General features: G+C 40.1%; 1 protein-coding gene and 1 long non-coding RNA gene across 2 annotated transcripts in view; one reads left to right on the top strand and one right to left on the bottom strand.

The window, feature by feature from the left end:
* The window catches only part of LOC144524010 (uncharacterized), a 556-nt gene extending 334 nt beyond the window's left edge, over positions 1 to 222 (bottom strand). Inside the window, exons 1-2 of the long non-coding RNA XR_013502572.1 lie at positions 132 to 222; positions 1 to 24 (exon numbers count right to left, since the gene is read on the bottom strand). The exon at positions 1 to 24 is cut by the window's left edge and continues 36 nt beyond it. This is a non-coding gene — a long non-coding RNA (uncharacterized LOC144524010). The remainder of the gene's footprint in view (positions 25 to 131) is intronic.
* Positions 223 to 68,896: 68,674 nt separating this feature from the next.
* Positions 68,897 to 142,261, top strand: fgfrl1a (fibroblast growth factor receptor like 1a). The gene is made up of 8 exons (XM_078260174.1): positions 68,897 to 69,445; positions 70,943 to 71,038; positions 105,511 to 105,783; positions 135,250 to 135,327; positions 138,781 to 139,074; positions 140,591 to 140,763; positions 140,869 to 141,049; positions 141,481 to 142,261. The coding sequence occupies exons 2-8, from the start codon at positions 70,978 to 70,980 to the stop codon at positions 141,897 to 141,899; spliced, it is 1,479 nt and encodes a 492-aa protein (XP_078116300.1). The 5' UTR covers positions 68,897 to 69,445; positions 70,943 to 70,977; the 3' UTR covers positions 141,900 to 142,261.
* The last annotated feature ends 1,918 nt before the right edge of the window (positions 142,262 to 144,179 follow it).

Genomic DNA, 144,179 nt, shown 5'->3' with positions numbered 1-144,179 from the left:
CTCTCCCAGGCCTGGTTGTGCACCCTGTGAATTTAAGCAAAAAACATAAATGATAAGTGTATGTAACATGATTTTACTATTACATTATTATTATTTTTTTTTACAATTACATTATTATCAGACTTGCCAACCTTCTTGGTTTGTGCCACTGCTGCCTGTCCTCTGCACACAGGTGAGTAATGTACTGACTGGAACAACACTGGTCCATGCACACAGTGCAGCTATGATGCAGCTCAACAGGAATACTTCAGTCACACCTGGAAGAAGAGAAACAAACAAACAAAAATACTTGTTCTTTTCTGCTCAGTTTGCTTTGTATTAATTAAAAAAATAACCAATATTTAAGTTGCAAATAAAGCATATCATTTCTAGATCTGTTTTATTGTAGTGGTTAAATTGTACTTAACAGACTGATATGAATTCCTCATTTTCAGACTAATGTTATATGAAGGAATGAAGACTAAATTCTGATGAACAACACACAACAGTGATGCAGAAACTGACACCAACAATCCAGTTTCTTTTGTTCTTTCAGTTATATTACAGTTTAGTTTTTACTACTGGCTCTAACATGAAATTAGCCAAATCCCCAGGAACAAGGTTAACCAAACGAGGAAAAAATACAAAGTGGGGTCAACACATATAAACATACTGTCCGTCATATGTCGTTCAATCTAGCTAAACAATCAAGAAAATCTATTTGTTTATGGACATCAAGCTAGGCTATATGCTAGCGCCATATGCTAGCTAGCTAGGTGCTTAAGTTATGTTACTCACCCTCGTAGTTGTGGACATAACTTCATACGTCCCACTTCAAAGCTTTCTCCCGTTTCCTGATGGGTGCAGGTGAAAGTGCGTCTACCATTCTGTGCACATTGTTGACATATACTTATAATAAAGCAATGGATGGCACGGGGGTAAATAAACTTGGTTACAGAGCAGCCGCCGTCAACAGACGTTCTAACGTAAAGTGAACGCACCCTCAACGGGGCAGGGATCATTTCATTGGTCAGCACTACAGCTGGCATTCTATTGGTTGTAGAATTTTGATAGGGTTATAACACAAACAAATCCGAGCATGCAGGAGAAATCCGAGAGCAGAACATTTGCAAGCGAGCAGAATCAGCCTGAATGCGAGGAGAAGGTTCAAAGCTGAGAGCAGGAAATCTGTCCAAACAACAACATATCTGAGTCCAAGCAGAAAGTTTGAGCACAAGCAGAGCAAATCAAAGCGCGAGCAGTGACTATTTGTGTGTGAGAGCAAGAAATCTGAACGTAATATCATTGAGAAATGGTCTCAAATTGAAATAATGCGCTCTTGAATAAAGATGGTAATATAACTCCATAAGCAATACAATAATTTCACTTCTCATTGTAAGTGTCCTTTAAATTAATTGAATTAATTTGGGAAATTGTCCTGCAAATGTCAAAAATTGCATTGTCCTCAGCAGTGTGTCAGCGTATAATGAACAGTGGAAAGTTCATAAATATTGTAATGCCTGAAAACCAAACTGAGTAATTCAGTGTCTCAGTCTGGGACCCAAGCTAATTAAAAGATCAGTTTTCCTGTCAGTTGGAAACCCACCAGAGACAAACTTTGGGCATGTTTAATGTTTTATTTATATTATATTTATTTTATATTTAAGTAGATACATTTGTAAACAAATATATTTTAATGTTTAAGATTAATTCTCCAAAGCTTTTAAAAAAAAACATCCCTTCTTTAATAAAATATGTTTTAATGGTGTATCTCTTTACATATCTGCTGAGCATCATGGTCAATCAGTAATGGCATATTCATACCTGAGAGTTGCCAATCTTCTGGTGTTAGTGTCTGTTCAGCCGGATCAGTTTATGTGTTAAGTGCCTTGTTCAAATGCACATTGATGGTAGTTGCTCTGGAGGGGAAAACATCACTTATCAGTTATTGCAGCATATTGCAGGATTGCGGTTTAATTTTTTTTCCTGATAGACTAGGGATCATCTGAGTTCAACAGTCTGCTCTCAATTTTACACTCTTCATCACATTGTAAAAGTAGGTGCTTGTTTGCTAAACACACAGACACATACACAGGGTGATGTGTGAATGTCAGTAAGTGTCATTGTATGAACACAGCTTCAGAGAAATGTGTTTTCTTAATTCCCTGTCTACCTTTTAGATATGTTCTCCATCCTCCTATTTGTATCTCATTTCCCTTTTTTCATCAGAAGTTGGATTATTGAACATCTCTCTCACATAGTCCCCTTTAGCCTCCAAGGGACAGAAGAAAATAAAGCTGCTTTGAAACTATTTTCAGTTTTGTGTTAGATCGATGGCTGCAGCAGAGCAGCACAGCTCTTTTTCACAGCCACTAACTCCAGCTCCTCCTGGGAGATCCCCAGATGGCCCCTGGCAGTCAGGGAAATTAAATCCCTCCAGAGTTTCCTGGGTCTGCCCAGAGGTTTTCTCCCTGCTGGCCATGCCCGGGGGAGGCACAGGAGCGAGCAGCCTGTCAAAAGAGAGTAAGCCTGCCTTCTCTGTGGAGAAAATCCATTTCATCCGCCTGCACTTGGATCTTGTTGTTATCAAAACCAACAGGCCTTACATGCAGGGGTGTAGCAGCGGAAGCATTAACATTTGGTAATAGCAAGCTAAGTGGTTGCCACAATGTACATTAGATTCAACATATGTCCAGGAAATACCAGTGCCAAAAATACCATTTTATCAATACTAATGGTAACAAAATTCATCACTTCCCGTTAAGAGCCAATGGGCATGGCAAACCTTAGGTACCAAAAAGCCTGCATGTAAACAATGTTACACGCAGGCACCAACAAAAGCTGCTAACACATTACCCACAGAACTAGCTAGCTAACTCTATAAACTCCATGAGGTAGTCTATTTAAAGGGGTAAAGGCTCTCAGGCTCATTTCAACGTTCCTAAAACATATTAAAAAGTTCTCCATTTTGTTGAAATATGTTAGCTAGTTGTAGGCTGTTGGGTCAACTGCCCCAAGGCTTGCAATTGCCTTTTTAACAACACACTTTGTTTACTTAACACCACAACATTAAACTTTTAGCTTCCAGTGTGTTAGCTAGAAAGTTGTGTACTATTATATGTTGTAATGTGGTTGCTTGTGTTCATGCTATTGTTAGCTACCAACAGTATTCAAACAACTGTGTGTGCAAGCAGTTCTTTCACGTTTTTTTCACTTGAGTGCTGATGGAAGCTAGCTAACGTTAGCTGATGGGAGCCTAGAGCTAGCTAGCCTGTAAACGCTAACAAAGCTGGCTGTAAAAATGTAATTAGAGGAGAAGCAGACTATATTTTTTACAGACACAGCAATGCCTGATATGTTTCTTACATCTGTTTTGTTGCTGTTTGTCAAAAGTGTGAATGAATGTGACATGTGAACCACATAATGCTGTCTCTCTGCTTCTCTGTTTCTCATTGAGCCTGAACACAGGTAATAAGGTAAATTAAGGGGGACAAATTAATTATTAAATTGTTAGGAGTGGCAAGCCTCCCTGTCTTCCCATAAAATCACAACAATGACAACATGCTTGTTAATAAATTACATATGTGCTCAATAATTGATGTCAAGCTTATGACTTATTGTATCCCTGTATACTACTTATCTATGGTTGTGTTGTTAAAAAGAAAGTTGTGAACAATTTATGCAATGGGTATCATGTAACTTACAGTAAACATGGGTCATGACCCTGTGAGTCAACCAAACAGCCAAAATCATAAATTCAATACAGAATTTATGATTTATTTTTGTTTGTTTACATTTTACATTTTGGGCGGGAAAAGCCAGCGGGACTTCCCGCATGCTGGGAGGGACTGCTGTGCGAGGACTGGGCCGCCTGTGAGTGCTTTCAGATGGAGGAGGGGCCCACGGAAGCACCCGCTGCTCATTGAAAAGAGTAAGAAAAAGTCTCCAATAACGCCACAAAAAGTCGCTAGATTTGACGCTAGTCGCTTTTTTGAAAAAAAGTCGCTGAAGGGGTCAGAAAAGTTGCTAAATCTAGCGACAAAGTTGCTAAGTTGGCAACACTTTTTGCAGAGCCACCATCGCTACGTCCGGAGCGCTGCCCAAGACGATTGTGATTGGTTTAAAAATATGCAAATAACCCAGTTGTTTTTTTCCTCCTATCCCAGAATGTATGTTTGGTACAGCCAGACCTTACTCCACAGCGCTGCCTGTGGAGATAGGTCTGGCAATGCGAGACTACATATCCACTAAATGAATAAAGAGACGCAGCATGCATATTGTATATAAGACGTAAAGATACAGAGAGAAGGAAAAGTAAAACAAAGAAAAGGACAACATTGTAAGAGCCACACACATAGATTAATCTGATTTCCAGCACCTTAAAAACAATGTGGTAGAAGAGTTTTTGATTGCTTTACCCTTTTCGCCCATCTTCTTGTTGGTAGTGGTTCAATGTTTTCACAAATGTCTACTGGTACACATAAATGATCATATATCTACTGTAAATTTTCATCAGTTAATTTAACCAGAAAATCAATGTATGGATGTATTAAGAGAAACTGTATACTTCCTCTGGCCGAGCCAATTGACTTTCTGTTGACTCCTGTTGCATATGGCTGCCATCGTATGAATGGGACAAAATAATCATAATGCGTCATCTGGACTTTTAAGTTATTTTTTTTGTTTGTAAATAATTTTTTATTGTGTGAAAGCTAAATAAGTGAAATCAAAATAAAAACTCTGCTTCAACTTGTTTACATATGGCTATGTGGTTTAAGGATTATATTGATCAGAGGCCCGCTACAGATAATAAAATCAGTTTCAGGATTTGGTACTTTGGTACTTTCAAGAATTTCCCAATTTGGGATCAATAGAGTACATCTATCTATCTATATATGTGTAAAGACACAATTTGGTCAGACTTTAAAAACATTGATCTAGCCCTATAATGCAGCAATCTTTTTTTCACAAATGTACTGTTTTACTGCCGCTCCACTTCTATTGATTGTGCAAGGGGAAAATTCACCTCACAGCACATCGCTGTTTCTGGGGGCTCGACATAGATCTACGTCTTTCACTTTGGATTTCACTTCTAATTGTCATATTTCCACGGGCGGAGTCTGTCAGTATCAGTCATTTTGACGAAAACGTACTTTTCTGTTGATGCATGTTTCCCTTAGTGGGATAATTAAGCTCATAGGAAAGATAAAATCAGAAAATCAGAAGAAAACAAAAGGTAAACGAGGCAAACAAGATTTGCAAATTGGCTAAAATGGAGAAAATTTAGTTGTAACTAACAATTTTTTCCCGTGAGGTATGTGGACAAAAAACATAAGTTGTCAAGTGGGAAAAAAGTTTGGGCAAACAAATAATTTAAAAAAATTGCACTACCAGAAAACAACACATTGACGCTAAAAATTAAGGCTTGATCATCCTTTTTCCTTTCACAAACCGCTGCTTATGAGTGTATGAAACCGCTCTCTGATGGCTTTGTTTGGGCTCATTGGAATTAGATGCATGTCATTAACTTTTGAGGTTAAGGATTTGAAACTTTGCTCCGGACCTTTGATTCATGATCCCTTCATGAGCATTTTCTCCCACAGTCTCCACTGTATTTTAGTGAATTAAGCGGAAAAACCAAAAACATGCGGAGTGCTTTACAAAATGAGACATTAAGCATTGCTGAAGTGAACAGAGTTGGCTAACGCTGAACTTCTTACACCACATAACTACTGTCACTCTTTCCCTCTCTTTTTCTTTCTTTTTTTCCCCACTCTTTCTTTTGCCATCCCTCGGGTGCCCCTTTCAACCCTTCATCTCATTTTCTCTGCTTTTAGTCTCTCAAACTTCCTCTCTTTCTCTTCTTGTCATTCTGCCTCTCATCAATACATTTATTTATCTCTTCCTTCCCATTATCCCATCATGTTTCTCTCTATTTAACTCTCTTTCTATTTCTCTTGCCCCAGACAGTCTCTGTATTTGTATGAGCAGAGGGAAACTGTGCTACTAATTAGCATCCTTCCGTTGTTCTGTACCGGGCTGGTGACCGGAGTAACGGCTTCACGCTTCACTGCTCACACACACACACACACACACACACACACACTCACAAATCACCCGCTTAAAGCACGCATTAATATCATGCTGTCACACAGAATTTTCTTTCTATTGACCAAGTCTCTCTCTCTGCATAAGACAAAGACATATTCCAGCCCTGCCAATGCAGAATGTTATGTGCTCAGTTTGTAAAATGGCTAAACATTTATGTAAAATAAAAAAACAATTGATGTTGCTGGCTTTTTAAAATATTCATCCATGATGGTCACATTTTCCTTGCAATAACGCAACTAAGTTGTGAACACAACATTAGCCAAGTTTCTATTTAAATCCATCCATCCATCCATCTTCATCCGCTTATCCGGGGTCGGGTCGCGGGGTAGCAGCTCCAGCAGGGGACCCCCAAACTTCCCTTTCCCGGGCCACATTAACCAGCTCCGACTGGGGATCCCGAGGCGTTCCCAGGCCAGGTTAGAGATATAATCCCTCCACCTAGTCCTGGGTCTCCCCGAGGCCTCCTCCCAGCTGGACGTGCCTGGAACACCTCCCTAGGGAGGCGCCCAGGGGCATCCTTACCAGATGCCCGAACCACCTCAACTGGCTCCTTTCGACGCAAAGGAGCAGCGGCTCTACTCGAGCTCCTCACGGATAACTGAGCTTCTCACCCTATCTCTAAGGGAGACGCCAGCTACCCTCCTGAGGAAACCCATTTCGGCCGCTTGTACCCTGGATCTTGTTCTTTTCGGTCATGACCCAGCCTTCATGACCATAGGTGAGGGTAGGAACAAAAACTGACCGGTAGATTGAGAGCTTTGCCTTCTGGCTCAGCTCTCTTTTCGTCACAACGGTGCGATAAATTGAATGTAATACCGCACCTGCTGTGCCGATTCTCCGACCAATCTCCCGCTCCATTGTCCCCTCACTCGCGAACAAGACCCCAAGGTACTTGAACTCCTTCACTTGGGGTAAGGACTCATTCCCTACCTGGAGAAGGCACTCCATCGGTTTCCTGCTGAGAACCATGGCCTCCAATTTAGAGGTGCTGATCCTCATCCCAGCCGCTTCACACTCGGCTGCGAACCGATCCAGTGAGTGCTGAAGGTCACAGGCCGATGATGCCATCAAGACCACATCATCTGCAAAAAGCAGCGATGAGATCCCCAGCCCACCGAACTGCAACCCCTCTCCACCCCGACTACGCCTCGATATCCTGTCCATAAATACTACAAACAGGATTGGTGACAAAGCGCAGCCCTGGCGGAGGCCAACTCTCACCTGAAACGAGTCCGACTTACTGCCGAGAACCCGGACACAGCTCTCGCTTTGGTCGTACAGAGATTGGATGGCCCTGAGAAGGGACCCCCTCACCCTGTACTCCCGCAGCACCTCCCACAGTATCTCCCGGGGCACCCGGTCATACGCCTTCTCCAGATCCACAAAACACATGTAGACTGGTTGGGCATACTCCCAGGCTCCCTCCAGGATCCTTGCGAGAGTAAAGATCTGGTCCGTTGTTCCACGACCAGGACGGAATCCGCATTGTTCCTCTTCAACCTGAGATTCGACTATCGACCGAACCCTCCTTTCCAGCACCTTGGAGTAGACTTTACCGGGAGGCTGAGAAGTGTGATACCCCTGTAATTGGCACACACCCTCTGGTCCCCCCTTTTTAAAAAAGGGGAACCACCACCCCGGTCTGCCACTCCTTAGGCACCGTCCCAGACTTCCACGCAATGTTGAAGAGGCGTGTCAACCAAGACAACCCCTCCACACCCAGAGCTTTAAGCATTTCTGGACGGATCTCATCAATTCCTGGGGCTTTGCCACTGTGGAGTTGTTTAACTACCTCAGCAACCTCCACCAGGGAAATTGATGCCAATCCCCCCCTCATCCTCCAGCTCTGCCTCTACCATAGAGGGCGTATTAGTCGGATTTAGGAGTTCCTCAAAGTGCTCCTTCCACCGCCCTATTACCTCCTCAGTTGAGGTCAACAGCGTCCCCATCCTTACTGTACACAGCTTGGATGGTTCCCCCGCTTCCCCCTCCTGAGGTGGCGAACGGTTTTCCAGAAGTAACTTGGTGCCGACCGAAAGTCCTTCTCCATGTCTTCTCCGAACTTCTCCCACACACGCTGCTTTGCCTCTTTCACGGCAGAGGCTGCGGCCCTTCGAGCCCTTCGGTACCTTGCAACTGCCTCCGGAGTCGTCTGGGATAACATATCCCGGAAAGACTCCTTCTTCAATCGGACGGCTTCCCTGACCACCGGTGTCCACCACGGTGTTCGTGGGTTACCGCCCCTTGAGGCACCTAAGACCCTAAGACCACAGCTCCTCACCGCAGCTTCAGCAATGGAAACTTTGAACATTGTCCACTCGGGTTCAATGCCCCCAGCCTCCACAGGGATGCACGAAAAGCTCTGCCGGAGGTGTGAGTTGAAAGTCTGTCGGACAGGGGCCTCCTCCAGACGTTCCCAATTTACCCGCACTACCCGTTTGGGCTTACCAGGTCTGTCCAGAGTCTTCCCCCACCCCCTGACCCAACTCACCACCAGATGGTGATCGGTTGACAGCTCCGCCCCTCTCTTCACCCGAGTGTCCAAAACATATGGCCTCAGATCAGATGAAACGATTTATAAAATCGATCATTGACCTTTGGCCTAGGGTGCTCTGGTACCAAGTACACTTATGAGCATCCCTATGTTCGAACATGGTGTTCAGTTATAGACAATCCATGACTAGCACAGAAGTCCAACAACAAACAACCACTCTGGTTTAGATCAGGGAGGCCGTTCCTCCCAATCACGCCTCTCCATGTGTCTCCATCATTACCCACGTGCGTCCCATAGCAGAACTATGGAGTCCCCGACTGGAGCCCCATGCAGGACTCCACTCAAGGTCTCCAAGAAGGCCGAATACTCTGAACTCTTGTTTGGTGCATATGCACAAACAACAGTCAGAGTTTTTCCCCCCCCACAACCCGCAGGCGTAGGGGGAGGCGACCCTCTCATCCACCGGGTTAAACTCCAACGTAGCGGCGCTCAGCCGGGGGGCTTGTGAGTATCCCCACACCCGCCCGGCGCCTCACACCCTGGGCAACTCCGGAGAAGAAAAGAGTCCAACCCCTTATCCAGGAGTATGGTTCCAGAACCAAGACTGTGCGTAGAGGTAAGCCCCACCAGATCTAACCGGTAGCGCTCCACCTCCCGCACAAGTTCCGGCTCCTTCCCCCCACAGAGAGGTGACATTCCACGTCCCCAGAGCCAGCCTCTGCTGCCCGGGTCTGGTCCGTCGAGGCCCCTGACCTTCACTGCCACCCATGTGGCAGCGCACCCGACCCCAGCGGTTCCTCCCACAGGTGGTGGGCCCATGGGATGGAGGGATGTCCGCCACGTAGCTTTTTTCGGGCTGTGCCCGACCGGGCTCCGTGGCAAACCCGGCCACCAGACGCTCGCTGACGAGCCCTCCATCTGGGCCTGGCTCCAGACGGGGGCCCCGGGCTTCCTCCGGGCAGGGTCACTTCATCCCTTCCTCAACTTTTCATAGGATTTTTTAACCATTCTTTGTCTGGCCCCTCACCTGAGACCACTTTGCCTTGGGAGACCCTACCAGGAGCACAAAGCTCCAGACAACACAGCCCTCAGGTTCATAGGGACACACAAACCTCTCCACCACGATAAGGTGATGGTTCCCGGAGTTCTATTTAAATGCAGTGGAAATTTGGAAATCCAAATTTTCAGAAAATCGACAAAAGAAAAATGGAAATTAATGCTTGTTTCCATCTGCTACCATTATAGCTCCAGTTTTCCACTCGCAGATCAGGCTGGCATCTTGAGACAGAGAAAATTTGGAGCCGTTCGCCAAACGACCAACCAATCAGCGTTGGTTTCTGTCTATCACCACCTATGTTGGTGATAGACAGAAACCAACGCTGATTGGTGATGGTTTATCCAATCAGCTAACCAGTATTTTCGCCCCTTCCCAAAAGTTCTTCAACGGAAAGTTCCCAGATGGATATGCCGAGCAAATGCGAAGCAATCCATGTGGTGGAGTCAGGTTACTACCATTAAGCGAATATTAGAAATTACAGCAGGTGGCGCTAATTCTCCTGTCGGGTGCCATTAAACCATTGCAGAGGAAGAGAGCATCACAAACGGTCAAAACAATGTACTGCCAATGTGCTCTTGAGCAAGGCACCGAATCCCCAACTGCTCGGGGTGCCTTTCCATGGGCAGCTCCCTCACTCTGATATCTCTCCATTACTGAGCATGTGTGTGTAATTCAGGCCTGTGTGTAATGTGTGTAATAACAACAGAGTGAAAACATTGTAATTTCCCCTTGCAGGATTAATAAAGTATACATTATTAATTATTATTAATATTAATATTATTATTATTATTATTATTATTTGTATTATTTGTATTATTATTATTATTATATCTCTCCACACAGATGTGATTTTTTCATCTGTTGCTAAGTTTAGTCTCTTCAGTGAAGCGAAGGCTTGAGTGGTCGTCATGATTAATTCACTAAACCTGTTTTCATTTTCTCCAGGGGTTGATGCAAAGACTGTGCACTGTAAGTGAAGCCAAAACATCTTGATCACCCTCTGGCTGGCTGCAGTATAGGTTATAAATCTCGCCCCCTCCATGTTAGAAAGACCAAACAAAAAAATTAAAGTACACATCAAATACATTTTTCCCAAAGTTGTTTTCTGTCATTTTAGGTAGTTCTTATCACGCAGGTGAAGTGTCATTTGTTTGATAGGATGGTTTTATTAGTTATTTGATGCTATAAAAATGTTGTCATGATTGACAGCTGTGATTGAGTCGCGATTGGTTGAGCGGGTGCATGGGCGGGACTTCATTGCCACGGCTCCACTGCCCATCCCGATCACTACTGCGCAGACTTTGTCTAAATGAAACTCAGTGGAAATTCTTTCAGGGAGACTTCTAATAACTTCAATCACCTCTCTCTCTTCCTAAAACTGATCAGCTGGTTCGAGGCGTTCACTTTTCAGTTAAACCAATCAGAATCGGGCATAAATTTCACAAGCCAATCACAGCATTACATCTCTGCTTTAAATCTGTTTCTCTCTCTGCTGCCGTCAGCTGTCATTTCAGGCAGAGAGTGCAACCCTCCTCCTCCCCTTCCACCTCCAGTCATCGTCACCCACGGCACCCTGAGTCTTCCTCCGGCAGACCACTCCCGTCGACTCCTTCGGTCCGGTCTTCGGGCTCCTTCACCACCACCACCAGTGTCTAGACTCCAATCGGGGGGATATGTTTTGGCTTCTCTACCCCTTTAAAAATTATTTTGTAACGATGGAGTCTAATCTCCAAAGACTCTGTACATTTCATATTATGCATATGTACAATAAACCTTTGCATATCTACAACAAAGTCTCTCCTGATTGAATTACAATTACAAGATGGCAGTGCCCGTATCTGGGATATTTTGGCTTCACTTTTGTAAAGTGGGAGGTAATGGAGACGCGTCGTCCATCTTTATATACAGTCTATGATTTTTTATGAGTTTTTTTTTCTTCTAATTTTCTGCGTTTCCTTCCAGTTGTTTATATGCGCAAACTTCTTCCAGCAAAAAATCAGCTGGATGGAAATGCACCTATTGACATATCATCATCATTTAAGTTGATATAGCGAACTTGCTTTCAAACTAGTCTTTTGTTGTTCTCTTCACTAACGCAAAATGGAGAAAACTAGTGAGCCGCGCTGACTTGATAATACCAAGCAACCAGAGAAATTATGTGAGGAAGCAATTTGGATTCAACACCCTGGATTTTTTACTCTCCGTTTCTCTCCATTCACACAGGTCAGCACTATCAAGACGGTATGAATTCGTATGCTATTGCGTTTGAGAGCAAATCCAACCGCAATGATTCTATTGACGTTGGTGTTTCGGATGCCTTTGTCTTGGTCTTCCTCCTTATGCCTCTCATCTCCCTCCTCCTCTCACACATTTTCCTCTGCTGTTCTCTCTGTCCCTCCTCTTCCTCCACATCTCCTCTTTCCCGCCATCCCAACAATGGACAGATTACAGAATAATTGGTGGAAAGTTTGGCTTTCTCTTCACACTGGGCCTCTTGCATTTAAATGGTCTGATGTCTGATGGCACATTAATGGTTCACGCAACACAGAAGTGTGCATTTGCTGGCAACTGTGTGTGTGCGTGTGTGTGTGTTCTTGAGGCTTTCTACTGGTATTAGTGTAGGTGTCTGTTCGCCTAATTTTATATTTTTTGTATGTCAGTGATGAAGTATGTTCTCATATGTGTGTGGGGTTTAATGGATTCCTTAGCTAGACAGATCTTTGGCTTAGCTCTACTGCGGCCCCTGCAAAGCTATTATCTCCCCATACACTGTGTACACACTTCCTCCATGTGGGTGGGTGTGTGTGTGTGTGTGTGTGTGTGTGTGTGTGTGTGTGTGTGTGTGTGTGTGTGTGCGTGTGTGTGCGTGTGTGTGTGTGTGTGTGTGTGTGTGTGTGTGTGTGTGTGTGTGAGTGTGAGAGAGAGAGAGACAGAGAGAGAGTGAGTGAGAGAAAGCCAACTTTTAAAGGGGGCTATCATAACATCCTCATGTCGCTTTGAACACACACACACACACACACACACACACACACACACACACACACAACACACATGACAACGGTCCACATTTGAAGTATTTTTTAGAGGAAAAACCCCTGACCAATACATCCCTTTTTTATCATCCCTCTCATCTAACTACGCAAACTTTAGTCCTTACTTAAAGGAGAACTCCAGGCAATTTTTACATTAAGAACTCCAGGTAATTTTTACATTAATCTTTGAACGCTATAGGTATGTGAGTACTGTCGATAGCAAAAAAAACGAGCCGAATCGGTGCTAGCAACATGGAGCTGCTGCAGCTAATGCCGAGAGCTCCCACTTAGCTAAAACAGCAGTTTTGGGGGCATATCATAAAGAGTGCCTTTGTGCCTCTTTAACAGACCTCTTTGCAAAATGCAATTAAAATGTCTGTGCAACATGAACAGGGCCCTTACATGACAACAAGATGCGTTTTCAACTCAGACATTGTTTAAATTCACTTACCCTGTTAGCTGCTAGCTGCCGTCTGGGATGAGTGAGTGTGTTCAGCCAGGCTTCAGTAATAATCATCACACAGCAGTTCTGTGTGTATTTGTAGCATACAGTAATGTGAACAAATTAGGACACCCATGCTAAAGTTGACTAAAAAGAGAAAAAAAAAAAAATCATCTTTAGGAAATTGATCTTAATGCCTTAATTACAAAAATGAGGAAAAATCCAATCTTTAAGGACACCAATTTTTTTTGTGAATGAATAATGTAGCGTACCACATCCCCTTCACCATACCTAGAGACTAGCATGGTTTTATTTCAGTTAGCCTAATAGCTGCTTTGATTTGCATTGAGAGATGATTTTATGGAAAGTACCCCATGCCAATCTCCAGGTATGGTGAAGGGTATGTGATGATGTGGGGCTATTTTAATTGCAAAGGCCAAGGGAACTTTATCAGGATGCATAGTATCCTGGATCCATGAAATAACTGGCCTTTAGAAATAAAAATCTGCCTGCCTCTATGGGAATTTAACATAGGGGTGTACTTACTTATGCCCCCTGTATTTTAAGGAAGAACATTTATTTATTTACGCTACATTATTCATTCACAAAGAAAATTGGTGTCCTTAAAGATTGGATTTTTCCTCATTATTTTAATTAAGGCAAAAAGATGATTTTTTATTCCTCTTTTTAGTCAACTTCAGCATGGGTGTCCTAATTTTTTCACATGACTGTATATATCCATTTTGTGTGCGATCCATCTGGCGTTGGTGAATAGTAGTCTCTGCAGTGGCGAACTATGTGTTAGTTGCCTTAGCCAGGCTAGCAGGCCAGACCAGCATCCTTCTACTTCCTCCCCGCCTTCCCTGCCTGCCGCGGCCAACTACAATCCACGGGCGCCCGCTGGTCTGGTGGATGTCCTCCAGAGGACAGTTCATGGTTTTGCGGCAAAATTTTTGCGGCGAAAAAAGTTTATTTCCCCCTCAAAAATAGGTAATTGAGCACTGTAGTGGTTATGACCATATCAGTGACTATGCAACTACATGGAAACGGGCCAAATGATGCCTGTTTCTTGTAAAGTAACAGCGTTACAAGAGACTGGCTGTAGTCTTGCGCTGAAGACCCGCTGGAATTCAGTTGTAGCAGGAAAAGGTGTGCAGATCGGAGCGTAGCGTGTGAAGAGTGAAGAGTGGAGGTGTTCACAAGGGAAGAAGCTTGGAGTAACGTAACTATGGAGCTAGAGCTAGCCTTCAGTAACGCTATTACTGTACAAGAAACAGGCATCATTTGGCCCGTTTCCATGTAGTTACATAGTCACTGATATGATATGCCCCCAAAACTGCCGTTTTAGCTAAGTGGGAGCTCTCGGCATTAGCTGCAGCCCGGAGTTCTCCTTTAAGCTCTTATTCTAGGCCACGAGAACGTCTTTCTATTAGTCCTGCATGTAGTCCTGTCATTATAGTCCAACAGGTGTAAGTCCTAGGTTTGAGTTTAATTCTAGATTTAGTAGTCAAAGTGGGCGCTCATAGACAGAAACAACTTGCCAGAGACCTGTTCACTTCCAACTAAATAGGTTTTGAAGGCTTTCTGCTCACCCAAAAAACCCCGGAAATTAACAAATCAAGAGAATGTGCCAGACATGCTGTACCACAGGACCTGCTAGTCAAACAGTAGTCATACTTTTAACCTTAATCCCACCAGACCAGCTTTAGTCCTAATCTAAACTCTCTAGTCCAACTTGCCCAATTTCAGTTAAAAGTAGCTCTAATCATTTTACAGAATGGACCCTTTACATTATGACAGGTCAAAAAAGTCCTCAGGTCTTTAATAAACCCCTGTCCCCTTAAAAACCATAAATCAGAGTTAAATAATACACTGCTTTTCTCAAGCATAGTAATACAAGTAGCCTACACACAAACACACACACTTTGTGTGTCTGAATGGGCAGTTAAATAATGCCATATGTAGCTCCAGCGCCTTTGTTTCATTGCAAGGATATTTTTTTTCTCTTGCTGCTTCCCATGTTGTGTTTGATTGATGGTCTAATTTACTAGAATATCACACTGACACACACACACACACACACACACACACACACACACACACGCATGCATGCGCACACACACACACACACACACACACGTGCATACAAAGACAAAGTCAGACTGGTGGTGTGTTAGAAGGCTGATTTTGCAGAGGCAGATCCAAATGTCTGTGGACAGGCTCAGTTAGTGATACTCTTATAGTGTGTTTCACTCTTTCAGAGATACTTAAAGAAAACCTACTAAAATTATCTTTTACAGAGTGATATGAGTTACAAAGATGCACATAAGAAGAGTTTTCTTTCTTTCTCAGTTACTCAGGACAATCTTTAGATCTTGCTGTGGACAATTTCTGCTATTATTATACTCTGAGCGTAACAAACAAAATTCCAATCACCCCCACTGTATTAGAGTGGTGGCAGAAGTCTCAGCCCTGAATATCTAAAAATCTTCCATGTCTTCCACATATTCCATGTGTGATTTGGGTAAACTGACCCACAGCTTTAAAACCTGGAAACAATTCAGTAGGCTGTGCAATACAGTTCTATAAAGCTATTTGTTACTTGCTGAAGGTCTTGAACACATATACAGTACACTCTGTGTATTAATGGCTGGGCAGCCATGTGTTTGTGTGATTTAGGGTTCAGTAATAATACCTCATTAAACTCTAACCTCTGTGATTAAACTACTGATTGAGCAGCAGCACATCTGCACAGCTGACCCTGTGTGTGTGTGTGTGTGTGTGTGTGTGTGTGTGTGTGTGTGTGTGTGTGTGTGTGTGTGTGTGTGTGCGTGTGTGTGCGTGTGTGTGTGTGTGTGTGTGTGTGTGCTTTCAGGATTGTTTAGATATATGCTGACAGACACAGGATCTCTGAGGTGTAATGGCCATGAATATTACTCTTTGTAATCAGGGATGGGAGGGTTACTTTAGAAATGTATTCCAATACAATTATTAATTACCTGTTAACAGTAACAACAGTAACCTAACCCAAGTATCGCAATAATACTGTAAAGTAACGTAACTTGATTACTTTCTGTTACTTGTGGATTACCTCAATACAAAATATGGGCATAACTTTCACTGTACTGTGATGTTGTTCCTCTTTCTTTAGTTCTGCTTTAAATACAAAACAATGGTGAAACCCAGTAAAAAACATTTTAATGGTAACATTAGAAGCCAGGATAATGAATTGGCAGCTGTGGGCTATGGTATCACTCCAGATTAGAGTGGTGTTGTGTGAGGCTCGGTAAGTGTTGCAAAGTGTGCGCATGTGCATGGTATATCGTTCTTTATTGATGTATTTTTAAAATGTAATCCTGCAAATAACCCCCAGTTTTACTAAATGTATCGGTAATTTGATTAGTCATTTTTTCTGTCTTTAAGGGAATACAGTTACCTTTTTTTATCCTACGTACTGCCTGTTTATATTTACAAGTCATTTCTGGATACTCTCTCTTTCTCTCATTTCGTCACATCATTGTTGGCATGAATAATTAGTGAAACAAAATGCTGCCCAAAGACTGAAATAAAAGCTATTTCTTGTTCTTTTGGCAGTTTTGTTAATGTTTTGACAGTTGCATCCATAGAATATATTTAAATGTAGTTTCAGTGAGTGGTTAAGAGTCTGAGGGATAGAAAAGAGAGACACACAAACAAAGAAAAAGTGAGAAAGAGAGATATTTAAAGGTTGTTCTGATACCCAAGGAAAATAAGGCAGCCACACTGACAGTGGCTGCCTCAATCACTACACAAACCTGCTAAACACACACACACACACACACACACACACACACACACACACACACACACACACACACACACACACACACACACGGTTCCTGATAACTGCTTTTACAATCCTTTCTCTGACAGGAAAAAGTCAGAGCTGAGTAAACGAAACAGTGTGTGGCCAAAATGATGAGGAAGATGGCGAATGTGCCGAAGTTCCACTCTATTTAAAACAATAGTGTGTGCATGTGTGTGTCACCTTGCCCTGACTGTGTACTCTTCCTTTAAAGTCTTCATTTAATATGCTCAAATTAATCCCAAAGATGTATTGCTAGTTAAATAAGACGTATGATGTGTGAAGTAGAATAAAACATACCAGCAATGGCTTTCTTTTCTTTTGTTGTAGCCAATGATCTATTTATGTATGTATATATATATATATATATATATATATAAAATGTATTTAATATCATTGTCCACTGCCCTCAATTAACCCAACATAGTTCAATTAGAAGAGAGTCCATTTGTATTCATCTGTGTCATCTTCTGTTAATTTGAAGTGAAAGCTAATTATCTGGATGTAGATTTGTAGACCTACACTCCACAGGGGACCGTGGTAACGGCTGTAGGATGCTGAAATTGCGCGTGTGTGTGTGTGTGTGTGTGTGTGTGTGTGTGTGTGTGTGTGTGAGTGAGTGAGTGAGTGAGTGTGTGTATTCAGTGCAGAGGTTAACCTCTTCCTTTTCCTCCCTAACAAGGAAAGGTCAAAGGTCCTGATACAAATGGACAGAGAGGAAAGAGGGATGAAAGGATAAATTGTAAAAGGAGGCAGGAAAGGAGACTTGAGACTGATTGGAAGCCAGATGTCTAATAAGGTCTATAAATAACCAGGTGACGGCTGACGGAGAACCACTGAGCTGCCTGGTTCCAAGACAAAGTCATAACACGGGTTTCACAACTTTTTGTCACCTGTTTTTTTTATTTAATTTAAATTATTGTTTTATTAGACTGATCTCACACATGGAGCTTCAAGTACGTTATCTATGAGTCTATGTGTAAAATCGATGTTTCAGCAAAGATGATTTGGTACTTTAATTCCCCCCTCATGAGTTTGACATTTCCAAGTATATTCTTTTGCGACTAAAAGTCCCCAAATTCCAGATTTATACAAAAGGAATCTGATTCAAAAGGCAGTTTTCCATTATTTTCACTGTAGGAAATCATTGCAAGAAGGGTTGCAGACTAAACATTTTTGACTTTTGACACTAAACATGTCACAGCAAATATGACATACCTTATTTGAAAAATATCTGAATTCACCAATGTTTTGTCTTTTTGTATGGGATAGAATTATAAAAATTAATGCTTTTGCCATAAAAACAGAAAATAAGACTGTGTTTATCAGTTTAAGTCACTGTTTAATTTTGCGTTTCACCCTGCACCTTATTGCCCTTGACAGCAGTTATTCAGAGTGGAAAAGTGTAGACTTTGAAAATATCTGGGAAAAAAACTAAATCTATTGTCTGGAAGTTGGACAAATTACTGACGTTCCTGTAAAAGTCAACACTGTCCATGAGTTCAAAGTGTGAAATCTGAAAAAACATATCTGCCTTTTCATCCCTCTGTCCTGACCTGTCTTTTAACTTCCTGTCTCTCTCTCCCCGTCTGTCCTCCCTCCATCCATCTATGCACTTTCTTTTCTGTCCATCTGTCTACATTCTTCTCTATCAGATAGCTGAAGTCTTATCGGTAAGGAGGTGCTGAGTACTGAGCAGCTCCACAGCTCCACCGTAACAACAACACATTCCTGCCTGCTATGTGTCCGTGTGTGTCAGCGTATGTGTGTTTTAGTTTAAGATATGACAGTAAAGTCTGTGTGAGTGTGTCACAGGGAAAAAGAAAGCAGGGTCTGTTTTTGTGAGGTGCGGGTGTGTGTGTTTTTGGAGATATGAAAGTGATGTGAAAATAACATTGTGTGTGTTTGTCTGTGTGGTGTGTGTGTGTGTGTGTGTGTGTGTGTGTGTGTGTGTGTGTGTGTGTGTGTGTGTGTGTGTGTGTGTGTGTGTGTGTGGGGTGTGGACACATTCCTGTTCGCCACCTCCAAACCCGGCTGGCTCTGCTCTGAAAGCCAATCAAAACAGACGTAAATTGTGGCCAGATATAAAAGCCATGCCAAAGCAAAGGACTGTGTATTTGTGCGTGCATGTTTAGTGTGTGTGTGTGTGTGTGTGTGTGTGTGTGTGTGTGTGTGTGTGTGTGTGTGTGTGTGTGTGTGTGTGTGTGTGTGTGTGTGGTTAATTTGGTATTAATATCAATCTCACAGTTTAAAAAATATCAGATTCTTAATTTAAAATAACAAAAATAATTGTGTAAGGTTTAAATTCCATCATTGAAAAAAATGCTTACGGGCAAAACATTGCACAATGTACAGTTTATTTTTAAGTTTTAGATCAGTGTCAGAATTGGATTACAACAGAGAAAAAATGTTTTGCTGAAGAGAAACCTTTAATGAAACTGGGCACTTGTAAAATGCTTTGACACAAATGTGAGCTGACTTTGCCCTGTTTAACTGCCAGCATGGATCACTGGCTAATTTACAGCATGTTACCTGATCCACCAAGGGAATACCATCACAGGTGCGTGTGTGTGTGTGTGTGTGTGTGTGTGTGTGTGTGTGTGTGTGTGTGTGTGTGTGTGTGTGTGTGTGTGTGTGTGTGTGTGCGTGTGTGTGTGCGTGTGTGTTACAGGATCTGTGGTAATGCTATTACCCGATCAGCATCTCATTTCCAACCCCAGTTCTTTGCCTGTGATGCTATCTGCTCCATTTATGAAGATATGATTACAAACATGCAGCTTTTCAACCTGGTGAGACGTGCATACCTGAACCCATGTGTGTCTGTGTTTTTTTTCAGTTTTTTTCTCTCCATGTTAATACTTAAGAACCAGTGGTGGAAAGTTACTAAGTACCTTTAGTCAAGTACTGTACTTAAGTGCAATTTTGAGGTAATTGTACTGTACCAAGTATTTCCATTTTCTATTTGTATTTTACCAGCTTCAACATTAAAGTGATGTACACATTAATGCATCAATGATTATAATACAATAATATAATATGCATTGTTTTGAAATGGGCCTTTCTGCATAATGCATAGTTTTACTTTTGGTACTTTAAGTATATTTTGGTGCTAATACTTTTATGTGAGATTTTAAATGCAGGACTTTAACTTGTAACAGAGTATTTCTACACTGTGGTATTGCTACTTTTACTTCCACCATTGTTAAAAACAACGTTATTACCATGACAACACTGAATGTAGGGGAGATGCCACTTTATTGAAACATGTACAGCTTGTTGATTTTAATCAAAGAACCGACAATAGCAAAAGCATATTACTGTTGCACATTAAACAAAACTAGGACAAGTATGTATGACAAGTATGAAAAATACAAAGGACTGGATGGACAAACATACTGGTAATAAGAAAAAAATACCACAGATTTACAAAGGAAACATGGGTGAAGTATGACTGACAGGGTTGCCCTCTGAACAGAGAATAAAGAGTGTAAAAGCAGAGCTGCCATTCTGAATCCTATAACTGGCTGACAAACTCCAAGCAGAAGCAGTCAGGTGAGGGACAGAGATCCAAGAAAAGGAAATGAAGAAGCCTTCTTCATAATACCAAGCAGTCCCCTTCTGTTCTCCCTCAACAAAACTCATTGCCCTGAAGCAAAACACTGAACCCCCAGCTGCTCCAGAGGAGCTGCTCCATGGTCAACACTACAAGATTACACTTGAACTGGGCAGCTCTCAGGCGTGTGTGCTTGTGTGGATGTGTTTGATGTGTGACCCTTGTTCCTCTGTGACTATCCCCCCAGCAACTCCTGTAGAAGAGAACAGGGAAAGTGCCAGAGTCAGTTTCTGCTACACCAGACATTTATCAGGCAGATTTACACCACATTTATGTAAATCCAACAGGACAATCAGAGTGCCAGTGGCATGTGTTGATCATAGGTTTATTCTAAAATCAGCACTTACCAATAGCAGCACTTATATTGGCAATAATGTCCACATATTTTCTGTTGACTAAAAGACTATTGGAACCTAAGTTATGTAACTGTAACTGTTTCCTGATACAACATTATATATTATAACATTGATCACCTACAATTATGTTGCAAATTGTAAAGCACAGACATTGGTACATGGCTCTCCAACAGAGACGTAGACTTGAGACTTGGTAAATGGAACATGAACATTTATTTTATGCTTTTATACTGTGCCAAAGGGCTTCACAACTTGCCTCTCATTCACTCATGCACACGCAAACACACCTGATCATCAGGAGCAACTGAGTGTATTGCTCAATATTAATTTGACAGGTGGACAGGGGAAGCTAAAAATCACTATTAATGCTAAAATGCAATGCCATTTCAATGGTAAGCACTCAGCTACTGAGAGACTTGACTTGTTACTTAAAGCTATAGTGCGTAGTTTCTGTCTCCCCCATGAGGATATAAGTAATGACAACAATTCTGTCAGTGCATCCACATGACACAAGCCTTCCTTGATCATGCTTCACCCCCACCCCTCCTCCACACAGTCACTAGTAGCCAAGGAGGACACGGAGGATTCAAAAAACATGATTAACATGAAACATGAACTCTTCAGAAGAGGTAATTATCTTTACTCGGGTTTCTGTGCGCGAAAGTCGCCGGACGACACCAATTTCTAAACACAGCCATACTGAGAAATACAGAGCGAGTTTTGTCATTTCTGCAGCCTACTCCAAAACTACCGGAACACCTTTTACCACACTCCACACCGGTGTCTTCGGACAAGAAGTCACCTCGTGAGATCGATGTTGTTGTCAGACACTTTCAATTACAATCTGAGCCTGTCAGTGGTAAAAACAATCACTTTTAGTGGACAAAAATCGAGGGGGTACAATTGCCCCATTAGGTTACATTGCAGCTCGGGTCGCGCTGGCACGTCACTGCGTTCTCGCACAATACTGGACCAATTTCAAAGATTTTGGTCACATCAGTCTATTAGACACAAATGCATGGGGAAATGGGTTGAAAAAAACCGAAAAACCCTTTAAAAACAGCTCCGCTTCAAAGTACATGTTCCTCTAAGATTTGAGGTCGTGATATGGTTAAATATGAAACCTCATTTTGGTGTAATCATACAGTCTATGAATGGTCTGTGAGGGCAAAAAAATCTTTCATCACTATAGAAACAAATATCTCCAGGATTTATGGTTTGATTGGAGCCACAATTGATGCAGCCTTCACTGAAAGCATGGATCAAATCACATAGGGTATACATTTTATCTGGGTTGTCAGACCTCCTAAAACTCAGTTTAATTTCATTTTCTGTTAGAAGATATGAGACTAACTGTGCTCTAATGAAATTAATCTAGCTATACAGCAATTTCCACCGTTTTTTACTCCAAGACACTGAAGTCATAACATCAAAGCTACCAGCGTGCTGGTAACAGGCAACACCAACTCACCAGGAGTCAAGCTCCCATGGTAGGACACACACACACACACACACACACACACACACACACACACACACACACACACACACACACACACACACACACACACACACACACACACACACACACACACACACACACACACACACACACACACACACACACACACACACACACACACACACACACACACACACACACACGGCTCCACGCTGCTAGCTTATCTCTGATCCGCCATCTCCCTTCCTGCGGTTTGGATCTGATGAAGCCCTTTACTTCAAAGTGTGTGTGTCTGTGTGTGCAACATACTGTATGTGTATATGTGTGTGTGAATGTAATGGAAAGCACCTGCACATGTTGATGCGGGGAAATATTTTTTGTGAAACAATAGGGTAATGTGGATGGATAAAAGGACCAATGGCGAGATTGAAGGAATAAATATGTAATTAGTTTCATCTGTAAAACAATTTTCACAAATAAGTTTTGTCGGTGGAGCTTTAGAAATAAATGACTATAGACTTGACTTGATAGAGAAGATGAAGGATGAATAAAAAAGAGACAGAACATCCAGATGGGGGTGGTGGGATGTGGGGGTGGCTTCCTGAGGATGAAACAAGGACCTGAATTGGATTGAATGACGGAGGTAGAAAGGCTAAGGCAGGATTGGAAATGTGGATGAAGGGCTGGAAAGAGTGAGGAGGAGGGAATAATGGAGATTGAAAGAGGGATAGCAGTGATCACATAAAGCAAAAATAAAGATAAAAAATAGAACACAGCAGGAAAGAATAAGGAAGAAAGGATTTCAAGCAATCTGAGGGGATTGTACAAGCCTGAGAGATGGGTGAAGGGATGGAAGGAAGGATGAGGAGGATAGACCACAGTTGAGAAAGTAAATGAGAGACAATTGAGGCAGCGGGCGAGGTACATTTCAGCTGAAGTATGTTTTCATGACTAGAGATTTAAGGGGTTTTGGAGCAATTTAAGGAGTACGGATAGAGCAGCACTCCTTCATACTCAGTTGTTATACTTTTTTGAGAGATTTAGCTTTATTTTACAGTGGATATAGACAGGAAATATGGGAGACAGAGCAAGTTAGTATTTTGCCAAAGGTCAAGCGCAAATAAAACACAGTTAGCCTCAATAGACACTTAACTGGATGGTTATTTGTTTACTCACCATAAACAGAGGTCATCGCTGGAAGATTAACAGCATCTACAGGCTTTGTATATATATATATATATATATATATATATATATATATATATATATATACAGTCAGGTCCATAAATATTGGGACATCGACACAATTCTAATCTTTTTGGCTCTATACACCACCACAATGGAGTTGAAATGAAACGAACAAGATGTGCTTTAACTGCAGACTTTCAGCTTTAATTTGAGGGTATTTACATCCAAATCAGGTGAACGGTGTAGGAATTACAACAGTTTGTATATGTGCCTCCCACTTTCTAAGGGACCAAAAGTAATGGGACAATTGGCTGCTCAGCTGTTCCATGGCCAGGTGTGTGTTATTCCCTCATTATCCCATTTACAAGGAGCAGATAAAAGGTCCAGAGTTCATTTCAAGTGTGCTATTTGCATTTGGAATCTGTTGCTGTCAACTCTCAATATGAGATCCAAAGAGCTGTCACTATCAGTGAAGCAAGCCATCATTAGGCTGAAAAAATCTAAACAAACCCATCAGAGAGATAGTAAAAACATTAGGTGTGGCCAAATCAACTGCTTGGAACATTCTTAAAAAGAAAGAACGCACCGGTGAGCTCAGCAACACCAAAAAGACCCGGAAGACCACGGAAAACAACTGTGGTGGATGACCGAAGAATACTTTCCCTGGTGAAAAAAAACACCCTTCACAACAGTTGGCCAGATCAAGAACACTCTCCAGGAGGTAGGTGTATGTGTGTCAAAGTCAACAATCAAGAGAAGACTTCACCAGAGTGAATACAGAGGGTTCACTACAAGATGTAAACCATTGGTGAGCCTCAAAAACAGGAAGGCCGGATTAGAGTTTGCCAAACAACATCTAAAAAAGCCTTCACATTTCTGGAACAACATCCTATGGACAGATGAGACAAAGATCAACTTGTACCAGAGTGATGGGAAGAGAAGAGTATGGTGAAGGAAAGGAACTGCTCATGATCCAAAGCATACCACCTCATCAGTGAAGTATGGTGGTGGTAGTGTCATGGCGTGGGCATGTATGGCTGCCAATGGAACTGGTTCTCTTGTATTTGATGATGTGACTGCTGACAAAAGCAGCAGGATGAATTCTGAAGTGTTTCGGGCAATATTATCTGCTCATATTCAGCCAAATGCTTCAGAACTCATTGGACGGCGCTCACAGTGCAGATGGACAATGACCAAGCATACTGCGAAAGCAACCAAAGAGTTTTTTTAAGGGAAAGAAGTGGAATGTTATGCAATGGCCAAGTCAATCACCTGACCTGAATCCGATTGAGCATGCATTTCACTTGCTGAAGACAAAACTGAAGGGAAAATGCCCCAAGAACAAGCAGGAACTGAAGACAGTTGCAGTAGAGGCCTGGCAGAGCATCACCAGGGATGAAACCCAGCGCCTGGTGATGTCTATGCGTTCCAGACTTCAGGCTGTAATTGAATGCAAAGGATTTGCAACCAAGTATTAAAAAGTGAAAGTTTGATTTATGATTGTTAATCTGTCCCATTACTTTTGGTCCCTTAAAAAGTGGGAAGCACATATACAAACTGTTGTAATTCCTACACCGTTCACCTGATTTGGATGTAAATACCCTCAAATTAAAGCTGAAAGTCTGCAGTTAAAGCACATCTTGTTCGTTTCAACTTTCAACTCCATTGTGGTGGTGTATAGAGCCAAAAAGATTAGAATTGTGTCGATGTCCCAATATTTATGGACCTGACTGTATATATGCTATTTATAACAGCAAATATAACAGCAGAAGGGGAGGTGCTAATGAAATCATCAAGTAATGACCAGAATGGACAAAGTCATTAAAGTTCACTAAAGCTAATTTTATCATTTGTGTTCATCCTCAGGAGACCATGAATCTTCACCTGAAATGTAATTGTAGCTATTGGATCTTGTGGTCAGAAACATTCACATTAATTTTACTACTCACAAATATTGATGACCATATACAGTAAAATAACACAGTTTCTCTCTGTCAGCGCTTTTTTACTTGTCTTCACGTTAAACTTTCTTACTGTTTCTTACTGTAGCTTCTCCATCTCTTCTCCTTTACCACACTGTTAGAGCTCAACTCATTTACACATTTTTAAGTTATCTTTTCTGGCTAATCATCTTTTAACCCACATTCATGAAACTATCAGTCTTTGGTCTTTAAAGTTCTTTCTTTTGACTAACTTTTGCTCAACTCACCACTCATTGTTTCGGGAGATTAAACCTACGGTTTTTCCTCTACCACCAAATCAGTCTCTCCTTATTGTTTGTAGTAGAAGATGATTGGATCAGAATCTTTCATGGTCCCTTCAAAAATCTATTAAATTAACACCAGAGTAGGAGGACAAACAGTAACACACTGGGATTTTACCCTTTTTAACGAGAGGTCACAGGAAGGATATGCTTGTTTTTATTGGGTGGTGTTGACGGTCTGATCTTTGAATCTTACTTCCCAGAAGATTATCAATTCAATCCCCAAATCATTCACACACTACTGGAAAACTCTACATTATAACATGTATGTAAATCTTTACAACCAACAAAGTCTAAATCTATTGTGTATGATTTGAGTTTATACTAAACAAACAGTTTAGAATATTTCAAACTGTGAACACACTCTTTTGTGTTCCCGGAATAAAAAGGTTGTTTCTCAATGTGCAAGTTATTAAAAAACTAAAGCTGCATAATAACAGAGTCTCTTATTCTTGGGCCAAAACTTGATGATTGATACCATTAAACGTCAATAGAAGTCTGTGAGTCACAGTCACATTAATGGAAGTGATGAAATGCTTGCACATCCAAACAGTTTTCCTGAGGGTTGTTGGGATGTTTGTTTTAGAGAAAGAGAGGGAAAGACAGACAAGGGTGAATAAAAGGGGCAGAAAGTAGAAATGTTATCCAAAAGTGAGTAGGAAAAGCTAAATAACAAGCATTCATTTGACAGAGCAGTAGAAAAACCCTTTTGAAAGTGGCTTATTAGATTTCACTGTACTTTGCTTTTAAAAAGCCAAGAGTTTGGGACAAAATTATATGCTTCAGAGCAGTTAGGAGAAAATTCTGCCTCGAGTAGCAAAAGCAAAGACATTTGTCTCAACTGTGGAGAGGCCAGCTATTCATTTTGAGCATAGAGCCATGTAATTCACTGCTTTCCCAAGCACAATGTAAACTAAATTACGGGTTGTAATACAATGCATGGCTTACATTGATAACAAGGCCATTCGGCAACAAGGAAAAGAGTCAGACAGTTGGCCAATGCCCATGTGCGAGTCATTATCACATGTATACACACCCTCACACACAAATCATTGTCAAGTTCAAGATGACACTTAAACTTAAACTTTGCTACGAAAGTCCATTGAGGCCCGATCTAGTGATAATCTTTGGATTAGTTCACTGAAGCGAGCAGAGATAGCTCAGGTCTTTACAGTTTCAACAAAACATTGGTTAGAATTATTTACTGTAAGCTCAGACCAGAGAAAGGGAGAGAAAAGTTTACATCGCCTTGCCCGGGCCCGCGATTTCCTTTCCCAGGATATTAATGAGGAAATGACACACACTTGTAAAGAAAGAAAGAAAGAAAGAAATAGAGGGAAGAAGGAGAAAAAGAGGGAGTGAGGGATGCAGGTTTCAGGGGGATGAAGGCTGGTGATTAATCCCGCTTTGAGTCGACTCCGCCGGGAATTCCATCAAAAGGACGGAGAAAAGGGGATTTTAATTGCTGTTCCCTCCACATTTCCCAAAACGCTTACCTACCCCTTCCCTCCCCACCACCACCACCATTCCATTCCTTCCCCTTTCCTCCGCCATCCTGGTGAGGGGGGTCGCCCTGGAATCCGGCAGGCCTCCCACTACACACACACACACACACACACACACACACACACACACACACACACACACACACACACACACACACACACATACACACACACATAATTACTTTCAGATGTGGGACAAAAGCAAAGGTAGGTGTGTGCTTAAAATGCCACCTCACCCTCTACGGCCTGTGTAGCTCCTCATTTTAGTATTTAAATGTGTGTTTATTTTGCTGTCACACGTCTGTGTGCTGAAACCCCACCTGTATTCAGTTACAGTCTAATGCAGAGTCCTGGTAGAACTAAGCCATCCATCCTACTCAATGTGTTGATAACCTTACACAAAGGACTAACCCTTTTGTGGCTATTAGATTCGTCGGCATGGATAAACTGCCAGTGGAGTGTGTTTCTGCCACATCTGGATGTGTTTCATCCTTCTGCTGTGGTGACTGTCAGAGTAGAGACGGGGGACCCATCAGAGGTCCTTGAAGGAAACACTGCGGTTCCCCAATAAAAATAAAGAATAGTTTCATTTCTGTATTATTTCACCTACCAGTTCGCCAAATCAGAAAGTACTTACTGTGCTATGCAACTGTGTACTGTAGACCTATCCTGTCCAATGTGCCACTTCATTTAAAATTTACAGACTTCCCTGGGTACTTTTTTAACTGTTAGATATCCTCACATTCCAAGAATTTCCAGGAGTTTTTTTAAAAGGGCAGTCCACCGATTTTACTCATGAAGTTCAATTTGCTCATTAAAGGTAGTGCTACTCTGAAATCAGTTGCTATGATGTCTTTCTGTGGCTTGGGAGGCGGTTTCTGATGTCTGAACAATAACCCTGATGATGTCAGCAGGATTCTGTCACCTTGGGCTTTGAGACGCCAAAAAAAATTAAAAATACAAGGTAGGCATAAGACTTTTTTTATGGTTGGTCTATTGAGACTACTGTCTGCTAAAATCTTCTATGGTGGATTTCTCCCTGATTGATTTTTAAATTAAGCTGTAAAATTGCCATTTGATAATGAAGGACTGACATTTTTTTGGCTGATGTTTTAGATGATTAAACTCGTTTCTGCTGTCAATACTCAACTGCATAATGATAAGAAGCTATGCAACGAAATGCCTTAAAACACAAAATGATTGGATGACGTTTCCAACACAGCCTGCATTATTGTTCTTACACCAAAGAAATACAAGATTTGCATTTACAATAGATTTTAAAATAAAAGCTGAAGTAAAGCTAAGTGTTGATGTAACATAGAGTATAGTCATTTTTGTTTCTATGGTTGAATGTAAGTTGAATGATATATCATTTTAATAAAACACCTGTCAACCAAAGGAAACAAAAAACAATTTCATTGGCTTTGGTATAACTTAATGTGATGCCATATCTAATAATATTCAGGCAATTATGTACAGAAATGAAGGCAAATGCTCAACAATAAAAACAACAAAACAAAATGAACCGAGAATGATAAAATGTGTCCCCCCCCTGGCTGCTTTAACTATGTTGAAGAAAATATGATAGGCTGTTAAAATCATGTATTATATGAGTCCCTGGACTGAAGCAGCACCAATATTCTGTTGTAATAATTTGTGATGAATGGAGTAACTGGAAGAAAAATCCCAAAATGCCATGCTGTACCATAGTGGTGTACATACTGATCCTCAGACATTAACCTTTACACTCCAGGAATTTCACTGTTTTCTAATGAGCGGGTGGTATCAGGTTTAGTGTCCTTCCCAAGTGTCTTCGTATCTATGGCAACATGGGAATGAAAGTTGTTAATATCCAGCAGGGGGACTGTCTAACTAGCACACAGGTGTGACAGACATACACTAAGTATAGATTGACAATAAAGAACAATGCATCCTTTTTGTATGCTTTATTTGAGTGGACCAAACAGTTCTACAGTCCTATTCAACTGAAAGTCCCCTCATCCTCTTATTCACCTCAACTTCCCCCTTTACTTTCCCTTTACATCAAACAGGATCAAAGTAACAAGGTCAGGGGAGGGCGTCTTTAAGTGGAGATAAGATGGTGGTGTTTGATTTCGACCACAGCTAGAGGTCTGACTGTCATGTCATGGATAGATGACTTTAACAAACTTCCCTCAGATGAAACCATCAGGCAGTAGAAATGTACCTCCGCTTGTGGCATCATATGGCCTTGGTTAGAGATAAGGGCAGTTTTAATTTTATTGTGGAGTTGTCTATAGATGGATCGTAAAAGGGCTGCTGTTAAGGGAAAATAACTTACTCAGTAAATAACTTTACTTACATCTTTATAAATACTATTTAAAGGACGAATCCGGCGCAAAATGAACCTAGGGGTTAATAACACATGATTACCGAGTCGACAGTCACGACCAGTCGAACGACGAATGCAGTGTAACCAGTAACCAGTAACCAGTGACCAGTAACATAGCTCAAGCACGACTATCGTCGTTCGACTGGTCGTGACTATTTTCCCAAGATAGCGCCTGCCTGTATATGTGAACAGTACTGTCTTTATAAACTATCTTTTTAATAAACTGTCTGTTCACTTACAAAATTCTCAATGCTTCGGTTTACATGTAGGGACCCTCATTATGCTACCGTGAAAGTGTGGTGTTATTTTGAGCCTTGTTAGTGGTATAAAATAGTGATTTCTTTTTACGTTACCTGTGCCCCGACGACTAGCGTTATAAGCTAATTAGCGGTTTGGGCTAAAACTGGTCACTTTCGATTAGCAGGAAAACATATCCCAGAGAACGGTCGACTAGGTAATCATGTCTTATTAACCCCTAGGTTCATTTTGCTCTGGATTTGTCCTTTAAGTAGTTGTACATTTTTATTCCCAATTTGTATATACGTTAGTACATTCTTTTCTTTGTTTTTTAATCTTTATTTTTTTAAATATTTGTTTGTATTCTAGCCTATTTATTATTTCATGTATATTCTGTATGTGTGCTGTGTGTCTGATATTTTGCTGCTGTAGCACTGAAATTTCCCAATTTGGGATCAATAAAAGTCTATCTATCTATGTATCTATGTATCTATGTATCTATCTATCTATCTATCTATCTCTCTATCTATCTATCACATGTAAGTGAAGTTCCCCCCCCCCCTTTCATTGAAACAGTACAAAGTTACCAAATATTCTAGTGATAATTTGATGGTCCTATTTTCATGTGATTCAGAAAAACCTAGAGAGAATCATATTTTAGATGTTATGTTTAAGATCAAAGAAAAGTTTCCAAAATGTTTGTCAGTCATGTGATGGCCCTGGGCCTGTCGTACATGTGTACTGTGGTTTGTCTTGTCAACTTGCAGGTGTAGCGGAGGCGATAATGCCCCGAGACCAGGCGGCTGCATTCCCCCGACCGCGCACCAGCATGTTTTCTCATGTTTTAGTTTTTCCCTTTAACTACTGACAACATGCACCTCATATTCTCCACTACATCCATACACCCTCATTCAACACTGATACTGACAATCACACCTCATCTTTCTCTTGTTGTATTGCAGTATTATTTAATGAATGTCACTTTATCATTGTTACATTACTGTGCATCTCCCTCTTTTGTTGTAGCCTGTGAGCCAGTCGTAACAGTCAGTAAAACACTATCAACACATGCTCACATACCCTTGGCATCATATGGTTCTTGTTAAATACTTTTTAAAAGGTCTTTTACCATTCTAAACTACTAAAAATACGCTTTACAATGCAGCAGGGTATTGTTTTGGTATCTGTGCCTCGGGAGGGCAGCCACAGGATATCATCTTTACTGTTGATGTTTGAAGGAACAGAGTGTAAGTGATGGTAGTTCCATGTCCAAACATATATCAGAGAAGCACAGGGAAAGTAATAGTGTTTATGTGTGTGAAGTACTGCTTATATATAAATCAGTAAGATAGAAATTTCTGATAATGTGTGGATTGGTAAGCATAGAAGACAACCATGTTTTCCTGACTCACTATGTAGACAAATTGTTATCATGCTAAACAGCAAGAAAAAAAACATTTTTATGGCATGGTGTCTCTTCTAGCTACCTGACCAATTCTGATAAATTCAGACAGCTAACACAGACAGTAAACAAGTCTGGTTGAAAATAGACATAAGACCGCAACTGTTTAGTAAGCACACAAGTCAATATATTCCTATCTACATTTAGTGTTTTAATGAATATCATGCTTGGATGAAACTTTGATTAACATGCCAAGACGTGAACTGTACTTATTAGCATGAAAAGAACTGTAATACTATGAATATCCAGTTACCTGAAAAACGGTGTATTCTATCTTTTTAAAATACTTTTTTGGGGATTTTAGCCTTTAATAGACAGGACAGCGGGGAGAGACATGCAGCAAATGGCCGCAGTTCAGACTCGAACTCTGAGCCGCTGCATCGAGGACTGAGCCTCTGCATATGGGCACCTGCTCTACCAGGTGAGCTACCCAGGAGCCACAGTGTATTCTATTTTTAATGGTTACCTCTACATGCGCCAATGAAATCTATCATAACGTACGTTTCCATCCACCTGTTGTAATGCACATATCACATTTTCTGGAAATTTGGTTAAAATGTGCACTACATTTCAATGGGAACTCAATTATAGAGAAAAACATTATAAAACAACACATTGCTCCCCAAATGCAGTTTATTTGTTAAAGGAATAGTTTGACATTTTATTTATTTGCTTTCTTGCTAAAATGTATTTATTTATTCATGTATTTATTTATTCATGTATGTATTTATACAGAAGAAGATTGTTACCACTCTTGTGTCTGTCCTGTAAATATGAAGCTGTAGTGCAGCAGCTAGTTAGTTTAGCTTAGCACAAAGACTTTGTGGATGTATTACTGTAAATGAAGGCTGGGACATGGTCTGTGTGCTCTTTGGGTGCATTTTGCCTGACAAAACTTCTTGGGTACGCTCGAATGGATGGCAGCCGATATATCTTTATTTTTCATATAAAATATATTCCGAGATAAGCTAAAGGGCTGTAGTTTATATTTACCATACAGACATAAGAGTGGTATTAGTCTTTGCATCTAACACTTCGCAAGAAAGCTAATTATCATGTTTCCCAAAATGTTGAGCTACTCCTTTGAGACCATGCTGGTATATATCTGTCTATATTTAAAAACTCATTATGTTCTTGTCCTCATGTGTGGTACAAACCACCGGGTAGGAACATATTATTTTGCTTTGTGTATAATGGAAAGCGCATGTCGAAAAAAAGCCACATTTCATATTCTTGCAAATAAATTGCTGCATTGAAGTGATAGCAGACATTTGTTTTGTCATCCATGAAAAACAGAGAGAGCAATGTTTACAGACACCATATAGGACACAAACTGTAAACAGGCAGACGGCGCAGGAAGAAGCAATGTGACGGCACATTTAATTAAATACAGCCACGAGAAATGAGCATAAGACATCATGAGACCAAGTTTGATGTTGTAACATGTCTTCATGATCAGATCTTCAAAGTCACATTGACAGTGGGATAGTAGAACAGAGAAAGATGCTTTAAGCCTTAGTTAACCAAACACGGTTGCTAAAAACACATGCTTCGTTGTAAAGGGCTAAGATACATAAAGCCTTTTAGTATTTCTTGATCCTGCTTTATTTTTTGGCTTTAATCGCCCTATGATGTGTAAGAACAACAAATGGTAAAATCTAGATGCACAACAGTTGGACTTTGTTTACTAAGCTGCTGTTTAGAAGCCTTGTGTGGTCCCAAAATCTACAATCTTTATTAGATAGATAGATAGATAGATAGATAGATAGATAGATAGATAGATAGATAGATAGATAGATAGATAGATAGATAGATAGATAGATAGATAGATAGATAGATACTTTATTCATCCCGAGGGAAATTTTAGGCATCCAGTAGCTTAGACAATCATAACACAACAAACACATACACACATATATCTCACATACATAAAAATCACTCACAGAAAATTAAAGAGTTATAAAAATCACACACAGAAATGTAAAGAGTTAAAGGTGCTAAGGTAGACTGTGTGCAATGATGGTAGTGCAAAAGAGAACAGTGTAGAGATTGATCAGTGCAATAGCTTATTATTAAATATTAACTATGACTATGAAAAGACAAGAATGTAAACCTAATAGAATTAGAATTGCTTGACAGAAAAGAAATAATATACGTTAAGAACAATATATAACAGGGAATAAGTTATAAGATGTATATGTTATGACCAGAGTCCAGATTGTGTAGGAGGGCTAATATAGCCTATTAGACAGTCAGGTGTACAGCAGACAGAGATATAATGGTGGTAGGGGCTGAGAGAGACAGGATCATGCTGAAAAGTCCATTTCTCCCTTCCCCTTTGTGTGGCATTGAAGAGTTGGATGGCCCTGGGGACAAAGGACCTCCTCACCATGTCTGTTGAGCATGACAGTGACAGAAGTCTGCCACTGAACATGCTCCTCTGTTTAAAGAAAGTGCTGTGTAGTGGGTGGCGGTCGTTGTCCATGATTGCCAGCATCCTACTCATGGGCCGTTTCTCTGCAGTTGCTGCCAACAATAGAGCTAGCTTTCTTTACCAGCCTGTTCAGTCGCCCAGCGTTTCTCTTCTTAATGCTGCCTCTCCAGCACACTACAGCATAAAACAGGACACAGGCAATGACTGACTGGTAAAACATCCAAAGGAGCTTACTGCAGACACTGAATGACCTCAGCCTCCTCAGGAAGTAAAGCCGACTCTGCCCTTTCCGATACAGCGCATCTGTGTTGGCTGACCAGTCCAGTTTGTTGTCCATGTGTACCCCCAGGTACTTATATGTGCTGACCAGCTCCACATTGACCCCTTCAATGGAGACTGGTAGCATATGTGGCTTAGATCTCCTGAAATCCACCATCAACTCCTTAATAATTGTCACAAAAAAAGACTAGTGAAACTCAAAATGCATCACATCAAGAGTTTGTTGTTGAACTCACTCCTCTGTGTCAGGTATGCTTCTAGTTAGCAGCCAACAAGAGTGTCAGATCATAATCAACACGACACCTGCTGGGACTACCCAGAAGCCCCTGCTCATATGGGCCACATTACTGGTCTCTCTAATTGGCTGGCTCCCCTGTGAGAGCTTAAACCTCTGCGCTGTGATTGGTGGAGCTACAGTACTTGATCTGGCTGGGTTCGTGAGTGTGACACTGCAAATCTGTGAAAAGTGCAGGTTGATTTCTTTAATGAATACAGCTCATGACAGACTGTAGTATGTGTATGTGCTGTGGTATAATCACAACATACCACGGCCTGAAGTGAGCTATTGCTTTTGTAAAACGGTCAAGAATGGCAATATAAAAGTTATAGACACATTCAAATTTAAACTTATTTTTATTAATAAATAATAATGTTTACAATAAAATAGGCCATCCTGGGCTGGCTTGCTTGCACATACCGTGATGGTTGCTATGAAATGTAGCCTACACTATCAGCTAGCATGGGCTATTTCTTTTGCTTAAAGGGTTAGTTCGGATTCACCAAAGTCACACAATAACACAAACAAATTAACCGATCAAGGCCGATCAGCATCTCATTAGGAGTCTGGGGGCTTTGAGGAGAGAATAGATAATGGCTTCAGTTCCCCGTCGGAAAGTGGAAAGAGATGGCATCATGCAGGAAAAACATTCTTCATATTTAATGAATGAACTCCAGGTCACTTGCCTAAGGCTGTAGCCATAAGCTTGTGGTTTCATTAAATGCAAAATGTTGCTACATCATTTGTTTTCAGAATGATTTTACACCCAGGGAGGAGGTCTGTGTTGTGTTCCCTGTAATTTAGCCACTCTGCCAGCCTCCTCAGTCAATCCCATGATCCTCAGGGAAACATTCTCTTTAGCCCTCAAACAATACCAAGCCCTTCTGGTACATATTTTACAACCAAATGGTGTCATAGGCACGCAACAATGCCAGAACACATTGTGCAGGAACAAATAAAAAAAGATGTTTTCATGTACACACACACACACACACACACACACACACACACAAACACACACACGCACACACACACACGTGCACTCAAAAACAAACACAATAAAAGTCAAAAAAAGTTTTAGGATGCTCAGGAGATCAGAGTTTTAAGACTTTCTTCCTGCTTTCACTCCTGGATACCCAACACTTAGGATTTCAATTACTATCATTCTGCTGTGTGTGTGTGTGTGTGTGTGTGTGTGTGTGTGTGTGTGTGTGTGTGCAGTCAGTCCATGTGAGTCTGGAGCACAATTAACAACCTCTGTTCTGTGGTAGCCGGCAGCCAAGGTGGAATGGTTCGTGTTTGGAGGAGAAATGGCGTGAAAAGAAAACTAAAAAAGAGAAGAAAAGAAACCACTAAATGCACTCAGGCTCCATGATCATCTCCTGTGACAGCGGAGGCTGAAGCTCTTGTAAGCCTCATTTCCACCCGGCTTACTCACTTGTTAATAGAATGACTTTTTTGCCTCACCTACTTGAACTTTGCTTTACTTACAGTATTTCGACATCAGAGGAAGCACATAAGCCTAAATCGCTCGTTATTGGTGCAGCATTCTTGTATAGCGTAAAACTTAGCCCTTAAATAGGCTACTCTAGTACTGTTTATCCATAATGGTGACAACATGGGGTTCAGTGTAGTTAGGTCCAAACAGCAATGTCTGACTTAGTAAAGAAAGGTTTTTAGTCAGTAAAGGGAAGAAAGATTGGGGATTGTGTGATTATCGTGTCAGCCAAAGTCCAAGACAATGATCCAGAAAAAAAGTAATTTGTTTGATTAATTGACTATCAATCAAGTTCTTAAAGAAAGAGATCAGCTATTTCAAATATATCTCATTTTCACTTTCTTCTCAGGCTCTCAACCCACATCCAGATGGTCCTAACACTGCCTGCAAACTGTGACCTTGAATGGAGTTTACTGCAGTGGAAGCAGACTCCAACCACAGTCAGTGTACTACTGCACACTGAGTTAATCACACTTTCTATTAACTTGTATTGGTTACACACATGTAATGACATGTAATTGAATAGAATGCACAAAGTGTAAGGCTATTTGTCTTAGCTTTGGAAGGATCCACTGTGGGCTGGTACCAAAAAATGTGGTGAAAAAATATGAATGGAACCACACACACACACACACACACACACACACACACACACACACACACACACACACACACACACACACACACACACACACACACACACACACACACACACACACACATGCACACGCACACACACACACAGTTTAACTCAGTAGTGACTAGTGTAAGAATCATTATTTGAGACAGGGGTTCCACTCATTTCTTATTACTTTAATTCTTTTATATTTATTTTGATTGTAAATTGTTTATATTGCCACTAAGATTGAAAATAAACACATCCTACAAGGAAAATGAATATTACTTTGTAAAAGCATATCCATGCACTGTATTTCAAATACTACAGTGCTAACGTAGTCAAATATATGGACAAAAGGTAGGGAGCCTTCCGATAAATTCAGTAAAAGCAAAAGATTAACCAGTAAGCTCAAGAACTCAATACTTTATCTTGGATTGTTAAACTCCTTCCCATTGATCAGAGAGGTCATGAAATGAGCTAATCTGGGATCAAAACCATGATTCCGGAGGTTGTTTTTTATACTCCAGGACATGAAGAGGAAGTCAAAAAAACTACATTAAGAGAAAAATTACAGAAAAAGAAAGAGAAGGCGAGAACAAAGGAAAGATTAATGAGGTGACGAGAACAAAACAGAAACAGGGAGAGGAAGTATAATATGAGTATATCTGTAATTGTGAAATTAGTCTAAATCATAACAGTCATACATTCACATTCCCAGAAAACACACATGTTTAGTCTCTGCAGTGAGGGGAAGGAATCTGTAACAGTCGATTACCAGCTGGACACATTTAATCTTAAACCCACATTTTAATATATTGTAAAGCACAGTTCAGATATTTTGTGAAATAAAAAAGACTGTTATATGTTGTCCTTAAAGACTTAAACTTTGTGATTTCCAAGATATGAACAGAAAGGTCACATCACTGTGTATCTACTCGTGGCCTGAGAACACCTGTTCACTGTTTCCTTTGGTTGTATTTATTTAATTATGTAACCACATCACTTTTTCTGGCTCTAGCTTTATTTAGAATGGGTCAATGCACATTGTTGCTGGATTATGTCAGTGCAAGACAGTTCCAAATTGGGTGTGGAGTGAATCATGTTTGGGGAAAAGTCAGGCTATCTATTTGTGTCTCTCTGGACCTTCATCAGTGAATGTTTCCTACATTTTTTTTTTGCCTTTGTATAAACACACAGAAGGAGTAACTGGACGTTGCTATTCAGCCTTGAGGATGCAATTGGGAACCATATTTATCGTTTTTATTGTTTTATTGTTAAGCGGTGCCCTCTAGTGGCTGTAGTACAGTAACTGTGATAGGTGCAAAGCAGAAAGACCCAGAAATCAGGTTCGTAATTACGTCATGTACGTATGCACGGAAATATCGTAACAAATGTACTGATTTTAACCCAAACCACGATCTCTTACTATACTTAAATACGTAGTTCTGTTGCCTAAACGTAACAAACTGCGACTGTTTCACAATGGTATCAACATGTTTAAAACCGCGACCATTCAGTTAAGTATGAGAATGCAAAATGCCCATGTGGGATGTATTTCCTGCCACCACTAGGGTGCAAATTTGTTAAACTCTCTTATCTTACAGGTCAAATTAGAGGGTAGGAACATACAGTATGTGGTCGTATGATTTGGATAGACTTGCTGTAATTCACCTACTGCTTGTAAACAAGTTGAATGAATTAAGTCTAAAACCTATCACTTTTTTCTTTGAAAAATGTAATGTTTATGTTTTTTGTAGATAAAGGGATAAAAAAAAATGCTTTCCAACTTTCCCTTAAAAATGTCCTTTCCTAGATAAAAAATAAAGTACATACACAAATATTTGTTTTACTTCAAGGTTTTGCTCAACATGTCAGGTGATGCCACATCTACATAAACAAGCCTGTGTCCTAAAAATAACATTAATATACAACTAATTTGCATTATGAAATATGTTTTGTAAGACATTAAATGAAATCAGCACTCAAACATTAATGTTGAAAACTGTTCACTGCCAAACTGAAAATGTTCATTCCGGAAAATATCAGCAAAGCGTTCACTGTCAACATATCTTTTTTGCCTATAATATTCCTTCATGATTTTATCGTTATGTTTAGGCAGCTCAAAGCACTTTTTCAAGATTTGACCAAAACCAAACTTTAACACAGTCATTTAGTAACCTAAACCTAACAACAGATTCCAGTCTCTGGTGTCCTGAGCTTTGTAAACCCTCCATCCGCTGTAACTACTTCCTGCGACTGTGTTGCAGTATAATCATGTTACACTTCCTGAATGTAAAAAAAGGGTTGCAATTATACTTCCTCCAAAATGTATTTGGCAGAGCAAATTAGTAGTATGTAAATGTCCTTTACAGAAGACAAAGCTGGCGTACTGTATATACACTGTAACGTGTGTAGTGCAAATACAGTTGTGCTATTTGCTGTAGATCCGATTTTCTGAAACATTGAGGATTTGTGCAAGTCGACACGTTGACAACCACTGTTGAGGAGAGGGAGAGCATTTCTGAATTGTGTATCAAGCCTTTGATGGCAGATGTGCAGAGGGAACAGATTCATTCATGCTGAAACTGATTAGAAAAGAGAGGAGTAATTTGCTCCAATCAGACCCAGTATTGTTACAACAGCCTCCTGGGTTCTGCTATGTCATTCAAAATTCTTTACTTGTTCTCTCCTTCTATCTGTCTTTTTTCACTTCTCTTTTTCTTTTTCGTTATTCATTTTGCCTTTGTCCCTTGCTGTCTGAAGGACAAAAAGAAATCTCAGCTGAGTTTTGTAGAGCCACATCAGCATCTCTTTCCTATCCTTTATCTTCTATTTTTCTCTCTCTTGGCATTACTCGGTTTCTCTGTCTGTAAGTTTGTCTCTCTTTCTCTAGATCACATTCAGTTGACGATTTCTTGAAAATCAGCTGTTGTTTAAACACAGTGGAAGATTGACTGTCTTACTGGTGCTACACAGCTTTGGGGTATGAATGAAATTGCTGACCACATAATGACACTCAGGAACGCAATATTCAACTAAAGTCTTTACTATAAATTCACTTAAAGAGTACCTGACATGTATTTAGCTTTTGTCGAACCTATCTGTTTCTGCCTGTCTGTGTCCATGCCTTTCTCTGCCCTGCTCTCTTTCACTCTGTCTCTTGCCAAAAAAACCATTGCTGGAAACACTGTTTTGTAAAAAGCTATTTGTTTGTCTTTCTCTGCGCCATCTCTCTCTTTAGATGATTTATTTGACTGCATTGCGGTGCTCAGCTCCAGTTTCAGGCGGTTCGGCCAACGTAAACCTTGTCACAACTCTGAATTCCTGACTAGGCTACAGCTTCCAGGCAGAGCTAGAGTGGATCAGAGCTGGATAAATACACAGGATAAGCCGCGCCAGAGCTGTGCATAGCAAACAAGTTAGGCAAAGACCTTCTAACCACGGATAATAATACACAGCGGGATGCTTCATCTGACAGGCTAGGAAGTGAATGTCAGAGTTTCATGTCATTCTGTATTTTGCCAATGCCATTAACACAGCATCATCTATCTGATGTTTGCTAACATTAGCTACAATTAAGCTACTGGTCATAGCAGACCAAGTAAGGCTGTCGCCGAATATACCGAATTGAGCCAGGCTGTGTTTTATTGTCTATAAATTCAACTTTAAAGCAAAACAACAGGACAGAAAACACATTATTTTAGTTTAGCAGTGCCTAACTAGCCAGTCCTCCAGGCAAATCTGATCATTTTCAAAAGCTGAAATAGTTGTGGCTTAACAGAAAAACACCAAGTCTAATATGATTGATAGCAACATTTCAAAAAAATATTTTTATGCTTTAGCCAATCTCTTGTATTAACCACAGGGGTGGGTATTTTACAGAGGAGCAAAATCCCTTGTACGTTATTGCATGAGCATTATCACAGAGTGTGAGAGTTTATATAACAAAGAATTAGACAGTCACAGTTTGCTGCTCAGATTGTTGGCAGGCACTGACGAACAGGAATCACTGTGTTACTCAGTATAAAAGTTTCAATGCTCACTTTCTGCTGAACAACCAACGAGGTGAAGTGGTGAGACAGAGAGAAGCCAGCTGGACTGAGAAGGCAGCTGACTAACAAGTAAATCCCTTCAATTTGCTAAACTATGCTAACCTGACAAATGTTATATAAAATACAAATAATGTGTCATGTTGGCATCATTTATCCTACGGACCACACGTGTTAGCATTTACTTTGCAATGTTTTGTGTAAGACAATATTTTTTGGTAAGTTCCTTTCAGTTAGCTTGTAGGTTTCTTTGTATTAACCACTTCAACAGTAGACCCAGTTGTGCCAACAAATTTAATTTCCAGACCTGCTTTGGTTAGCCATTACCCTTTGTTAAATTAATCAGATGCTGTCAAAAGTTCACTCTACTATTATTGTTTGGGGTGTATCTACTGCGCAGAATGCAATGCAGCTTGGGTAACTGAAAACCAAAGCAAATTTAGGATTCTGGTCTCTCAGGAAACAACATGTCTTTCATATTGAATGCACAGAGCTCAGGTGTTGGTGTCTATCACCTTGTCATTCAGGCGGATTCAAGAAAAGATTGTGTTGCAATGGAAGTTGTTTAAAATTGTTATATGTCACATTAGGTTGTCAATTGTCGTTTTTCTAATGTTGAATTTAATGACATTAAATACCTCTCATAAATGTGACCAGTACGGTCTCTATTAAGAATGTTAAAAATAAAATGAATTTCACGTGGTGAAACATCTTGATTAAATCACAGTAGGATGAATAGATTAACATTCTTCTATCAATCTTAATCATATTAATCAAATATCCAATAGATAAAACAAGAGAACTGAATGCAGGCCTGACCCACATCCATAATAATGCATAAGAAACACAAAAAGTAAAAAAAAAATGTCAGACCGTCTTCACTCAGAAAACAACCATATAGGTTGATTGTGCAAGCAGCTTATAACGACCCATATTTACGCTTTTTGTTACCTCCCTTGGCCGCGAGAGTAAATGAGGAAGTGAGGTGACAGGTTGGGGCGGTGAATAGGTCATAGGTCAAACACAGGCATTTCACTCAGGAGACTGGGGTTTGTGAAACCAAAAGTTAACGTTTTTTTTTATTAACCACCTTTTACAGGACAGGACAACCTCTTTCATGTAGTCCCGTTATCTAGTTCCTTCTTCATTTTAGTAGCTTTTGTTTGACCAGATTTTCCTAACCCTAATGTGAACTATGTCTCTGTGCTGGTCTAAAGCTCCCTAAACAACTCAGAGTGCCTCGATCAGCAGTCAGAAGTTATTTCTACACCAGTGAAACAGATTAGAGGGGAAACAGCGACCGGAGGCCACTGGAGTGTGTGTGCATCCATGCATGTGAGTGTGCATGCCTGCTGTGTTTTGAATTAAAAGTATGCATGCATTTGTGATGCATACCTGATATGGGGATGTGAATGCATTTGTGATTGTGTGGCTTTGTGGTCACATATTTGTGTGTGTGTGCCCACTAACTGGTCTGAGCCTGGCTGTAAGGCCTGAAAGAACCCACTCTGTGTTTTCGTACCCGTGTTTGATCAAGCAGACAGGAGACCATTGTTTAGAGCTGGCTGGTTAAAGTTTTGTGACCGAGTGCTGCTTGGCAGAAAAATTGCATTTCTGAGAGCTAGATACACAAATGATGGCTTAGATCAGGTCTTTCAACATTTTTCATTCCATGACTTGAGCAAGACAAGTCACTGACCCCGTTAGCCAGGACAATAATACAACACTACTGCTAATATTCAGGGACCTACACCAAAGCAGTTCCAGTGATGCCTAGGACATATTTTAAGTCTTAAGGAATAATGTAAGAAACCAGGAAATACTTGCCTATTTAAAGGTTGTAACTTTTTTTAGTTAACATACTCCTAATGATTGCTCAGATGTGGTTAAACATGTGGCAATGGTGAGATCCATAAGTCTCCAGCACTTGACAAACTCTTAATAATTTGTTTGTTCACCTACTGTACATTTCCATCACAGGTAACATCAAATGTTCAAATCTAATGATTGGGAGAAATAAGTCAAACAATTACTAAACCAGGGGTCTTCAACGTTTTTAGGCTAAGGACCCCTTAGTTGAAAGAGAGACGGAGCAGGGACCCCCTACTAATGTTATATAAAAATTGAATTGCATATTAAACTGGGCCTACAATTATGTGTAGGGAGGCTTAAGGCCTTTACACATAGCTTTTATGGTGCAGACAATACTAAGCTAATAAAATAATTGTTGACATACATCATGTTTTAATTTTTAAACTGTGTGACACAGTGAAACCTTAAGCTTAACTGTATCTGTGGGATGGCTACTATATAGTGACTACCTTACCTATAGGCCAATAAGCCTATCATCAATGTTAAATATAATCTTAAATAAATATAATTATAATAAATGTTAAATAAATATAATTAAATATATATCTCAAATAGATACTGATTTATCTTTACTAATAATATGTTGGATTCGTGTTAATGTATATTTTCAGACATTTCAATAAAAAAAAAAAAAGACTTGCCCAACCCCCTGTTGAAGATCTTTGCTCTACAGCTTCAATATCAAAGAGTAGGAAATCTATTTAATCTAATCTTATTTAAGTTGCATTTTCAATCTTGCTACAATCCCTAAAAAAAAACTAACACTGACATTTTCAACTAGAACAATGAACACTGTAGTGTAGTCTCTACAGTATTTAATCACATTTAATTATGTAGGGTTACTACACAGGTTTGAAACCAACGAAAATGTGTAACCACTAGTTCTGCGTGAGCAAAGTGTTCCCCAAAGGGTTGCAATCAGGGGCAGACTGGGACAATAATTCAGCCCAGGCAATTCTGTCCTGTACGGGCCCAATTGCGTTGAATCGACGGCGTACCCCCGCAGACCCCTCTGCGTCGCCGCGAACCTCCCTCCAAGCCCTCCGCCGTAGCTCGACGTGCACCTCCAAAAATGTGTAACGTCGAGGCGATGCAGACCACAAGGACTGTGATTGGTCAACTCGTCCTGTGTGTTGATAGTCGGTGTTTCAAGCAGCTTACTGTGGGGAGTAGCAACATGCTAGTTCACTGACATAAGCTTTGCACATAAACTCAGACATATTTTGGTTACAATGATGGAGTTATCCGTTTGTAAAGTGTCTGTATGTCAGTAACGTTTTGAAATTAGCACTTCGCCAGCAAGCAGTGATTTGTGGGCAGTTGTGCTAAAGTTTGCTTGCTAACATAACATAAACTGGCTGGCAGACACCTCGCAAATAACCTCAGACTTATCACCCCCTAGCGTTATGGCGGTGAAATGCACCGCGATGCAAAGCAACCCCGACGTCCGAAAGGGTCACGACGCCGTAGGAGCGACGCCGTAGCTACGGTGTGGAGTTGACGCAGAAGCATAAAACAGCCTTTACAGGCTTTCATAATTACATAATACACACACTGGAGCAATTCATAAAACCTTCAAATAAACTCCCATGGCACCATCGTAGAAAAGAATGGAAATGCTTGCATATTTAAAACATATTATTACATACTTAAACATCCAAAACACCAAAGTAAGAAGACATAGTTGACCAGACACAAGCTTTTATTTTGAAAAGTAGAAGACTGACGGCAACAGTCTTGCTTATTTTTTTGTCAAACTAGGGTGATATGCCAGTGCTGTCGCATTTTTTTTTGTTTTTCCAAGAGTGCATCGGCCCTTCTTGCATTCGCCAGTCTGCCTATGGTTGCAATAAAACATCCATGATGTTCCTCCCAACTGTCTTCTAAAAGTTAAAGTGCCACCCAGTGTGCTCGAACGCTGACAGTCACGTGTTGAAAAGCCACACAATTTATGTAGCACTCCAGAAGTTCTCATGGGAGCCGTCTTGGAGTCGCTCATTTCTTCTAAGGGACATCTCCCAGCTTGCCTTGGTTTAGCAAGAGTGCGGTTCAGAGTCAGAGCTCTTTCAGGGAAGTCCAGACTTTTGGGATTTGGCCAAAGAATATGTCTCTGTGAATAACTACCAAGGCCAGAGTCAAGAGTTAAAGGGGTTTCAACATGTGTTTGGCTTGATACATTATCTGTGTGAAAAGGGTTGTTTCTGATAAAATATAACAGAGACAAATTGTATCACTTAAAAACAAATAACAAATTAGGATGGAAGTGTCTGCATGCACACACACACACACACACAATAGTAGGATCTGCCCAGTCTGAGTGTAATTATCTGTCTGTCTCTGGTGTTTGTAGCCAACATGGCCCACACTGCAGAAACCACTTCCCCTCTGCCACAATGAACAGAAGCACAGTGGAGATAGAGACAGACTGGAAATACCTGTTTCTTTCCCCTTTTTCTATCTGTTAAATACTATCTGTCAGTAGTGAAATGAAATCCTAAAAGCAGCCTAAATACAGATGAAAAAACATATTTTGGTAATTGTCGACTTCCAAAGCTGTAGTGATTTTCAACATTGTGGCCTGCACAGAAAATGAAAACCATGTGGAGAGCTCAGGAGCAGAGGATGAGCAGCAAGAGAGATATGATGCAGCAGCCCAAAATGCTGAATTGTCATCCCTCTGCCCTCTCCTCATGCTACCAGACACCAGACGAGCTGACAAAGGACGACCAACCCCAGCGGAGATGAGTCAGTGCTGGGTTGGAAACATTGGGATGTTGACTTTATTTTTAACCATTATTTATTCTTGGAAAGCTGAACTTGCAACCCTCATTCCAAGCTCTATATCACACAACCACAATCATCTTCTTCTAGCGACTATTCAGCTGCACTGCAGCTGCTGGGGGTTACCTGTCTCGCTCAGCTCAATATCATGGTGTTGAAAGAAGTGACTCATTTGTTCCCGAACCATATTTCCACAGTAAGTATGGGAATTCAAGCTGGTGTTCGTCCAGCCACAAACCACATGGGTAGGCTTTCCTGTGTAAGAACAATGATTTTAAGTTAATTCTCATAAAGTATATTAAAAGGTGCTACTTGTAACATTTTTTCCCCCTCAAAATGAAGACCATGTTTCTCATAAACCCTGTTGCTTCCTCTGGCATGTGAATGTGTTTTGAAAAGTAAGAAGAAGGACAAGAGCTTTGATAACAGCAGAAACCTGCTTCAGTAGGTTTTAACTGTCATTTTGAATAATGGTAGTGGTGGGATCCATGCACAGTAAAATAGTTCCTAGTTTATGTCTTGCAGCTATTTTCCCTTCAGGAATTACTGCAAAATTTCACTTAAAGTTAAAACAGTTTAGAAGAGAAACCAGACTGTGTGTGTGTGTGTGTGTGTGTGTGTGTGTGTGTGTGTGTGTGTGTGTGTGTGTGTGTGTGTGTGTGTGTGTGTGTGTGTGTGTGTGTGTGTGCGTGTTTATGACTCAATATGTGTACATAAATTCTCACGTTTCTCAGCATTACCTAAGATAATGCCCATACCCTGATTAAAGGACAGCTGATATCTGTACATCAGTGGTTGCCATGGTAGTTAATTGGCACAAATTACCCAGAGTGTGGCGGTCATTTCCTCGTTAAGAGTTTAGGGAGGTCGCAGAGGCTAACATTACACCAATCACATGAAGTGTTCTCAATCAAGTCATCAGATTACAGGGAGTGTTGCCGCAGCCTGGGAAGGATCAAAAAGAGGGTTTCATTTTTTTCTCTTTTTCTTTTTACTCAATCATCTTTCTGTATCTGTTGGAGCTCCTGTCACTCTGAATAACAGACCTTTACTACCTTTTTTCTCATCCTTTCTTTACATATCTGTGTGCTTTCTCTTCCTCTATCACAGGAGAAATTATCTTCACATCTATCTTCTTTTAAAAAAACTAAAAGCTAATTTCTCCCTCTGTCTTTCTCCAATTTCAACCTCATCTTCATGTCCCCTGCTTCAACCCCTCATTTATGTATCTGTAGGTTTCTTTTCCCTTTTGTCCCTACAGCCTCCTTTCTGTTGGTTTGTCTCCTTGATTTGAGCTGTCTGAGTCCTGTGGTAAAAAACAAATGATTGCAATTTTATGCAGAGAAGTGCGGGTAGAGGGGGAAGGGAATAGACATGTTAAAAATTGAGGGATAGGAAGAGGAGGAAATATAGAGGAAGAGCTGGATGAGAAGGCAAGAAGAGAGAGGAAAGGTTTATGAAGTGGAAGATGGAAGAAAGGAAGAGTTGAGAAAAGGGAGGAGATAAGAGAAGAAGTTACCACTACCAAGTAGTATTGTAACTTCTCCAGATAAACAATACTTACATTGAATCTCTTTTGTTCCAAGATCTAATGACTATTTGTATGGTTTCGCAATCACCGCAGGCGTTCTTCGTTTTAATGTGACGCGTGATTGGCCCACTAACACAGAGGCTACAACCCATACAGTATGTGGTGTGGTGAAGTCGTGCGCAGTGTATTTAACAGAGTTGGCAGTTCAGCGTGCCGAGATGCAACCAAAATGTTTGTTAAGCGCAGGCTATTGATATTACAATTTCTTTAGAGACAGTTTTACTAGGAAAGGTGAACAGGCAGGATGGAAGTTGGCACCACAACGAGAAAGGTCAAAGCTGTTTTAACTGTTGGTACTTTGTCAAACACTCTATCTTTATCTTTCTGAAGACTGAATATTTAAGACTTTTTGCGGTATTAAAAATATGTGGAAAATGACATAGTTGTCATAACATTTGTACAGCAAAATGTTTTTAAGAAGGATGGCTCCTCTCCCCGCTTCTCCCAGAGTAAGATTTAATGTGCACTGATGTCTGGATGAATAATGATGTTTCCATCGTAGCTGAAAAAAGAATTGCTTCATTTTTTGTGCCTCAGTTTCAAAGCTTTATCAACACACTGTATCTCTCTAAATGTAGAGAAGGGAGGTTTTCACTCTCACACACGTACGCGCACACACAATTGCAACTAAGACCTCCACACTGCAGGAATACACATTCACACACATCATCGTACACACACATAGTCTCACTGTGCAGACTGTTGTTTCAAATTCTCTGTGTGTTGAGTGATACAGACCACATAGGAAGGGAATTTTTCTGCTTTACATCCATTTTAAATTAGGAAAAGTCCAACCAATAGCCCACACACAACGCATACATTTTAGATTTCATTATTGTTCCAGGTGTAGGTACTGATGTTCCCATCTGTCTATGGCATGCTGTATGGACAGACTGTGACAGTGTAATTTTTGACTCTAGCACTAGGAGTCCCCAAAGTCAAGGACGTTCAATATATTTCTTTCTTTTCATTTGTATTTCTTTTCTTTTTTCCTTAAGATTATTTTTTTTGGGCATTTCCACCTTTAATGGACAGGTCAGCTAGGTGAGAAAGGGGAGAAAGAGGGGGAAGACATGTAGGAAATCGTCACAGGTCGGAGTCGAACCCTGGAACTCTGCGTCAAGGCATAAACCTCTTTGTCTATGTACGCCTGCTCTACCAACTTAGCCAACCCGGCCTCTAATATATTTATTTTCTTGACACAAAATTTGCCTTGGCTTGTTTTAATCAAGCAAACAGCAAATGGTCAGCGGTCAGATGTGGTTAAACATCTTGGCAATGGTGAGATCCATAAGTCTCCAGCACTTGACAAACTCTTAATAATTTGTTCACCTACTGTACATTTCCATCACAGGTAACATCAAATGTAATGTATCCACCTTGAAGAAGTGAAGTCAAGGTGTGTAACGGAGGATTAGGGAACCCTTCAGAAATGTTCTTTGTTGGTCGACTTGAAAGACAAACAGCCACATTTTCCAAATGTATTAGTTCTTGTTTTGGTCAGAGTAGTTTAAATATGAGACAGCATTTACAGAATAAGAATTTTTATTGCTTACAGGTGCAGAATGACCTAGTTGGGTCTGCTTCTTCTTCAGATGCTGGCGCATGACATGGATTTGGACCAATATTGGACCAATCCCGTCTTAGATTATCATCTCTTTTTGTCTTGTGGAGGAAAACATAAAAGCAGCAATCCAAAAAAAAAAGTCATCTTGGCCTCTTAGTTCTTTTGCATGCTGTCAAGATTGTGGTGTAAGCGAGTAGAAAGGCAATCCAAATAGTGGAGAATAAAGTAAAAAAAGAAAGCATTATTACAGCCAAAATCTGAGAGTTGTAGCTGCTTCTACTGTTCACTCGCTTCTTGATTCTTCTTTACCAGTAGTCTCTAGATGTTGTGCTCTGTCCGTGATCTCGCGCGATCTCGCGCGATAGCGCAGTAGCAGCCGAGAGGAGTTTCCATCAGGCAAGTGTTATTTAAATATACTTCTGGTGTAGTAACAAATTTTCTAATGCCTCGTTTTATAAGTAAAGAAACGATTTGTACTACTGTAGAAGTTTGGTATCATTCCGGGCATTATTAGTGGGGTAATTTACAAGATACAAACATGGATCCATTAGCGCCTGCACTAAGCTAACCAGCTGATAACGCTAACTCGACCAACGTTATAACAAGGGAAAAAAGCTTATGGGGGGTTGTTTGGCTCAAGGTCAAGATGCAAAGCAGCCTAGGGTGAAATTACTCCGAACCATCACTTTAATTGCTGAGGAACAAATGTGGCTAGTGAAGCATTACAGCACAGAAAGGATGTCAGTGTTGAAGTCACTGCTGAGCAGGATGTCATGATTTAAACCATTTTTACTGAAAATCCTACATGCACACACAAGTATGTAGACTGCAACACCAATAATTCTGCTAGTGACTGATCTGTGTGTATTATTGTCATCATGAAAACATAGAGGCGGGAATGAGTCTTTATTATATTGAATACCTAAAGTCCATTATTTTCATTGCCCCTAATCCCAATTAAAAGGGCTTCACGAGTCCACATTATTAAACAATAAATGAAAATGACCATCTCTATAGGCCCTTAAATCGGCTAAAATCCATGACAAATAAATGTATGTATAAACCATGTGGCCTCAGTGATGTCAAACCGTAGATTAGACAGTAATAATCTCCATCCATAATTTCTATCATTCAAAACTTGCCTGATTATGTAAGAACGGGCAAACAAGATTGGCAATAACCACATTGAGTGGCATGTTTCTTCCCTTAGACACAATCCTTTAAAGCCAAAGAAACTGTGTATAACTGTACATGAGACCTTTTCTAGTGCACCTTCATGTCACAAAACTCTAAAGAAACTAAAGTAGGCCAGGAACATATTGTTTTGAAACAAGGCTATTTGACTACTGAAACTCTTAACAGTTTTTACCTCAATATCATGCTGAATTCATAAGATCTTTTCTTAAAGTTGATTTAAAACAATAGGGTCGTAATCTAAATGTAGAGCAAAGCACTGATGAGGGGTTGTCAGCCACTGACATAACCAGCATGCAGGCAATGTTCTGCCAGCACCTGTCATGGGCATTATGCATTATGTGCTCAGGGACCTGCCGGTCCCTTCAGTAGAATAAGGCTGCTCAGCACATTTCACCAGAAACTTCCAGAAACTGTGCAAAACATTACCGGAACCATTAATGCTGGTTTCCTCGTTGTGCAGTCTGCAGTCTGATTGGAGATACAAATAAACAAAGCGAGACAGTGAGCAAAAAAAGTATTATTATTTTTATTATAGTATTATTAGAGACTTTTGGGGCACATACATTCAGAAAGATCATAACTGAGAACAGAAAAAGACAGACACGAAGATGAAAAGGATACAGAGGAGATACCATTTAATCATGTTCTATAATATATAAAGAAGGAGAGGATGAGATGAAATAACCAGACACAAAACAGGATATCTGCACCATTTATCAAATATCTGATATCTCCATGAGGGAGTTCCCTGACCACCCAGCTGAAGGGTTTACAGTATGACTCACATATACTAGAGAGATTAGTTTACACCACTATCACTGAGACTTTCTGGTATATCAAAGGACTGATCATATTCTTGACACAACAACCAACATATTTAGAGAAGTTACAGCTGCCCGGCGTCTCCCTCTCTGGATCAGGTGGTGGAGAACATGTTCAGACTTCCAGTAACTTCACTTATCACTTGAAACTAGATCGTTGATTGCTCAATTTGTTTGTGGTAGGTATGGTAGAGAGTTTAACAGAGGCCACATACAGTCTGGGATGGAGATTCACCTCTGCTTTACTACACTAAAGGGAAATTCAAGAGAGCCCCAGATTTCTCAAACTGAACCCATCTTGTCAACCTTAAACAAAAGCAAGGCTGATCTGTTCTCAAAATTCTATCTTCCTATGTCCCAAATCACTCAGACTATCAAGGTTGGTAAATGGAGCATACGGTTAACTGACATAATTGACATAATATCTATATGCTGAAATTGACACACAGTCACTTCTTGCTGACATTTTGGGCGGCCATGGTTTTATGGTGGGTTACAGTCAAGGTCATGCTAAGTGAAAGGGTTATTAAATTGTATATTTTGTTGGAGATATCATCAATGAGAAAATAAGTCTTAGTTGATCATCTTCAATTAAGATCTGATGGTTGCAATCTGGGTATGTAAATTGGATTTAAATCCAAAACCTCAGATGAAAATCCCAAATTTGTGTGAACCTAGCCAACAGTGAAGACACAGTGAATGCTGTAAGATGCAATGCAAAGCTTTCTATGAATCGCAAGTTTGCTTCACAAGACATTGTGGGATAGCAGGCATCACGGGGCTGACCAGCAATGTGAAAATAGTAAGGGGGCGAAAGTCAAAAATGTAAACTGGATTTGAAAAGAGGAGGAAATCACAATGATATACCTGAGTGATGTGCTGAAAAACTGAGAAAAGGTGATGTAATTGTGAGAGAGAGGTCACGGAAGGCTTGTATCATGCGGACACGCCGACAATTGTAATTGACAATTGTGTCATTACTTAGAATTCCTCATGGGGGCGGCAGAAACTACGCACTATAGCTTTAATGTTGCGAAATAAGACTGACGTGTGAAGTAATTAAGGAAGACAGAGAGAAACATGTGTCTATTTGTCTAAACTCTATTTAATAGAGGATGAACAAAATGATTGAATACAGAGATGTCAGAGAATTGTCTTTGTGGGTGAGGCATGTAAATGCATGACGTGCACATGATGTGCATATGTTTAACAAAAACAGGGTGAAACATTAAATGAATGTCTGCGGGTGCATTAAAAAAAGACCTGCTTCGCCCCACATTATGTATATTCAAATTATATCTATAATCAGGATTTCTTTTGACCTGTTTTCCTGTTTCATTTACTTCTTTCTTTGTGCTTTCTTTGTGCTTTCATTATGTGCGACTGATCACTGGCATCAAAGAAAAAACAAGTTCCAAATATTGTGTTCTAGGACAGGAATTCATGTATCACACAAGCTCATTTACTTTATTTTAGTTTCTTTCTCATTGTGAGTGTACAGTATGCTATTTTAGGCTTTGTCATATTTCTGTCTATGACAAGAACACAACTCAGAAATTAGGAATAAAAGTCAGAATAATTTACCTAAAAGCCCAGCTCTTTGTGCTGTTTTAATATCCTCTCACATGTATTTCCTCTGTTACATTTGTTTTTCTCTCTATATCTTTTTAAACAGTTCTCCCTCGTTTTCTCTCTTTGTTTTGTTCTGGCCTCTCTCTCTCTCTCTCTCTCTCTCTCTCTCTCTCTCTCTCTCTCTCTCTCTCTCTCTCTCTGGTTTCATTGCTTTTCGCTGATTATCCCCATTACACCCAGATGTAAGCACTAAGAGTTCAAGAGGCAGGGTGGATGCACATGAAGAGATTTTGACCAGATTTACTCTCAATTAAAGAAACACAAATAACAAAAATCCAAGCATTTGTCATAGTTTTTCCTTGGAGGCACTCCTAATCCAAAAATGTATCGCAAGGGTAACATTTAGTCTAATTAGTTAGGGAAAGTTTGCAGGCCAAGTTCATGCTTTGTCAGAGTTGAGGTAATATAAACAAATGGCTCATGAAGTATCTCTCTATTAACATTATGAGTTAGTTTAATTGCATAGCTGCCAAGCACTGCCACAACAACAGTTACTCTGAAGTCTAATGAAGCAGCAGGAGTAAACAAGTGGCTGAAAGAGAATACATTATTTTTTTAAATAACAATGGCCAATAATTCAAATCCCCCTCAAATAATAATTATCTGTAGCAAACCGAAGCCCTAATCTTGTTAAAAGCACCACTTCTGTGAATCTGTTAACTGGCACGCAACATGTAACAATCTAACTTCATGCACTCGTAGCAAAATCTGTGAGGCCAAGGACATCAAGACGAAGTACAGTATGGGGCGAAAAGAGCAGGAGGGATGGAATAGAAAGCAGGCAGCAGCGTCAGTGTCGCAGAACAGGGTAAGATTGTTATATTTAGCTACCGTTACAGTAGTTACAGTTGAGATAGCTAACGCTAGCAGCCCTTTGCTGCATGTCATTCCCCCTGTCTCTCGCTCTCTCCCCTTTCACATCTTCAGCTGTCCTATATAATAAAGGCCTAAAATGCCCCAAAAATAATCTTTAACAAAACATTGTTGATTGTCGTTGATCCAGACTACGTGCAATCTAACATCAAAATCTATTTCATTTTGTGAAATCTAAGACCCAGTAGACTTTGTTTTGTCAGAAGATATCTAACACTATCTGGTGTAATTTACACCATGAACTTGAGAAATAATTTGCCTTTTTTGATTCCTCACACTAGGAGAGTGTCAAATATAAAGCATGTTTGATTAACATTCAGGACATCCTAGACAAGATCTGAAGTGTAGGACTGGATTCAAGTGAACAGGGATGTGCCGACACAAAGTGGGAGGTCGATAAAGCTCCATAATGGCCATGCCAAGTATGATTCCTGTTGTCTAGTGGGCACATGGTCTTACCTACAGCACATGTACAGGTTAGTTCATGTTCTCCCACTATGTGTGTTACATCCTGCAGTCTCAAACAATGAGAAAGGTGACACTCAGTGTTTACTGCGGAAGTTTATACTTGGCAGGATGGGAAAACCTTTAAAACACCATCTAGGTCAGCCAAAAGCAAAGAAAAAATAACTTTTGTAGTATCATTTAAGGTTTGGGGTTTGACATTTTGGGTTTTGAACTAGGAGGGAAGAGGATGAAGGCGAGGTGTGTGTTAAATCACAGGCTGCGAAGGATGCTGCTGTGGTTGTTCTTGAAGATGCTGATGTCTATATCTAGCACCTGATTTAGTTCTCATAAATATAAACAGCAGCACATGGTAAAATACCCAAACAGACAAACTGACCATAATGCTCAGTCACACTGAACAAGATGGTGAGAAAAATGCAACAGTGTCTCTGTAACTCTGATCTAATCCTCTTCATTCGCAGGTGTAAACAAAGATGCTGCATTCAGGATCAAAGAGCAGTTGCCAGGGAAATGGCAACAAAAACACCAAGGTGTGCGTGTGGGTGTTTCAAGCTTTCCTGCGTTAGTTATCAGTACCTGTGCAGGTTTCTTTGTCTCCGTTGGTCTTTCTGTCGCATACATCTGTCTGGGTTATCAGTGTATTTTGTTGAGTTGATGAGTGTGAAAGAGTGTTTTGTGTGCGTGTTTCCCTTTATCCAGCTGTTCAACAGTGTGCTATGTTCCAACATTTACACATTTTTAAAGAGAGCAAATGCCAGCTGAGGAGTGCTACTTCCACGAATGCTCTGTGGATCTAAGGACATATCATGAGACACAGTTGTGCTGTGTTGAACTTACCTGATCAGTTATTCTTTCCGAAATGGCCATTTTCACAAGAATGAGTGCAAACTTGTTGGTGTTTTGGTTTGTTTTCCTTGAGGAGTGATGTAATAGTGCTGCAAATTGGGAGGAGGCCTGCCTCCAGAAGTATAGGTTTACATGTATGTTATGGCTATCAGTTTTAATTATTTCAATTTTGTTTCCGAGAAATCATGTTTTTACATCAGTTTGAAACAGTAAATTGCTGTAAATATTACGGTTTTAATGAGCCAAAGCAGTCATTGCTGTGGAGGCCTGAATGAGAACTGTAACAAATTCTAAATGGTTTGTTGTTGCAACGGGGAGCAAAACACTGTGCCATAGTGGCCTAATTTATCCAAAATTGAACAAGAATAAAAACAATTAAATTGCTGAATGTTTTCTTAGATTTCTGAGAGCAATCTTTAGCTTTAACAGCAACATCATTTTAAGCTCAGTGATTGTTTCTAACCAAAATCTGAATGGGAGTCATAGTTGATTCCTGTACTTAGGTATGCATGTAGACACTGTTGTCGCTCATCTTTTCCACTGATGAACATTGTCTATCCAGAAAAAGAAGAGGCCTTTTACTTTTGAAGCCCTGGATGCCTAAAATGACTCTTTTCACTTTGCAGCTCTATTGAATAGCACTGTTGTTCAGCTGTATTTCGATCTTGCTCTTCTAAATATTCTATGAATATCTTTTTCACAACATACATACTTAAACTGACATCCAAAGTCTGTCCTTTTTAATGTATTTAAAAAAGTTCACTACAAACAGCCGTTGGTGTAAGTCTAACCTTTCCTGTGTTTGTGCACATGCATGCTACTGTATCTCAGGGTCACTGCACTTTGGCATCAGGGAAAGGATGTTTTCCCTGCTGTTGCATGGCAACTATCACCGTAGAGACGGCCTGTTGCGGGCACAGATAGCAGTTCTATTGTGAGCGGTGTGGCGTTAAGGAAGCTGATCTCTGGGAATATAAGGATCATATCAGACGAGAGATGTTCATCTCACCACAGAACAGGGTCTTTGCGTGGATGTTTACAAGTCATACAGAGGGGAGAAAGTGAGAAAGTCTTTGTTGACTGTGTATTGTGTGTGTGTGTGTGTGTGTGTGTGTTTGTTTGTTTGTGTGATTGTGTGCAAAGATGAGGAGAAGAGGGAGAAAAAGAGATCAGAGCCATGCAGCGTCATAACGTTCATGGGTTTCCTGTTGTTCTCTGAGTCACCAGTACAAAGGCTTTCAGATAAGAAGTAAACAAACAAACACACAGAAACTACACTTCCCTCCATGATGCTGATATCAGTACGAACTGCCAGTAACTAACCACACACTGAATTACACCCACATGTGAATGTTGAACATCTCATTCCAAAACCATATGCTGCTGTATTAATATGTATTTATATACTGCTATAACAGCTTCCACTTTTCTTGTTTCAGGCTTTTCACAAGATGTTGGAACCTGGCTGCAGGGATTTGCTCCAATTCAGCCACAAGAACACTAGGTCAGACACTGATGTTGGATTTTAATAGACTTCACTGTGTGCATGGGGACATATTGAAACAAGGAAAGGGCCTTCTCAAACTGTTGCCACAATTTTCACATTTTACTATATCACAGACATTTCATCTTTTTGGGGTGTGAGTTCCTACAAAACGCACAGCTGATTATGAAAGAAGGTCTTAATAAAATGAAGTAAGTTGTTGAGCCTGATAAAAAGCTTTCATGAGGGTGAGAAAGTTAGGATGCGGCCAACACATCAAGCTGAAGGGGTTGCACCTCTAAAATGTAATAAAGCAATGAAAAGCAATAAGGTTATGTTTCTTGGTCATGATCCAGGTAACTGTCAATACACCTGCAGTTTTACTTAGACAGTTCCAGATCCAGCTTCAAAGAACCAGAAAATCCAGACTCATGTCAAATTGACACATATACAGAACAGGACCCAGGTTGAAGGTGGATGAGTTATAATTGAGCACACCTAAACAGGTCCAAACAGTCCTGTGCTGACATCAAATCAGCTTATTCATGCAAAATTTAGAGAGAAAAAAACATTGCACACTAGTAAGTAATTTTGTTGACCAATCAATAAATGCCTCAACCCAATTTCTGATATTGTGAACATATAAAAGAAACTACCGTTACTCAAGCAGAATGAGTTCATTTGATTTACCTGGTTCAAATTTGATTCAGATTGTATTGATTTCTTAATTGAGTTATCAGTCCATTTATATATACATTCATACATTTGTTGTATCATTCATGTGTTAAAGTAAGACAGTGACTCAAACAGCAATAGCAGTTCCTCTGAATACAGAAAGTCAAGTGGTTCTGTCATCAGAATGGAAAGAAAAGGTTTTATTAAAACAAGCTTTATGGACCAGAGGTACGCATGTTGAGCCATTAATGGGGGGGGGGGGGGGCAGCTCAATGGTTCTAAATTGGTCTATAAAAACAAAGTAAAATGTAACAGAAACCTGAATCTAATATAAAAGGAGAATGCTGAAATACATACAGGCTGAAGGACCCTGTAAATCAACTGATTAGGCCTTTGCAGGAATGGTAAACAGTATAAAAATTAATGGCTCTCTGCATGGGCTCGTGTGTGTGACTTCACCTACATTCATATACTTCCATGTGTGAACTTGGTAGTGTCTGTGTGCGGAGCGTAATCGGCAGTAAGTCATACTTGTAGTAATTCTGTGGAATTCCTGCGGACCTGTAGCAGCAGTAAATACAGCCTGTTAAGCCGGGCTGATAACTTCGGCCCAGGACTCTGATTTACAGGTGGACAAACACAAGGTGACTCTGGCTCTCGGTGTGGGTATGTGACTTTTGTGTTAGCGTGGAAAAAAAGACGAGATAAAGACAAATTTACTGCTTAACAAACAGTCTGTTACTTACAGGTTTGTCAGAGGAAGGAGGCGGATGAGGTAATTACAGTCATGCAGTCCTGACAGTACTTAAGTACCTGAAGAAATCTGAAAAATGTGTCTTTGTTTAGTTTATTTTAAATACAAAAGGACACTATGAATGTTCAGCTTGTCATCAACAGTAGTGTACAAGGATGAATATCTGGTTACAACCTATATGATTCTTAACACTCTCAAGGCTACGGCGTCATATATTATGATGACTTAAATAAGTATTAAGTATAAGTATTTTTTTTAAATAAAGTGTTTATACATTTGGTACTCATAGTTTCACCATTGCTGGGTCTCATTTGAAAGTTCTGAAAGCAGTTATCATGCCTTAGTTTCAGTGTCAATACCGAAACAACACTACAGTATATTCAATACCAAAGTTTGCGGAATATTTTCTACAGAACCTTTTTTAATTCAACAAAATATGCCAATGTTAATGTTATGATGAGCAAGATATTTGCTAAATTACTTAGCTGGGTTAGAATTCAGATCTGGAAATATGAATGTCAAAGAATAAGTAACACGGCTAAGAATCTGAAGAAGAGTTCAATGCCAATTTTTTATACTTTTGATGGGACAATTACATCATATCTGGTGGTAGTTAAATTGATTGAGGTATGATAACACAGTTAAGAAAAGTCAAATCTATCAAAATCTAAACAATGTATTGTTTTTGTTTGTTTATATTTATGTTCTTTTCTAAATTTTTTAGCTTTCCAAAAGTTCATCAGGTAGAAGGCTCTGGGCGCAGGTTTGGGTTGGTGAAAATGACGACAAGCACCAAACATAAAATAATGACAAGGTGCTTTTGGTGCTTTTTGCACCCATGTGCCCATGGAATCAGTAACAACCAATGCCATACTCCATCCACATTAAACATGCTTTTAATTAAGTAAGAAAAGGAAGGGAGCTGGTCATTTTGGGTAATAAAATCCATTGAGGGGGACAAAGGGGAGTGTCTGGAATTTTTGGGACACAATTTGCACTGCAGATGTCCAAGAAGACAGAGGCAAAGAGAGGGATGGAAAAAGAGAGAACAGGACAGATGGAGAGATGAGAGCAAGAAAAATAAATGTATTCTCTTTGTACATACTCCCATTGGGCTCCATTCTTCACAAACATAACATACTGTATTTTATCACTGTTATGCTGATGACACACAGCTGTACCTGCCTCTACAAACAGGTTATACCAACTCTTTAAAGTCCCTTTTCACTGCCTGAAAGACATTAAGTGCCGGATGGCTAACAACTTTCTCCTGCTCTTTATGTTGTTTGGCCCCTCAAATTCAGTTGACGAACTTTCGAAACATTTTAGGACTTTAGCCTCAAGTGTGCACCCTTTTGCCAGAAATCTAGATGATGAATCTATCATGAATCCGTTGTGGCCCTGAGACTCTGGAACAAACTTCCCATTCATATTAGGTCCTCCTCTACTGCCGAGATCTTTAAGTCTCATCTTAAAACACATTTTTATTCTTTGGCATATGATTTGGTTCAGGGACATTTGTATAGAAGTCTGTTGTTTGTATGATGTTCATTGTGTCTAAATTTTGTTTTTATAACATAATATAACTTTATACAGCACTTTGTTCAGCCTAGGTTGGTTTTAAATGTGCTCTATAAATAAATTGACATGACTTGACTAATAAACAGACAAATGGACTAGAAAGCAGATGGCAAGAAAGACAGATGTAAAATGATAGAAATTGAAACATCTGAAGCATATTAAATCAAAGTTTTAGCCAAAAAAATCATTGCAAATTAAACTTTTACGTTTGACACAACTCAGGTTAAATCCTCAGCTAGAGGAAATATTTTTTCTGCCATTTCATAAAACAATAAAATGATCAGTGATATTTGGACTTACAGTATATCATAGCCAGGAAACTCAAGGTTGTAACAAAGTTCAACACCTTTAAGAGTGCAGAGGGAGTGAGAGAAAGTGAGATATATATGGACTGAGTGTGAAAGGTGGGGGAGCTCAGAACATGAGCTCATGACTGCAGCATTAATGTAACATTAGTGTTAAGTGCTCGTAAAATCCTTCTTTGCTCTGCATTACCTCAGAGTGTGGGGGTGCGAGAAATAGAGTTAATAATATCGCTATTATAAAAACTTTCATTTTTGATGTTTTTAATGAAACATCTCAGAACAGAGTGGAGGGAAATGTATGAAACAACACCTCTGCCACCAGCTCCCGCACACACTCATATATACGGACATGCAGACTATTTACAGCAGCACTAAAGATACTGAATACTATATGATGCAGTGCCAGTGGCCCACACAGGCACAACTGGCATGGAAATACTTAACTGTACGTACATGCAGTCAGAGCGTCTCCTTCCTCTCTACATATTGTGTTTTGTCCCCGAATAAATATGACAAAATCACTGCTGTGAGTTAGTTTAAGAGAATGTTAATGCTAAATGCTCACCAGGAAGCTTTACTCACAGGGCTGGTTTCTTTTCCTCATCACTTATGATGAACAGGATTTGCTGATGTTTGTTCCCAACAGTGCCGAGACCAAGAATTACAAATAATTTCAACTTGTTGCACTGGCATCCAAGTATTGTAAACGGCCAATGGCCACTTCTCCCGTGTGTTCAAGCCATGAGCCGGCCAGCTAGAGACCTTTCTGTGTCGAGTTCGTATGTTCTCCGTATGACTGCATGTGTCCTCCCACAGTCCATGCAGGTTAGGTTAAATTGTCTGAATGTCCCTGTCCAGTGTGTGCTGGGATAGGCTCCGTCCCTTACCCCAAAGATAAGCATAGGACTGGTTACAGAAATATCAACATATTTAGCTTCAAAAGAAGCACTAATTTCAATAAAATAATGTTATAATGTGGGTACATCACTATGTTTACAAACTCATGTTGTGTGGGCAGGCATTGTCCAAACCTTCAAAATTGTATTTAAAAATTTGTCTCAAAAGGTCAAAGAAATTCCACATTACTAATTTCCATTTTATGTACAATGCAGACATTAAAAGGTACATGTTGGGTTATCTCTTTGAGTATTACAGAATTATAAACCGGTACTATTAGTAAGTCTATCATATGAGAAATAAATAAAGAAGTTATACTTAAAATACATAAAATAGCATAAAATAACAACACTTTCATTTTGCCACCAGAATACCCTACAACTGAAACATCGCATTGTGTCATTGTCATTAGGGAGTCTCACACCCCTATCACAACCTGCATTCATCCCACATCTGATATCATCACTGGGCAAAGTGAGGCCGGTGCTGACCCTGAATCAGTCCAGTCTCAGGTTTGGTTACACTATGTCACACTAGGTTAAGCAATGTCCTGTTGTATTCTGTCCTATACCATTCTGTGTTTTTACAGCTGGCTCCATTACATTACACTTTTTATTTTCCGAGTCTGAGGGCTAAATATCTCCCTTTAGCTTAACAGGCCCCCATGGTCGCTTGGACCAATGTGTTGTATATGTGTGTCCGTGTGGTAATGTGTGTGTATTTAGGTGCGGCGGGGGGTCAGACTACCTGGCATCCAGATGTGGAACAAGAAGTTCAGCTTGAAACAAAGCTATTGTTTCCTACAAACTGTACAGATTCTGTGACCGCTGTAGTAGATCTGGTATTATTGTAATGTAGTAGAAGACAGGTGATAATGGTAGCAGTAGCAGCAGTGCCACTTCCAGGATGCCACAGGTAGCAGGGGTATTAGTAACAGTAGTAGTTTTATCAGTATAGTACTACAGCAGTAACAAGAGTAATGGTAGTAGTACTGTAGAGGTAGTAAAAAGCAATGTATACTGTATATTGAGCACTAAAAGACCAGATTTCACATTTCAAGTTTCGGCAAAATCAATTAAAAATTCAACAAATTACATGTCTATTTGTAACCATAATTGTGTAGTTCATGAGTTTGAGTTTTTTTTTCTTGTATTTTATTATTATTCAAAATAAACTACTTCAACTGCTTTGTAATTTAGTTTGAGTTTTTTTTTTCACCACAGGTAATCTAGATGAAGTAACAATAGTGTAGGTGGGGAAATGACAGCTTTCCCCGTGTTCAAAATAATGCATCTTAGCACAAGTAGTTGCATGTTAGAAAAGTGTACGTTGAAATACAAGAACTTTAAAAGAACTTTGATTTCCAACATTTCTAACACAGTTAGATGAAACTTTCAGCACAATTCATATACATTTATTAAATATCAATTAATCATATAAAAGTTGGGTCTTTCAAACGCAAGTACCAGCCAAGTAGTAGAGTTTCAGTTTAGTTTTTTTGTATATTTAGTGTGAAGGATGTCATAAAAACCTAATGGCAAGCAGATAGAATAAAACACATTTGATAAAGTTTGAAAATTGGTTAATTTTGATGGAACTACAACAGGAAGGTGAACATTATGGAGCTAACAAGGTTAAAAGAAATTCCCACTTGAATCTTGTTTTCCGATCTAGATCCCAGTGTAACTACGATGATAATAATAATACAGCAGACAAGTTTTCAAATTGTACTCTGAGTCATTCCTTATTCTGTTTGGGGGCAAGACTCAGTGGGGTTGCTGGGTTCCACTTATGAACTTGAATGTATCTCATGCCCTCTTTACAACATTTTTTATTTTTTTTTTTTTTTTTTGCTGTTGCTGCCCAGAGTGTGCTATCTAACTAGCATGGAAATAATAATGCAAAAAGTCCCTAAATGCCAAAAACATATTTTGAGAAATGGGAAGTGAATTCAAAAGCTGCCAAATATCTCTCTCTCTCTCTCTCTCTCTCTCCTGCACTCTCCTTCTTGCTCTCTCTCTCTCTGCAGCCGTTTTCCATTATCAGTGCCCAAACCAGCTTGTTAAAAACAGTGAAACTCAAACCACAGTTTTGAAAATTACAGAATTCCTTCATAAATGCCCAGCCCTCCCCACGGCTACGCAGGGTTCAGGCTTGAGGTGAGACCGCCAAACTACAACATACATACACACATACACACACACACACACATATATATATATATATATATATATATATATATATATATATATATGTATATATGCAGAAACAGCTACATTTATAAGCACACAACAAAATGCTGCACAGTATATGTACGTGAATCTACACACATTTTAAGTACATGCACACATTTGCACTAAGAAAGAAAAGAAAAGACATTGTATAATGCTTACGCACGTGCGAGCACACACGCACACATACACACACACACACACACACACACACACACACACACACGCACAGTAACAGCCTTGTGGCATCACCCTCTTTCCTTCCCTCCTTTCAAACTTTGCAACTTGCCTGCAACAGCTGAGGCTGCCGCATAGCAACTGGTCAGATCGCCCTAGCAACAACATTATCACTCATTTGACCTATTCATGACAGCAAAGTAATAATGAAACTTTTTACACATGTAGGGTTTACTTTGAGAGATTAAAACTTTCTTAACTATTTGCTCTGCAACCTTGTTCCCGTGTTATGTTCTGTTGTTTCTTTACATTGAAAATATTACCTGTAATACTGCTTTAAATGGTATGTTCAAGAGTAACAATAAACAGCTTTAAATTTTTTATCAGACTTAAAAGTGTTTTTGCCAGCAGGACACCTGGCTGCTTGGTAGATTGCTTTTCCAAATCTTTGAACTGGCAAGTAAATTGGGGCAGGTATGGTGATGCTGAATAAATTACACTTCTCTGCATCTGCTGTCTAATTTCCCTCGTGTATGTGTGTGCGTGCCCTCCTATCACCAAACCCTCTCCAACCTGGCTAATACATTTTAATCATTCTCAGCTGCTCTACATGTAAAGGTGTTAAATTGCTTAAATCCAACAGCATTCATGCTCTGTAGCTACAAATAAAAATGTGGAAATGGACAGCCAGTCTTTCCATGTAACATTTGACTTGTGCAGCTGATACAGAAACAACACATTTGATGCTGAACTAAGGAGTAAGAATGGAATAACACCAAGTCACAAGTGTTTCACACATACACACCATCCAGTTTCGCTCTCCATGAGTAATTCTATGTTTTGCTTTAAGGGAAATTGGTGCACTTTGGCCATAATTGTTTCAAAACTGCTAGCTAATTATGACCTTTTGAAAACAAAGTGTACAGATTGGATGTGACATTTTGCTGCGCCTGCAGAATATGAACGCCCTCTTGCACTGGCTGAAGCCCAGTAAAACCTAATAATGAAAACAACCGTGATCTAACTAGGGCATTAAATGAACTAGAAAGGCTGCATTCAGAGGTTTCTGCCCACTGACCCCCAGGACAAAATACTACTTACACTTTGGTACAGTTAGGCTGTCAGCTGCACTTTTATTTAGGATTGTATATGATGTTATCATTGTGCCACCATGGTGAAGTGATTATAAGACAAACCACATCATAGTCAGCAGACAGCCATCCTCCATGCTTTGGATGCAAAAGCTATTCTGCTACAACCAAAAACACATTGTAATGATCAGCAGAGGTACATATTGATCAACAGTCTCATGTAGTAAAGCATATACAATGTGTCATAAAGTCCACTTTGACATAAGGGCTCTGATGAAGACCATAAAATCGAAAGCTTAAAGGTGCAGTAGGTAAGACTTATAAAACTAACTTTCTGTCATATTTGCTGAAACTGACCCTATGTTCCAGTAGAACTACATTAAGCAAGTCATTTCATCTTCTGGCACCACCTACAGCTTGTAGTGCGATTTGCAAAAATCCACCGCTCCCTGTTCAGATTTACCAATCAGGGCCAGGGGGGGTGTCTAACTGCGTGTCAATCACTGCTCGGGCACACGCATTAATTCTCCCTTGTGGGGGGAGGGGCTTAGGAGACCGTTTGGGCTTCAGGAGAAAGGGGGGGAGGGACTGAGAAGTTGTCGATGTTCAAATTCTTTGGCTAAATCCCGGATCTTCACAATCCTACTTACAGGCACCTTTAACAAGCAAGTAAGTGGACCTTAAAGAACCCCTATTATGCTAATTTTCAGCATCATATTTTTACTCTTGGGGTCTCCCAGAATATATTTACATGCTTTGATGTTCAAAAAACATATTATGTTTCTCATACTGCCTATTGCTGCAGTGCCTCCACCTGAAACTCAAATGTCTGAGCTCTTGGCCTGACTTCCTGAAAAGTCCAGTCTGATTGGTCAGCTGGCCCAGCTGTCACTGGGCAGGCTGTGCTTGCTCAGGCAGCACCAATGGGCAGCACATTTGAAAAAGTGGGCTGGCTTTCTCAATCAATGACATCATTAATTGAGGAATTTCAAACAGGAATGTGGGCGAGTTGTTTTCAGGCAGTTGAGAAAAAGCGCGGCCTATGGGAGAGTAAGCTCCATTTGGAGTGAAATGTGTTTTTTTGTACTTCATACATCTATTACATACACAAAAAAAACTATATAACACACTTAATGACGGGATAGAAATCCAAAAAAGCATAATACGGGCTCTTTAAGTCAAAATTTTGTTTTTATATAGTACATATAACAAAGTATTTACTATATACATCAAACTGTCTCATCTTGACACTGGAAGTGCACACTAATTGTTTTTCCAACCCTGCCACAGGTAACACAGAGTCTAGCTTGTTAGAATACAACATCCATAATTACAAATTTACAATAATACATCTTGGGGTTATGCAACATCAAATGCCTTTTTGCTTGACCTTTCCTATGTGACGCCTACCCATATTATGAACACTATACACAAAGTATGATGGTGTGGAAAATTTACTTTAAAGTTCCAATATAAAGCCATCACCCAATCAGAAAAAAACATATGTTATAGCCATTTGTGTCATCGTTTAGCTGAGGATTCCCAGCAGCAAAAGTTGCAGTGATAGTCAGGACATGTAGGATAGTTAGTAACTTGCATCTCGACAGGAGATGTTCTGCATAAGCTGAATTAAGATAATGTTCTCCTCTTAAACTAACTGGCAGCGACCATCACCGCTGGCCAACCACTTCTCTCACTTAGTCTTTCTGCTTATAGTAAACAAATGGACTTCTGGCTTTTGGTGAACAGCTTCTTTAGGAAAGTATAATAGTAATATAGTATTCATCTGACAATGATATCTGTCTGGCAACAGTTGCAAGAGGTACATACACAATACACAGTCAACAAAGACTTTCTCCCCTCTGTCCCACTTGTAAACATCCACGCCAAGACCCTGTTCTGTGGTGAGATGAACATCTCTCGTCTGATATGATCCTTATATTCCCAGAGATCAGCTTTCTTAACGCCACACCTCTCACAATAGAACTGCTGTCTGCAATAGTCTTTACCAGAAATAGAGACACAGTGCATGGATTTCAATTGAGCATACTCAACCATATTCCCTCTACCTGTCATAATGACTATAGCTGTAAAAACATAAAATATTGCCCATGTGAATGCACGCATGTACATGTATGCATTTGTGTTCCCTTACCTGTAATATAGTCCTCTGCTACCATCTACTGGGTAAAAACATAGAATTAAACTTCAACAAAGCCCTCGACATAAGACCTTAGAGTATCAGTACATTTTCTGAAATACAACTTTCTTTTGTACAAAAGTAGAAACAAAGCTCTATATATATAACTTGGTGTTTGCTTATCTGAATTGCTCCCCAAGATTTCTTCATAACTTTACTGTATATATCAACCATTGGCTGTAAATTAATATTAACAGTCTATGATATCAACCAACTATTGCAAGATTAAAGATGTAGAAAGAAGGAGAACATGTTTTAAATATCAAGTTTTTACAGAATGGCGTCATTAACATTTAACACAAAGCACATAATGCACACGTCTTTCTCTACTAGCCACCGATAAACTGTCATAGTTTCACTTTATGACCTTCATTTTGACTGTTTAACTGTTTGTTAAGTTGTATATGACATGAATGCACCTGTTGACTCCCAACAATAAAGCTGTTCTTTTTATCCATAGTTTTAAGTTTTAGAACTTTCAATGTATTGAACTGGGATGTGATGGTTTGACTTTGTTTCTTTCCTCTGTTTTTTGAATTGGTCTCACATTTATTTCCAGGTAGCATTAAAAGTTCTTTCAGATAGCCCTTTTCCCAGCTGCTCAGAGACTCTCTGAGACTCCAAGGAGTTTGGTCTGCTGTCTTCTGGACGGTAAAATAAAACACAGTGGTTCAAGCCACAGAACTGGAGCACAGCCATAGACAATACTCTGCTGTGTTTCACAGTTTAACCAAATCATTGCTGTAAAGACAGCCATTTTAAATGACCCAAAATATCATCAGCCCATTTCACACAAACCTGAGGTTGTTTTGAGCCCAAACACAGCTGAACTGAACTTCTGTACTTGGACTTCTTCTTATCTTTGTTTTTTTCATGTTTAAACCTTGGCCATCTTCCAAACAGCTTGTTTGGACATGTGTTTTTAAAGTAGAAACAGTTTGGCTTGCCTTTTAATTTTCCATTTTAAGAAAGTTCTTCTGTGTGTCCAATGGATTTGATAACTGAAAGGTCAATGTTAAAATGTTTAGATTGTATCATACATGCAAGTAGGCTTACTGTATCTCCACTGGCTATCAATAAAATATCATACAGAACAGTAGGAGTTTAATCAGTGAACAGTAAAGAGAATATTAGGATAGGATTAAACTAAAACTCTTAGGCAATTCATTTTCTTCTACACTATCAAACGTTCACCTCGATTTTAACTGATTTCTGTTAAACCAAGTTAACATAACAAGCCAGCAAAAAGGTGCATTGTGTAGAAGAGTTTGACAAACACTAAATGATCTACAATAAAGACTTCCTTACAGTATATCTGCAGTTAGTAAGCAAAGTAAAGACCCGTGGTTTCATCTGTTTTACATTAAACACAGTCATATTAGTGGGGATTTAAGGCAGTCCTGTAGGAACTATGCTTTAGGTTTAAGAGGAAAAATAGCTCCACTTTTAAATAACTTTGGACTTATTACAGGATGTTAAATAATTAGCCCTGTGCTTGATCAGACCTCCACAGGATGGCAATGCTGGTGTGTTATTCCTTTTATCACCAGGAGATGGCCCTACTGCTTTACAGTTTATAATTGGAATAATCAAGGTTAACATTATTTCCATATTAAAACTAAAGTTTTATGATATTACATGAATTTTTAATAAGGATGTTCTATTAGTTTCCATATTAAAACAAAAGTTTTATGATATTACATGAGTTTTTAATAAGGATATTCTTTTAGTTTTAGAAGATCATTTTATTGGGCAAGTTATTACTGAATGATTACTGCAAGAATGTATGATCATGTATTCATGTTTGTGTATTTCAAGCTATCTAAGTATACTGCGATACATATAAGTCCAAAACAAAGATTTCAGAGTATGAGCTGACATCCGGAAAGTACTTTTTAGACGGGAAAAGACACCAATGAGAAGGAGACAGAAGCTCAAAGACGGTTGAAAATGAAGTCTGCATGACAATTCACAGTGGTGGAAAAAGTACCCAAATATTGCATGCAAAAGTAGCAATATCATAACCAAAACTCTGTTACAAGTTAAGCTCCTGCATTCCACATTTTACTTAACAGTACAATCACATTAGCATCAAAATACACTCAAAAAGAAGAAAAAAAAGTAAAAGTACTCATTATGCAAAATGGCGCATTTCATTTTATTATATTATTTAATAATATTTCATTAATATGTATACGCATCAATTCAATGTTGCAGCTGATAAAGGTGAGGCGTATTACTTACTGCCCGGTAGCTTGTGAATTACAGCAAGGGATCAATAAAGTCTCTATCTATAAAAATACATAATGTATTTGTTAATTATATGTTGTATTATTGCATAACCATAATCTACAAAGTAACTAGTAACTAATGGTATCAAATACATGTCGTGGAGTAAAAGTACCATATTTCCCTCTCAATTGTAGTGGAGTAGAAGTATAAAATATCAGAACATAAAAATACTCATGTTAAGTACAAGTACCTCAAAATTGTAGTTAAGTACAGTACTTGAGTAAATGTACTTAGTTACTTCCCACCAGTGATAACTCATTGCCCGTTTGTAACAGGGCAGATCAGAAATCACCTTGTCACACTGTCAATCATTGGTAATCTGAAAGCAGGCTGCTTTTTGTGCATGTGTGATTAATTAGTTGAGAGAAAGACAGATTGTATCTGTTATTATATGTATCGATTAGCTTTTCTAGGCCATCAATGCTGCAGGACATCTACACAAACCACATTTGCTGTTGTATCACATTTTTTTATCACAGTTTGTGAGTGAGTAAAATCTGCTGTAATAATGTCTAAATGCCATGAGGTGGCAGTGTTGGTCCATAATGATGCTAATCACGGACCACAGAGCAAAGTACTGTACATCATAGACTGTATAAAAAGTCAGTGCTGTACTGTACATGCATAAGGCGTCATGAATGTAATAGAATAGTGAGAAAAAAATCTCCACTACTACGCCAACTACTACTAATACTACTTCTAGTACTACTAACAATTAGCTAATAACAATAGGTTAATTATAATAATAATAATAATAATTATAATTATTATTATTATTATTATTATTATTATTATTATTACTAGTATTATTATTAAATGAATGAAGGTAACAAATAAAGAAATCCCAATTTCTGTTAATAACATGATAAGGTAATGCCCTCCTCTTCTCCCCCTTAACCGCTCCAAATTTGTCCACCACGTTTCTGCTCGCTGATTGGTCCGCTCTCTGATTGGCCAGCCCTCTGATTGGCTGAAAGTTCCGTACTTGGACAGTCAGTCGACGCTGTTTGTTTGACTCGCCTGCGGCTAAAATTTGGACGGTGAACCGCTGCTGGAGGCAATGTGGATACAGTATTCAGGTTTTCATTTTATAAATAAGTGCGTCAATAGCCTACTTACGTAAACTGGCGGAAATATAGATAGAGGCTTGTCTTTTTCTCTTCTTTCTTTTCCCGGTTCTGTGAGTGCTGTTCCTCGAGCGCTTTACATGCGGACTGTCATTCAGAAATACTACAGCCTCACGTGTTTGACCTTAGTCTATCTATTTTAGAATTTTTTTTTACTACGTTTACTCCCATATTTTTCGCTCGCGTCGTAGCCTACTTTGTACACTTTGACAAAGTCGACTTAATTCACTACAAGTTGGCGTTTCGGCAGACAGACGTATGTAAATTATTGTTGGCTTGAATCACGGATTAAGTTATCGCAATCATAAAACCATTGGAGAGGAGGTGAAGGACTCTTTTCTGGAGAAAGGCATGGTATACGAGCAGTTCATCAGAGGGTAACAGACTGTGGAGATCTCATCACTTTTTTACAGTAAGTCCGACATTATTAATAAGCCAAAGTAACTGTAACATTGTAATATTTAGGCTATATAATGTATCCTCAAGGTCTTAATGCTTGTCTGTCGCACTTTAGAGTGAGTATTAAAGTGAACTTGTATTATCACCTTTTCATTTGTCTTTCTTTTCAGGTTAATTAAGGAATTAAGAGTCAAATGTATCTCATATTCCTATATAATCTTCAACGTTATTAATCTACAGAAGTTGTTACTTTAGGTAAAGTGTTGCCACTGAATGCAAATAAACTGTTACAAAATGTAAATTATTGATTTTAAACAAATGATAAATATAAATTCTTTAGACCTCCAGTTTGGGATGATGATAATGCGAACAATCACAGGCTGTTCTCCTCCTTAATAAACTTGTACTCTTTAATTTACAGCCACTTTTAGCTGCTTTTTATGAAGTTTTAGAGAATATATATTATTCTCCCAGTAAGATAAGTACACTACTTATTCAAATAAAAATGTGACTAAACCTGACTTTGGTACTTTGGAAATCTATACTTGATTGCCACAAATCAAATCAACTATCCTGCACTTTTAAGTGTGTAGATGTTTCTGGTGAAATGAGACGCTGAGGTTGACAGATGCTGATCAAAGATACAGAATGTGCAAGTATTGAAATAAGACCTCATAAGGTTCAGGGAAGAATTTATGTGGCAGAAATATTAAAACCACTGTAAGAAGAGACATATGGACAGGTGGATAGAATAAATCTCTGAGGAAAATACTTTGACTTCCAGCATATCTCTGCTTCTGTGATATTGCTTTAAGACAAATTTGCAGTGGTGTCCAGCCAGTGATGAACACCTTACTTTATTTTGACTTTTGTAGTTCCAAATAAGGTTCAGAAGAATACACCGAATAGAGAATAATGAAGTAGAAACCTTTTAGAAGTGAGTTCAGAGTTTATTCTGTCACTTTCTTACATCTACCTTTTAGAAACTTTAACCTGGTAGGTTATAAAACATCTGTATTGGAATTAAAGGTGTTACAAGAAATACATGTCTCTCAGTTTTGTTTAGAGAAATAACAGACTTGTATTGTATTTCTTTACTCTATTAAGGAATAACTTGATTATTTTCTACCAAGTTATTCCTACTTTTCTCTCTTCTTAAATTCAAGGCAGGTTTTCTTGTAGATGCTCACCAGCTGTCAGCCAGTTGGTAGTAAATAATATTTTGTAATTCCTTCGTGCTAGCAGCTTTTGGCAGCAATTAATAAAAAATAAAAAAAACTTCAGATGGTGAAATAATGAATACAGACTGTGGATTTGGGGTATAAATCAGACTCTGATGGTGGACAATACAGCAGTTTTGATAAATCAATGTTATATGTCATCGAAAAGACTTACATGTACCTTTCAAGGTGGGAAATAATGACTTAGTATCTCCCAAATATAAATATGTCACCTGTTATCCTTCAATTAGCAACTTAATGTTTTTCTCTCATTTCCTTTTACATCAAAGAGGCTGAGCATTCTTCTTTCTGAAAATAAACCCAAATGGAGCTTCTCTGGGTCTTACTGTTGCTGAAGGTGGTCCTGATGTCTGCTGCTGCCAGGGGTGAGTAACAGAAGCACTGATTTCCACAGAGACTCGGAGCATTACAGTTATCAATGCCAGAAGTAAGATAATTCACTGCAACTGACATCACTATGTGGCGGTACTTGTAAAATAAAAAGTCTTGCAAAGGTTCACCTGGCATGGAGTAAATATACTGTAGTGAAGTTAGATTTTTGCATTCTTGCTGTCAAACTGCTGTTTCAACCTCAGGTCAGGAGGATTTGTTTAAAACATGGTGGTACGATTGACTGTGATTTCAGACACAACTATGTTGGGAGGACAGGAGCAGCTGCTGATACATTTGCTCAGATTTTCGGATATCTGCACACATTGGGAGATTTACCATATGAAGGCTTTTGCTCTTTAGATAGACAGTGAACGTTTGACTTTGACTGGTTATTCAGTTACTGTCAGGTGTTCTTGTACTTGCCTGTGAGTTTCAGACTTGTAGTGTGGTTTTCTAGCTCCCGCTTATTTTGCAAAGATGCTACCTTGTTGGCTACAGTAAAAGTTAGTATTTTAACTCAAAATCTAAATCGAACAACCCCACAGGGAGGATGGTGGTCAGGGTCAGATACAGAGAAGCATCCGTCAGTAGTCTTGGCACGCTACCTTGTTTCTTTCAATGAAATTTAACATAATAAAAAACAAACAATAACAGCTGCAGAAGCCGTTCATGGATGAGAACAATCCGCAGCCTGCAGGCGTTATGGGCAGACGGTCGTGGAGTTGGCGCCCGTTCCCGAGATCACACCGATGATGAGTTTTCAGCGGGAACAAAGCTGTATTCAGCGAGGCGAGGCCGAGCCAGTGTGCAGACATGGGGCCGAAAGTAAACACAGGCCCGTAGACCGCAAAGAGATGAGATTAGATTAGCCTATTAGGGATGTTTGCTGTGCAATGCTACAGCACTTCCTCCCCCTCATTGCCTGCAGTTTGTCAATGAAACCAGGGCAGGCTGCAGAGGGAGACAGAAGGTGGGGGTAAGGGTGGAAGGGAGGGAAAAATGGACAGGGGTGGAAAGAAATAGTGTGAAGAAGAGAAAAGGGGTGCGTCAGGACATAAGAACACTGGAGTAGTAATTGCTGATAAAAGAGAAAGAATGGAAGAAGGGAAAGGAGAAAAGAAACTAGGGAGGGAAGAGTGAGGAAGAGAAGGGAAAGAAATAGACAAGGGAAGGAAACAGATTATAGGAAGGGGTGTGAGAGAGAGGGCAGGAGAGCATGAGAAGGACAGAGGGGACACAATGCCATTCTGAACCTATAGAACCTGAAGTTCTCCCTTGTCTTGTGATAGGCTACACTTGAGTTGACTGATATATCTTTTCTCTTGGTTAAAATACAGTATTAGCACTGGAGAAATCTAACTGAAGCTGCTGTGAAATGAGGTGGTAGAAATACTAAAAAAATGTAATGAGAGGGATGCTGGGTTTTGGTGGCCCCTTGGTCTGAATTTCTGCAAGATTTACTCGCAGCCCTATATAATCCCTGGATTATTTTTACTATTTTGCACCAAGATAAAACAATCCAAGTTAGAACATTTTTAAATGCCAAGGTCACTTCACAATCACTTACAGTCCAACGTGCTTGCAGGTATGTTATTTCCAATGTAACATGATTTCCCCTGAAATTGTCTTCTTAGGTCAAGTTTACCTCCAGGCTGTTTATTGCCCACCACAGCTTTCGCCAAACCACTGCAAGTTACTAATGGCCTGGCACTTTTTAAATGTAGCAGCTGTTTCTTGAGAATTTGCACACAAAACAATGGCTGCTTGATACACTATGTTTTGACCGCAATAGTTACAAAAAGATGTGTGAGATCCTAATCAATCTGTTTGAGTTTTAGCTGTAGTGAGAGTAATTAAGTACAGCCACAGCAATCTACTATTAGCCGCTGCGTTACTGTGCAGATAGGAGTTACAGTAGGAGCTTTGCCTAGTAGCACATGGACAATAGGTGTTCAGGAACAAAACAAAAACTTTTAACAGCAAGTCTGCAGTAACAGAAAAAAATCAAGCTAAATATCAGAATGACCAAAAAAAACATATAAGACAGCCTTCGGGAAGTTGAACAAGCTACACAACTGTCCCAGTCCCTCAGCAAGACACACAAGACACTTAAGATACCTAAATGAATCAAAACTGAGCCAGGCATGGGGTAATGAAAAGAAAATCATACACGTAATTAAAATTTCTAGTCTTCAATTAACAAATTCTATGTAATATGTAAATTTGTTGACAAATGTAATAGAAATGACTGTGGAAAAGCTTTCTCTCATATTCTGCCCTTTTTGCATTCTCTGCTGCACTCTAAGAAATGACGTAGAGAAACATTTTTATTAGTGTCTTGGTGACTGCTGAGATGTCCCAGAGAAATATGCATACCGGAGGTGGGTTACTCAGATCAACTGTATAAACAATGAACAATAAAAAGCAAAATATCATAAGACAGATTGTGACATGATTTGAAATTGAAAACATTAACTCTTTTGTGGCCTCATCTGTCTCGGCAGCCCCCTTTGCACACAAGGTTCAGTTACAGTAAATGCAAGGCCACTATTGTATAAATCCAGGAAGTTATTTATCTTTATAACAGCACCAAAATGACTGCAAAGTACACTATGGCTTATTGCATTAAATAAATAGTTGACTGTATTGAAAAAAAGAGCGCAAAATGATTCCTGTAATGATATGAAATGATTCTAAATTCTAAAAAGGCCAAATATCTGTAAGATTGTTACTGTTAGTTACTTTTCTCGGGGTGTTTTTGGAGGTGGTGAGGGCTGAGCATCAGATGGCACTGAAGGCTGTTTTCCACTGTCGGTGCCGATTGGCTAATTGAGGCAGGAACAGTGGAATAGCTAGAGCTTTGATGGACTGCTGCGACACACAGCGAGGAAGAGAATAATTAGGAGATGGAGGCCTGGAACAGGACAGAAAGAGTGGAAGAGATACAGATATGGGTGAAGAGAGAGAAAAAGAAAGGAAAGGGGTAGCCAAAAGAAAGAACGGAAGACAGACCGAGAGAGAAAGACAGAAACAGATAAGCCTAGAGATAGTGAGGGACAGAAAGATTTAAAGATGCAACATTTATGCCCCTTCTTACAGCAGATGTAGAGTCGCACAAACTGCACTCCAGAGGCTTACACAACCTGTGTGTGTGTGTGTGTGTGTGTGTGTGTGTGTGTGTGTGTGTGTGTGTGTGTGTGTGTGTGTGTGTGTGTGTGTGTGTGTGTGCGCGCATGAGACTGAGCAGCTGAGAGATTATCATTCTCCCCTGTTAGCTGAACAACATGGGCGTGAATACAGGGGTCAAAGACAAGCAGTCCCAGGCCCATGCATTTTGGGCTACATGCAGCTCTAGACAGAGTAATGCAGCATTTCCACTACATGGTACGACACGGTGCCACTAGCTTGGAACGTTCTTTTTTGGTTTTCCATTGGCTAAAGTTCTGGACAGTACCTGGTACTTTTTTTTGGTATATCATTATTATATTATCAATTATTTTTACAACTGAAATCATTTTTTTTGTAATTACAGAGGGAAAGTACCAAAAAAAGTACCGTTGAGTACCGGGAACCAAATTTCAGGTACCGGTATTGGTACTGATATTGGTTCAGATGCGAAAGGTACCCTAACCCTACTTGTACGGCATGGTCTTCTGTGTTCTGCACAAACCTTTTTTATTTTTATTTTCACCTGATCGCGAATTTTACAAATGTCAGCCCGCAAAACCACACCGTGGTCAGTTGACGAGGTGCAGGTCGTTCTGTTTGGTTGACGATGAAAGGATCCAGCAATTATCCAAAAGATGTCACAGCAGTTTCAGCGTTTCTGGCTTTATTCGATGGGGTACCTACTACTAGTCGAGAGTCAAGCTGTACCATGCAGTGGACTTGAGGCATTAGGTTCAAGTGTAAACAATGGAAAGGAAAGGTCCATACTAAAATACTTTTAAAGGTCTCATGGCATGAAAAGTTCACTTTATGAGGTTTTTTTAACATTAATGTGAGTTCCCCCAGCCTGTCTATGGTCCCCCAGTGGCTAGAAATGGCGATGGGTGTAAACCGAGCCCTGGGTATCCTGCTCTGCCTTTGAGAAAATGAAAGCTCAGATGGGCCGATCTGGAATCTTGCTCCTTATGAGGTCATAAGGAGCAAGGTTACCTCCCCTTTCTCTGCTTTGCCCGCCCAGAGAATTTGGCCCACCCATGAGAAAGAGACATCATGGCTTTCAAACGAGCAAAGTGGCAGTTGGTCAAGGCCAGACCCCCACTCTCCACCTTGCCCCCCCCTCTCTCCTCCTCAATAGCTACAGACACAGAAATGGCACATCCTAAGGAATGCTCATTGTGGGACTGGCTCTAGAGGCTGCAATTCTGCACCAAGGCTGACTTTCAGGAAAGAGACTTCAGATACAGTATTAGGGGACCACTAAGGCCTCTATAAAAGCATCCAAAGAGCACCATGCCATGGGACCTTTAACACTGTTAAAAGAATAGTTTGACATTTTAAGAAATTTTCTTTTTAACTTACATGGAAAGATCAATAAAACTCATATTTGTATGATAACTATGCAGTAATACAACATTAATACTTCCACTGCAGCTACACATACAAAAGTAGCAGCTTCCCTCTAGACCATTTTCTTGCATAGAGAAGCCCATTTTAGAAGATCAGATGTTGATTTTTGAAAAAGGGACTTTGTCTTTAACGGGGAAAAAAACCTATGTTAACTGTTAGGTCTGTTGCTTTCTCGAGGCTGATGATTTGGCAGGTGAGGAAGAATATACCAAAAAAAGTTAGACACTTGGAATGCACTGAACAGATCAAGCGTTTGTTTATTGGTAAGTGCATGCCTGTGTTTCTGCTTGCCTCTGCGCGTGCACACACACACACACACACACACACATACACATACACATACATTAATTGTGCATGTGATGTGAAATGCCACGTGTATGTCAGATGGTTATCAGCATGTCATATGGTATTTACGTGAGCCAGCTGTTAAATGCTTCACTGTCAAACAACAGGAAGAAGGCAGAGAAGATGATGATAATGTGATTATTGAAGTTGTTGTAATCCAGCAGAGATTTTTCTTTTTTCTTTGCTTAAACCTGCAATGATGTGTATTGAAATGACATACAGCGTGCGTCATCACATCACAGTCTTGTCTTGTCTGCATCTTCCACCCCAATCCAAAGAAAGGACGTTTCCTGATGCAAAGTTCTGTCTAAACAATTTAATGTTTTCCGGGTGATTGAGTCGTATAGACCACCCATTATCCAGAGGGAGGGAGAGGAAAAAGAGACAGAGATGAGAGGGTTCATTTGTTGTTATACCAAGTGTAAAGAGCCACACACACATTAAAAATGCATCTTCACTGTACTGAATCTGCCAAAACAGAAATGCAGCAACACAGAAAGACAAGAGAGCATCGTCTCTGCAGACAGTGCAGAGTGTAAACAACCAAATACACAGATGCAGAACATGTATACAACTAGAAGACGCTATCCATAAATATAACTTAACACATGTAAGCACGCACAGGCACACACACACACAGGCCAAAATCACAACCTCCTGTCCCACTCACTCATTACTTAGGAATGTAATTAGCATGCTAACACTAACAACGATGGGTAGGAGAGAATTGCGGTTAGGTAAGAAGGGCTGGAGGAGACCCACATTTACCATAGATGAAAGCATTAGATAACTAGTAGAGCTTTAAACTTTTGTAGAAAAGTAAGAGACGACTAGATATGAAGATGAATAGACAGAACAGAGGTGTAAGTGGTGTCTGTTGCAGTACTGGATGCAGTTTTTCCCTCAAAGTCTTTCATAGAGATATAAAATACAAGATAAAGTAGGAGACAAAGGTGATGTTTTTCTTCTACTTATGTTATAGTATTTTTCTTGTCTTTCCGTCAAATCAAATAAAGAAATGGAAGGTGGATAGGGGAGCTACATGAACACGACAGAGGGGAATGAAAGTGCCTTTAAAGGCCACAGTCAGACGAAAAATCATGTACTGTTCCTTCCCTATGTTTAAAAGCAGACTCATGTAAGTTTTGTGGTCACAAATCCTTGTCTTTGGACAATATTAGTGCTTAAGGTATAATAACGTGATTTGGTATTTTTCATTTGGTGTAGCTAACATTTATTGATTAACCTGCCAATAATTTCCTTAATTGATGGATTCATAAAATAAAATTGAGATAAATGTCTATCCCATCACAGAGTCCAAGTTGACGTGTTCAAATGTCTTGATATACACCTCTAGTGTAATTTTTTGGGGCTTTTTTATTGGAAAGTGTTGATGGATAGAAAATAGCAAAGAGCCGCGGGTCGGATTCGAAACCGGGCTGCTGCCAAGGACTCAGCGTACATGGGGTGCACTCTACTGGGTGAGCTAGCGGTCGCCCAAGCATTAGTGTAAGCTAAATGGCTGCAGCATGAGTGGTGTTCAACCTGCAGCGCTATAAAAGGAGTAGCAAATAACAGGGCTGTACTGAACACCATTTTTTGAGCTTCGAAGCTTCGGTGCTTTTCAACAGCGAACATTCAAAGCTTCTGTGGCGGTGGCAGCAGCAGGGGGTATCCAACATTTCCGACCGCACCTTAAGGCAGCTTAATTTCACCGAAAACGAGGGAAGAAGAAAAGACACAAAGCTAGAGATGAAGCGACTGCTATGTTGTTGCAAGACACAGTCACCTGTTGTTACACAAAATCCTGGGCAGATTAGTGCTTGTTTTTTGTTTTTTTTTACCTTCATAGTGTTTAAAACTTTTTTGTTGCAGCGATAGAGGCAGTGATGTTTCGCACGCTGCAATACGTATGAGTCTGATCGCCCCACGTCAGGTTGCTTTTCTCCAAAAATTTAATCAGACTCAAATTTTTACTGTAGGCATTCAAAACAAACGAGTGACGACAGACGCAGTGTGTGTTAATGCTCAGCCAGCCAGCGCCTCACTGTATTTGCATTATGCACAGCCGTATTATCTTTACCTTTATCAAATCGCATGAAAACGACACCAGGCTGCTACAGTATAACCATATAGACCTCTACAAACATCAGACTGTTCGCTGTAACTCAACATTTCTCCGTTCTTAGCTGAGATGGACTAGCCTGGCTCTGCCCTCCTACGTACTTCCGTTCAATTTTCATTTTCCTTCAGTACTATGTCTGGGTTTGCGGTTTATTCTTGGGTTTCAAAAAATTACCGGTCCAATCAGCGAACAGAGTGAGTGGCTGAGAACAATGACGTTGAGGTTTGGTAACCTTCAGTGAGTTCCATAATGGCGGCGGAGAAAGATGCGAGCGAAGCCATTCGGTCCATTGTGGCAACGCTGCTGAATATCCAGAAGTTAAAGCCCAAGCAAGAACAGTCTTTGCTGAGTTTTGTTGGTGGCCATGATGTTGTGGCCCTCCTCCCCACGGGGTTCGGGAAAAGTTAGATTTTCCAGCTCGCTCCGTTAGTGGTGAAGGAGTTGGCTAAGGCGTACGCTAGCAATGCTAAGCCAACGTCAAGACCAAACGTTAGCGATTGGTTATGGCAGATCCAGAGTGGCTCTGGGCAGATCCAATAGTTTTAAACTTCAACAGAGTAACCGCCTTCAAGGAAGTTAACACTTGTCAGTGGAGAGAGGCCAGACTCTCTGTACAAATGAAATGTACGAGAGTCTGGTAGGACCAGGCTAGAGATGGACGACATAGCTCTGCATAAATTAGCCAGCGGCTAGCGGACATTCAGCTAGCAGCTTAATCCCGACAAAACACCAAAGTGAATTTCAGCCTGCATGCACGTTTAAAAAAAACAACGAATATTCGAATCCCAAAATTGATAATCAAATACCAACCCATCAAACGAATATTCGGTTCCAGCCCTAGCAAGTAGTGGAGAAATATCTCAAGTAGTCCTAATTACAATAAAATAATGCTTTTATAAAGCCCCCCTATCACTGTTTATTGAGATGTGGTGATCATTGTATGCTCCCTGAGTATTTCAGTTTGAAAAGCACTGGCCTTGGTTGCGAAGGCCACTATCTAACAAGGAGATATAGGTGACCAATGAATTAAAATGGTTAATCTTTAATGAATCATGTCATTTTGTGTTTAAACTACACCCACATTGATTGTATTTTCCCACACACTGTGTTCAGCACTGATTAACCATGTAATTACATTTTGTGATAAAACACATTGTGTTGGTTTTGGTTTTGGTAGTTCTCTTTATGTGAAGAATGGAGGAGGAGGAGAGCATCTTGATTCCTCATAAAGAAAACAACTGCATACCACAGACAGATGCTTCAAACACACAACTTTACCTCATTGTAAACAGACACACTCTATAGACTCAAGTCAGTAAATCACCTACACCCCCACTCCTGTTTTTTAAGCATGCAACGCGTCTTCAGTCACAGCTAACTATCGTAAATACCATTTGACATGCTGATAACCATTATATGGCCTGATGGTGGTGGTGGGCATCTGCCTGCCAGCTTCAGTGTTTGCATTGAAAGAGCTTGATCCAGAGAGGTGACATTTTTCATTAAATTTTCTCAAGCATGGGACAAAATAATATATAATTTTTTTAAGTTAGGGAAGAACATTTTATGTTTATGACCTAGTTTTAGAATTGGCAACAACAACGCTTAAGTATTTTAGGTGACTGTCATGCAGCTTAATTTATTATTCCTAACCGGTGATCATCTTGTCTTTTGAATGAGAGAAAAGCAGAAACATTCAATACATGTGTTTGTTATTTACATGGTGTTAACAGACAAAGGGAAGCTTCAAAGGGCACAAATTACTCTTTCAGTTCCTCTTGTTAAATCCTAATGTCAGAGCCAAATGTCGTCTTATTGGCTGTTTGGACAAGTAGAGCTGTGGCTGCCAAAGAAATGAGAAACAGACTCATCTATTTTTTCTTCTATCGTGAATTTTGTTTGATTTCCAATGTTTGGAAGAAATATTCGTCTTTTATGGACAGTCTAGAGTAAGATGTCTCTCTGGGATTTTCAGCCTACATTCTTGTTAAAAAGACCACTACTATAATTGGAAAATGACGTGTGTGTTGGTGTGAACTTGCATATATTGAGAACTGTTCGTGTGATTGGCTTATTTGCTGGGGACCCAAGGATGTATCCTGTCATCTTGAATTATAGTAAAAACATCTAATGTCAAATAAATACTTGGCAGATTTACTTTTCAAAGCTTTTATTTTGACATCCATAACTACTGTCCACTGAAAAAAGAATTCCACCGTATCAGAAATATAACAGAATAAGAAGAAGACGCAGAAGGAGATGGAAGAGTTTTACATAAACGTTCACTGTCGGCAAGTTCTCGCCACCAAATAGAAGAGATTGGCGCGCGGTAGTGAATCTCCAGAGAAGTCAGGTAAGATTTCTTAAGTATGTTGCAGATTCGCAGTTTGGCCAAGCTAGCTAATGTTAGCTCAGCGTTCGTGTTTCATGCTTCTTGCGGGCGGCGCACAAGTGAGAAGTTAGCCTTCAGGGCTTTCTTGCTAATTTAACCTAAACTGTGATTTGTTTCCCCTACGCTGTGTCGTCTGTGTGTTGTTGGTTTTGTCAGAGGATATGCGCAAGTAGTGTGGGGGTTCTAGCTCAAAAGTGAAGTTGACTCAAAACTTCAAAACTAATCTAGAACACAACAAATCATCTATTGAAAGCTACTTTGCCAACAGTCAAGTTTCCATCCATATGTAGCACATATGAATTTCCAGGAAATCCACAAAAGAAAATGCTAATTAATGCAGATTTTCCTCTACTACTCTTTTGCTAGTCATTTTAATGTAACATGTAACATTACATACACATAAAGAAATTAAACAACACTGACATAAACCCTGAACCCATTTGCAGGGACCTTTAGGGGCAGGTTAACTCTCCCCCACACCCCACTTCTGGAACCACTGTTCTCAGAGCTTTACAGGGCCCGTTAATGTTAAAGGCTAATAGGCCACATTTAGATAAAGTCAATGTTTGCTTTGACTTTGCTAATGGTGGGGTAGTAATGGGGCTGTCTGGACACACTCTGTAGGGGTTGATGGTGTGTCGCTGTGATGTGAAAATGTGATGTGTGTTTGTGGAAGGGGTGCAGCAGAGACAAGAGTAACAGGAGAAGATAAGATAGCAGAAGAAGGCTTTGTGGCGAGAAATAGTGAGAGACAGAGGAAGAAAATTGTTAAATCCCTACACATGCGGTTTTACTCTTTTCTCCCCTTAAGTAGCTATATGCTGTAAAAATCATCTCGTGCCACACTATCTGACAGTATCACATATTTGTACTCTTCATTAAAGCTATATATGCTGTTTACACTAAGTGAAATAATGAAACTCGAAACTTCTTTATTTGTGATTTGGCTGCAAAGCATGAGTTTGTGTATGGAGGTAAGACTGTCGGAAAGTTCAGATTAGATTCAGATTGGGAGAAAAAGGTTTTTATAACTTGTACATGCATACAGTGCTACAGTATGTATATGCAGAGAAAGTATGAGCTCATGATTGCGGGGGTAAGTTTTTGTCAGCAGGAGGGTAGGAAGGTATGCAGGGAATAGAGGAGAAACATCTTAGTTTGGTGTTTAAAGGCATGTTTCCATTTTCTAGCCTCCCCTCACACAAACACACACAACACATCTGTTTCTTACACTTTCTCTGCATTTTAAAGCACACAAAATTATGTTGCTAATAATTTTGCTAAGACGGCATTGCAGTTATATATTGGTAAATATTTGTTGTAGCAGAGCAGGTAGTTGAGTTTTTTTTCTTTTTTTTCCAGTTCCTCTTTTGAATATGACCATATACATATTTCAGAGTTTCTTTCTTCTCTGTTCTCTCTTTTACTCTCTTTCTTCCCCAGTTTCTCTGTCTCTCTCCTACATAGTGCAGTATTGTGTGGGTCGTGGCGCCACAGTGCTGTATTGTGGTCTCAGTGGGGTTGGGGTATGTTTGGTCAACGCTACAGCACTGCGGGTCAAAGGTCAGCCAGTGGATCTGGGAGGGGTCATTGTTTGTGTGTGTGTGTGTGTGTGTGTGTGTGTGTGTGTGTGTGTGTGTGTTAGGGTCAGAGAAAGCACATGCCAACACCAGAGGAGACTGTAATAACACACCAGAAACCCCACAGGACAACACACACTGCTTTCACTCCTTTATCTCCTGTCTGTCTCTCACTCTGTCTCGTTCAATAACCGTATTGATATGTAGAATTACTAAACATTATAATAATACATTTAATCCAACTGTTGTGAAGATACTGACTTACAGTGTATGTATATATATATATATATATATATATATATATATATATATATATATATATATATATATATATATTTATTTATTTATTTTTCTTTTATTATTGTGTTTCCATCCAAATGTAGCAGAGATTTTAAGTGACCCCGACAAATCTTGGTTTGGAGGGTAAACATGCAATTTTTGCAATAATGTCTGTCACTCAAGCAATCATACATTTACTTAAAACACTTATTTTCCAATCAAGTGGTGTAGTCAAGAAAAATCAATTTGTTTAGAATATGTATTTAATTTCTTAAGGTCTTGACCCCAGCAATTATGAATGATATCTACTATGATATCAGTGGAGCTTTGTTTATCCCCACCTCACAAATTAAGTCCCTTATCTTATCTACAAGTATCTGCTGTGGAGGTGTAACATTACATTCACAACTCATTAATAAAAGAAAGTGCAGAAAAACTTCACAAATTCAAAGCACCTAATGTGTTTTTTCATATATTTACCATGTTTATGACATTTGGTGGCACGTTGAGCACCATCTGTGGCAGGATGTTATTTATGGTTCACCACATGCATTTTATTGGACGTGGGAGTTTCAGTCGTTAAGATCAATACAATATTCAAATTGACAGACAGACACTTAGTTAAGTCAAAGGAGATTTAGTTTGAGCAGTAGAAACAAGATAAAAGAAATGATTGAAGTTATCAATTGATGATATTTGCGACCACATACTGACTTTTTAGATACCAGATATATTGTAAATGTAAATTTTAGTGATTGCTGTGAGCCTGTTAGCAGAGCTTGTTTCTAAAAAGTCACGATAAGAAAATACAGAGTGTATATTTCCATTAAAGGGCCAGTTCGCTCAAACTACAGAAAACACACGTCCCCTGCCCTGGTGGTATTTAACCATACAGATAGATTGGAACATGTCTTTCCAATGAAAACATGTTTTGAGTTACTTTGGTATAATCAATAGACTTTGCAGTCAATGGTTTTCATCAATAACAATTTTCTTTTAAAAACTGTCCACAGGGAGGTCTTTATTAGTGTCACTCAGCTAATTGTCTGTACTGCCTTTACATCGTCTCTCTCTGATCTGTCTGTTCTCTCTGTCACTTTCTATCTCGCTCTCTGACAATATAATTCCTCTTTCACGTTCTTTGTCTCTGCTGGTTTCTATCTCCCTTGTCTACCCTTCTGTCAGACCCTTTCCAACCCATTTAACCCCCCATCTACCACACACACGCAGTCTCCAGCTGTTATTCCTGATGGCGTTACAAATGAGATGTTGAAAGGTGATCGCTGGGACAGGAGACACAGACCCTTGTTTTCTTTGGGCTTCGGTCTGTCAGATTGGGGGGTGGTGTGTGTGTGTGTGTGTGTGTGTGTGTGTGTGTGTGTGTGTGTGTGTGTGTGTGTGTGTGTGTGTGTGTGTGTGTGTGTGTGTGTGTGTGTGTGTGGATAAAGCACTCAGGTGCAGCTGTGTACATATGTGTTTGTGTTATTGACTTGATAGACAGAAGGACAGAAACACAAAGGCAACCCTAAACCAAAAATACCACCATTATGACCTCATTCTCAAATATGATTGACATGTTATGGACAGTCAGCCATGCTCTCTGTCCTTGGATGTCTATCAGACATACAGATGACCTTTGACACCAGGAAGTGGAGGCTGATCCAGGGCAGGATGTTAAGGCTGGCAGCTTTAGGAAATACATTTTGTAAGCTGTTGCTGTAGATTCTAGCTATGACTGTGCTTGTTCTGTTGTGCTCTTATTTATGTTAATTTAAATATACGGAGACTAAGTAATGCAAAGCCAAGTCTAGGGCTGCAACTAACGATTATTTAAATAATCGATAACACTTGATATATTATTTTTTCGATTAATCGATGAATCGGATAAAAAAAAAAAAGCATTAATTAATCAACTCAATACATACTTACTTGTTGTTTTAGTTAATAGTTGTGTAAAGGTAAGTAACCCAAAGAGCAGATACAGACAAGACACACACACACACACACACACACACACACACACACACACACACACACACTTGAAGCTTATTCATTAAATTATTACCATTATCATTGTAGTAAGTGCAAGTTAAGTTCATTTGTACACCACATTTAAACACAGCTTAAGATGACCAAGTGCTATAAAAGAACTTTAAAGTACAACACACACAAATATATTTGTCAACAATAACTGATATGGGACAAAGCACAGAATATATACATGACAATAGATTGAAAAATGAATGGGCCAGAAAAGGCAAGTGAATAAAAACATGTCTTTAGTCTTGCCTGCTTTACTACTGTTATTAACGAGCTAACGCTAGCTTGTCATGCTTGTCAAGCTGGATAACGAGTAAATACCACACCAGCACCAGAAGAGCTACTGGAGGGACGTTACGTTCCTCACTTCAAAACGGAACAAAAGTAGGATTGTGTAGTGACTTTACCCTGCTGTTGAACTCCCTTCCTCCTCATTAAGGACTCCAACATGTTTACGTTTTAGGTGCTGAATCATCACCGTGGTGCGCCTGTGCCATGCCATGTCGCTTTTGCTTATCTTGCCATTAACACGTTTTCGATTTATTTAGTGTGAAATGCTCCCACACCTTGGATGACTTAGGTCGTACTGATTTCTCTGCCTCCGCTATGTGTTTCAGAACGTTACGTGTCTCTCCGGTCTCTCTCCGTATTTCCTCTACCCCCGCTCTGCTCTTTTTTCTTTTTCTCTTGCGCTCCGCTCTGCTCTGCGCTCGACTCAATTTTTTTTTATCTGTGCGACTAAGTGGCTTAATAGTTGCACGACACAACAAATCGATAATGAAATTCGTTGACAACATTTTTAATAATCAAATTTTATTGATTTTATCGATTCATTGTTGCAGCCCTAGCCAAGTCATAGATACGTATTCATATCATATATAGTATACATATGCCAGTTTAGCATAACGCAGGTTGCACTATTTAATCTAGAATTACAGGAAGGAATATGCAAGGAATACGTTTAGCATACCTGTTTCTTGTTTTTCACTGCTGGTTACAAAAACATGAAATTCTATAGTATTTTAGGATCACAAATGAGAGTAGAAACAGTTCTGAGATGGTTTTCCTTGTTGTGGCATGTGCGACTGAAGAGGAGGAAAAACTAAAACATGGTACAAAGTTGAAAACCACCACACATGAGGGAACACAAACACACTTGTCTTTCTCCGCAGTGCCAGCTGTCTATGTGGAATCCATACTGCAGGGGGAATGTGAGAGGAGTGTGAGAGATGTGGGGGTGGGTTCAGAAAGATCGGAACTCTGGAGGGGACATATACACTGGTGACTTTGATTGTGTGACTCATCAAATAGATTTGTATTGTCTCTAAATTAGTATGGTATCATCAAATTCAAATGTCCAAGATTATCATGAATGTATTTTGTCAGGTTTGTTTATTATAACATCAGTCGTCATTTGCCACCAATGGTTGATGTACACTGCTTACATTTTTTTAAGTGTTAAAAGCTGCTCTGTCTGGGTTATGCTAGTTTGTACGACATGTTGTCTGACCACGTCGGAAGGTAAAAGTGTTTATAGCAGTTCTGAATATCCATACTCGAAGGTGGAGTGAAAATTAGCTGCCATAGAGGGGGGAGAGGCGTTCATTGTTTTAAAAAAGGATAAATTAAACTTACTTTCTCACCTCCACACAGCTCGCCAATTACTGAGGCGAAGTAAGTTGGATTGGTTGGCTTCGTAAAGTTACAGAAATTGTCAGCCTCTGGCCAGACGTTACAATGGACTCCCAAAAAGAAGAAGTACAAAACAAGGAAAGGGTAAAATAAAACACATTAATTGAAATACAGTGCAAGCAGCAACTCATGGTAAAACATTGAAGCAGGCAGGCAGTAAGCATTAAGTGATATGGGTGGGCTTATTTTGGGAGAAAGTACTTTTCCGAATCAAGGGTCTAAAAGCAGACAGTTTTGTTAAGCTCTTTCAAGCAAACTTGTGATTTGTGAGTTTTGGCTTTATCAATAAAACTGACTTGACCTGACCTTGAAATTATTTGAATGCAACAAAAATGTCTACACTGAGCTAGAACTCCTGCTCATAGACAAAAGCCAAAAGTTCATAACCTCAAGACCGAGACACTGTGTTCTGACACAATGTGGGACTTCACATGCAGCCAAAGTAGACAGTGCATCCTGTGTTGATTATTGTTAAAGATTTGAAAAGCAGCTGAGAATAGCATGAGTGGCATTTCTTGCATTTTCCTAAAGTAACAGGCAAAACATTGACCAGATCTGTATAAAAATAAAAAACAGATATTGATTACAGCCGCAGTGAAATAACCCTGGACATTAATCCCCTGCCAGGAACCACACAGTGCTGACGTCTAGCTGAAAGGCCTGCAGACCAGTTAACTCTGTTAATTATTTCCCACTACATGGGCCTTCGTCACATTGGTCAGCTCAGCATACGTATTATCCGGAGGTAATCCCTCTGTTGTGCTGGCACCATTATCACACAGGGACACAACAGGCCTATTCTTCCACACGTAATTAACAAACGTACTTATAAGCAGCTTTCTGGTATTTAACTGTTGTGTTGTCGCAGCTTTAGGGAAGGCAGTGAGATCTGGTGGAAAAAGGAGAAGGTGAGGAAAAAGAAAGCTCAGATCATTGGTGTAGTGGAGGTTTAGGAGTGTAGCTGCAACCACACTGGATTACAAGTGTTATTGCACTGGAATTGTACCTCATACAAATTAATGTGACTAATAATAATAATTGATTGATTAAGTTTTAGTTGAGAGTAAAATATTGGTTTACTCTTTGCCTAGTACTATTACAGTAGAAGTACATATACTGTCCTGTGAAACCCATGTATCTCCAGAATGTCAGCTTTTCATGAGCTTGGATTAACAGGCTTTTTCAGTTTAGTGGCAATACATTTTTCAGATAATCCAGTGGCTTCTTATATGGTTTATTTACCCATAGAAGCAGCCATAAAGGAATACACAATCCTTTAGTTTGTAAAAAAAAAAAAGAATAATCATCAATCACCAAATATATGGTTTCTCAGTTGATAGCTAGGTTATAGAGCTCAACAGTCCCACCCCTCCTCTGAGAGACCTTGGGTTCCGGAAGTGAATTTCCCATTCATTTCTTCCATTGACGTGTGGAAAAATTCGTACATAAAGAGTTTTAGACCATGCCTTAGGCTAACCAGCTACGACGTGACTCATAAGCATACAACTTATACTTTCGACTGAAAAAACGAACAGAAAATCCCCAAAAAAGTCAAAGGTACAAGACTGTGTACATAGTTTCATTATCGAGCGAAGGAACTACTCATCCCATAAACCACCGCACACCACAGAATAAAGGAAGCTACGTTAGTTTAGCTAACAGCTAATTCGGCTAACCGCTAGCTGAGACGGCATGTAATAACTTTAAAAGACCCTCAAAAGTTAACGTTATTTTAGACTGAATCAAGCTGTCAGCTAGCGGTTAGCCGAATTAGCTGTTGGCTAAACTAACGTTAGCTTCCCGGTGGAGGCTAACGGCAGAAGCGCGGAACCGATCGTGTTTCGTGCAGTGTCGCCAATCCTCGTATAACAGGATTATCATCTTGGGATGCGCATGACGGATCGTGTAGGCAGCTCCCGGCAGCTCCCCCTCCTCACCAGCATGAGTTCCACTAATCAGAGGCATCACTGTGGGATTGTGGGATTGTTCAGGATTGTGGGTAATGGAGTACTTATCCAAGACATCGCGAATAAAAGACATTTATCTCAAAACAAGGTTGGTGCCCCATGAACTTTTGGCATCTATATGAGCATATACAATCGCTTAGTCATGTCGTAGTTGGTTTTAAGTCTACCATCGACGGTTACGATTTTATGGCTTATATTCCAATTTGTCAATGGAGAAATTGCATTGTATTTTTACTTCCGGAACCCGCTGTGGGCGAGACTGTTGAGCTCTATTCTACTCAATACGTTTACATTACATTACATTTCATTTAGTTGACGCTTTTATCCAAAACGACTTCCAATAAGTGCACTGCTACAGTTTAGAATGACATACAGTATTATGGGACTAATTACTCCACTCTACATGTATTTGACGGCTGGAGTTTCTATTAGGGCTGGGACGATATGCTTTTGTCCCGATTCGATTCTTTCACAATACATGAGTGCCGATTTGATTTGTATTGCAATTTCCATTTATTGCGATTCTAGAAATATTGTCATTCGATAGTATTGTGATTTTCTTTTCCTTCTTTCACAAAAACAAAAGTTGAATAATACACTTTTAGAGACAATATATCATGAGACATTTCTAAAAACTAATTGTTTTCTAAATGTCAGTCAGTCTGACATTCATTTCAGTTGTAAAGAAGCACATAACATGTATTTTCTGCATTTTTTGCTTTCACTCCGTTTTGCTGGAAACGGATATGATGTAGCCGTCCGCAGTACGTATAGACAGAAAATATTCAGGTGAATCATTGGTAAAAAAAATAAAAATAGATAAATGGATACAAAAAATATCGATTCTGGGGAAAAGAATACATTTTTTAAATCGTAGCCAAAAAAATCACGATACATATCATTTTTCATTTATTCTTTTTCCCCACCCCTGCTTTCTATGTATTTTACAGATTTGGATTTTTCATTTAAAAAAAAGTCATGCAGTATTATCAGTTTATAAAATATGATGTATTGTTATACATTTACTTCCCAACAGTATATAAAGTAGTTCAAATTAGCTCCACATACATATACTGCTTGTATTTTTAAAAGAACATACTAATTTAACGCTCTTAAAGTGTCTGCTTTGCATAATGAGTACTTTCACTTGTGGTACTTAACACCTCGTACACGCCCATGCCTCACCTGCACAGGTGTTTTCACTTAATATCCCTGATTAGACCTCCTCTCAGGACTGTGTGAACGTGTTCTGTACAGACTGTACTTGTTGGATGTCTCCCTTAGTTTTGCTGTCAGCTGTTAGGGCGGGACAATTTATACCTTTTATCTCTCTTATTTGTACATTGTAGCTCTGCCCAACATCACCTGAATAATTAAAAACAGCTGTGTTTGAATGAATTACATTTACTTGTAATTGAGTATGCTGTGTTACCACTACAACTACTTCTACTAATACTTTTACTCTGCTACTTTTACTCAGGATTTTAATGGATCTAAATGCTTCTCCACCACTTGGTAGCTTTAGCCTCATAAATGGAGAGCCGCTTGAGTATAAAGGTAGAAAACAGGAGCATAATGAACTTGAAGTGCGCTCTGTGTTTCTTCTAGTTTCCCATTGTAATTATGACACACTCACATATACAGGTGCTGGTCATATAATTGGAATATCATGAAAACGTTGATTTATTTCAGTAATTCCATTCAAAAAGTGAAACTTGTATAATGTATACATTCATTCCACACAGACTGATATATTTCAAGTGTTTATTTCTTTTACTTTGATGATTAGAACTGACAACTAATGAAAACCCCAAATTCAGTATCTCAGAAAATTAGAATATTGTGAAAAGGTTCAATATTGAAGACACCTGGTGCCACACTATAATCAGCTAATTAACTCAAAACACCTGCAAAGGCCTTTAAATGGTCTCTCAGTCTAGTTCTGTAGGCTACACAATCATGGGCAAGACTGCTGACTTGACAGCTGTCCAAAAGACGGCCATTGACACCTTGCCCAAGGAGGGCAAGACACAAAAGGTCATTGCTAAAGAGGCTGGCTGTTCACAGAGCTCTGTGTCCAAGCACATTAATAGAGAGGTGAAGGGAAGGAAAAGATGTGGTAGAAAAGAGTGTACAAGCAATAGGGATAACCGCACCCTGAAGAGGACTGTGATACAAAACCCATTCAAAAATGTGGGGGAGATTCACAAAGAGTGGACTGCAGCTGGAGTCAGTGCTTCAAGAACCACCACTCACAGATGTATGCAAGACATGGGTTTCAGCTGACGCATTCCTTGTGTCAAGCCACTCTTGAACAAGACACAGTGTCAGAAGCGTGTCAGAAGCGTCTCGCCTGGGCTAAAGACAAAAAGGACTGGACTTCTGCTGAGTGGTCCAAAGTTATGTTCTCTGATGAAAGTAAATTTTGTATTTCCTTTGAAAATCAAGGTCCCAGAGTCTGGAGGAAGAGAGGCACAGAATCCACGTTGCTTGAAGTCCAGTGTAGTCCAACTTTATGGAGATGCAGATTTCATTTTCCAACAGGATTTGGCACCTGCACACAGTGCCAAAGCTACCAGTACCTGGTTTAAGGTATCCCCGTTCTTAATTGGCCAACAAACTCGCCTGACCTTAACCCTATAGAAAATCTATGGGGTATTGTGAAGAGGATGATGCGATGCGCCAGACCCAACAATGCAGAAGAGCTGAAGGCCACTATCGGAGCAACCTGGGCTCTCCTAACACCTGAGCAGTGCCACAGACTGATCGACTCCATGCCACGCCGCATTGCTGCAGTAATTCAGGCAAAAGGAGCCCCAACTAAGTATTGAGTGCTGTACATGCTCATACTTTTCATGTTCATACTTTTCAGTTGGCCAACATTTCTAAAAATCCCTTTTTTTGTATTGGTCTTAAGTAATATTCTAGTTTTCTGAGATAGTGAATTTGGGGTTTTCATTAGTTGTCAGTTATAATCACCAAAATTAAAAGAAATAAACACTTGAAATATATCAGTCTGTGTGGAATGAATGTATACATTATACAAGTTTCACTTTTTGAATGGAATTACTAAAATAAATCAACTTTTTCTTGATATTCTAATTATATGACCAGCACCTGTATACAGAATGGTGAGAGAAAAACAAGAATAAGAGATGAAGAAAACGTGAGAGCGCAGACAGAGAGATTAGTCCACACTGACAGCTACAAGTGACATGATGACTAATTGATTTCAGGCTGTATTCTGTGTGCGTGTGTGTGTGCATGCGTGTTTACGTGCTTGGTGGTGTGTCCACTATCAATTAACAGTTTCCAGGCTCTGTTCCTGGCTTGCCCTGTGCGTCACGGCAAATACTGTATGTGCCGGGAACTCCCATTACATACAATACATTAAATATTGGTAAGAAACAACTAAAAAACACAGTAAATTCAAATGGTATTTGGCCCTAAATAGAGAATACAAATTGGCAGATTACCTGATTACTGTTAAAAGTATCAGGTTAAGAAAAGAAAAGTCCTGACGGTGTACAGGCTTAGTTCACACAGTCTAGCTATAAAGATGAGTCGCTACAGAAAGAGCTAGCTTCCAGTGGAGGACAAACTGCTCTTACTGCGACACCCAGGAGGTAGAGACAGAGCTCCACTTCCTTACATCCTGTCCAAAATACCAGGCTGTCAGAGGGTAATACTCCCCCCCCAAATAACACACACACACACACACACACACTCACCCAGAATTTTAACATACAACAACACACAGAAAAACTCCCATATCCACTGGGAGAAAAACATGATTGTGTGATGATAGCAGCAAAATGTATCACAGCCTGTGAGGCCCTGAGGACAACCAGTGGTTTTAATATGATTATTTATATTGTTGGTGAATTTGTATTTGTAATTATTTTGCGTGATGCTTTGGCAATATTGTTTTTGTTACATTCATGCCAATAAAGCTAAGTAATTGAATTGAATTGTGAGTAAGAGCAGAACTCTAGCACATGTTTGGGCCCTGTTCTCCAAAAGCATTATAGGGTCTTACTTTAAGTCTAATGGTCAGTATGATTCTCCCCCTTCATATTTTTAATGTCAAAATTAGGTGGACTGCAACGATTTTTGTAGCTTTCCTGAAAACATGCCCACTTTATGCAGCGATTGGCCAAGTGTTCAAAAGTTATAAAGTACTACTTTATTTTCAGCATAACCTGGCCTTTTAATCTTACAATGCTTGTGGAAAATGGGCTCTCAGTTTTACTGTTACAGTAACATAACTATTCATTTTGCCTCCATAAAGGCAGAGGCTCACCCTCACTCACCATGAAACAGAGCTTAGACTCCATCTCTTTTAATGGTGTGCACATGATGTGCAGGTTCAATCCCATGTTCGCTGAAAACATGTCAGTGTGGAACAGAGCTATATATGAAGCATTGTTTTTTAAAGGTTATAGGTCACATCTTTGATGTTAGTGTAAGACGTCAGTAGGATTTTTGCATTTTCATCTAAGTATTTCCCTTCTTCGTTTAGCAGTTTTATTTCCTTTTAAAACTTTGGGAGACATTAAGGTGTCCATGAATATGGGGCGATTAAAAAAACCAAAAAAAAAGCACCTACAAACACACACACACACACACACACACACACACATACATACATAAACTCTAAAATGAGACAGTGACCTGAGCTCAACAAGTGGATGAGGATTGGTGTGGAATGTGTGTTGTGTGTTGTGTGCATGCTTGGAATGTCTGACTCCCCACCCAGTGAAGCAGAAAAAGGCGGTAGAATAAACGATGCATACTGAATTATCATATGCAGCTTGAGTGTGTGTTTAGATTCAGTTTTTTCTTTTGAAAATAAGAAAAAGTAAATTCTTCTTGCTTTTGTTTGGTGTAAGTATTTATTTAAAAGAGCCATATAAATACGTCATTATTCTATTACTATGTCATAAACTTGCCAAACTTAGTTGAAAAGTGAAGGTTTTTTTAGACATCATAAAACCATCTATCATCATTTACATGGCTACATTTTAAATTTGAGGCAGGTCTTACTCTCTCTCTCTCTCTCTCTCTCTCTCTCTCTCTCTCTCCCTCCGTCGTACTCTGTCTCCTTCTTTATGTTCATATATGTGTCAATATGAAAGGCTCCCTTACAGTAAATATTCACCATTAAAGTGGACTGTGTGTGTGTGTGTGTGTGTGTGTGTGTGTGTGTGTGTGTGTGCGCACTGCTGTTAATGAGTAACAGTGTCTGCCTCCAAAATGCTGATAAAAGTCAGGTCGAGGACATTGGCTTGCTGCACACACACACACACACAAACAATCGCACACACTTGAGAGTGTTAACTATTTCTTATCGCGCGCCAACTATGTCTTGCCTTATCTGTAATGCACAAGGCACTCTGCAGACACATAAACATACACGCACACACAGACTCAGAGTATACTTTACTATACAAACGGATGTATTTACGGTGGCTATTTTGTTAAGATCAATATAGCTAAATGTAGCTGTTTACCACAAAATGTGTGTTTAAACTTTGGTTCGGAGGGCCATTGCTTGCTGTTGTGTCCACTGCTGGTGACTGCAACCTGACATTGACGGAAAAAGTAAATTGACCCTGACCTCAAATTCCTCACATACAACCACAACACCTGCCACTGCTGCAGTGTTAGGGAGAGACTTTGCAGTCACTGGTGAAGGTTGGCTAGAGTGAAGCTGTTTACATGTCTGCATGTCTGAATTTTCTCTTATAAAACCTTAAATACAAAACTTGTATCTGCTCTACCAAACAGAATTGATCATGCCATTTTAACAGCTTCCTCATGTAATTTGTCTGATATTTTAATATCTGATACATTTTTTGCATCTTTTTTGTTTCTTTTAAACTACTTCTGAAATCTCTGTAGTGCTAAAGCACCATTAATGTTGCTGTCTGAAACCTGCAGAAGCCTTGATTCTACAGTTTATCTTATGCGGCTGCCAGATTTATCGAAAGAAATATACACATTTTTTACTTGTTTTCGAGAAATATTTAATGCTCAAACGTTGGTGATTCAGGATGAAGGTAAGCTGAGTATACTGCCATGCTCCTTGGTAACTGGCTCTGAATCAGAGCATCTGCTTCCTGTCTGTCTCAGGTCTTATTTTGCCCTAAAATGTAACCCAGTCCCCAGCCCCCATACACTGACCAGCCAGACATGCACACACAGATATACAGTACACAGGGGTGCCACCAGGAACTTTGGGCCCCATGACAAAAAATCAAATTGGGCCCCCTCTGTGCAGCTGTTGTCACCACATCTCTAGGACCTAACTGTCCCATCAAAAGCTTTACATAACTATATTTAAAGGCTTGCAACTGTCTTGCTTCTTGTAGTTCAATACTAGTACTTGCACAATATTTACTGCTGGTGATTTGTACATGCATGCAAGTCTAGTATGCAGTTCACTATTTGATGCAAGATTAAAAGCAACCATAAAAAATGTCTCAATGTATTTTTATTGTAAAATTTGACAAAATGGAAAATTCTCTTAACAAAATTATTATTATTATTATTATTCATTATTCATTATTATTATTATAATTATTAATGAAAGACAGAGAAATCCCCACAGACTCCCTGCTATGATGCTAACTGGCATGTCATTGAACACAATGTTGCTCACCTTCTTCACTGGGACAGGGAGGGGCACAGTTAGGGGGAGACTGGGGTGCTGCTGACTCATCTGTTGTTAAGTCTGCTAAAAGGGGCAGGGACAATGATTTAATATGAATATCTTGCTAAACGTTTCCCTGCACTGATTAAATGGTGATTAAATGTAGGCTAACACTAGTCTGTAGCTAGCTAGCTTATTTCACTATGGACATTAAGCCAACAGGTTAATACCACTCACAGACTATAGGCTACCCACCTTTCTTGGTGAAAAACTGGGTTACAGTTTGACACCCTTTCCTTTGTCTTTCCTCTCTCTCTTTTCTCTCTTTCCTTTTTTGAAAACCAGATTTTGATTTAACGTTACTTGGTAACATTATGGTCACTGTACTTCTGGCGCATCTACTGACTGCAACTAAACACCGTCGGTCACTGAGTGTGCTACGGCAGGACCAAACCATTTCATGCAGATACAGGGGGGTGATCGGTCAATATGGATGTTTACTTTTTGGTCAATGGGGATATTTAACTTTTACTGCCAAAACAAGTAAAAACAAAGAGATCGTTCATTTTATTATTATATTTGAAATATATATATATATATATATATATATATATATATATACTGAATGATGATGGTTTAATAATTTATATTAGTTTTTACCTATTTGTTGGGGCCCCTGTCAGTCATGGGCCCTTGGAATTGTCCTAACTTTTCCCCCCTATACGGCGCCCCTGACAGTACACACTGAACTGGAACAGTACTTGTAGCCTTTGACCTACTTACAGCCCAAAACTGGCCTGTTTACCCCGTTTTCTTTCTCTATTCTCTTTCTTTCCCTTCCTAGTTGTGCCTTCGGTTAACGAGCTATAAGATGATGTTCTTGATTTCCCTGGGTGCTTCAATCTCTGTTTTTCCAATTATGATTTATTATGTGACCAAAGTGGCACTGAAAGCTTGCAAAATGATTCTGTATTGTGTTATAAAAAATTAGGTAATCAGGCAGTCCTCTCTTTATTTCTATATATGGCTGACGCGAGAGTTGAGATACAAAAAGTGTATAAATAACTATCCGTAATGTAAAACAAACCTCATCAGGTCACATGGATGTTTTGGAGACAGTCTGTCATCGCAGGAGACAGGTGTGGCGTTTTAATATGCTCACTGACAAACTGTGTAAAATCCAATTAACCTTTCGTCTCCGCCCATGAAAGACAGACATAACAGAGAAAACATCATTTTGTGTCTTCGTTTTTGAGCAACTACCGGATCAGTTTTCAACAAGTCATGACTGTGAGTTGTTAATGGAACGTTGAGGATGTTTCTAGCTCTGTCAATCTGTTTTTTTTTTGTCTTAAAGGATGTAAACGTACATTCTGTTATGATTTTTATCCAAGGTACTCATTAAAATGTCATTTTCTTGTCCAGTCTTCAGTTTACCTGTAAATCCTCAAATATTAGCAGGTAGTTTGTGAGGATTATTCCCTCCCTTTTTATCCCTTTGTGACTCTCTTCATCTTTTTCCCTTACTGTACACTTCCCTTAACCTGTATTTATGTAATAGGCCCAAGTTGTTATTACACACACAAGTGCATACTGTGCATGTATGTGGTGGTTGCAGAAGTTTGTGTTCTCCGTCTCCCCAAAAGCCCACTTTTCCCATGTAGTATCCTCTGTCTTGCCTTTTATGAGATGAAACTACCACAGTGTTTATTTTGGGAACTTGGACTTCAGGTTACAGGTTGACAGTTTTTATGAATATGCCTTTTGAAACCAAACTAAAGACATTTGCATTTAAACATTATGAAAACAATTTTTCTGTATGATTGAGCCTTGGTCTTGGTGCAAAAAACAGGTGGCATGATTAACATGCAGATGTATTATAAGGGGATTAGTGTTAAACATTTGTCACCAGGTTTTCAAGATCTCAGGGTGAGTGGAGCCCTGCTAGGATACTTCTTTCCATAATTGTCTGCTTGGTCAATATGTCCTCTGTAAAACTGCTAAATTTGCAGAGCAGCAAACTGAAACATGGCATTTTAGTATGGTTACTATTTTCTCATGAGAGATACTGAGTCATAAGCAAGGCTATTCTAATGCTATCAGACCATATAATTAAACAAATTAAAAGGATTCTTCCATAATGACACAAAAATACATCTTAATTTCAAAGTGATATATTAACACTTAATAGTTTTAATTAAAATGCATGGGGAGCGTTAGCCACATGCTAGCTGTAGGTTGTACATAGCTGCTGCAATAAATTATGCAAAAACATCTTTTTCCACAGTTGAAAACATAAGACGAGACTTCAAAGTTAAAGTTCAGATTGTTCCCATCATTTACTTTTCCCTGAGTTAGTAAAATTAATCGTCTTCATAAATCTTTTCTCCTGTATTCATTTGGGTGGGGTGTGTCATTCAAATGATTAATTTCTTTTTTTTATTTCTTTTTTTAGCGCTTAAACTGAGCAAATGTCAATGCTCTTGCCAAGTATAAACCCAACAGGAAAAGGTCTGTGGGAGATTAAGCACCTTACCCCGCTGGTTTCTGAACATTAACATGAAATGTATTGAATCTGTATTTGTGTGAGGTGTTATTTCTAAATGAGGTTTAGGAAAATCCTTAAATCTTCTCCTCCAAGGGTTACGGTTAGTCCCAATTGAGGAAAGTTTTTCCTCCAGTAAAAAGAAGACAGGTGAAACATTATTACCAGCTTTTAGAAAAGCTGTAGTGAAAGGAGCAGAGAGAAAAGGAGATGGAAAGGCAGGTGAAGATAAAGAGAGTAAAAGGATAAAAAGTAAGAGCAAGAGAACATATCACATTTCCAGGAAAGGTGCAACATTTTTATCAGGCCATTAAATATCTGATTTAGACAAATGGAAAAAGGATTTACAGTAGGTTTTACACACATCCATGCTGTGTGTGTGTGTGTGTGTGTGTGTGTGTGTGTGTGTGTGTGTGTGTGTGTGTGTGTGTGTGTGTGTGTGTGTGTGCGCACACACTTTCAGATAGCCAATAGTGTGAGTCGCTCAGGGGATCAGGTTGCTGCACCAACCACTCAGCAGATTCCTCAAAGTTTTTCTGGCCGCTGTGTGTTTTTCTTTTGTGTGCGCGTGTGAGACAAGTGTAAGCCTTATTGTGAGAGTGAGTGTGATGTCGCCCTTCAATGATGACGGTATATCCTCCCCAGCCTCCGGCCTAGTGTTAACTGTCAGGACAGACTAACAAGCAGTAGTTGACCTATTGTTGGGGTGGAAGTGACTGGGTCAGAACGGGAATGTGTGTGTGTGTGTGTGTGTGTGTGTGTGTGTGTGTGTGTGTGTGTGTGTGTGTGTGTGTGTGTGTGTGTGTGTGTGTGCCTGAAGAAGACAACTTAATGTGTACCCATCACTCTGCCTGTTGCCTCGGGGGAAAGAAAGGCCTTAATGTGTTAGAGTGTGTGCGAGTGAACTGCAGGAAGAGAAGGAAAGACAATCAGCGAGATGCCAGAAGGTTTTTCTTGGGCTAAATCTGTCAGTTTAACTAGTCTGATGAAAACATTACACATCAACCTGGATCAGTTAATGTTGCGTCATGCATCAAGCAATCCCACTGGTCATAATCGATTTAGAGTAGCCAATGTCAACTGGCGGCCCGCGGGCCACATCCGGCCCGCCAAAGCGTTTAGTCTGGCCCGCAGAATAATCATGAATTCAGAAAATGTGAAGAGGAAAAAATGCATTCTGGTATTTAGCATTTCAAGCATTTACAGCAGGTAACATTACACAGGTAGAGCACAAACCCAGCCCCCTATATTTGCATCCCTATTCCCATGCCGGGATTCTGCACAGCGATGCCCTCGCTCCACACACACAGCTGAGCCGAGATGTTAAAACACGCAGCACCTGACTGGGAACGATACAGAGAGGATTACCAACGGCCGCTGGGGCAGATGAACTCACGCTAGTCTCATTACTGTAAGTAGGCTACAATAAAACCTTTGTGAGTAAAAAGTCAATACTTATCAATGCACTCTCCTGTATAGACCGGCATAAACATGTAGAAAGCGATATTTCAATCTGCTCTGTCTGCTCAGTCCACAGAGTGTCTGCTTAGAAACGTTCTGGCCCTTGGAAAAATGTAGTTGATGACCCCTGATTTAGAGAGTATTGACATGATAACAGGATTCAGAATTGTAAAGAGAATTTAGATACAAAAAAATAACTGCACGGGATTTCAGGGTTTCACCAAAAGTTTTGCGTAAATAGCCGACTTACGAGTATTTGAGCAATTTGAGTTGTGCACACCCAAATTCTCATTGAAGCACATCGTGGAAGGATAAACCTTGTGCCTGTTTTATTAACTCTGAGCTTATTTAAAGTACAAGAGAAAGTTACTTTTATAACTACTCTGACAAAAATGATGACCTCTTAAGGATCCAATTTACTTTCAGCACTCCAGTCTTTCGAGAAACACATCATAGCTCAACATGCGCGCGCGCACACACACACACACACACACACACACAAACACCTCTACCTTGCGCAGTACATCTACGCTGTGTCCCGCTGTTAAATGCTCTCCATCAAAAGCATTCCTCAGCTCTCCCCTCTCGCTCCAGTCTCACTTCCCTGCCAACAACAACATTGTGTTGGACTCTGCAGACCCATCTGACTCTAAGACCAGTGAAACATTAAGGGCATTAAAAAAACGATCCAAAACCAAAACATAAAGGGCAGTCCCAGCTGTCACACACTGCGAAAATATTCAACACTCCGCTTATGTTTTATGCTAAACTTTACTGTGTTATGTCTGCTAATGTTAGCGTGTGAAAATACAAAAGTGTACTAATAGTACTTGTTGGCCAAAGCAAGAAAAACAGTCTGTCTGAACTTGAGTGTGACGAATAGTACCAGAACTGATGTCTGTTGATTAATCTACTGTAGATGAGACAGAGCCAGACAATTGTGAGGGAGAGTCAAAATCGTATCACTTCTTGGAGTCGTAACTCAGTCGAATCTTAACAAACCTACTGTTCAGGGTACACATATTTGTAGATGCTTACACTTCCCAGGACATTATCTTCGATACATCTGTTTAGAAATCATAGAAAATAGACATTGTTTTAACTCCAGAACCTGCCTGAGAATCATCACATTTTTAAGTGTTCTTTAGTATCAAAGTAATCCAGTGATAGTTGTCTGTACGTCATTGGGTACATTGCAAACACAAACTGCTAATAGCAAATTCGGCATACTTTTAATGATGCCAATTTGCCAAAAATGTTAACAAATATAGGCTAACAGAACAGGCGGCCTTTCTCAATTCCCAAATGTGTACTTCCTCGACTCCTTGATCCTCCGGCTTGTGCCTCGGAAATCATTCTCAGCGTGCCATGTTGAAGGACGTCCCAATTCCAAAAATGGTCTAGTTCTGTTTCCTCTGTCAAGTTTATAACTACAGTTGGTTTTGCTGCTTAAATGCCTGAAGATATCAGCTGCAGTGACATCACTGCGCGCATGAAAACATTTACAAGGAGCCTCTCTAATCATTGAAGTACATCGTTATGGAAAACACTCATACATTAATACAATACATCATTTAAAAAGCAACGTAGCTTACAGGGACTGCCGAGGGCCAGTGAAATGTTTATGCAAAGTCTCTAAATCGGAGAAAATAATTCATTCAGGTGGGTGGAGGGTGGATGATTTTAAGCCTACATGCAGAATTCAGATGAAGAGCTGAACAATTGTGAGGGAAAGATAGTGTGAAAGTGAATTTGAGTCAAAATCGTACCACTTCTTGGAGTTGTAACTCAGTCAAACATACTGTATAGCAGGGGTCTTCAACGTGTCTTAGGCCAGGGACCCCTCAGCTGAAATAGAGACAGAGTAGGGACCCCCTGCATACAGATATTGTATAAAATTGAGTTGCATATTACACTGGGCCAAATAGATGAAAATAAATGGTTATTATTTATGGTACATCATGTTTTAACATTAAACATACCATACATGTACCTTTATAGTTGAATGCACTTAATGGAAGTTGCTTTGGATAAAAGCGTCATGTGGAAGGCACAGTTGATCCATAAGCTTAACTGTATGGCTACCATAGTGGCTACCTTACCTATAGTATGCTTAGCTTCAATGTGTATTTTTATTTTTTCACAAATAGGCCAGTTTATCTTTGCAACTAATATGTTGGATTCATATTAGTGTATATTTTCAGACATAATATTTGATTTAAAAAAATAAAAAATAAAAAACTAACACTTTTTAACACAATGTGGCTGCCCCCCTGCACTAACTCTGAGGACCCCCCTAGGGGTCACGGACCCCCTGTTGAAGATCCCTGCTGTATAGGGTACACATATTAGATACTTACACTTCCCAGGTCATTATCTTCTTGAATGGAACTTAAGCATGCAGTCGTTTTCAGAGTGACCAGTAAAAGAACAGAATGTATAAACTGATTTTTGCTCTGCTTTATTTGACCTTCAGCTCCCATCCATGCAGAGGATGTGCAGCTTTGAGCTGGGAGGTTCTGCATCTGTGGGAGTAGTGTGTGACTGACTTAGGCTGTGTTTTGTCATTAGGCTACAGAATACCAGACGTGCACGCCTAACCTACACTCCCTGCATATAAGGGGAAGAGACGGAGGGTGTACATGGTGCATGGTTGTGTGTAGGTGCTTTAGATTATCGTTGGGGAGCCAGTTGCAGGCAAGGGAGCACCGTAAAGCCCCAAATGGGCTAAACAGACCAACGTTTTAAAGGCCTGCAATTTTCTTTTCTTTCCCACACACACATACAGACCCACACACAAACACAAAGACATGGGCTTCCTAAACAGTACATAAACAGGCAAAGATGCACTAGCACAAAGAGATAAAGACTGTAAGTAGGAAATATACATTCAGCAGCACATAAATGTTAAAAAATGACCCACAAATGTGCAAAGACACACACACACACACACACACACACACACATGGACCCTGTGTCTCATGAAAGAGAAGAATATATTTTTTAGTCGCTTCAGTTTCACCCCCAGAGACAGATTTAAAAAAGACTTTACTTCAGTCATGGTCCGTGGAAGAGAAGGAGGAGGAGGGGAAGGAAAAGAGGCTGCTGGTCTGTGTTCCCTTCATCGGGATGAGAGGGAGGAGAGGAAGAAAAGGGGGAGGTATATGTAGGAGAGGTTAACTGCAGAAAGTTGAGAGGTTCAGTTAGAGGTCCTGCTTCTGTGATCCTCTGGGGAAGAAACTGGGGAAGTTATGTGTGTGCAGATCCGAAAAAGGCAGGAGACCAGTAAATCACACAGCAGAGAAAGAAGAAATACTGCATTGAACAAAGAGGATGGTGTGAATGAGTGTGATGAAAGAGAAAAGCGAGAGCAGGGAGTAAGAGAGCAAAATAGAGAGAGGAAAAAATAGGGGACTGGAGGAGGTAGTAATGGGAAGCGAGGGGTTAAGGGCAAGAAAAAGAGAGGTAGCAGGGGAGTAGTTAGAGTTCAGAGGAATGAGATTTCAATCTGTTACAGGAAGAAAAGAGAAGAAGAAATAAATATAGAGAAAGAAAATGTAGCAACGTTAAAGGGACAGGGTATATAGAGAAAGGGAGGAATATGTAGAAAATAGGGATGCCCCGAATCCAGAGTTTTGAGGTTCGGCCGAATAACGAATCCACTGGTTAAGATTCTGCCGAATACCGAATCCTACTCCCATCCTCAGTCCATTAACACAGTAAACACATTAATGAAGTAAACAAATCGTTAACACAAGTTTTTAGCTGTGACTGTCCTTCCTTTGCCGTACCTGGAGTTGCTGCATTTTGGCTGCTATCTGTAGATTCCTTCATGCACAACTCGTATTCTTTCGGATGTTTCATACGCAAAAGTTTTAACAGCGGCGATGTTGTGTATTGTTTAGAGTCCTTGCCACCACGAGACAAATCGGCATTGCAAATTGAACATGTAGCTCAACTTGAATCGCCTTCTTTTGACTGAAAGTACTGCCACGAGTTCCATTTTGACTTTCTCACAGCCTACTGCATCAAACGGTCCACCTACGTAAACACCTTCCCGTAATCAACGACGGCGTCATTACGTTGACCAGCGTGGTGCGTGTAGTGCAAGCGTAGGGTTCGGTTCGGTGAAAAGAAATTCTAAGGTTCGGCAGAAACTGAACCCCGTCAAAAAGCCCAATATTCGTCCGAATCCGTATCCTGGATTCAGTGCACACCAAGTAGAAAATGTGAAATTGAGACAAATAGGCAAGAGAAAGAAAGAAAACAGGAGTTAAAGAAAAGAAGAGATGGGGTTATAAAGGGAGATACACTTTTTACACAGTGTGTAAAAAGGAAAAAAGCAAAAAAGAGCAAGGGAGTGAGAAAAGAATGGAGGTAGGGAGTAGGAAAAGGAGGAAGAGTGAGCTGTCGGGCCCCTGATGAGAAAGCCATACAGCTGAACGAACACATTCCCCGACCAGGAACGAGGAGAGAGGGAGGAGAGGCTCCTGTGAATTCCTCTGTGTGACTAATGTCTTTTTCACACATTTCACCTCCATCCATCCATCATTGTGTCCACTTCCTGCTCTCCTGTTAAAGCAACAGACCGCCATGACAACAAACGCTAAAAGACTACTGTAACTTTTCTCCTTTTTTATAATCAGCTTCATGTATACGACTCTACTTCACCTTGATCCTTGTTTAGATTTGCTGACATCTGGCAACTGTCATATGTCAGAATTCTTTGAATTTTCTGAAGTTTGAGACTTTGTAGGAAGATGACCACACTCTTCTGTGAAGGCAAGCCAAAAAAGTAAAAATACATAAATGTAAATGCAACTAATTTATATGGAAGAGCAAACAAAGACAACATAAATTAAATCCATACATTACAATAAGTAGATTTAAACATCCATCACATTTACAGACCAACTTCCAAGTGCAACTTTGAGCTACTGTTCTTGCAATGAGGTATCATTTCTGACATCTTCGGTGCACTCACTTTTAGTTTTGCCTCCACAAGTGTTTTAAATAAGCTGGACAAACTGTAACTGCTTGTTACAAGCTGTCTCATCATCTCATCACTTGTGTCATGTAGCCATGTTTCCAGAACTCAATTTTCCTTTGGTGAGTAAAATGTTGATATTTGAGGTGATATGTTTCTAATCTTTATCAGACCATATGTATTCTTCTAGATAAGCCTCTATCGGGCACATTCTTAAAATCAAACCACCCTTTGTCCTTTCTTTTAAATATTTCTCAAACCACAGGATATGACCTCAAGTGTGTTGTTTTCTGATGGTCTTTCCATACAATAGCCTTGTGTAGTCTTTTAGGACACTTTGTTTGCCTCATGGTGGCCTGTTTTTAGTGCTATATTTGGAGGGTATTGTTTTAAGCCAGGAGTGATGAGAAGATCTACAGTATGCTGAACCTTGCTAACTCCCACAGTCCTCCTTCCATCTCTCTATCTTCCTGTTTGTTTTTCTTTGTACTACTCTCCAAATCAGCCATATTTCATTCCCTTTCTCTTCTCAGACTTACTCCCATAAATTCCATCCTCCCTCATTCCCTTAATTTCTTCCCTTATTCTCTTCTTGTCTTCCTTCCTTCCTTTCTTCCTCTCTATCCTCCTCCTCTCTGATGTTTGTTCTCCCCATCACCCCCACTTCTCCCCACAATTTCCTCCCACCTTTCCCAGTCAATCAGCCTGCTCCTTCACCTCCCTCTGTTTTTCTAGTGTGCAGTTTCACAGTAGACAGGCTACTGAGCGGTCAAGGTCACGCCTGATTTTTTTTTTTTTTTTGTCTCGACACGACATCTCAGTTGATATTAGCTTGGCTTTGTGTTTGCTCCCTGGGGACTTTATTGTTGTCTGTGTTGAAATGTCAATGTTGAAATGTCAAACTTCTTAAAGGTTAAAGGATAATCCCTGTGTGTTAAATGCCATATTTGGAGGCTTCTTTGGTTCTAAGAATAGTGGTGAAAATGAGAGGTGTGTGGTTGCAAACATGGAAATGAATGAATGGGCATTTACGAGCCGTTATCCTAACCTTGATCCTAAAACTGTTAAATCGCCTACTTCTCTCAAAATGACTCCATCCCTCAACACACCTGTAACTGTGTGGATGCAGCTTCCCAGTCTTAGGGAAACAACACATTTTCCACAGTACATTAATCTTGTTTTTGGCACATCCATGTTAACCCTTCCTGCGGTTTTGACGATAAGTCTGAACATTGAACATACTACTGTAAATGTAACCTGAGAGCTGAAATAAGTTGTCAGTTAATCGATTAGTAGATCAACAGCAAAAGGGCAACTAATTTGATAGTCAGCTAATCATTGCAGTCATTTTTCATGCAAACACTGTGAAAAAATGCCAATCATTTTCTGGTTGCAGCTTCTTCAAATTGCAGATTTGCTGCTTTTCTTTGTCATAATATATTGTGAAATTAACATTTTGGGGTTTTGGACTGTTGTACCTGGGGGGGGGTGCAGTATTTGTGGTCCCTCTAGGCATAGTTTTTTTGCATCTGGTTGTGCAAACAAAGTGTAGACACTAATTTGATTACAATATACTCAAGGTTTTCCCAGTTCAAACACCTGGATTTTGCTGCTGCTGCAAACAAAAATCAACCATTTTCTATAGCAAATCTGTTCCATTAGCAGGTTATCTAAACCTGTAATCAAGTAATCTGGTTGTTTACACTTTCTGTAATCTGATGTATTAAAATGTGTGTAACTAGTCTGAAGAGACAGCGAAATGTCACAGTGTTTAATAGAGTTTCATAATCTGAATAACTCCTTTTCCTCTCCCACCTTTAAGGTCCACCCAGGGTGTCAGAGCGGGTGGCCCACCGGCAAAGCATCCGTCTGGGTCGCACCATGAAGCTGCCCTGCCCCGTGGAGGGTGACCCCCCACCGCTCATCATGTGGACCAAAGATGGTCGCAACATCCACAGTGGCTGGACGCGGTTCAGGGTCTTACAGCACGCTCTGCGTATCAAAGAGGTGGAGACTGAAGATGCAGGGACTTACATCTGTAAGGCCACCAATGGGTTTGGCAGCGTGAACATCAACTACACACTCATCATTATAGGTAAGTTTGTAAAAACAAAGTTATTGTGACATGGGACACCAATACTAACCTCAGGATTAAATCGAGTACCTGTACTAAACATACTTTTACAGACTTGACATATTACTATCAAACAACTTTTTTGAAGATTTGTTTTTCCCAACGGTATGTGCTTTATCACATTGTTCATACGTACTTGGCATAAATCTAGCAATGTCATCAGTTACACATATAACATGATTTGGAGAAAGACTTGTGATAGTACAGGAAGTCTTTTATTGAAGCAGTGTGGGGTTGTGTATTTTTAGACAGACCGATAAAAACCATCCATCCATGAGCAAAGCACAAGATTTTGCTCTTTTAGTCCTCTTATTCGCTCTTACTTTCTTCCCATGAATTTAAGTCTGCGTTTGGTCTACTGTATTCAAATGTTCTCTTCTTCATTACACATGATTTTTAAGTCTTTATTTTTTTTCATGCTTATTTGCTTTGGTTGACTCGTCTGTGTGAGTTTTTGGATATAGTTAGCCAGGTTAGGTTGGTGGGGCCATTATACAGTAACCAAGCCTGTGTACCGTGTACTCCAGACAATGGAGCACTGCTTGTGTGTGTGTGTGTGTGTGTGTGTGTGTGTGTGTGTGTGTGTGTGTGTGTGTGTGTGTGTGCGCATGTGACCACAATTGTTTTACTTGTGTGTTCCTGCATGATTATGAATGAGGCATTTGTTAAAGAAGATGCTTTTGTTTGTGTGTAGGCCATTGCGTCAGTGTAGTATGAAGTGTGTGTGTGTGTGTGTGTGTGTGTGTGTGTGTGTGTGTGTGTGTGTGTGTGTGTGTGTGTGTGTGTCTAAAATGTGATGTTTCCATAAAAGACACATTGTTGTCTTGTCTTCCCTTTTTTCTCCATAATCATTTTCCAACTTTGCATCCAGAAAGCTGAGTCAGTTGTCAGTATGTCTGGGTGTGTATAAGTCCATGTGTTTGTCTCAGTTTTACATGTGTGGTGGCTGTAGTCTGTGACCCTGTGGACCGTCCTGCTCAAATACAGGTGTGTTTCTTTCTATACTGGGACTCAAATAGCTGCTTCCCTCAACTCATATTCATGTAAACAAAAAGACAGTGTGCCATTTACACATGCAAGTCGGTTTGTGCTGCAGTGTCTCCGCACCCCTCTGTGTGTGCATCAGTCCATGTGATTGTCTACATGCCATCCTGTACTGTGTGTGTGTGTGTGTGTGTGTGTGTGTGTGTGAATATCAGGTTCCAGCGTTCCAGAGTGTCTGACTAGAGCATCTCTCTCTGCCCACCGTCGGCACTTCAAAGATGGCCTCGAGTAAAATGCTCTGATACGGATATTACCAGCCGATATTTTCTGTATTTCAAATATTGTGAACAACATTTTTGTGTCAAAGTGGGTTGCACTGAATGACGTCAGGGATTACCATTAAAGTTGTGCATTTTCTTGCACTCTTTGTAAATAAAACTGTTTGAAGTTTATTTTTTGGGCATTTTAGGCCTTTATTTCTGAAAGGACAGCTTAGATTTGAAAGGGGAGGTCGGAGTTGAAACCGTGGCCACTGCATCGAGGACTAAGCCTCTTTATATGAGCGTGAGCTACCCAGGCGCCCTACAGTTTGATAGTTAATGATTTCTGACATTAGACCAATTAACAACAAGTCTATATTGGTTTTCTTCTTACAGATGTAGCAATATCTACAATATTATAGATATTATTGTCGTTTAAACTACATTAATGAAACAACCATGAAGGTACATTATTACCTGTTACATGTTAATCTTTCATTGCAATTGTAGTTGCACAAATACATGTTTTGTTTTAGTGGGTACACTAAATAAGCATATTGGCAGTAAATTATGTGCTTAATTGTCCAGTAATTATTATTGGTATGTGATCCAAATCTGTATCGGTCTTGACCTGAACTTTAAAGGCGAGCTGGCATACAGAGGGCAGCTTAGCAGGGGGGGGGGGGGTAGGGTGGCAGCAGCTGCCGCTGAGGTCATCCAGGCAGACAGCTGCTGCCTCCCTCTCTCTCCCTCCCTCTTTCGCTCACACTCATTCACCGTCCCTTTCATTCACTTTCATATGCGCGGGCACACATGCTTCAGAAACAAGCAGCAAAGCAAGATTTTGTCATTTAAGTTTGTCTACTGTTTATTAGATGTAATTGTACAGTAGGCTGCTTATATGCACCTCCAACAGTATAGGTGTAGATAACAAAACAATCTCACCTTAAAGTCCATCTGCTCTGGAGAGTTCAATCGTTTTACACAATATTTCAGAGCATATGGAGTTTGCCCAGTGACAATTGTCAGATTTAGATGTTTAAATTTTTCTGAGACCTTTTAGGAATTCTCGTCGAATGAACTCAACTCTATGGCCAACGTGCATGAGAAGACCTTAAACTCTGCAGTTCCATGAAAACTGGGACAACTCCACCTGCTGAGGAAGATCTGATTACGATCCACAATCTTCACCACAACAGCAAACACATCGACATTGATGTGACATTGTGCTACTATGTACTAAGTATATATACTCAGTATAAAAGTACTTAGGGAAATGTTTTCAGTAAATAACTCTAAAGTGTTTAATGGTAATTTCATTTACGTAAAATCTTAGAAAACTTTAGAGCTTTTATATTGCCATTGACTGACACAAATTCTGGTTAAAAATGCCCTCAGAAAACTGAATTGATTAAAAATATTTTATTAAGACAAGCTCCTAAAACTTTTACTTATCATCGCGTTAGGTTCCAAGCAAACTGGGAAATTGCCGCCAACAAGTTCACGTGCTGTACAAGAATAAGAGGCTACATCACTACATTCTTGCAGATTACACAAATGGTACCCAGAGATACTTTGTGCTCCCCCAGGTTAAACTTCAAAGATGACCCCTCCCTGTAATCCAAGTCAGGAATCATGCCACAGCATCTCCTTAGAGACCCAGTTAGCATGGATAGCGGTGCTAGTGGTTTTGTTTTCTGTTGCTCTGTTCAGTGTGTCTCTCTGCTGCTTTGCTTTGCTTTGCCTCCTCCCATCTCTCCTCCTCCCTCCTTTCATGTCCTCTCCTCTCTTGTGTGGTCCTGCGGTAATTATTCTATGACTGTTCCGCTTCACAGTAATGAGCCCACACCTGCATCTTATTGTCTTTCCTTCTCAATTTCTAACCAAAAGTATATTTAACACCTTTTTCCTATTAACACTCAATCTCGGCCCTCATTCCTCCCTCCTCAGTCAGCCGGCTCATTTTTCTCTGACCGCGTTTTTTAATTTGTATCAATATTTTCACAGTTTCCCATTTTCTCCGGACTTAATAGCATTTGATTACCGTAAAACATCCACTGTACCGCTGCCCAGGTTGGAAGTGATAGAGAGGTGGTTTTGTGATGGCAGGCTTTTGTTGGCGGGGGAAATTAGAATATTCCTTTTAAATTTAAGTTTGTTCTTTTATTGTGTGTCGGTTGGCAAATGTTTGCATGACTAAAGTGTGTGTGTGTGTGTGTGTGTGTGTGTGCGTGTGTGTGTGCTTGTTTATCCGAGGGGTTGTGTATGTATGCGTTGGTGTGCACAGATTTATGGGACCACCAGTAAAGTGAAACTGGAAAAGAAGTTTTTTCTGCTCAAAAAAACCTCAATGTCCTTCAAAAATCGGAACGCAAGGAGAGCTCTCATTTCTTCCTCCCACTCTCTCTCTTGATCTCCCATCTCTGTCTCTGCTGTCTGTCTTTTGTAGTTGCTTGTATGAAATTTTAAAATTGTTTCCCTACTCCCAGAAGAGTGAATGATAGAAAATGTATAGTTCAAACCAGATGTGATGACAATGGGAGCGTGTCTGGAGCAGAGTTGGGAAGTCGTGCGTAAGAAAGAAGGAAGGAAGCGGTTTGGAGTTGTGTGTGTGTGTGTGTGTGTGTGCGTGCGTGCCTGAGTGTGTTTTTAGTGCCTATGAACGTGAAAATTGCGGTTTTGAGTTTTAATGAAAATGTTCATCAACACACTTTTGTCTGAAAGTGTGTGTGTGTGTGTGTGGGTGTGTGTGTGTGTGTGTGTGTTTGCATGCAGGTCATTCATAAGTGACTGGTGTGATGATTTGTGGTGATTTAAGAGCTCAGTCATAGCAGCTGACATCTGGTCATAATTGGGGAACAAAGAGAAAAAGAGAGGCAGAGAAATATCAAACGTAGACATACTGTATGTTTCAATAAATGAGCTTATACGTGATTTATGCTTGTCAAGCTGCAGTTACATAATGAATGCTAAAATTTGAAAAATGTAAGTGTGAGATGAAACGTGACAAATATAAAATGATTCTGTTCTACATTTTCTCAAAAATTCTCTGCAGTTTTACGGCAGGATTAGTCCACTAATTCTGCTTAACTCAACTAAAATCAATTATCACTTAACACAGACTAACATGCTGACTTCACACAGCTCCGGCCTGTATGTCATGACAATTCAATGTGATGTTGCATGCAGACTAAATGGTTTCAAATTGTTTCTTCAGTCTGCTTTTACAGCCAGTTCTTTGAAAGCAAATCACACTCCATTCAGGTTTATTCTCTCTCCATTTAACTGCTTTGCATGTGTGAGACTGCAGCTGTCTTCCGGGCCCAAAAACTAACACATACAGATCACACAGATCAGGTTGCAGACCAACATCATCTCTCTCTATCCCTCAGTTCCTCCATCCTGATACCTCCTCTGTTTTTGTGTTCTCACATTACGTAGTTTTTAATTTAGATATCTGGTGCCTCGTCTGGAGAGGATGTAGAGGTGGCCAAGGTTTGCAACCTAATTGGTATGAGTCATACACATACAGAGAAATGTACGAGTGTGTGTAATTGCACAGTGCTTAAAAACAATCTCAAATAACCCAATCTTTCCCTCACACACACACACACACACACACACACACACACACACACACACACACACGTAAACCTACACACATATACACACACACACACACACCCTCACTCACCTTCTTACAAAACACACCAGTCTTGCTGTATTTTTCTGAACTAGTGCAGTGCCCGTTGAAAATGTGCCTGTTTGGAACGGGCCGATTGCTTGGCCTGTGGTATTGCTGCTTGTAGAATTCATCAAAACCAAATTCTACCCCAAAATTACTTACAGAAGGACCCCAAACCACTTCATATGCAAGTCCCCAGTATACCCTACTACTAATTTACTGATTTACCTGACAAAGAACGTTGCAGATTCAGAATGTAATCACAAAATATCACAATGAAAATGTGGAGTAATCAGACATTAGCCTCATGGACTCAGGACGCAGTGCCCTACCCACCTGGCCCGGTATGAGAGCTAAACAGTACATATTTATGTTAATCAACCACCAGAACCAGACTGAGTTAATTAACAGTATACTTAATTAACCCAGGGTGAGTCTGATGAAAACTGATGTGTCTGCCCGGTTCAGCTCTGAGATTTTCTCACATTGCACAGCGCTGTGAAGGAATAATCTCCGAGACTACTTTATATTCTGCCTCTGGTTAGAAGTGATGAATGTAGGCTACAGCTCACAGCAACTTAATACTATATAGTGTCTGGCTTTTCTTTGATATTTAGTGTTGGCAAATGGCTTTTTGTTGAGTTTCCTCTTAGCGAAAAAATAGACACGAAAAAGCGTAGCGCCTTTATTTCGCCAACCTTATTCAACAGTCGCAATGTTCCTTTCAGCTATGTGCTCGTGCTCCAGGAAAGTGAAGAAAAGTTAGTTTGGTATATCCAGCAATCATGTAGCTAAAGTTGGAAGCAGGAAAAGAGTCAAAGGCGGTAACACAATTTTTAGATTTATAGGTAGGTGTGTGTGTGTGTGTGTGTGTGTGTGTGTGTGTGTGTGTGTGTGTGTGTGTGTGTGTGTGTGTGTGTGTGTGTGTGTGTGCATTCACGTGTGTTGTGGATTTAGTGTTTTACTGCCAGATTCTTCAGCTCAGGTTACACACACAGCACTTTCTCACTAATGGCAGAAAAATACATAGAGTGAACCTGGAGCTGCAGCTCGCTGGTTTGCAGGAAGCGCTCAGTTGGTGTTCAGTTGAGGGTTTGAGGCCTCACCACAGATTTTTTTTTTGGGGGGTCTCAATTATGATTTACAGAACATGCAAGAAAGAAATCATAGAGTGCTTTAGCCCCCCTCCTCTTGAACTATATTTTTGCCTTTCCTAGCCTTGAATCCAATCCCAAGTAGAAGTTTCTAACCTGTGTTTTCTCCCTTTGCTTCTTTTTGCTGCCTGCACAGCCTCTTCACCTTTGTTTTATTCTTACATACAATACATCTTAAATAAATGATTTGTCAGGAGTCATCAAACAATATTAATAATACTGATAAGAAAGTAAATGCAGAAGTTCTTTTGATGTTGTTTTGCCTTTATTCAACAACTGACAGCATAGACCAGTGGCTCCCAAACTCTTCTACTGCTCCAACAGTTATGCTTAACAATTTAGTAACAGTAATGTATTTGTTCTTTATACCATAGACCTGTCCTTAAGGCACCTACTTTGGGAATCACTGGTATAACCAGACAGGAAACATGGGGAGAGCAACAAAGGTCCCAAGCCAGAGCTAAACTAGGGACATTGCGATTACTTTGATATGCATCTGAGATCAGTAGCACTCAGAGATGCCTCAAAATACCAGAATTGCGAGTGAGTTCAAATGCTTCTGTTTGCCTCTGTCACTATCACATCCATCTCATGCTGCTCTGCATCACATCTGTTTAGTTCATGTTGGACCTTCTGTTGTAACAACATGCCGCCCTTACAGAAAGATAGACAAAGCTGCTCCTCCGGAAATCAGGGTGGCACTGTGGAGAACAGAGATGTAAACATGCTGGTGTGTGTGTGTGTGTGTGTGTGTGTGTGTGTGTGTGTGTGTGTGTGTGTGTGTGTGTTCATATGAAAGAGCATGGGGGGGGTGTTGTGGAGTTACAAACGGGGAAGAAAGAATAGAGTCAAGTTTCAAAAGCTGTTTTCCGCCTTGTTGTTGAGTCCAGTTGAGACAAACACACAAAGATGTACGTACTGTGTGCATATACATATCAACAAGACAGGACAGGAATACATTCAGATATTTTTCCATGCACTCACACACATCTCAGACAGATGTGAACAAAATCACACACTCCTCAGAGGCCCTAGCCTCCATTTCACGGCTGTCTGTCCCACATCCTCTCGTTCTGCCTCGTTTCACTTCCAGCAAAGAGACGCAAAGAAGATGGACAGGACAGAGACAGAGAGAAAGAAAAGAATAAAGCTTCTGTTTTTTTCCTGGCTTCAGTCTGAAGACATCGAGTCTGGAGAACAGAAAAGAATCATGATGGAAGTTTTAGAAAGTCCATGTCCTAACAGGTTGAGACGTCATGCTTAAATCCAAAACACTGTAGAGATCAAGAGAGGTGTATCTTCTGTATCTATAGAAACTCAAACTTCATAAAGAGACCAAAGAAAGGAAACACTTACAGTTATAGTATCTCCGTACTGATTAATTGATATGTTTACTGTAAAAACACGAGCATTTAGCATAAAAAAACATAAAATATTGAGCATGTCAATGGAACCAAACTTTAAGAGGAAGCAATTTGTTGCCTCCTCTTGCACCTTGTCAACTTCTCTCTAAGAGTTGTCAATCTTTGACCTCCATCTTACCTACTTCTTCTTCTTCTTCTTCTTCTTCTTCTTCTTCTTCTTCTTCTTCTTCTTCTTCTTCTTTTACAACCCCCTGTGGTCGTATTTCTCCTGCTCCTCCAGCCGATAGAAGATGTCTTTTCTTCTTTCAACTCCTCATTCTTCCCCCTTTTGCTTCATGCTCCATTTACGTGTGTGTGTGTGTGTGTGTGTGTGTGTGTGTGTGTGTGTGTGTGTGTGTGTGTGTGTGTGTGTGTGTGTGTGTGTGAGAGACTGAGTAAGTGAGTATGGCTTGCATCTACAGATTGTATGCCAAGTCAAGCTCCCATAGACCCCTAATGGGCCCTAAATACCCTCTGCTAGCTTTAACTTCAATTCTCCATACGAGATGCCATCTGTCAGTCAGCGAGCCTTTTTCTCGAGGACCCGAGCAGTGAGTCATTCTGAAGGAGAAATCCACCCTGAACTAAGTTTGTAAGTTTGCTATTGTCTCTCACTGAAGCTTGAAATCTCTTCAGTTCAGCTTCCCGAATTACATTCCTTCTCTCAAATGTTCCAGCTCCGATGCTACATGGGCGCTGAGTCAGATTTACTGTAAACACAACATATTGACCAGGAAAAACTGTACATGTCTGCCTTTTACTTTTTCCCACTTGGCAACATCTTCTTTTTATTTTAATTTGAATGATTAAAAAAGTGAAATGCATCGATTGTTGGTTTTAACAAGAAGATGTCCTCCAATTCTTGCTTTTAATTCCGTCTACACATCCCCTTTGTCCTGCTAACTACCCCTTACACTGTCTCTCCTTTGTAGATTCTGTTTTAGGGTGGAATTTGCCTTTAACCTCATCTGCTAGCTGTTCTCAAAATCTGAAGGAAACTTGTTTTCACTCTGGGTTTCCACAGCAACTCTCTCATAGTTAATACTAACTTTACTTCCCTGTGTGTGTTTTGGCATAGCGGGCATCCTCTGAGTACAAAATATAAGTATGATAAGTAACAACAGCAGAATTTAAGATGGGTCATTTGGTGCACTATTACTCATATCATGAAGTACACTCTGTCCCCAAATCTGAGTTAAACTATGTGAAACTGAATATTTCAGGATGTGGGCTGCTTTAAAGTATCTCCGTTCCTCAGTTTGTTTAATATAATTAAGACCAAACTCCTCAGTGTGAGTCCAACAGTAACAAAAGATGGGCGAAGGGGGGAGGGAAAGAGAAGGGGATGAGGAGAATACGGTAGAAAGAAATATTGGTGATATTGAGGGAAAGTGTGCAGGCAAGAGTGGGTGAGTGAAGAATTAGATAAGTTGCACAGCACATATAGAACATATAGATATTCAAAAATAATGACAAATGCTGATCAGTTACCAGTTGGACTTGATATTGAACCCTTAATACTTTTTTGGTAGAGACTGAAATGTCTCAATAACACACGTATCCAAAATTGTACTGAAAGCTTACATCAAGTTTCTGGTCAGATAGTTCCCAATTTGAATCAACGTTTTTTCATAAGCCAAAGTGACGTCTTAAAAATTGTCTAGTAACCTAAAAACAAAATATGAGAATCATATGAACTAAAGAGAAGAAGCAAAAGCTTGGCATTTGTATCACATTTGGTGCTAGTCCTTAATTAATGACAAAAACTGTTAATCAATTACCAAAATTCTGATTGATACATTTTTATCAAACAACTAATCAGTTTCAGCGCAGTGAAGAAGCATCTGAGTGTGTAAACATTAGATGTGACCAAGCAGGGAGAGCTCAGACATGTGAAAGGCATCAACAAATCCTCTCAAGGAGACACTCACTGCTCTTAGAGTGGTGCTTATAGGAGATGTGTCCTGCACCCCCTCACTTAACAACCACCCACCGCCAACCCAGAACCCAACCCCATCTACAACTGAAAGGAAACGAGGTGTTTCAGCATCTTGGCTGCATAAGTCCCGGCCCCTCACACGCAACGACTCTGCGTTCTCCAAGCAGAAGGGTTAACCTCTCCAAAACCTCATCAGTGCACACAAATACACGCACACTGCAAAAATGATTGGGAAGAGGAAGAGGTGGAGACAGGAGGAAAGAAGAGAGGAGAAGAGGGATTAAAAAAAGAAGAGGGAGAGGCAGGGTGTACGACAGATGGAGGAACACGGTCAAAACTTCATCAAATACTCAAATCACTAAGAGGAACAGATATATGCATTCTGTATATCAAGTCAAATTTTAGGCCAATATTAATACTTGAAAGGTAAATACATTTCTGATATACCATATATTGGTCAATAGATTTTGTAACATAAACGAACAAACTCAAACACAATTTTTGATAAAGATCCCTTAAATTCAGATATTACTGTAGAGAATTGTGACCAAGAAAGATACTAGGCAGTATATTTTATGGTTAAAAAATACTAAAACTTCTCACTTATTCGCTGACGTATGTAGCAATACGATATTGCTGTGATAAATAAATTTGGGCGATAATGCCATACAGACAAAAAGATAGATGAGGAGAAAGATTCAGCAAATATTAGAAAGAAGGAGGGAAAGGAGTGTGAATGGGCGAGTGCGGGTATTCGTGTCTGATCAGAGCAGTTAGCAGGGGAGCTGTGTACTTCTGAATAGACAGCTTAGTGGCCATTATGCGGTCTGGAGGATTTGTCCTGTTCACTATTGTTACCCTCAGGAGGTAGCAGCACACACACACACACACACACACACTAATGTAGACCACATGCACATAAACATACAATCTCTTCCTATTTCTTACTTTGATTTTTTTTCCCATTTCATACTCTTTTACTTTATTACTTTATGTCCCTATCACATACAAAGACAGATACACCCAAGAGTTAAACGCCAAAAACACACACTCTGTGCCACCAGCCACCACCCACCCTGTAACTCAATAAGAGGCCAGTCTATTGACAGACCTGCTTGTTCGCTGAAGGGGTCTTTTCTCATTAGGGCTGGGATTTTGTCGCTGGCCCTGCATGCTCCATTGTCCCACTCAGAGCGGGTTATTAGGCCTTCCCGCTGTAACAACCCCCCTGCTGAATAGACCTGAGAGGAGTGGAGAGCCTGCGAAGGGCAGAACAGGGTCTGGCAATTAGCAAAGACATGTTTGAAGAGAGGAGGGAGAGGAAAGAATGGAAGAATCAAGGAGAAAGAGAGAGCGGACCTGCGCTACAAAAAGGCTTCTTTTGAAGTTTTACAAACTTTTGTCTGCTTTTTGCTGCTTCGCTCTTGCGCCGTCATCAAAGCCAAAGACTGGTTCTTCAACACGCAATATCCCTCCTCCTCTTCCCTCTCCCTACTTTCTTTTCTCTCTTGTTCTTCTCTCTCATTTGTTACTTTTCTCCCAGAGAATGCATTTGTGCCAGCACTGAAAAGCCCTGTATCTTCTGCAGCCGCTTTGATGTCTTAATGAAGACTTGAAGAGCGAATTATGCTCAGAGACGCTCTTCAGATTCCAGCAGTTACATCTGGCTTTTCCAATCTCACCTCACTGACAACAAGCAGGCTGGATGCAACAAGGGAAAAAAAAACCTTGCATTCAGCAACAGGCATGGAAAAACATGTTCCACTTATCAAAAGGTTTATCACAGTTTCAGCTATGTATCCCAAAGCCAGTGTTTTATCTAGATTTGATAACGCCTTGTTGCCTATTCAAGGTTTTCTTGTCATGTGGTTGTAGAAGCCGGGTAGACTAAACTGTGTTTTTTTTGTTTGTTTTTTAAAGCTTCCACCGTTCCATATCTTAGCGCCAGGAAGTTTGATAAAATGCTGCTTATCACTTGTATTTTTAAACATTTAACATAGCTGAGGTAAAAAAGACAGACAAAAAACTAGTGATTACAGAAAATAACTGCTGACTGAAATATCAAATGAAAATTTATGTAATTTGAAACAACAATGTCACCGTAAAACAAGAAAGGAGCAAGGAACAGACTGGTTTTGTTCGGAGCCATCAGGTGTGCGTGTCTGCATGTACTTACTTGCATAATGTTGCTGCATTCCACTGCATTATATTTCACATAAAAGCATGCACAATATGTTTTCGATGTGCTCTCTGGATAAGGTGTGTGTGTGTGTGTGTGTGTGTGTGTGTGTGTGTGTGTGTGTGTGTGTGCGTGCGCTTGCGCGCACATGTGTGTAGTTTTCCCCCATGGTTCTTAGGCAAACACAGCAAGGGTTCTACGGCGCCTCTGCTATCAGCCTGGAGTTTGATCAGTGTGACAGCATGTTGAAAACTGATACACACACACTCTCACACTCTCTGTGGCTATGACCATAATCTCTTCTCTACATTCCTCTGTTCTGACTCTATTTTGCATTTGTATGTACTGTATGTGTGTATAGTACATTTTAAAATTTACTGTAAGGATCTTTTTTTCAGGCCTACATTTTCGAATATTGGTTTAATTCTGTGCACATCCCTTTGTGGCTCATTCTGTATCAATCACACTAAATTCAACGCCTTTTAAATTTCTTTCAAACTCCAGAGCTATTACAAGATTGTCTATGCATTCATTCAAGGCTAACATCCTTAGACAATTTCTCTGTATGCGAGCATTGTTTTGATGGGGATTCAGAGCTCTTCATGCCAACATTGGTTGGATTTAAGCTGCCGTGACGAGCCAAGTGTGTCCTTTTCGGTTCTCGGCTGTAACTCTACTTGGCCCGAAGACCAAAGCTCTCACAACAAGTGGAAATAGAAGTAAGAAAAAAGCGAGGGAAAGCAGAGGATGTGTAGATGCTGTCAGACATTCAGTCAGATGAGAACAAGCCACAGAGTTAAGCCGCTGTCAGCCCACGCAGACCCTTCTTCTACTTCACTACTACTGGTTTTCTGCATCTATCCATCTGAGACTCTGAGCATGTGATATCTTAAATGCTACTGTGTCTATAAAAAGTGTCTTTGCTTTTGTGTATCCAATAGGGATTTGAAAGGATTTTCTAAGCCTAAAGCGGGTGAAATTACCTTGACCTGTAGATGACTTTGAGCTAAAAAGATTTTTACATGACAGTGCACATGAACAATTATGATGGACGTACTGCAGACTGCTGCCTGATGCACTGTGTATCTAAGTTTTAACCAGTTTCAGAGTCTAAACTTGGAGCAAGCACATGCGCTCCTACACTACAAGACCAAACATATGCAAGCATCTGTCCTGCTGAAACGTTCTCTAGAAAAACACTGACTATTGGAGGTGAGTAAGCAGCAAGAGAGCATCCCACTGGGTACAGATGAAGAAAAAAAGTAGCATTATTAGTAATCCACAACAGCTCTGAGTTACACAAATGAGAGTAGAACAAAGCAGGCATCAGGGTGAGTCATGTTGAAATGTCACCCAGCGGCACATCATGATGAGCGGGTGAGTTTTACATTGTTGTAAATAGTTGTTCATCAAAGACAGCTTGTCAGCATGTAGCCTCACACAGCAGTGTGCCAGAATCTTTGAAGTTGAACAAGACAACCCCATATTCTCAACACATACACGTACACAAGGGCATGTAAACACTCGTCAGCACGCATGCAGATCTATGCAGAAAAAATTATACGTACAAGTATGTGCAAAGCAAACAAGCTCATGCACACACTTGTGCACATGCGTATGACACACCCATACTTAAGAGGTCCAGTAGTTAGTCGCTTTAAAGTGTGACGTTTTGTTTAAAGCCTCTCCGATATTCCGTCAGGGATCACAGTTAAAGCAGAGGTAGGCAGACATGGTCCACTTAGAAGCCACTAATAATTTATAATATGTAGATTATTTATTTTTCTGGTAATACTGGGTGGGTGGAGTTAACTGCAGCAATGCGCTTCAAGAGAAGCAGTTATATTTTGAGAAATATATAAAGTAATTTCAGTGACTCTGATTATTCTAATACTTACAAGTCAACATACCAACATATATTTGCTCTGCAACATAAAATGTATTCACTTAATTGCCAGTATGTACATTCACTTCACAAAACACTTTACTCTTTAAAGAGCATTAGCATTAGTATGTGTTTTTTGTTTTGTATTGTACTGCAAATCTTACCTAATTGGATTAACTTTGTCTGTGTGTAGTAACGTATGTGCTCTACAGAACTTATTGTGAAATAGTTTACCTGTCAAATGCTTTTTAGCAAGTACTTATTTGTTGTTTTATAGTGGATAAATAATCTTGGTTATCGAATTATACATCAGATAAGAAAGGAATCTGATTGTAGAAGCCTTTAAGAATTAAATCATGAATGAACAGTCAGTAATAAAAGTGGATGAGTCTTATGGGACTAGTGAAGTGAAGGTGAGCTTTAGGATGGGACGTTTGTGCAGTTTGTAGGAAACCAAAAGTCGAAATGTTCTTTTCGGTCTCCTCGATCTCATGGCCCTACCGCAGTTGTGGTCGTACCTCCAGCCCAAGTTGTTAAAAATGAATTCAGGGATGTAAGATGAGAAAGAAGTAAATAGGGGAGAAAACTACTAAAGTACTAAGGAGTAGATATTTAACTGGAGTATAATTTAATACAGGGAAGAGCAGGGTGGGCGAGGGAGAGAGTGATTGAGAGTTCAAAGTCCTGAGCCGAGGCTGGCGGTGTGCGTTTCAAAGGCGGCGCGTGGCGATGGATGTGAGAGATTCGTTAATTCAGCAAGTAAAGCGCAGCCTTGATGTTTACTAGAGTTACACAGGCAGCAGCTGGACGAGCACACGCACCCACATATACATGCATATACACGCACACAGGCACCATTACAGTATACACACAAATGCACTTGGATGCACATAAATGCAGGTAGATGCACTAATACACACTTAAGCACTCAATAATAAATACACATTGCATACACATGTTCACATGCATGGAGACACATGCTCATTCACATAAACACACTTAATGACACACACACATTCAATAACATAGAAACCAACAAAGGCAGAAACATGCACACGTAAACCCACATACATAGTTTGCACAGATGCATACTTCATGTACAAATACATACATTTGCATTCCGGAACAAAGACACATTTATACAACTATTGCTTTCTTTATTCTCAATTACAGCCAGGGGTCTTTGAATATTATTGTCTTGTTTTTGACCAAAGATCTGCTTTTTAAGATAAAAGGGCAGTTCATCAAGTGCAGTAGACCGTCACACAGGGGAAAGGCTTAAGTTTGCTGATGGGGACATCATCTATATTTGGGATATGACAGTAGTTTTTATAGCCAGGATGGTTTGAAGTTGGAGGAAATTGCTAAATATATCTGACCTGGTGCCTTTTAAACAGCCCTTGCTCCTTCTGCATCCCCTCTGGACATAACACATACTGGCAGTTGAAATTCTCTAGAGGAGCAGATCCCACACTTTTGGGCTTGTAATTCCTTAAAACAAAGCAAGGGGTGACTTTTTGCAACAGGTTGCATATGTCTACAATTACGTTTAGAGGCCTTTTAAAAAGTCCAATATTAAAATATATAAGTTCATAATAATATAAGTCCAATGCTTTGAGTAATATCCTGAAACTGACATAAGTAAGCACACATACTTGGTGTTGCTTATGGTGTAAAAATAGGTTTTTCTGGGAGAATGAGTTAATACGTTTACATTTTTAAAATAGAGAGTTACTGATGACAGTGGCCACAGGTTTAACCCACACTAAAAATGCAACATACATTGGCGCCTTTTAACATTGTTTTAGAGAACATTGGCTAATGCACATCTTGTAGACAAGTGTGTAGGAGAAATGAAGTCATGCAAAAGAAGGTAGTGAATGCCTGCACACTGTCAGCACCGAGTGTGTTGAAAAGTACAAGGTTTTGGTTGCAGACATTTCGTCTTTTCATATTAGTTTGAATTCTATTATGTAATACAGATCTTGAGATTTCTTGCTTGTCTCATTTTATGTGTCTTAATATTTAATGAGTAAACTGCGTATACTGCATGTTAAAAACACACACACACACACTCACACACACACACACTGTTTCCACTTCTGTGATCTCAGAGCCCCCCTGTGTGTAGCGGACATGAAGTAATTCAATAATTCCACTGAATCATTTCTGTCCTTGAAGGGATCTCCTCTGTCACGTTAATCTGCTGAGGTGGAGTGTCAAGGCTTCAGGCTGCAGCTGTATGTTTGCCAGATTCCTGCGTGGCGTCCACATCGTCTCCATTTTAGGCAAATCTCAGTCTGTGTTCCACACTTGACCCTGCAGCTCCATCAATGAAGTGTGAACAATGATGTAAAACAGCTACGGAAAAATAGACACACACACACACACACACACACACACACACACACACACACACAACGAGGGATTAATGCACTGTCACAGGCACACATGCATACTGTAGGAACGAGAAGAAGAAAGATGAGACAAAATTATTATTATTCTGTGGCTTAAAAAAACTAAATGAATTTATCCAGATGCTTTTGTTGTACAAACACACACACACACGCGCGTTATATTAACCCACACACAGAAAACCGAAAACCTGATCCCTAACTGTATGTTTTCAGAACTCATAAACCCAATCACTGTGTGACGTTTATGAGCGAGTGTGTGGAACCACTTCTGCCGCGTGCCTGTATGTTATTTCATCGCTCTGTTGATATATTATGCTCTGACACAGTCCATTTTCAGCGTTGGAGGAGGCCGGGGTGTTTTGTGTATTTTTTCACTGTTGGTTTTCTCAACATTTCTCATGTCATAACCAAACCCAGTCCTTGTTGTTAACCTAAACTTGACCACCAATGCTTAATGGCCCGTGCCTGGCCATAGCGTCTGAAAATATACCAGAGCTGAATTTAGGAGTAACTCTGCTGGATAATGGATCGTGTCATATTAACGCACCATTAAAATGTGGCATGTTAATCACATATTGTGTATTTGGATAATATCAGAATGAGATTGAATGGGGCAGCAATTTTGCTTTGTCAGCTGGAAGCGACACAGTTGAACTCTCTTCCTTCCCCTCATTGCTACAGCAGCGCAATAGTTGCAAAAATATTTACTGACATTCTTGGAGTCATAATCATTATATAATGTGATACTTTATTGATCCCTAGTGGAAAATTGTCCTTTCTTTTGCCTCCTTGCAGGGAGGTCAGAGGGGGCAGGGTCAGCAGTAGGAAAGCATAGGGATTTGGTTTCTTACTCAAGGATACCTGAAGGAAAATCCACCCTGAAACACTTTCCAAGAGTTAAAAAAGAAAAGCTATATGTACAGTACGTTTCTTTTTTCTCCTGTGGATAACTGGCCAGATGTAGACATTTGATGTTTCCAGCAGCTACAGTGAAGTTTGATTGCTCAGAATCTGTTAGCTACCTAAAGGTAAAAAGGTTAGTCTTCTCAACAGTTAGACCATTTCAGTGTCAGCTTTACAGCAAGTTAAATACTTTTCTAGTAAAGGTTGAAAACAAGGAGTTGGCATTTGTAGTTTTGAAACTGTGAAAATAGTATATAGTATATAGAATATAAAACACAACAAATTCAATAATAGTGAATATGATTTAGAAAAAAGATGAGATACCATAAACAAGAGTTAGACCAAAGGTATTGCACAATTGAATTACAGTAACAGTAAACTGGACTCACCAAAGAATAGACTAACTATATATGGTTACATTGTCCTCCATGCTATAGGCAGAAAGTATCACCAGTGCAAGGGGAAGCTAGCTAGCTATTTCCCCAGTGGTTCCCCAAACCTTTACTGTCCAGCCACCATAATTAAAAAGTAAGACCTTGTACAACACAATAGTGAGTGTTCATGTCCGTGTTATCATGAATGTAAAGTGATGTAGTCCCTTTCCTGGTTCCTGGTTGCAGAAACACCCGAGCCACTTAGACGGTTGTTGGCAGGATAAAGAGTGTCTGATTGACAATTTATGACCGACATGACAGCTCCTTGAAACCACAAAAGTGTGATCTTATTCTGCTGTTCATCCTGAGTCAGTCTGGAGAGCGCTAACTAGGAGCTGCAAAGTATAATGTGAATTAACATAAACTTAGCACAAAAACTAAGGAAATTTGTGTTTGGTAGATTATGTCTCTGTGGTAACAATGCTTTTTGGCAATAAATCTTATACCGTTGGAAAGCCTTTTTAGTTTCCTTTCAAATGGTGCCCCATTTGTAAGGAACATGCATTTGTGGGATGAGCAGCAGCGCTGAGTATGTGGGTTGCGCCCATGAAAAATTTGCCAAATCTTCTCTGCCATTGCCAAACAGGTTATTTTGCTGTTGCTATTGACACTTGTTTTGAGCTTCTGGTACACCCAGATGCTGCCAATCAGGTGCCTGATTTAGAGATGAGATTCTGCAACGAGTGGCAATCCCATATCTCCACAGTCTGGGACCGAACTCTATCCTCCAAGATGACAACGCTCGCCCCCACAGGGCGGGGTTTGTCAGAGACTACCTCCAGAATGTGGGAGTGGAGAGGATGGAATGGCCTGCCAGCAGTCCTGACCTCAACCCCATTGAACACTTGTGGGATCAGCTTGGGCGTGCTGTTCGTGCCAGAGTGACCAACACAACCACGTTGGCTGACTTGCGATAAATGCTGGTTGAAGAATGGGATGCCATCCCACAGCAGTGTGTGACCAGGCTGGTGACCAGCATGAGGAGGAGGTGCCAGGCTGTTGTGGCTGTGTATGGTTCTTCCACATGCTACTGAGGCTCCTGTTTGTGAAATGAATAAATTGTTAAATTGCCAATATGTGTCTTCAATCATCCAATCCACCAAACGAGTCAGTGGCAGAATAAGCTGTTTGGCATTGGCAGAGAAGATTTGGCAAATTCTTCATTGGCGCAACCCACATACTCAGCACTGCTGCTCATCCCACAAATGCATCTTCCTTACAAATGGGGCACCATTTGAAAGGGAACTAAACAGGCTTTCCAATGGTATAAGATTTATTGCCAAAAAGCATTGGTACCACAGAGAAATAATCTACCAAACACAAATTTCCTTTTTCCTTTTTGTGCTAAGTTTAGAAAAGGACAGCGTGAGAGCAGTACAATATAATACAGTTGTACAGTGGATTTATAAAAGTTGCAGTGCCGAGGGGTCTGGAACTATTTTCAGCCTGTAGGGGTGGTAGATTTTACTTCCTGGAACAGAATTTTATTGCTCACAATTTTAGCCAACTCTGCTCTCTGGCTTAAATGAGTTACCTGGAAGCGTTAGCTTATTTAGTTTTTTTTAAGAGGAACTTGGAACTTTGGGAGCTCAATGGCATTTCTTTCTGTTAGTCACTTAGACGACTGCCTGACCTTCATCTGAAGCCAGCTGTACTCTCCAGAAAAAAAACTTGACAGTTAACATTGTTGAGGAGTGAAACACAAGAACACCAGATGTTTTGAGCTGTGATCACGTTAATATTTACTACTTTTGCCATAAAAACGCTTGTTTTATATACAAGGACAGTGTGTGCGTGTGGTTTGTAGCTTCCTGATCGAACACATGAGTAGTCGCCTGCTGTGGATCTTTAGCTACACTAAAAGGTAAGCACACTAGAAAAAGAGAGAAATGTATAAAACAGAGAAAGCTGACTTAGTAACTGACACAAAGATTAACATATAATTATGGTAAATTAGTAATGCAGTTTTGAGTCAATCCACATGGGGTTTGTAAAATATTTTAAAGATAAAGCTATTGTAGCTGTAGCTATGATATCTGGTAGGTCTTTCCTGGGTACAAAATTAAGTTTCACTGCAGACAAACAGACAGAAAGATGCTATTTGATGATTTCTTTTTAAAGAAAAATAGCATTACAAGTGAGGTGGTTACAGTAGTTTACCCCAATCATTGATCACCATATTCTACCAATCTAGTCTGGGACATAAAGATATTTTTTTTTCCATTGGATATAATGATTTTCTGGAATGAGACAATTTGTCACACACACTGAAAAGGTAAAAATGTGCGCCATGAGGCTTTGTTGCACTCATGAAAAACGTATGTTCAAAGGATGGTGAGCACAATGTCAGTGGTTTGATGGTTCAATAAAGCAATTGGCCCAATCTGTCTCATCCTCTGTATCTCTCCCACTTTAAAATGGGAACTTTGCCCAATAGATTCTTGTATGCTTAGACTCACAATGTCTTTTCTGAGTGACTGACAGCTGGACAGACAGACTCAGACATGCTGCTGCCTGGTTGTGAGACATGGCCAAGGGCAAAGTAAAGCTAACAGGCCTACAAACCAAACACACACACACACAAACACTGAAGGTTAACACAAGAGTGAAAAAACAGCACCTCTGCTCCTCCAAGTAAAGACGCTAAATTATTTTTTCCCTGAAATGTGTGTATGTGTGAGTGGAAACAGCTTTTTTCATGACCATACAGTCAAACTCCTCCCTCATGCAGCCACTCATACCTCTCTCACACACACACACACACACACACACAAACACAGGTGGCTGTAATTAGTGTGTTGAGCCCATTCATGGCACAAGATCAAACTCCGGAAATACAGAGCTCTGCTTGGAGTTAGACACACACACTTATACACACACAGAGCTACATATTCATGCACCTTAACTCTTTATTTCTCTTGTTTGCTCTCTAACGTGATGCTGGCATACAAAAGGTTTCCCCTAAAACTGTTTTTGTTTAGTCTGCATGTGAGACTGAGCTCTGTTTGACTTAACTGTAGAAACTTACACACTCAGTGTTTACTTCTGCAGCGAGGGGACACAGACAGATAATATGGAGAGCAAGGGATTATTGGTCAAATAAGCCTGAAATGTCTCCAGTCTGACTAAGAATATACAGGGTCGGGGCACCCTCTAGCTCACCCAGTAAGAGCTTTCACCCCATGTTGGCTGAGTCCTCCAGCAGCGCGGGTTTGAATCCAACCTGCTGCCCTTTGCTGCGTGTCATCCCCCATCTCTCTCCCCCTTTCATCCACTGTCTCTACACAATAAAGGTAAAAGTCCCCCCCAAAAAATATATATATATACAGGGTTGATTTTTGCTGCAGCGGTAAGCAGAATTTACACAGCCGGACCAGCTGGGCACATGGTTATAAAAGCTGTAATAATGCTGCTTCCGGAAAAGCTTGTAGCTCTGAGTGGTCAGCTCTTCATATTGATGACCAGGCATGTTTTTCTGTGTGCCCCATTTTTACTTTTTTACATTTTAAGAACTGGAAATATTTAAAGACAAAAGAATGAACCATTACATGAATATTGTTTAATTTGGCAAAGTTAATCAAGGTCTTGGTCAGGGATTTTACCCCGGTGAAGTCCTTGATGGTCCAAACATTGCTTCACTTACTGTAAAACGTGAGAGCTTGCATCCTCCTTCTTTTATTTTATTCTATTTTTGTCCTCCACCTGTATCCAACTGATGTTAGATGTGCAGGACATCCACTCTTTTGCATTGGTTTTACCATGTCACCAGTAGACGTGTACATTTTCTTTAAACTGTTACATACATCCATGTGCTGCACTCATCCGCTTAAGTAATTTTCAGGTATTGGTGAAGTCAGGTCCTTCATTAAAAGATGTCTGTCCAGTTTGATATGTTTCTTGTTGACCTATTAGTTTTGATATATTTGATTAGTTGCTGTAGATATTAGCCTTTGTCAACAAAGTTATTTTTTGGTCTAATTGTCTGATTAACCAATGTCAATCAAACCTGGTGGATTGTTTGGCCATGGGACGAGGAAGAACTACTTTGAATCGACAGACTTCCATTTACTTTAGTCAGCAATCCAAACCATTTTTTAATTGCAATAAAATTTAAGACCTTTCGTGCTTCTTATGCAATCCTGTTAGGGCTTGGAACAAACTCTGGTTCTGTCTAATAGCAGAAAGCTCCAGTTACTCTCACAGCAACCTAATTCAATTGACTTGAACACTGCACATTTTATTCCACTTAAAGTTTAAGGACGGATATCGATCTTTGAGGAAAGCCTTTTTGGATCTTGTGACTTTGGAAAAACTGAAACCGGCAACTTGGCAAGTTCCAAGACTTCACATCAAGTGTACTACTGATCACAATTGTGAGCCATAGTTACAGCTCCCTCTTTAAAAACCTGTTAAAAAGGCAAATTTTAGTCAGTACTCATTGAAGTAATTATTGTACATTAACCATTCTTAGGTAACAAAAGCTGAATGTTGAATATTTGGTTTTCAATAAGCATTTGACTTTAAACGTAACTGAGGATTCAGCCATATGAACCTCCACAACCTCTTTTTCTTTCTTTAGTGATTTACCTAAACCTGCAAAGGGAGGAATGAGATCCATGTAGTAAAACACACACACACACACACACATCCTGAGCCTTCTTACTGTAAACCTGCCTTCACTCTGAAATTTTTGCCAGCAGAAAACCTTGGTAAATCAACCACATACCAAGATTACTGTATGAAATAGTTTGTGTAAATGTGTGTGTGTCTGTGTGTGTGTGTGTGTGTGTGTGTGTGTGTGTGTGTGTGTGTGTGTGTGTGTGTGTGTGTGTGTTTGTGAGATTGGCTCACACACAGGTTTGTACCAAATAGGTCAGAAAGCTGGAAGCAATTCCCTGCCGAACATCGAAGTGTGTTCATCATATTTCAGAGAGCCTGAGTCCAGGATGGCAAAACGTGTAATCACATTTGTAAATAGCGTCGTAAAGTTGCACTCGTAAAAGGTTTTGTTGTTGTCTTGGCCGGGTCTAAGGGGGCCGAGGGAAGAACGGGAGAGGGTGAATATTTGGGGCCGGAAACCCTGTCGTGTGTGTGTGTGTGTGTGTGTGTGTGTGTGTGTGTGTGTGTGTGTGTGTGTGTGTGTGTGTGTGTTCGTGTATAATAATGAGGGGTAATGAGATCAAATGTTCCAGTCAGAAATGTCGTCACCCCAAACACACGTCACCATTGTGATGCCCACTAAATACTCTGGGTGTACATGCACGCGTGCGCACACACACACACACACACACACACACACACACACACACACACACACACACAAGCTGTTAATCTGTCATGTAAGCCAATGTTGTCGCTCATTGAGAGTAGCAGTTAACTGTAGTGTGCGATTGTCTGTTCTGCGGTTACAGTTAATAAATCTCACTCTGCACTGTCGCCTTTTTCTCTCCAACTCTGTCTTTTCATCTCTCTCCTGCTGCCTCTTGACCTCCTCTAAAAGTCAGTCAGTTCCCGTCTTTTTCCCTCTCTTTCTCCGTCGCAGCCCCTTTCAATGTCTCTCTCTCATGCTGTTAATGGAGGACTATGTAGCAGCCCAGGTTATAATGATTTCCATAAGGCTACACAGCCTCTCCACAGGAGAGTGTAAATCACAGTGACGTGTGTGTGTGTGTGTGTGTGTGTGTGTGTGTGTGTGTGTGTGTGTGTGTGTGTGTGTGTGTGTGTGTGTGTGTGTGAGCAGATCTGTAGTACACGTGTGCAGACGTGGATGCTTGTGTGGACTAACGCACATCTCGCCGTTTTCTCTTAAAAGTTAAAATCACAATATTAGGTTTTCAGTAGTCTCGTAAAAAAAATAATTTTAATTTGACCTTGAGTGTGTTTTGTTTTGCAATATTAATTGATGATATATTATCCTTATTGTTAATAAATGTTCTGTATTATGTCCCCGAAACTCCGGGTTGATTCACTGAAATATCATTGACAAAGCCTTTTTATTCATTTATTTTTTTGTGAATTATAAAAAAAAAGAAAAACGTGCACATTTATGTCTGTTTTACACTGTACTATCTGGTGGTTTGGCTCCTTAAACACCTACTGTCCACAGAAGATTACATGAGCTGCTAAAGGTTCCACAGAACATCTACAGTATTACCATTTGGATCTGGGGCCAAACCACGTTAATCTGACCATTTATTGCAATAACACTGTGTGTAATGTTGCAACTTTCGGCAACTGAATTCAAATAAATGTTCCTAAAAGTGACTGTGGCTGGAGAGAAAAGTATGTTTGGAACGTGGAGTTTAATGCAGCTTGTGTGTCAGACAAACAGACCCACAAACAAAACCCCTCCAGTATAAACATTTCTTAATCTCTTGTGTTATTCCAACAGCAGCAATAATGGGCTTATAACACAAGCTGCATGTGGTTTCTTTGTTTCCGGAGTATCATTGAATTGATGGAATTATAATGACAGTGTGTGTGTTTTAGCAGGGGGTTAGTGCAATGACAGGCCAACAAACTGCTGAAGGACAAATTGTGTTTTTTTTCTGCTGGTTTTTACAGTAGACGGGTTTGGAGAAGGATAGTAGGATTGTTGCAAAACTGTATTAAAGAACGGGGTTCTAAAGTTCATCTGTCTGACATCCAAATACAACATTTCTTTTCTTATCCTGCTGCCCATGCTCTTCTGAAATAGTAGTCCAACAATCTCTGTGGTACACCTACCAGAGGTCACTTGTCAAACAGATTATGAGGTCCTCGGACATCTTGGTTTTCTTGCAGACCAAACTAACTTTTTTGTAAAAACCTTTTATGTACAGGTAAAAACAACAACATTATTTTAGTGAAGATTAGATTAGATAGAGATGGACATTCCCTTTTTAAAGATGCATCAATAAATCAACTCTGATTATTATATTGTATGATTATATAAAAACCCTTCTGGTATGGTGGTATTTTTTATTTACATAGAAAAAACTGCAAATTGATTGAATTGATTGAGTGGTACAGATTGGTAAAAAAGTAAAAGAATACAACCTTTGCTTAAAGAGCTTACAGCTTACAGATGTTTGCATCTTTACAACCTGCTCTCAAAGTGATGAAAGGATTATGGATGAGAAGTCCTGAAAGTGTTCAGAAAAAAATAGATATGATAGAAAGCTTCAGCTACTAAATGGACCTTGTGGTGGGATTTTTTTCTAAACCGCTGGACCCAGAATCAAGAATGAACTATGAACCTCAGTGAAAGAATAAAGTTTACTGTATGATAACTTGCTTGAAAAATTGCCCTATTTTAGCAGTTTATTGGGTTAACATTAGAGCAAAATTGGAATCTATGTGAAGATTTAAGATTATTTTATGGTATTTCTGATCATTTACACACCATTCAATTGAGTTAAACTCAACTTTGGTCAAACTGCAATCCCCTGCAATATTTAAAGCAAGCTATTGTTGCTGAAGCAAAAATAAACTCTCCTAGGACCCAGCTTTAACTAAACAATGCGTCTTCTTCCAGAGTTATGTAAAACGTGTTCACTTGCGGTAGCTCCTGTCTGAATTATAATGTAAAAACATCAAGTGTGGATAAAGTGTGAGGCAAGCTGTGCCTGTGTAAAGTCCGAAACTGTGACTATGGTCAGTTTTAGAGGACTAACGGTGGTTTACATGGTTTGTCAGATACACAAACTCACATCAGCCTGGTTTTGGCCCTGATGCTGCAACAACCAGCCTTAACACATGCACACACAAAAGGTTCTGTCCACATATCCAGTGTCTCTATATTAAAACCTAGAAGGACATGACCCTTTAGGAAAACACTGGCCCCCTGGACCCACTCACACAACCACGCACACTTAAACACATACACACTGGACTGTTAGGACTCATATTTCTGAGCGTGCTCATGTCCAATTGCTGCCTTATTGCTACAGACCTAAATGTAAACACAAGAAGGGGTTATACAAACACACACACACATACACTTACACAGAGGTACCCCGCCAGTAAATGTGTGAAATGTAGCACACTGTTGAACCATTTCCCCCCTGTAGATGAAAAGAAAAGAAACAAAAAAGAAAAGAGGCAGCAAATGAAACAGAAAGCACAAATGTGAGGAGAGAGAGTTAGTGAAGGTTGGAATAAAATAAATAAAGAAATAAAGAAAAGAATACAAAACTCATAAATGACAAAAGAAGTATGGCAGATATGTTTTATTTCCTGTGTTTGCAAAATTTAAGTCTGTATGGAATCATGGATTTTCAGGGAAATATTTGGTGTCTTTATCGTCAATGCTTCCATGGTTAATAATAATAATTTATACTTTATTGATCCCCAGGGAGGAAATTATTATTTTTTTCACTCTGTTAGAACACACTACACACAGGCCTGAAATACACACACATGCTCAGGTCCTATACATGCACAAATGGAGAGATGTCAGAGTGAGGGGGTTGCGACTGCTGGACAGGCGCCCCTGAGCAGTTGGGGGTTTGGTGCCTTGCTCAAGAGCACCTTGGCAGTGCCCAGGAGATGAACTGGCAACTCTCCAGCTACCACTCCGTACTTTGGTCCGTACAGGGACTTGAACTGCCACTCCCTTTACATACTGTAAAAAAAAAAAAAGAATTCTTTAACATCTTCTGCAAATGCAACTTCAAGGTGAAACATCTGGGACAAGAGCAAAGACAAGAAAAACATTCATCAGAAACATGTGGTCCAAAAGCATACATTATGGCAAAAGTATATATTTATTTTTTAACTTAACTGGACTAGGTCATGTAGGGATTTCCCAATAAAAAATGTTTGGCCCTGATTCCGATCTGAGTCTTTTAATTTTAGGTATCTGCCAAATACCGAATCAGATTCAATGCAATACTTAAAGTTACCTCCAAAAGATATTGAGTATATAAGTCTGAATCATTGATAATATACATAAAATATCAAGTGGGAGAATGTGACTCCTGAAATTGATGTGACATGATCAGATAGGGAGGTATCACTCTGTTGGATTTGTTGGAACTACAGAAACACTCACAAGCATCTGTGGTTATGTATTTTGCAAACCTCAGTGTCCAAACTCAGAGTCACCTACCGATGCGCCCAAATCATTTTTCATATTCACACATTCTAATTTTCACTCACATATGCAGAAAAATGCTGCACTGTAGAGCCTGGCTGTGGTAAAGGAAAGCAGCTCTGCAAAACTAGCAGGCAGAGGTTGACAAAACATCAATAGATCGGCTTTTGACCTGCTGTATTTTAGCAGATATGATTAAAATATACCAGCATCGGCCCTGATTCGATGCTGATTCTTAGTATCACCTCAGGACTCTTTTGAATATATAGCTACCTTGTGTGTGGGTGTGTGTGTTTGAGTGAGAGTGACGATTTGTTGTTGTAATCACCAGCCAAAGTATCTGGCTGAACATTAGAAGGTGGAACGGGATCAGAAGAAAACCTTTTGTTTATTGAAAACAGCTGAAGCGGGGAGGGAATATGTTTTCGAGTCTATGTGTATAGCTTGAACCAAACAGTAAAACATTAAAACTACCCCCCCACCCCCCCCCACACACACACACACACACACACACTCAACTTTGCACTTGTATAACAGAATTGAAGAAAAATGTAAAATGGACTCTGCTGGCAGAAACTGTTAATGAACCCTGCATGTCTAACATGCTGACAGTCGAGTTCGATTTGCAGGTTTCACACTGAAAGATACTGTTACAGTTTAACTCAGGACGAGACGGTTTAAAAAGAACATATATACAATGGCTTTTTCAGCAGTGTTCAAGAGTCTGGTGTTAATAACGCTAATAACGCTACTAGTGAGACCACACACATTCAGTTTGCTCTCTGAACATCTTTGGATGAAAGCTTCCACTTCAATTCATGAGTGAAGTGATAATGGAGGAGTCCGCTGGACATCACGTGTTATTAGATTTTCTGTTGCCTGTTGCTGATATGTCTCTGCATCAGTATCACACTATACAGCAGGTATACAGATATATGTTTTACATTTTTGATATACTTTGATACTTTGCATGTATGGCTGCACTGTATGTACAGGCGAAGCGGCCCAGCCCCCCTCTGTGAGTGGGTCCGTAGGAGGTCTGCCAAGTAAGGTTTACTGGTTCGCTAGCTGTTAAGAGTGCTAAACCATGTCCCACTTCAGATCAGACCCCCATGCCGCTTTGCTTCAAACGCACTGCCCTTTCTCAGAACACGCCATGCATGTGGCAGGAGAGAGGGATGAAGGGAGATTCAAAGGGAGGGAAGGAGGACACCTCAAGTTACTACTTATTTAAATAACGGCAGAGCGCACGCACCCGCACATGCACTGACACACCCACAGAGGAATTCATATCACACACAAGATACACACAAACACACATGTAGCCTGCCAACATGCTATTAATACCAGCCCTGAGGATACAGGTCATGCCTTGTATTTGCATTTCAAATGTGTCTTTCACTCCATTATCCAAATAGTGATGCTTTAAAGACATTTGGCGCTGCATTAGACACTCTGAGCTTTAAGGTGGTCAGTATGTACCAACATGCACGATAAACATATCCATTTACAATTACGCATGCACTCTCAAGTATTTTCTGCAGGTGGTCCAAGGCTGTTTGGTCCATTTTTTTTTCTTTCTTTCCATCACTACCATCAGGTTTTAGTTGAAGCTTCAGGTTCAAGCCCCCCAAACCCACGTGTTTGACATACCTGATATTGCACTGTATCAGCTCTCCCCACCTCCCTGTTAAAGGGCCCCTCGGATACATTGGTTCCATCTTGAAGCGATTCCTAGCGAAAAGGTTCAGACACATGTTTGTATCTTTTTGATAATCAATGTGGGATGACATGCTGAGGGAGGGAAACGGATACACCAGCGTGAGAGTAAAGCAATATGATACTGTGGAGTATGATATAGGCACATACAGTATGAAGGTATTCAAAAAAGTATTTGTTCTTTGGACCATTTCATTTCCCCCTGAAAGGTAGTTTATGGAAAATAAAAAAAAACATTTTAGGGCACACATTTTAGGGTAAAGGGTAGAGGCGTGTAAGGAGATTTGTAGCGTTATATTTCACAGCTTTCATCACCAGTGAGTTTCAGTAGCAACAAGTCTCTGGCTCATTCACACTACAGGACCGACAGATCATGCTATTTGTCATTTGGTTTTCTGGTTTGACAAGAAATGTGAAGCTGGTCCAATGCTCAACAATGTGAAATGCATGATGGGGTGTTGAGGGCAGAGTCATGGATGGAAAGTAAGTGTTTGAAATCCAGAAGTGAGTTCTTTCCTGTAAGTTTCACCTTTCCACCAGACTTCCCACAGCTTTTCTAACCACTATGTTTTCCCACTTTTACTGTTGCAGGGTTACTTAAAACAACCTGTATATTCTAAATATTTTTAAATATTAAAGTGATAACTGTGATGCTTCTGCATAAACACATCCCTAACTTGTAACAATCTGCATCCAATTTGTGAGAGCAGCACTGATATCTAGAATTTGTGTTCGACAAACCATAATACATCACGTCCCCATAGCAAAACAGCTGCTTCTTATAAAACATCTGTCAGATGCTATGAAAATAATCCTCCTTCTAAATAATCCATCCTAACTACCGAGCAACAACTGGGTGTAGAAATCATGACTTCATCAAGACAATTCAGCACTGACAATTGAAAGTACAAATGAATATGTATTTGTCTGATGCTTAGAGCTTGCAGTGCTGTATTAGTCTGGCTATCACCAGACCAAGCTCAATCTTTTAAGATTGAACATTAGTGTGGGGATTCTGCTCTGTATTTTCTCTGCACAAGAGGCGTGATCAACGGGTATAGTTCAAATGACTCTGTACGCAATTGGATAGTGACAGCGACGTTGATGCCGCTGTCGCTACTGCTTGGTCGCTTCTCTATCGTTATCGTGTTAAATCCGCCAATCGCGCGCCAGGTGGATAAGCCAGTTTTTGATTGGTTCCCACAAATTTGTAACAGAAGCAGGATAGATAAACGTATAGGTTTCCAGCCTGAGCTGCAGAGCGAAATCAAATCACCGGCAGATCGGGCTGGGTTTACCCAGTCTAATGCTGTATATTACTCATGATCAATTATTTAGAAGTTGTCACTTCACTAATGATGCTTCTTGTCTATCTCTCTCTGTCAACAGATGACTCCAGTTCAAGAGGTGGAGCAGGGACGGCCAATGGTGACGCTGAACACGCCCCAGAGCTGGCTGGGAAACTGGGTAACCACTCACAGCTTCTCTGATCGCATCACTACATGCATAAAAACATTAGACGGAAGCCTAGACGTGACACTTTAGATAGCTGAGAGTGTGTATCATAAAAAGCACAGTAGCAGATTGTGCAATAAACACCTTGCACATTGTCAGAGGGGAGAAGGTGAGGCCCACACACAGACCCACAAATACACAATGATCAGGGTGGTTGTTTGCTCAGATAATTGGCTCTGACAGAGTGGAGAGCAGTCTATTTGTGTGAGGTGTGATTTGGTGGGACACATTCCTTCCTCCCAAGTCTGCCCGGTCCCCCTGTCATGTAACCTAACCCTTCTTTCTTTGCTTTTTGTTATCCTTTTATCCAACTCTCTTTCCTTCCCCTTCTCCTTCTCTTCTTCTTCGCTCTCTCCGTCATAAATGTCCATGCACACTCACACTCAAATGTCACCAAACATTAACTCTCTTTGTTTTTCACACACATTTTTTCTCTTTATTTATTTGCCTCTTTCTGCTCATACGCAACCAAACGTACACACTCACTGCTTTAGCTAAGGCCGGCGTTCAAACCGAATTTAGCTCTGCGTGAAAAAACACAGCGCCCTTATTTATTTGAATTAGGCCTGTCTGACGACGCAGTGTCTCTGACACACTGTCCGATCAAAGGCGGTCAGTCGGAGGGTCAGCAGTATTTTTACACTGTGAAGTGTGGCGTTAAAGTGGCCCCTGAGACCCAGAACAAGCCTGCCCTTTTGCCCGTTCTGGCTCTCACCTTCTCCCTTCTTCCCTCTCTCTATCACCGCTCTCTTAGTTCACCCTCACTTCTCTTTTCGCTCTGTTTTTCTTTCTTTTTACCTCTTACCTTTACTATTTTTATTGTTTTAACTCTATCTCTTGATCTCTTTGTTCTCAATTTTTCTGCCGTCACTCTAGTTTTATTTGTGTTTTAGCAATCTGTCTGTCTGTCTGTATGTGCTCACCTTGATTTGAACTTTGCTCTTTCTCTTTCCATCGGTTTTCTCCTTAACTTCTGTTTGATTTAGTTTGGCTTAGACAATATCAATCAGTTAATTTAAGTACCACTTTACAGTACTATTTTGTTCCTTCTCCAGTCTCATCAGCTGCACTTTGCCATGGTTGGCTCTTTCCTAATCTTCTCAATTAATTTCAGCCTAAGCCAGTGCAGTAGAATGTAAGTAATCATCAAAGTTGGACATTGCCAAAACATTAAACTATAGTATTAATCACTTGTCTTATATTTATCCTCCACTCTCTGTTAGATCTATTGACTCAGTCTGGTCACAGTTCAGCTGTAGTCCAGTAGCTTTTCTCAGACATACTCAAAGGCCCCCTTTGAGTATGTTTGTTCTGTCATCCTGCCCAGCTTCCCGTCGTTCAGCAGAGAACTGTATTCCACTGAGTGATCTAGCCGTAGTGAAATCTCCACATTTTAGCGCGCAAGCCCGTCACATAATTCTTACCCTTGTTTGTTTACTCAGAGCTAGAATGATAACTGTGTCCAAAGAAAGAGGCACAACTGCAGTAGTTTCAGGATGAATTATCTCCCCGGTTGAGGGCTGTAAAATCAAACGCTCCTGTGAATGATTTCCTCTCCTTCCTCCCTACTGGATAGTGTCACATGCTCGCAAATTTTTGTGTTTTTTTTAAAAGGGATATTTGTGTATGAATAGATGCATGGGATTCGGTTTGGTTAAGTGACTGTCATGAGGAGGAATATGTAACTTTGAATGGCTGCATGGGGTTAAGTCATGCAACTGTGTGGAGGGCTGTGGATGTTTGAATAGGTGTATGGGGTTAACTGGCCATTTTATGTTTTGTAAAAAAGGATTTGCATGAATGAATGGATGTTTGGTGTAATGCTAAGTCACTGTCTGGCTTTTTATGACTTGTGCACGGATATGCATCCATGAGTGGATATTTGCAGTGATGTTACATAGATGTATAGCAGGTTTTACTGTGTGATCTCGTGTATGCGTGATTTAAGGCCAAATATGTGGCTTTGTAAGAGAAGCAAAGGCATACAACCCTGTGGCCAGAGGTGCAGAATCAGTGGAAAATAAGGAATATGGTGTGTGTACGTGTTTCTGCATATGTATATGCATGTGTTTGTGTGTAGGTTCCCGGTCATGTGAGTCTTTTGTGTCAGGGAGAGTGAAGTGATTCAAACATTTTCTTAAACAAACAATTAGGTGTATTACAGCAAATTAGGTTGTATATACCGAGAGGCACGCTGCCATATGATGTTACAGCACAACATGGAATTCTTGGCACTGCCTGTGGCGATGACCTCAGCATGTCGGATGCTCCTTACACTGCAAAAAATGTGCATCTTAACAAGTAACCAAGTCTCATATTCAGTCCTAAAAATTCTATCATTTTCTGCAGACTGAGATGTCAACTGTTTCCTAATTCACTAATTAATTTGTGGAAACGGATGTCAGTAAGTTGTAACAAAGACATCTTTTCACACCAGGCATCAATGTACTGTGTAGTCGAAGGTTAAACACCAGTGCACAGTATTCATGGGGCAGAAAATGAATTTGTTATCACATTAGTTGCTGCAGATGTCTGCATGCATAAACAGGGGTTTAACCAATACAGTGTCAGATTGAGCAACAAGGAAACAACAACACACAGTTCAAAAAGCCAAACAAACATGCAACAAGAGAGTTTATAACAGCTCTAGAGAACCCTTTGGAAAATGCAAAGTGCTCCATCCTGACATCTGGAGGAAATGTACTGCATGTATATCCAAACTGTAGTTCTCATTCTCTTCTTTGGTATTTCTTTAAAAGAGATAGAAAAAAAATGTGAATTGTATCTAATATTAAGGTGAAGTTGGTATTTTGGTAAAGTTGGTATTTTGCATTCCCAAATAGGTATGAGGTGGACAGTACTGTAGATTAGCTGTAGGGCTTTAAGAACAAATACAAAGAAAATCTTAAAAGATGAAGAAAGCAGAAATGGTTACTTTACTGGAGGTGAAGAGCTAATACTGTAGAAACTGTAGCTCATGAGGCTTAAAAAAAGTCAGAACCCTCCCTTTGTGCCGTGGCCTCTTCAGATAACGTGGCTCTGATAGCTCTTTACTTCTCATAAAATACTCTTATAATACTCTTTGATGAATTCCACAATCTTGCCCAATCTGTTCTCTTTCCACTGGTTTGAAGAACAGATCACTGCTTGTAAATATAAAACTTCTCTGTGAGCCGTTTATCTCTTCTACGTAATAACTTCCTTTGTTCTTTTCTTTTTTCCATCTGTGGCTGACTGAGAGTGAGGAAAATGTCTGTGTTATTTATCTCTTCACATTTGCATTTTGAGTTTTATCCAGAATAACTTTACATTAAGTCCCCATACAGTGTTCTACCAGCAGCTAATAGCAAAACTAGCAGATCTCTTTCTAACTCCAGTTACAATTCTCCCTTTCTTCACTCGCAGTACGTCCACGTTTCACCCAGCCGTCAAAGATGAGGAAGCGTGTCATCGCTCGCCCAGTGGGCAGCTCAGTGCGTCTGAAGTGTACAGCGAGCGGTAATCCTCGCCCCGACATCGTCTGGCTCAAGGACAGTCGGCCGCTGGTGGACGAGGACGCTGAAGGAGAAGGGGAAGGAAAGAAGAAGAAGTGGACTCTGAGTCTGAAGAACCTGATGCCGAAGCACAGCGGGAAGTACACCTGCCACGTATCCAACAGAGCAGGAGAGATCAACGCCACCTACAAAGTGGAAGTCATAGGTGAGTCACTAAGTAACTGGATGCTCAACCTCAAAGATATAGATCAGTTATCAAAGTGTTTGTCTTTGATTAAAATGCAGTGGCATTTATTGATCACCACCAGCCCTGTCAGCAAACACCAGTCAAGCGAGGAATGTTCAGCAGGTTTTTCAGTCTGGAAAGTGAGCCAGCTGCAGTTTCAGTCTAAAAAAGGTCTAGTTTTACTGTTGAGAGCAGAATGTGTGTGTTATGATGATTTGTGAGTGTTTTCTGATGTATTAGGTTGTTGGAAGGCTACAAAAGCTGTTTTGACGTTGGATGATTTAATGTTAAGCTGTTGGTCGAGCTGAATTTGTTAGTCTGAGCTGAACTGTATGTTACTGACTGTGATAGCTCAGACCAGCTCCGCTCGCTTTACTCGCCACATCTGTTGTACATTAAAGTACAGCTGTAGTCTTTCCTGAAGACACACACACACACACACACACACAAAAGGAAATAAATCAAACCGCTGCTCGCTTATGTCAAATGTGACATTTTCTCTCTCAGTAGAGATTCACTCAGCTGTCAGTCATTCATGGCTGGGAAATTTGGGAAAAAAGGAGTACTAGACAGAAACCCAGTAAAGCTCTCACAAAACATTTATAATCCATAAATAGAGATAATTGAGCGTAGTACATCAGGATCATAATTTCTAAATATGATCATTTATCTGGTTGGCATGGGTTTGCACCTGCTTGACGAGCACTCAGAGCATCCTTCTTAAAGCTGGGATTATAATAATTTTGAGATACATTAAATGCATGTTACCCCTGCACCATTCGGCATCCCTCTTGGTCATTGCCTTACAGCGCTAAAGAAAAATGAATGTCCAAAGATTTTACGCAACATTTTAGAAACTTTTCTTTCCATATGTTAGCTGAGTTCTGGCAGTGATGTTTGCATGTGTGGTTCCTTTGCATTTCATTGTAGGTAGCATGCTTACCAGATGTATTTAGGACATACATTAACATATTTAAGGTTTAAAATGATTATAACTTATAGCACCCTGAGTCCTTAGGAAATCCTGTGCAGCACTGTCTATAACACTGCACATGCATTAGAAGCAACAAAGAAAAGGAAGCTAGCATTGCAAAGTGTTCTTAGAAGAGTCTTAAACATACACAAGTACAAACATACACCTGCAAGTTAATTTTGTTGGGTTACGTTCTCGTGAGATCGTTTTAACAGATACTAAAAAAGAGACTATTGCATGTCTCTGGCAGGTGTGTTTATTCTGCTGTATAAACTGAGAAAGAAAAGGCAGGAGCTGAAGATAAGGGATCTGTTTGTGTACCTTCAGCAGAGGGGGGGGGGGGGTGGTGCTGAATACAGCAAATACTGTTCAAATAATGCTTGCAAACCATATTATATTCTCTCAGGGTTGTTGGGTTTACAAAATACAACAATCAAGCTATTTCTTCTATTCACACTTTGTCAACTGAAATAAAATGTAACAACTTTCTCATTCTGTGTATGTGTTTGTCTCTTTCTTCAGAGCGTACCAACTCTAAACCAATTCTGACTGGCACTCACCCTGTCAACACCACCGTGGACTACGGAGGAACCACATCTTTCCAGTGTAAAGTCCGCAGTGATGTCAAGCCGGTTATTCAGTGGCTTAAAAGAGTCGAACCTGGTGATGAGAACAAATTTAACTCCACCATAGAGGTACAAACAAACACACTGCTACATGTAAGCACAAATCTCTGAGGCAAATTAACTAGTAGGATTTGACTGAACTGATCAATAAACTTTGTATGATTGTATTCAAAGGTTGGAGACCACCGCTTTGTGGTCCTGCCTACAGGGGAGGTTTGGTCACGTCCTGACGGATCCTACCTTAACAAGCTGCTGATAACCAGAGCCAAGGAGGAGGATGCCGGCATGTACATCTGCCTAGGAGCCAATACTATGGGCTACAGCTTCAGGAGTGCCTACTTGACTGTGCTACCAGGTCAGAGGACAAAATGGAGAGAAGCTAACATACATACACACACAGCATACACACAGAGAGAGTTGTAAATGATCATATGTAATTATCTCTCAGGTTATATATTCGAGAGATGAAAATACTTGACCAGCAGGTTTGATTGGAGGCAGTTAACCGAAAAAGTTGTTTTGCTACTGGTGCAGGTGCTAATACCAGTTACATAAAAATATTACACATTACCAATACTGGCCTATATTAGATACATTTTCTAGAGTCTCAAGCCATTCAAGCCTTGTCAAGCTGTCTCAATATTGCACAACATCGTAGTTCTCCACTCTTATAACCCTGGCTTATGGTCTGGCAATGTCAGACTGAAGATGGAAACGGAGTGTAATGAGTTGACAATTCTATCTTCTGTCATATTTACTGACATATTTTCTCTTGCTCCTTTGCAGATCTGAAGCCCCAAAACAACGTTGTCCTCACAGCAACATCCCCGAGCCTCCCCTGGCCCGTCATTATTGGAATACCAGCAGGGGTCGCCTTCATCTTAGGCACCGCCCTCCTCTGGTTCTGCCAATCAAAACGAACCTGCTCCTCTTCATCTTCCTCTGCTCTTCCTTCTGCCCAGCGTCCACCTGCAGCCAGTCGTGACCGTGCATGCCCAGCGCTGCCTCCTCAGACGGCCAACGGGGATAAAGATTGTCTTTCATATGAAGACTACGTTGCCCATCAGCAGCTGCTCCTGACTCAGGGAGGCAGTGGATTGGCTCCCAAGGTCTACCCGAAGATCTACACGGATATACACACACACACGCATTCACACGTGGACGGGAAAGTGCACCAGCACCAGCACATTCACTACCAGTGTTAGCACGCTTTGGTGTTTCACATTCAATTCTTACATGAACATGTCCCTGTGCATGCAGACTTATTCACAACAGTCCATACTAGCTGCTGACATACACTGCAATGAACAAGGAAAGCCACACGCAAGACACCATGCGGATTCATATTCAGAAACATGGAGTCACGCAACTCTTCCTCATTCTGCTGCAGCCACGTTATTGTGTAAACACAGACTTATTCAAGACACAAACAATGAAGAATGTAAAGAAAGAAGACAAATATCCGTATTTTTAGCCAACCCAGTGAAATCTATGAGAGAAAAATCCCAAAACATGTTTTATTCAAAGCTCTTTTTATATACAAAATTTTTCTGTAGATTTTTCAATCCCTTTTGCTCAAAGGCTTTATTGAAGCAACAATACACTCTGTACTTTCAAGGTAACTTTATCTGTTCTTTAACTTTGAGCACAACCACAACCTCCTCAGTAACAGTAGAAATACAGCTCACCTACAACTACACATGTATATAGTGAAATACAATTATATAGCATTTAGCACGCTACTTCATCCTGGCTAATCTATAAAGAACAATTTAGCATGTACTTTATGTAATGTAATAGCTTAATTTCAGAGTATATCTCAGGCATCAGCCCAACTGAGCCATTAGAAACACAAACTAAGGCAAACTCCCACTGTATCAATACCCTCTTCAAGGATGAGGGCTGCTGGGCCGCCAACCGTTCTGAGAAAGGTCCAGCTGCTATCTGGGTACTGTGTTGGTACTGGTTACCGATGTCAACTGGGTATGCATGGATTTCTCTTTGTAGAATGTTTTTAGCAGATGCTACAGTGTGATTTCTGCACCAAGGAGCTCCTCCAGACCACAGTTGTAGAAGCAATCATTAGATCTGTCCCAAGTACACTCTACTGACCATTTCTGCCCCTTAAGTTCCTGGAGAAAGTTGGCATTTCCGGTTTCGCATTGTCACCTTTTCAGCTTTGTTTGATGCTCGCTGACTTTAGAAGAGAGGGATGAAGGATATCAATTTTTCTCATGTCATACATTCACCTCTTAAACCGACAGAGCAAAGGGATCATCAACAGTCCCTCAGTGTAAAATAGTGCCTTGAGAATTGTTTCCAGATTTGGTGGATCACTGTTGGATCATTGGATATGTCACAGACTCTTGTTAATCTGTTATGAGATTTAGAGGGCTTAAAAGAGAGGAACTTCAACTCTCCAACTTAAAGTCCTCAACTCTTCTTCTCAAAGCACCTCACAATATGACCTCAAGTATAATGGAACGGGCTTTGCATGTGCTCTGTTCTCCACACAAAGCAGAGGGACTCATCTGTTGTCTCGTTTTTATCTGAAGAGGAAATGTTTTGGATGAAGAGCTGCCTTTTCACCTCCATTTTAGATGCTAAAAAGGTCAAATAATGGAATGCAGCTTTAAACTAAAACGGATACCAGTATCACAAAAATGTAGAGCCATACATGCTCCAGAACGTTATGCTGATTACTAGAGCAGCGCACAAACTGCTCTCAGTGCTGTACAATGGCAATTAATTATAATAAGTCCTTCATACATTCAAAGATATGTCTGGGATATTTGATTTTGTCTTTCGATTCACTCGGCTGCAGATTATTGAAAACATCTCTTAAGGTGGTCAATCATTCATCTACAAATGTGTTTTAAATGCATTTACAGGTGGGTTTTAAGTATTTCATGCTATTTGGTTACAATTCAGTCTCATGTTAATGCCATTTGAAAGCCCCCACACACCAATAATATACCTCCACACGTCTTTTCATTCCTGTTGGCTTTTTTCTTGTGTGTTTTAGAGACATACTGATTCCCACCTTCTCTTGTTACTTGGTTTGTTCATGTATTTGAATGACTGTTAGTTGTTCTTTTACTCTCATTGTATCACTGTATTTCTTTCACTGCTCCTGGTAGGTGACCCAAACTTCATTAGAAACCAGTCCCAACAAACCTCGTCAGTACACCGCCAGTTACAACAGACTTTCTTTCGCTCTCTCAGGTCTCCATCTTGTTGTTCTTGTGTGTGCTCATAAATCTGACCACTATATTAAAACTGTGTAAAATAATATGCTAAGATAAGATTTCAATTTCAGCTGCTTTACATTACGGCACTCTCTGAACGGCACACTCACGTGTATGGTTGAAACATAGCGGTGACTTTGACTTTTCCAAAGATGTTTCAAAATAAAAAAATATATATATATTTGAAATGTAAAAAAACAAACAAAAATTAAGCTTGTCATGTAGTTGATTGCACAA

This window comes from Sander vitreus, chromosome 10, assembly GCF_031162955.1.
Source record: "Sander vitreus isolate 19-12246 chromosome 10, sanVit1, whole genome shotgun sequence".
NCBI lineage: Eukaryota > Metazoa > Chordata > Actinopteri > Perciformes > Percidae > Sander > Sander vitreus.
Note: the sequence above shows the minus strand (reverse complement) of the source record. Positions and strands in the feature narration are given on the sequence as shown.

Bases quoted from the DNA above. Each gene is read 5' to 3' on its own strand.
- fgfrl1a (XM_078260174.1), top strand. From the start codon at position 70,978: ATGGAGCTTCTCTGGGTCTTACTGTTGCTGAAGGTGGTCCTGATGTCT. The intron at 139,075-140,590 runs GTGAGTCACTAA...CTCTTTCTTCAG, and splicing joins CTACAAAGTGGAAGTCATAG to AGCGTACCAACTCTAAACCA. The intron at 141,050-141,480 runs GTCAGAGGACAA...GCTCCTTTGCAG, and splicing joins CTACTTGACTGTGCTACCAG to ATCTGAAGCCCCAAAACAAC.